The 144,179-nt window shown below is 42.4% G+C and overlaps 3 protein-coding genes and 2 long non-coding RNA genes across 11 annotated transcripts in view; 2 read left to right on the forward strand and 3 right to left on the reverse strand.

Annotated features, from left to right (window-relative positions):
• The first annotated feature begins 11,554 nt into the window (after positions 1-11,554).
• RAB3D (RAB3D, member RAS oncogene family) lies at positions 11,555-68,677 on the forward strand. Its single transcript, XM_060763549.2, has 5 exons — positions 11,555-11,730; positions 57,444-57,671; positions 63,333-63,451; positions 65,437-65,561; positions 65,683-68,677. The coding sequence occupies exons 2-5, from the start codon at positions 57,444-57,446 to the stop codon at positions 65,871-65,873; spliced, it is 663 nt and encodes a 220-aa protein (XP_060619532.1). The 5' UTR covers positions 11,555-11,730; the 3' UTR covers positions 65,874-68,677.
• Positions 68,678-75,078: 6,401 nt separating this feature from the next.
• TSPAN16 (tetraspanin 16) lies at positions 75,079-86,878 on the reverse strand. Its single transcript, XM_060760899.2, has 7 exons — positions 86,815-86,878; positions 84,612-84,818; positions 83,480-83,554; positions 82,853-82,960; positions 78,595-78,729; positions 77,404-77,487; positions 75,079-75,433 (listed from the first exon to the last, which is right to left on the reverse strand). The coding sequence occupies exons 1-7, from the start codon at positions 86,869-86,871 to the stop codon at positions 75,377-75,379; spliced, it is 723 nt and encodes a 240-aa protein (XP_060616882.2). The 5' UTR covers positions 86,872-86,878; the 3' UTR covers positions 75,079-75,376.
• An 18,929-nt stretch (positions 86,879-105,807) lies between these two features.
• Positions 105,808-106,446, reverse strand: LOC137096414 (uncharacterized). Its single transcript, XR_010909453.1, has 2 exons — positions 106,190-106,446; positions 105,808-106,066 (listed from the first exon to the last, which is right to left on the reverse strand). It is a non-coding gene; the product is annotated as an uncharacterized lncRNA (long non-coding RNA).
• A 6,383-nt stretch (positions 106,447-112,829) lies between these two features.
• On the reverse strand, positions 112,830-113,890 carry LOC137096415 (uncharacterized). The gene is made up of 3 exons (XR_010909454.1): positions 113,668-113,890; positions 113,407-113,514; positions 112,830-113,200 (listed from the first exon to the last, which is right to left on the reverse strand). It is a non-coding gene; the product is annotated as an uncharacterized lncRNA (long non-coding RNA).
• A 9,102-nt stretch (positions 113,891-122,992) lies between these two features.
• Positions 122,993-144,179, forward strand: part of DOCK6 (dedicator of cytokinesis 6) — a 141,713-nt gene continuing 120,526 nt past the window's right edge. For 4 of the 7 annotated variants that reach the window (XM_060763544.2, XM_060763545.2, XM_060763546.2 and 1 more), the window contains exon 1: positions 122,995-123,162. In XM_060763544.2, the coding sequence (XP_060619527.2) occupies positions 123,119-123,162 (44 nt within the window). In that variant the 5' untranslated portion in view covers positions 122,995-123,118. Of the gene's footprint in view, positions 123,163-144,179 lie in introns of all 7 variants that reach the window. The other 3 variants (XM_060763548.2, XM_060763547.2, XM_060763543.2) reach the window with 3 other exon arrangements.

Raw genomic sequence — 144,179 nt, forward strand, 5'->3', positions numbered from 1 at the left:
AGACAACCCTGTGGATAACAAAATCCATGGACACTCAAATCCCATTATGTACATCAATGGAGTAAAATACGAGGGGTATTTTTTAAGTAAGGTCCGTTGGAACATAAGTACACAACGAAAGTTTATTTCAAAAAAGTACATTTATTTTCAGAAAGTACATACTTCACTCTATTTTTCAACATAGTTGCCAAGTTTGTTCAAACACTTATCATACCTCTGAACCAATTTTAAAATACCTTCTTCATAAAAACTTGCCACCTACTCCGATAACCAAGAGTTCACTGTAATCAAAGAAGGGCGACCGGAGCGGTCCTCATCATGGACGTTGTCACGGCCATCTTTGAATTGTCGTACCAATTTACGCACTTTGCTTTCACTCATAACAGTATCACCGTACACTTCACAAATCTGTCGATGAATTTCTGCAGCAGGCAGGTTCCTTGCTGACAAAAACCGTATCACTGAGCGAACCTCACATGCGGAGGGTGAGTTGATAGTCTGAAACATTTTTGGTTTGGTTTTATTTTGATGTAATATGTTGTTCGGGCTTGGCCCCATGTAAGCCGTTCTGAGTCCCCATCGGGGAGATGGTGGCGGGGTATAAATAAAGACTATTATTATTATTATTATTATTATTATTATTATTATTATTTTACCCTGAATTTCTGAAGAAAGGTCAAGACCTAAGCTTTCATGTCCAAAAATCCTATATCAATGTAAAAAACAAAAACAAAACACAAGCACTTATCAAGACCAATTATCCCAAAGTGGAAAAACAAAATGCTTTTTGAACAGATTTGATATCTTGAATCTGTTCAGGAACAGCATATAGTAACTGGGCCATTTTGTTTTGGCTTTCTATGCTCTTAATAGCTGTACTGATATTCCTATCTCTTTGAACATACAATTGATGATCTTGAAAATATTTTTTTTAAAAAACCCAATTCCAAAAAGCAAACCTTTATTTGGCTATTTTATATAAATGACACAACATATGAGGGGTATTTTTTAAGTAAGGTCCGTTTTGTTGTAGACACTAGTAGCTCGCATGCATACCGCAACGAGCGCGTGTGTCGTGCACCGGCATGCCTCGGGAACAACTGTGCTCAGTTTCCGCTCTGTAGCTAACCTATACGGTTCTGTTCTGTGCTGTTCTGTTACCATTTTGGGTTTTTTTAAAATAGCAAAGCAGAAGAGGGTAAGAGGGTCTTGGTTGCAGGACCTTTCTGGCCTCCAAGGGGAGAAAAATGAATGTTGACACCTTAATAGTGTATAATATCATGAGCTCTACAACCAAAGCAACCATGAAAGGTCACTGTTCCCAATAACTAGTAATGACATGAATCAAATTTAAAGAATAACACTTCAAGCTCTGGTTGAGGCAGACAGGAAAGATTTATAGCCTGAAATCCTGCAGAATATTATAGGGAGTACAGATGTTGTTTTCTTCCATTCAAAGCTCCCCTTAGATCAGTGGTTCTCAACCTATGGGTCACCAGATGTTTTGGCCTACAACCCCCAGAAATCCCAGCCAGTTTACCAGCTATTGGGATTTCTGGGAGTTGAAGGCCCAAACATCTGGGGACCCACAGGTTGAGAACCACTGTGTGACGGCGCGACTGGCGCCACCTATGTATAGAACTGTTAGTTGTAAGATTTAAACTGTTGTATCATGCTTATCCTGCCCCTTTTTACCCTGCTTATGTATAGTTGTATGGATTGGTTGCTTGTAGCTGTCAATCAGTACTGTTTGGCTCCACCTCTTCCTGCAAGAGGGGAGAACTTCCTTTTTCTCTTCATTCTGCCATCAGAGGTCCTGCCAGATGGACGTGAGTAAGAGACTTGATTCTAAAAGACCCTGATTTAAGTTACCTCTTAGTACCAGTTCTGAAGTTTTTTACCCCTGGGACTCATGCTTTATGTCCAGATCGTCCTGTACAATTATTGAGGAGACCCAGGTGCCTTCAAGCCAGTTATTTTTGCACCAAAGGAAGATCCTGAATCTTCGAAACATAGACCATCTGAACTGGGGTTGTGGTTTGCTCCGGCATTCACAGCCATTGAGGAAAGAGGAAACTTGGTGAGGCTTCCCAGCTTCAAACCCCTTGGACCCAGGACTAATTGAGACTGTAGTGTATGTTTTCCTTCACCCCTTTAAAGTTTTCCAGCTCATTGCTTTAAAGAAATGACTTTGTGATAAATAAAACTCATTTTGAGCTATTTACAGCTTTTGGGGTTTTTGGAAGTTCCAGTTTCCTATAGGAGGGCAAGAAGCAATCCCATGGGGGAAAGGTGCCACGTCCATTCCTTCTTCATTAAGACTAATAGCCCCCAAGCGCGACAGCACACACTGCCTTAGATTCTCCTAATATTCTCTTCCATTTCTTCCTCTTTTACTACTAAAATATGTACTGGATAGTGCTATCCTTTGATTGGCAGTTCTGAAAACCATCCACTTTGGGGAAAGCAGACCAAAGCGAGACAGTTCTGCTAGCTCAGCAACACTTTGGATGAACTGTCAATCCAAAATAATGATTAAGCTCAACGGAGGGTGGCCAAGGAGAACCAGTTTCCACAGAAGACTCACCTCGCCCTGAAGTAATGAATCTTAATATGGTCCGCACGATTCCGCAGTGCAAGTCAAGGCACACCTGAATGGATATATGGAAGAATATCCTTGCGCATAGAATAATAGAGTTGGAAGAGACCACATGGGCCATCTAGTCCAACCCCATTCTGCCATGGAGGAAAAGCACAATTAAAGCACCCCTGAAAGATGGTCACCCAGCCTCTGTTTAAAAGCCTTCAAGCCATTGGCAACCATCTTTGAGAGTTCTTGGAGAATGGGAGAAGTTCCAGCAGATTGGAGGAGGGCCAATGTGGTCCCAATCTTCAAGAAGGGAAAAAAGGATGACCCAAACAACTACCGTCCGGTCAGCCTCACGTCGATACCAGGCAAGATTCTGGAAAAGATTGTTAAGGAAGTGGTCTGCAAACACTTAGAAACAAATGCGGTCATCGCTAATAGTCAACATGGATTTATCAAAAACAAGTCATGCCAGACTAATCTGATCTCTTTTTTCGATAGAGTTACAAGCTGGATAGATGCGGGGAATGCCGTGGATGTAGCGTACCTGGATTTCAGGAAGGCCTTCGACAAGGTCCCCCATGACCTTCTGGCAAGGAAACTAGTCCAATGTGAGCTAGGCAAAACTACGGTGAGGTGGATCTGTAATTGGTTAAATGGACGAACCCAGAGAGTGCTCACCAATGCTTCCTCTTCATCCTGGAAAGAAGTGACGAGTGGAGTGCCACAAGCAGGGTTCTGTCCTGAGCCCGGTCCTGTTCAACATCTTTATTAATGACTTAGATGAAGGGCTAGAAGGCAGGATCATCAAGTTTGCAGAGAACACCAAATTGGGAGGGATAGCCAATACTCCAGAGGACAGGAACAGGATGCAAAACGATCTTGACAGATTAGAGAGATGGGCCAAAACTAACAAAATGAAGTTCAACAGTGACAAATGCAAGATACTCCACTTTGGCAGGAAAAACGAAATGCAAAGATACAGAATGGGGGACAATGCCTGGCTCGAGAGCAGTACGTGTGAAAAAGATCTTGGAGTCCTCGTGGACAACAAGTTAAACATGAGCCAACAATGTGATGTGGCGGCAAAAAAAGCCAATGGGATTTTGGCCTGCATCAATAGGAGCATAGTGTCTAGATCTAAGGAAGTCATGCTACCCCTCTACTCCGCTTTTGTTAGACCACACCTGTAATATTGTGTCCAATTCTGGGCACCCCAATTCAAGAGAGATATTGACAAGCTGGAATGTGTCCAGAGGAGGGCAACTAAAATGATCAAGGGTCTGGAGAACAAGTCCTATGAGGAGCGGCTTAAGGAGCTGGGCATGTTTAGCCTGAAGAAGAGAAGACTGAGAGGAGATATGATAGCCATGTATAAATATGTGAGAGGAAGCCACAGGGAGGAGGGAGCAAGCTTGTTTTCTGCTTCCTTGGAGACTAGGACGCGGAACAGTGGCTTCAAACTACAAGAGAGGAGATTCCATCTGAACATTAGGAAGAACTTCTTGACTGTGAGAGCCATTCAGCAGTGGAACTCTCTGCCCCGGAGTGTGGTGGAGGCTCCTTCTTTGGAAGCTTTTAAACAGGGGCTGGATGGCCATCTGTCAGGGGTGATTTGAATGCAATATTCCTGCTTCTTGGCAGGGGGTTGGACTGGACGGGCCATGAGGTCTCTTCCAACTCTTTGATTCTATGATTCTAAGGAAGGTGCTTCCACTACACTCTGAGGCAGAGAGTTCCACTGTTTAACAGCTCTTACTATTCTTCAGCCTTAAGGCTGAAATCTTGGGAGTATGATCAAACTGAAAGATTGTTAATTCCGCAAGCTAAGGGCTGCTTTCTGTGAGGCATGGAAGGAGGGGCAAAGAGTTGAAGAGAGGAAGCAATTTCCCTTACAGGAAAAGCATCTCTGTTACAAAATGCCAACAAACAGATTGGCTGTCACATATTAAAACCTTCAGCAGCAGTTTCATGTCCAGCTTTAATGATAATGGGCAAATATACAGATGGCCAATATCATGGTTGAAGTAGAGAAAATTAAATAAAAACATATTCATCAACATTGGTACATTATAATTATATTGCTGGGGTTGTGCCATCTGTAGTTACTAGAGATGTGCGACACATTAAAAATGGTTCAAAAGTCATTACAAAATTGAGGGTGCTGGCGCTTCATTTCTAAAGTGTTTCTAAAGTATACTTAGTGCAAAATTCTTTACTATAATGAGAGTAACAAAATTTTGTTACTAATTCGTTACAGTAATTGTGCATAAAGGTAAAGGTAGTCCCCTGACATTAAGTCCAGTCATGTCTGACTCTGGGGTGTGGTGCTCATCTCCATTTCTAAGCCGAAGAGCCAGCGTTGTCCATAGACATCTCCAAGGTCATGTGGCTGGCATGACTGCATGGAGCGCCGTTACCTTCCCGACGGAGCGGTACCTATTGATTTACTCACATTTGCATGTTTTTGAACTGCTAGGTTGGCAGAAGCTAGGGCTGACAGCGGAAGCTCACGCCACTCCCCGGAATCGAACCTGCGACCTTTCGATCAACAAGCTCAGCAGCTCAGTGCTTTAACCCACTGCGCCACTGGGGGCATACACCGGGGGCATACACATAATTAAATTACTATAATTGGGGAAATTTCAGGGGCTCCTTCCTACCTCATTTTTAAAGCTATTGGAGTGAAACTTGTTACAATGGTAGAACACATTTACCACTGTTAGCCCACCAAATTTCAGAACATTTCACTTATCCACAGATTTTGGGAGAATTTTCAAAGTCTTAAAAACAACATTAAAAAAAACTACAAGAGACATTTACTTGAATTTTATATACAATGCACAAGATAACCAGGGCATCAATCCCTGGAAGTTTCAGAAAGATTCACATATCTACAGATTTTGGAGGATTTTTAAAGGTTTGGACAAAAATACTTACTTTAGTCCTCTTTGCAGATCCAATAATTCTTATTATTATTACACTGACTCTAAACAGTTGGCTGCTGCTGCCCTCATTGAATCCTTCAGATGCTGAGATTGCATTCTGGGAAATGTAGTTTAGGGCAGGGCCTTTTGCATGTTCTGCTACAGGGGGCCTCACCTTCCCAAACTATTTTTAAGATGGCTGTGTTCTCAGTCTCCCACCCAATAACTTTAGTGCCGGGTTGTTGTAGGTTTTTTCGGGCTATATGGCCATGGTCTTAGAGGCATTCTCTCCTGACGTTTCGCCTGCATCTATGGCAAGGATCCTCAAAGGTAGTGAGGTCTCTTGGAACTAGGAAAAAGGGTTTACATATCTGTGGAATGACCAGGGTGAGACAAAGAACTCCTGTCTGCTGGAGTTAGGTGTGAATGTTTCACAGATATATAAACCCATTTTCCTACTTCCAACAGACCTCACTACCTCGAGGATGCTTGCCATAGATGCAGGCGAAACGTCAGGAGAGAATGCCTCTAGACCATGGCCATATAGCCCGAAAAAAACTACAACAACCCAGTGATTCCAGCCATGGAAGCCTTCGACAATACATTGAACTTTAGTGCCATTCCCAGTGCTTTCCTTATGGTGATTGGGCCAAAGAAAAAGAGGACTGGTTTTAAAAACACTTTATGTTTTCTTGACTTTACCAAAGTTGCTTAATGCTTATACTGAAAATTAAACTCACCTTGAGAGGCATCCAAATGTTACAGAATCTTAACAAAAATGATTGTTGACAATTTCAGTTTCTAAATCCCCCCCCCCCCCCAACACACACACCTTTACTGTGTGTTTCTAATATTAATTCATATGCACTAATTTAACAAATTTGATCCAAAATGCGAAATAAAAATGAAATTATGCACACTCTACTAGTTACTTATGAGTTCTGTTACCCGTAAAGTGGAAATCTATTCTATCATGTTGCATTATTTCCTGTTTTTATTCTTAAAGGAAGCAGATGGCTTCACAATCAAACAGCTCTTTACTGTTATTTTGGTGCTGTTCCAATGTCAATACAACAATTCCCAGTTTCTTTGAACGTACTTTCCTCATTAGGAACAAGTTTTCATTTTGAAAATTATGGGGGATTTTTAGTCTGTGGAGTTCTGCCTCATCTTATTTCCAGTTTTACATCTATAAGTTCTACTGATTATGTCCAAAAATATAGTGCCATTGCTGGGCATCGCAGCCATCCTCTACCCTAAATAATTCAAAGTAAAATATACTAGTCCACATCAGGCATATAGCCGGGGGGGGGGGGGGCTTGAGGGGTTTCAGCCCCCCCCCCCCCCAAATTCTCATGGTGGTTTGCGAAAAGGCCTTACTGGTGCATTATTTAAACTGTTATGTTTATTCATATCATGATCTGATCATCATACTCAATATATCCCATATGCATGGGGGTATTGGGGTAATGATACCCTCTTTCACTCAGACTCAGCACCCCCCCCCCCGAAATTCAGCCCCTCCCCCGAACCCCCTCCTGAAAAAAACTCACACCCCCCCCCGGAATCGAAATCCTGGCTACGGGCCTGCACAACTTGATATCAAGATGATCCACAGGCACATAACTGTAGCATGCTCCTTAAATTGCAACATATGCCAAACCATAACTTTGATTAGATGACTTGATTTTCAATCCCCTGTCCAGTTTTGACAACCGCAATTTAAGGGAGATGTTGACAAGCTGGAATGTGTCCAGAGGAGGACAGCTAAAACAATCAAGGGTATGGAGAACAAGCCCTATGAGGAACAGCTTAAAGAGTTTCGCTTGAAGAAGAGAAAGCTGAGAGGAGACATGATAGCCATGTATAAATACATGAGATTAAGTCATAGAGAGAAGGGAGCAAGCTTGATTTCTGCTTCCCTGGAGACTAGTATGTGGAACAATGGCTTCAAACTACAAGAAAGGAGATTCCGTCTGAACATGAGGAAGAACTTCCTGACTGTGAGAGCCGTTCAGCAGTGGAACTCTCTGCCCCGGAGTGTGGTGGAGGCAGGGGCGGCTTAACCCATTACGCAAAGTAAGCATTTGCAGTATAGTTGATTTTGCCCAGGGGCGCTCTTGAGGCGCTCTTGGGGGAAAATAGACCTTGACATATGCGAGTTGTAGTTACTGGGATGTATAGTTCATCTACAATCAAAGAGCATTCTGAACTCCACCAATGATGGAATTGAACCAAATATGGCACACAGAATTCCCACGACGAACAGAAAATATATATCAGTGATTGGTTTTGGGGGGGGGGGCAAAATACTGTTTGCTTACCATTGAAAATTACCTAGGGCCACCTCTGGGTGGAGGCTCCTTTTTTGGAGACTTTTAAACAGAGGCTGGATGGCCATTGTCAGGGGTGCTTTGAATGCAATTTTCCTGCTTCTTGGCAGGGGGTTGGACTGGATGGCCCATGAGGTCTCTTCCAACTATGATTCTATCATTCTATCATTCTTATCAGAGAACACATTTACAAATATATCACAACTTTCTTTTACAAAACACTACAAAGGCTGCAAATATTTAAATATAATAATAATAATAATAATAATAATAATAATCTACTTCTGTGACTGGTATTAAAATGACTGTGTAAATAACAGTTTTTTGTTCACTCAATGCTGTATTATATAAGTTAGATGTACGTTTAATAAATATTGTATTATATAAGCTGCAAAAAAAAACCAAACATTTATCTCTGTGTTTTATGATCTACGGCTTGTAGTGGATTTGGTTTTTTTGCGATTTTGGAAATCCATTGCCTTTTGTGTAAGAAAACTACTTCACTCAGTAAATAGGTTGTCTGTACTGTTGCCAGTTTTGATCTCCTTGATAGGAAGCATAATTAATTGCTTCCCAAGATGATTAGGCAGTTGTTTTCTTCTGACAACGCTAAATGCAGCCACATTCGTGGCAGCTCACCTGGGGCACCCTGCTCAGACCGACAACAACAAGTCATTTGCTCGGCACCTGTCATAGACAGCTGGAAAAGCTGTCTCCAGCTTTGTAAGCAACCTGTAGTAACCTAACTGAAGGAAAAATTTAAAAACAAGCAAAAGGAGGAGGGGAGGCATCTCATGCTTATGATCTAATGACGGAAACAATTTACCTCTCTGCATGTGTATCCCAGGGGCAGCATGACCCAGGTTTAGTTTCATTTGTAGGAGAGCATGTTCAGGACTCGGTATGTTCTTGGAATAGCTGCTTTATCTACAAACACGTAAGCAAGGCATTGTTGTTGTTCATTCGTTCAGTCACTTCCAACTCTTCGTGACCTCAGAGCTCCCTGCTGGCCATCACCACCCCCAGCTCCTTCAAGGTCAAGCCAGTCACTTCAAGGATGCTATCTTGCCCTTGGTCAGCCCCTCGTCCTTTTTCCTTCCATTTTCCCCAGCATCATTGTCTTCCTTTCTTCTCATTATGTGGCTAAAACAGTGGATGTGGCTCTTAATGAGACATGCCGCATTATCACGGGGTGTCTGCGCCCTACACCACTGGAGAAATTACACTGCTTAGCCGGTATTGCACCACCTGACATCCGCCGGGAAGTAGCAGCCAATAGTGAAAGGACTAAGGCAGAGACATCTCCAGCTCATCCCCTGTTTGAGCATCTGCCAGCACGTCAACGACTTAAATCAAGAAATAGTTTTCTAAGATCTACAGAGACACTCGCTGGAACACCTCAGCAAGCGAGAGTCCAAAAGTGGCATGCTCAAACCCAGAACCTCAACCAATGGCTGATACCAAATGAGAGACTCCCCCTGAGCACACAGAAGACTGGGCGACTTGGAAGGCGCTGACTGTGAGGTGGCTCACAATACATGCTGCGTAAGTGATAAATAAAGTGAAATTAATGGCAGAAATGGGAATAGTGCAGAATTAAGCATGTCCACAGATACTGCAGCACTTTCACATACATTTTAAAAAGACCATTCTTCCTCATATTTTAAATATCCAGTAGTAAGCTGATTGTTTTGTGAATCACTAGGGGGTGTTGGATTACACACATGTACTTAAGAACTGCTGTCGCACAAACTGTACACAAATATTTGCTTAGTTAAATGAGCAAGAAAGATTCACCAGCTAATCACAATAGGGACTGAATTGGCAAGCAATCTCTCAGTAAATGTATTGTCGAAGGCTTTCATGGCTGGAATCACTGGGATGTTGTAAGTTTTTTCGGGCCATGTTCTAGAGGCATTCTCTCATGACATTTCGCCTGCATCTACAGCAAGCATCCTCAGACCCCACAACCTCTGAGGATGCTTGCCATAGATCAGGGGTCCTCAAACTTTTTAAACAGAGGGCTAGGCCACAGTCCTTCAAACTGTTGGAGGGCCGAATTATAATTTTCATAGAATCATAGAGTTGGAAGAGACCTCATGGGCCATCCAGTCCAACCCCCTGCCAAGAAGCAGGAATATTGCATTCAAATCACCCCTGACAGATGGCCATCCAGCCTCTGTTTAAAAGCCTCCAAAGAAGGAGCCTCCACCACACTCTGGGGCAGAGAGTTCCACTGCTGAACGGCTCTCACAGTCAGGAAGTTCTTCCTCATGTTCAGATGGAATCTCCTCTCTTGTAGTTTGAAGCCATTGTTGCACGTCCTAGTCTGCAGGGAAGCAGAAAACAAGCTTGCTCCCTCCTCCCTGTGGCTTCCTCTCACATATTTATACATGGCTATCATGTCTCCTCTCAGCCTTCTCTTCTTCAGGCTAAACATGCCCAGCTCCTTAAGCCGCTCCTCATAGGGCTTGTTCTCCAGACCCTTGATCATTTTAGTCGCCCTCCTCTGGACACATTCCAGCTTGTCAATATCTCTCTTGAATTGTGGTGCCCAGAATTGGACACAATATTCCAGGTGTGGTCTAACCAAGGCAGAATAGAGGGGAAGCATGACTTCCCTAGATCTAGACACTACGCTCCTATTGACGCAGGCCAAAAGCCCATTGGCTTTTTTTGCCGCCACATCACATTGTTGGCTCATGTTTAACTTGTTGTCCACGAGGACTCCAAGATCTTTTTCACATGTATTGCTCTCAAGCCAGGCGTCCCCCATTCTGTATCTTTGCATTTCGTTTTTCCTGCCTAAGTGGAGTATCTTGAAGAAGAAGGGAGGGAGGGAGGGAGGGAGGGAGGAAAGAAAGAAAGAAAGAAAGGAAAGGAAAGAAGGAAGGAAGGAAGGAAGAAGGAAGAAGGGAGGGAAGAAAGAAAGAAAGAAAGAAAGAAGAAGGGAGGGAGGAAAGAAAGAAAGACAGGAAAGAAAGAAGGAAGGAAAGAAAGAAAGAAAAGAAGACAGGAAGAAGGGAGGGAGGAAAGAAAGAAAGAAAGAAAGAAAGAAAGGAGGAAGAAAGAAAGAAGAAGGGAGGGAGGGAGGGAGGGAGGGAGGAAAGAAAGAAAGAAAGAAAGGAAGGAAAGAAGGAAGGAAGGAAGGAAGGAAGGAGGGAGGAAAGAAAGAAAGTCAGGAAAGAAAGAAGGAAGGAAAGAAAGAAAGAAAAGAAGACAGGAAGAAGGGAGGGAGGAAAGAAAGAAAGAAAGAAAGAAAGGAGGAAGAAAGAAAAGAAAGAAAGAAAGAAAGAAGGGAGGGAGGGAGGAAAGAAAGAAAGAAAGAAAGAAAGAAAGGAAAGAAGGAAGGAAGGAAGGAAGGAGGGAGGAAAGAAAGAAAGTCAGGAAAGAAAGAAGGAAGGAAAGAAAGAAAGAAAAGAAGACAGGAAGAAGGGAGGGAGGAAAGAAAGAAAGAAAGAAAGAAAGGAAGGAAGGAAGGAAGGTAGGAGGGAGGAAAAAAAGAAAGACAGGAAAGAAAGAAGGAAGGAAAGAAAGAAAGAAAAGAAGACAGGAAGGAAGGAAGGAAGGAAGGAAGGAAGGAAGGAAGGAAGGAAGGAAGGAAGGAAGGAAGGAAGGAAGGAGAAGAGAAATCCTGCGGGTGGGATCTCCTGCCTGTCCGGCCCCTGTGCTGGCGGGGGTGGGCGTGGCCGGGTGATGTGGCTGGTGGCCGATTGAGGAAGGGCTGCTGCGGCGGAGAGGCGCCCCTCCCTCCCTGGCTCCCTCCCAGGCTCCTTCCCCGGTTCTCTCTGGAGCAAAGCAGGCGCCGGCGCTGCGCCTCCGACATCCGTCTGGCGAGGCGGCGGAGAGGCGAGGGCGCGGCACTCACGGCAGCCGGAGCGAGGTAGGTCCGCAGTCCCCAGAGCGGATGCCTGGCTGGCTGGCTTTTGGGCTCCGAGGCAGAGGGAAGGCGAGGGAGGGAGGGAAGGAGGGAGCGGGCAATGCGGCGCTGCTGCCCCGCGTTGCGCAGGGAGGCGGACCCCCGAGGAGCGCATCCACACTGCGGAAGGAATGGGTGATGGGTTCATAGAATCCTAGAGTTGGAAGAGACCTCATGGGCCATCCAGTCCAACCCCATTCTGCCAAGAAGCAGGAATATTCCATTCAAATCACCCCTGACAGATGGCCATCCAGCCTCTGTTTAAAAGCTTCCAAAGAAGGAGCTTCCACCACACTCCGGGGCAGAGAGTTCCACTGATGAACGGCTCTCACAGTCAGGAAGTTCTTCCTCATGTTCAGGTGGAATCTCCTCTCTTGTAGTTTGAAGCCGTTGTTCTGCATCCTAGTAATACAATCTCAGGATCCCATCTACACTGTGTTAAACTCAAGGGCCAAATCCAGCCTGTCATGTTTATTCATATCATGATCTGCGGGAAGGTAACGGCGCTCCATGCAGTCATGCCGGCCACATGACCTTGGAGGCGTTTACGGACAACGCCGGCTCTTCGGCTTAGAAATGGAGATGAGCACCACACCCCAGAGTCAGACATGACTGGACTTAATGTCAGGGGACTACCTTTACCTTTACCTTATCAGATGCTGGGCAACAACTGTCTTCCTGTCAGTCTTTTATACTCAGAATAACTGGGTTACTGTGAGTTTTCCAAGTTGTACGGCCATTTTCCAGAATCTTTGCAAAGTTGCAAGGTCTGTTGGAAACTAGGCACATGGTGTGTGTGTGTGTGTGTGTGTGTGTGTATATATGGACACCACAGTTGAAGAGAGATATTGACAAGCTGGAATGTGTCCAGAAGAGGGCGACTAAAATGATCAAGGGTCTGGAGAACAAGCCCTATGAGGAGTGGCTTAAGGAGCTGGGCATGTTTAGCCTGAAGAAAAGAAGGCTGAGAGGAGATATGATAGCCATGTATAAATATATGAGAGGAAGCCACAGGGAGGAGGGAGCAAGCCTGTTTTCTGCTTCCCTGGAGACTTGGACGCGGAACAATGGCTTCAAACTACAAGAGAGGAGATTCCATCTGAACACGAGGAAGAACTTCCTGACTGTGAGAGCCATTCAGCAGTGGAACTCTCTGCCCCAGAGTGTGGTGGAGGCTCCTTCTTTGGAGGCTTTTAAACCGAGGCTGGATGGCCATCTTTCAGGGGTGATTTGAATGCAATTTTCCTGCTTCTTGGCAGGGGGTTGGACTGGATGGTCCATGAGGTCTCTTCCAACTCTATGACTCTATGCTTTATTTATTTACTGTATTTGTATACCGCCTTTCTCAGCCCACAGATGACTCAAGCAGTTTACAAGGCAACAATTCGATGCTCACAATACCATAAATATAATTAAAAACATTAATACAAAACCGCAACAGAATGAATACTAACATAAATCTCCTTGTTTAAAACATTGTCCAGTCCACTTTATTTTATTTATTTCATGTCAAGAGCATTGCACAAATAAGTATATTATTAGTCATATTATTAGTAGTAGTATTATAATGTAACTTCCTGACTGTGAGAGCCGTTCAGCAGTGGAACTCTCTGCCCTGGAGTGTGGCGAAGGCTCCTTCTTTATAAGCTTTTAAACTGAGACAGGATGGCCATCTGTTGGGGGTGCTTTGAATGCAATTTTCCTGCTTCTTGGCAGGGGGTTGGACTGGAAGGCCCATGAGGTCTCTTCCAACTCCATGATTCTATGATTCTATCTGTGGAACACCTCCCAACAAAGGATTCCCCTAGGCAGGAAGCAGCCAGGCTTTGAAGCTGCAAGGCTAGTCATGCTAATCAATTCCAGCATTTATTTATTTATTTACTTTGCTTGTATACCGCTGTTCTCAGCCCAGGGGCGACTCACAGCGGTGTACAACACAGAAAAAACAAGATCCAAAATTCAAAATTCAAGACACAATCTAAAATATCCATCTAGCAATAACCCAAAAACATCATCATCAAAAACATCAACAATATCAATAATACAAAAGGCCATTCATGTCGTCTCATCGTTTAACCACAATCCAGTCTCATTTTCCGTTGTTCACACTTGCCTCAAGCAAACAAGAGTTCTTTCTCCCATCCTCGACAGGTCTAGTTCCCAACAGACCTCACAACCTCTGAGGATGCCTGCCATAGATGCAGGCGAAACATCAGGAGAGAATGCTTCTGGAACATGGCCAGACAGCCTGGAAAACTCACAACAACCCAACTGTTTTCCTCATCCTTAGAACTGGTGGGAGTTGCAATACAGTAACATCTGGAAGTCTGCCCCTTGTTCTGTTTAGCAGAAGAGTAGGGTTTGGATTGAGAGACGAGGCTTGCGTACATGATGTATGACACTTAAATGCCCTTTGACCTTTTCCCAAACTCGGAGCCACAAGTGTTGAAACCCAACTTCCCATTATCCCCAGTCCAGATAAACAAAAGCAATGGGAGTTGTCATTTAGTAACATCTGGGGACTCAAATTGGATATAAACAAAAGAGCACCGGCCACTATGTTAGGAATAAATTGTCCCTCAATATCCACTGATTCTTCATCTATGGATTCAACAGCCCTTTGAAGGCAACCCTAAGCTTTTTTTTCATATTATATTTTTATTGAAATTTTATTAAATTTTTATTTTATATATTTTATATAATTACAAGGAAAGTCGGAGAATATAGAAGATAGAAAAGTAGGAAATGAGAGTAAACAAGGAGGATAAGATAATAATAATAATTTTTAAAAGAACGAAAAATGAAAAAAATCAAAAATCAAAAAAATCAACAAAAAGAAAAAAAACATACTGAACAGTCTTGATTTGTAACTTGACTTCCACCTGCTTTTTGGTGGTGGTATTAAAATGTAGGATTGTATTATACTGTCATTGTACCAAAGATCCTACCTTTCTTCCTTATTCTACTACATCCTTTAAAGTTAAGTTTTTCTATATATATTTAGATGCTTAATAAAGTCTTTATATCATTATTTTTATGTTTTCTTTTCTAAGGCAGTCTTTTGCTATAGTCTTGTCTATCTGGAAGTTCCTTCTCTGTTGAGATGTTGCCATTAGGTTAGTCAGTCTGTCCATATAAACCCCAAGCTTTTTTTATGTTTACTAGCCGTCCCTTGCCATGCGTTGCTGTGGCCCACATGGGGGTTTTGTGTGGGAGGTTTGGCCCAATTCTATCGTTGGTGAGGTTCAGAATGCTCTGTGATTGCAGGTGAACTATAAATCCCAACAACTACAACTCCCAAATGTCAAGATTCTATTTTCCCTAAACTCCACCAGTGTTCACATTTGGGCATATTGAGTATTCGCGTAGAGTTTGGTCCAGATCCATCATTGTTTGAGTCCACAGTGATCTCTGGATGTAGGTGAACTACAACTCCAAAACCAAAGGACACTGCCCACCAAACCCTTCCAGTATTTTCTGTTGGTCATGGGAGAACTGTGTGCCAAGTTTGGTTCAGTTCTATCATTGGTGGGGTTCAGAATCATAGAATCATAGAATCAAAGAGTTGGAAGAGACCTCATGGGCCATCCAGTCCAACCCCCTGCCAAGAAGCAGGAATATTGCATTCAAATCACCCCCGACAGATGGCCATCCAGCCTCTGCTTAAAAGCTTCCAAAGAAGGAGCCTCCACCACACTCCAGGGCAGAGAGTTCCACTGCTGAACGGCTCTCACAGTCAGGAAGTTCTTCCTAATGTTCAGATGGAATCTCCTCTCTTGTAGTTTGAAGCCATTGTTCCGCGTCCTAGTCTCCAAGGAAGCAGAAAACAAGCTTGCTCCCTCCTCCCTGTGGCTTCCTCTCACATATTTATACATGGCTATCATATCTCCTCTCAGCCTTCTCAGAATGTTCTTTGATTGTAGATGAACTATAAATCCCAGCAACTACAACTCCCAAATGACAAAATCAATTTTTTTGAGTGAAGGACATACATTGGGTTGTTAGGTGTCTTGTGTCCAAATTTGGTGTCAATTTGTCCAGTGGTTTTTGAGTTTTCTTGATCCCACAAATGTACATTACATTTTTATTTATATAGATGTGTCAGGAGTGACTTGAGAAACTGCAAGTCGCTTCTGGTGTGAGAGAATTGGACATCTGCAAGGACGTTGCCCAGGGGATGCCCTGATGTTTTTGATGTTTTACCATCCTTGTGGGAGGCTTCTTTCATGTCCCTGCATGGGGAGCTGGAGCTGACAGAGGGAGCTCATCTGCGCTCTCCCCGGATTTGAACCTCTGACCTGTCAGTCTTCAGGGAGGGAGGGCTCCTAACCCTAAGGCTGATGTGGCCCTCAATGACAATGAGCTTGATATCCCTGCTGTAGAATAAATGCAGTTTGGCACCACTTTAACTACCATGGCTCAACACTAATAGAAATATGGGAGCTAGAGTTTTTCAAGCTTTTTTAGCCTTCTCTGCCAAAGAGTGCTGGTGCCTTGTCAAACTACAACTCCCACGGTGCCATAGCATCAAGCCAAACTGCATTCATTCTAGTGTCGATGCTCCCTTTGTCAGCCTTGACTCGGGGAGTTATTACATATATACCTTTTTCATTCTTACCTCATCCAGTGTTTTATCATTTTATGTCGCACATTTGGCTCGCCCACTGTTTTTGATTTTTCATCTTGTTGTTTTGCGCTGTTTTATTTTACTTTTATGTTTTACTTATTTTATTGTGATGATATTTTTGTCGTTTCTATATTTATTTTGCTGTTATGTTTTACCAGGCTTGGCCTCATGTAAGCCGCCCCGAGTCCCCTTTGGGAGAGATGGTGGCGGGGTATAAATAAAGTTTATTATTATTATATTACTAGCCATCCCCTGCCACGCATTGCTGTGGCCCAGTTTGGTGATCTGGAAAATAAAGTAATAAGAAAGTGTTGGTTTCTAATATATGTAATTTCTTTCTACTTGTGGGTAAACAGCATTTCTTGCTTTTTCTTTGTCAGTGTTGATGTGGAAATTGTCTGGTGTGCCTACTCTGGAACATGCAACATATCATTGTCCTTGTTTAGGGGTCCCTTCCAAATCTATGATACTATATCTGTGTGTGTGTGAATCCTATCTACCTATCTGTCTATCTATCTATCTATCTATCTATCTATCTATCTATCTATCTCTATGGCTGGATGGCTCTTTGTCAGGAGGACTTTGATTACGTATTCTTGCCCTGATTGGATGGCCTTAAGTATTTTCTGTTGGTCATGGAGGTTCTGTATGGGAAGTTTGCCCCGATTCTGTCATTGGTGGGGTTCAGAACACTCTTTGATTGTAGGTGAACTACAAATCCCAGCAACTACAACTCCCAAATGTCAAGATTCTATTTTACCCAAACTCCACCAGTGTTCACATTTGGGTATATTGAGTATTCGTGTAGAGTTTGATCCAGATCCATCATTATTTGACTCCACAATGCTCTCTGGATGTAGGTGAACTACAACTCCAAAACCAAAGGACACTGTCCACCAAAACCTTCCAGTATTTCCTGTTGGTCATGGGAGAACTGTCTGCCAAATTTGGATCAATTCCATCGTTGGTAGGGCTCAGAATGCTCTTTGATTGTAGGTGAACTATAAATCCCAGCAAGTACAACTCCCAAATGACAAAATCATTTTTTTTAGTGATGGTCACTCCTTGGGTTTGTAGGTGTCTTGTGGTCAAATTTTGTGGCAATTCGTCCAGCTGTTTTATGCTAATCCCACAAACAAACATTACATTTTTATATATATAGACTAGCTGTCCCCTGCCACGCGTTGCTGTGGCCCAGTCTGTGTATATGTATTTTGTATGTGTGTATATATTTGTGTAAATGTGTTTGCATATATATGTGCGTGTGTGTGTAGTTTTGTGCATACATTGTAATGTTTTTTTTGGGGGGGGGGATTTTTTAATCACCTCTGCTGAGTTTTTCAAAAGTTTTACTGCTTTTATTCAGTACTAGCTGTACCCAGCCATGTGTTGCTGTGGCCCTCAGAAAACAGAAGATTTCCAGACATGAAACAATCTGGACTAGGGAACTCCTCCCACCAAAGGCTTCCTGCTGGTTTGTAGAAGCCAGGCTAGGCTATTCAAAGGTAATCCAGGTGGACAACTGCAATGTGCTGGCGTTGGCCTTTAAAGCCCTAAACGGTTCTGGCCCAAGCTACCTATCCGAACGTATCTCTGCTTATGAACCCACCAGGACTCTAAGATCTTCTGGGGAGGCCCTGCTCTCGATCCCGCCTGCATCACAGGCACGGCTGGCGGGGACGAGGGACAGGGCCTTTTCTGTGGTGGCCCCTCGGCTGTGGAACGCCCTTCCCATGGACATTAGATCAGCCCCTTCATTAATGGTGTTTCGAAGAAAACTAAAAACCTGGCTGTTTGAACAGGCGTTCGGTTAAACAATGCAATGTACACGATGAATATAGGAAACGGAATTATGGAAGACGAATTGGATCACGATTCTAGTTAAGATGACGTTAATGTGTTGTTATTGATGTGTCATTTTGTATATTATGCTGTTAATGGTTTTTAAATTTTGTATGCTGTTGGATTGACTTTTGCTCTTGTTGTAAACCATTTTCATTTTCGTGAGTGATGGTTACTCGTTGGCCTGATAGGTGTATTGTGCCCAAATTTGAGGTCAATTCGCCCAGTGGTTTTTAAGTTATGTTAATCCCACAAACGAACATTACATTTTTATTTATATAGATTACTGAGAAAAAAACCACCCTACTGGTTTTGGCAGCTCAGCCTGCTGCAAAAAGCACAAGGACGGTGTGGGCCCAGACTTTTCCGACCCGTTGGCAACCTTACCTCTGGTTTCAGGAAGCTGGAGGCCTGGCGCTCCTGGCAGGGGCCCAGGACTTGCTGCTAGGCTGGATGTGTGCTCCAGTCCGTGATTGTTAGGAAGTGGGAAGGACACCTGCTGAAAGGAAAGCCTCCTCCCGGCTTTCAGGAACTGAAACGTGGCATTCCCGGTGGCAGGGCAGCCTTGGGTGGGGTACGCAAACATGCTACTGTGTGCCAAGATTTGTGCTGCTTTTCTTGACAGCTAATTTCCAAGCACTGGCACTTAGGCTTTGGCATTCAACACAGACCCGCTGCCCTCTAGGATTGGTTTTTAAAAGAAACATATGCTGTGACAGCAAATTATGGTAACCGCATTGAGTCACCGATTTAGGCTGAAAAATGCGGTATAGAAATAAAGCAAATAAAATAAAATAAATAATAGATCAGTATCCCCGCAGTACTGTGAAGTATAGCAAAATCAGCTAAGATGATTCATTCATATAAATAAAAATGGATGTGGGATTAACATAACTCAAAAACCACTGGACAAATTGACACGAAATTTGGACACAATACACCTATCAGGCCAACGAGTAACCGTCACTCATAAAACCACTGAAAAACATAACAGAAGGGACTTACAAAGCCAAAAAAAATACATTACAATGCATGTGCAAAACCACAAACACACAAGCACACATATTTACAAATATACACAAATATATACACACAAACATATATACACATATAATAAATAAATAAACAAACAAAGGTAAAGGTAAAGGTTGTCCCCTGACATTAAGTCCAGTCATGTCTGACTCTGGGGTGTGGTGCTCATCTCCATTTCTAAGCCGAAGAGCCAGCGTTGTCCGTAGACACCTCCAAGGTCATGTGGCCAGCATGACTGCATGGAGCACCGTTACCTTCCCGCCGGAGCGGTACCTATTGATCTACTCACATTTGCATGTTTTCGAACTGCTAGGTTGGCAGAAGCTAGGGCTGACAGCGGAAGCTCACGCCGCTCCCCGGAATCGAACCTGCGACCTTTCGATCAACAAGCTCAGCAGCTCAGTGCTTTAAACCACTGCGCCACAAACAAACAAATAAATCTTTATTTATACCCCGCCACCATCTCCCTAAGGGGACTTGGGGCGGCTTGCATGAGGCCAAGCCCAAAAATCACAACAAAGCAAATATACAACATAAAATAATACAGCAATAGAATATAATAAAAAAATAAACAGTAGAAAATAGGAACACAAACACAAAACAATATAAAATTACAATATACACAAATATCTACACACACAAAGCACATATACACAGACTGGGCCACGGCAACGCGTGGCAGGGAATGGCTAGTAATCTATATAAATAAAAATGTAATGTTCGTTTGTGGGATTAACATAACTCAAAAATCACTGGATGAATTGACACCAAATTTGGACACAATACACCTATCAGGCCAATGAGTGTCCATCACCACTAAAAACATGCAAAAAAAATCCCCAGCAGAACGGTCTTTAATCCCCCCCCCCCCAATAAACCATATATACATATATACATACATTCATATACACATATATATACGCAAGCACAAATATACAAATATAAACACACATACATATACACCTACACACATATACATACACACATATATGCATATACACAAGCACACACATATACACAATATACATATACACACATAAACACAGAAATACACACACACATATATACACACAAACACACATATATACACATATATAGAAATATATACATGCACATAATCACACACACACATATATATACACACACAAAACACATATACACAGACTAGGCCACAGCAATGAATGGCAGGGGATGGCTAGTATATATATATACTAGCTGTACCCTGCCACGCATTGCTGTGGCCCAGTCTGTGTATATGTTTTGTGTGTATATATATGTGTATATATATTTGTGTATATAAGTGTTTGTATATATATGTGTGGTTTTGCACATGCGTTGTAATGTATTTTTGGGGTATTTTTTGGCTTTTTAAGTCTCTTCTGCTGTGTTTTTCAGTGTTTTTATGAGTAATGGTCACTTGTTGGCCTGATAGGTGTATTTTTATTTATATAGATTACTATTGGGGTGGTTAAAAGGTTGTACCACGTGAGACAGGAAGTGGGAGTTAAATCCATTTTGATTCTGACAGTTCTATGAACCAGAGGTCTCTAATAGCTCTGGGCACCAACTCTCCTGCTCACGTCGTGCAAGCTCAGAGTCATGGTTTCCAGGATAATGATGATGATTACACTATGTAACATGATTACTGTCCCTGGGTTATGAATGTCGCTTCCTAATTGTTTCTGTTGTAAAAAAAAAACATGGAAAAATTGTACTAAACTGATAAAACATCCTGCAGCACATTTTGCTATAGTTTTTCTCATCAAGTCTCAACCAATTCAACATAGTTGGTTACAGCCACAAAAACAAAGTTTCTGGAGTATAGCAACTACTTTCAAAGTAAGTACTGCACAATTAAACAGGAAATAACACTTTCAAACCAGGAACAGAATATCTTTTGAATGTTGTTATTATTATTAGCAGTAGTATTACTGTGTTTCTTGAATACTAAAGCTCCTTTTTTCCTATAAAAACATCTCTTAGATGTCATTGGTGGAGTTCAGAAGGCTCTTTGATTGTAGGTGAACTATAAATCCCAGCAACTATAACTCCCAAATGACAAAATCATTTTTTTTGAGTGAAGGACATACATTGGGTTGTTAGGTGTGATGTGTCCAAATTTGATGTCAATTCGTCCAGTGGTTTTTGAGTTCTGTTAATCCCACAAACGAACATTACATTTTTATTTATATAGATGGCCAGCAGAGCTGAGCAATGTCTTGGGAGAACAAGCTTTAAATAATTAGCATTCATGCCTATGAGCACAGGTATTTGCTCATAGTTGTATTCAGTGTAATTGTATTTGCTACACTCACTGTGACATTTACACTATGTAACAATATTTGAAAAAAAATCTGTTCCTGGTTTGAAAGTGTTCTTTCTATTTAATTGTGCAGTACTTACTTTGAAAGTAGTTGTTATACTTCATTTTTGTGGCTGCCACAAACTATGTTGAATTGGCTGAAACTCTATGAAATATTCATTGAAAAATTTTCACAAGATGTGCTGCAGAATGTCTCACAAAAATGAAGTTTTGGCAGTTTAATAAACCTTTTCCATGTTTTTATGGTAGAACCAATTAGGAAGTTACATGTATAACCCAGGAACAAAAACCATGTTAAGTAGAGTTATTGTGTTGGGGTGAGCAGGAGAGATCTAGGGTTTCTTTTCCAACATCTGGAGCTGACAAGTGACCCTGGGGATTTCCTTAAAGGATAGTTTTGGGATCCTTTATAGTTCTTGGTGGTATGGGCATACCAAATCACCTTGTCTCTCTCCTGAGGAATCTGTATAAGGACCAAGTAGCAACAGTCAGAACTGACCATGGAACAACAGACTGGTTCAAGATTGGGAAAGGCATACGGCAGGGTTGTATCCTCTCACCCAACCTATTCAACTTGTATGCAGAACACATCATGCGATGTGCGGGGCTTGACGAATGCAAGGCTGGGGTGAAAATTGCTGGGCGAAACATTAACAACCTTAGATATGCAGATGACACCACTTTGATGGCCGAAAGTGAAGAGCTGAGGAGCCTTCCAACCAAAGTAAAAGAAGAAAGCGCAAAAGCTGGGTTGCAGCTAAACATAAAAAAACCAAGATTATGGCAACAAGAATGATTGACAACTGGGAAATAGAGGGAGAAAACATGGAGGCAGTGACAGACTTTGTATTTCTAGGTGCAAAGATTACTGCAGACGCAGACTGCAGCCAGGAAATCAGGAGACACTTCTTGGGAGGAGAGCAATGACCAACCTCGATAAAATAGTGAAGAGTAGAGACATCACACTGGCAACGAAGATCTGCATCGTTAAAGCCATGGTATTCCCCATAGTAAACTAAGGATGTGAGAGCCGGACCATAGGGAAGGCTGAGCGAAGGAAGATAGATGCTTTTGAACTGTGGTGCTGGAGGAAAGTTCTGAGAGTGCCTTGGACCGCCAGAAGATCTATACTTCAGGAAATATAGGCCAACTGCTCATTGGAGGGAAGGATAGTAGAGGCAAAGCTGAAGTACTTTGGCCACATCATGAGAAGAAAGGAAAGCTTAGAGAAAACAATTATGTTGGGGAAAATGGAAAAAGGAAGAGGGGTTGACCAAGGGCAAGATGGATGGATGGGATCCTTGAAGTGACTGGATTGACCTTGAAGGAGCTGGAGGTGGTGACGTCCGACAGGGAGCTCTGGTATGGACTGGTCCATGAGGTTACGAAGAGTCGGAAACGACTGAATGAATCAACAACAACAACAGCAGCAACAACGTAGTTCCACAGATGGCAGGGTTTGGTTTCTTGGCTGCTTCATTCTTGAGTATTTTTGAGACTCATCAACCAAAATACATATATTTGCCATTACTTCTAGGTCTGGAAAAAATAGACTGGATCTTGTGTTTTTGTCTTGCTTTCCCGAGGCCGCCTTGCAGTAATATAACTATGTGGATGATCTCTGGCAAGTTGTGAGGAGCACTGGAGCTTCTACATGTGCTGCAACACCTAGCATTAGCCTTCCTTCCCAGCTACAAATCTTGTGATGGGATGAAAATGCATGTTTTAACACCGATTCTCCAAAATATGGTTAGGGACAACAGTCCACAATTTTGGGTACAATTTTGGTTGAATGCCAATTTAAACTTCTGGCTGTGGTATTCAGAATAAATTGTTGAGGGACTAAACTGTCATCAGAAATGTGTATTTTGTGCCCTTTGAGGTCTGTTGGAAAAATCTGTCTGGGATTCTATTTTGGTACCTAACAAAAAAAATTAAAATACAAATTTAATAAATAATTGAATAGCATTCTATGTGGTATTAATTTACTGCCTCCAGTTGCCACTACCTCCCCAAACAAGGGTGCTGTATTACATCATAATGTAATGTCTTTTCCATCAAGGTGCTTTGTAGGAGAAGAGTGCCATTAGAAAATTTGGCACTTCTTTTCAGGGCATACCCAGTAAATCAGAGGACAGATTTGGACCTGATATGTTGACTGCTATCTCTTGTTTGAATGTTTCTTCCATTGAGAGTGCCAGAAAAGGAAACAACCTTTTATTTTTATGATGCAGCTTCCCACCAGACCCAGTTCCCTAAGTCTGTTGTGTCCGATCTGTTCCTATGAAACCTGTTTCACAGAAAAACAAATGGTTAGCTAAAGATGTGTGTGTGTGAATGATTAAAAAAAAACAAGCCAACAGCTTTTCCCTCAAATTTCTTCTGGATCCCAGAAGGTAGTCACTAATATATGTAAATATTTTGGCGCAATTAACAAACAGATTGAAAAATATGAAATGAGCAAAACATTTCAGCTTCCACTTCCTTCACTTGTTAAAGATGAAATTGAGTTCCATCCAAGGTGGCAGTTTTGAACACTCTGTTTTCAGCATGCATCAGTGAATTCTCTAGGCCAAGGGTCCTCAAACTAAGACCCGGGGGCCGGATGCGGCCCTCCAAGGTCATTTACCCGGCCCTCGCTCAGGGTCAACCTAAATCTGAAATTACTTGAAGGCACACAACAACAACAATCCTATCTGATCAGAGATAGTTTATATTTGTTAAAATTGTTCTTCATTTTAATTATTGTATTGTTTTAAAGTTGTTGGTTTTTTTTGCACTACAAGTAAGATATGTGCAGTGTGCATAGGAATTAATTTAAAAAAAAATTCAAATTATAATCCGGCCCTCCAACAGTTTGAGTGACTGTGACCTGGCCCTCTGTTTAAAAAGTTTGAGGAGCCCTGCTCCAGGCCATTGGTTCTCAACCTTCCTAATGCCTCTACCCCTTACTACAGTTCCTCATGTTGTGGTGACCCCCAACCATAGCATTATTTTTGTTGCTACTTCATAACAGAAATCTTGCTACTGTTATGAATCTCATGTAAATATCTGATATTCAGGATGTACAAATACTCAATACGTCCAGATTTGAATACTGGTGGAGTTGGAGGGGATTGATTTTGTCATTTTGGAGTTGTAGTTGCAGGGATTTATAGTTCACCTAGAATCAAAGAGCATTCTGAACTCCACCAACAATGGAATTGAACCAAATGTAGCACACAAAACTCCTATGACCAACAGAAAATACTGGAAGGGTTTGGTGGACATTGAGCTTGAGTTTTGGACTTGTAGTTTACCTTCATCCAGAGAGCATTGTGGACTCAAGCAATGATAAATCTGAACCAAAGTTGGCACGAATACTCAACATGCCCAAATCTGAAAACTGGTGGAGTTTGGGAGAAAGAGACCTTGACATTTGGGAGTTCAAATCAAATAATTTATTTCAGTCATTGACCAGCACAGGATAACATTTGGGAGTTGTAGTTGCTGCGATTTATAGTTCACCTACAAGGAAAGAGCCCCACCAACAACTGAATTGGACCAAACTTGGCACAGAGAACTCCTATGACCAACAGAAAATACTGGAATGGTTTGGTGGCCATTGACCTTGAGTTTTGGAGTGTTAGTTCACCTATATCCAGATACTAGGTGGGGGGCTTTTGGTGGGGGGATTTGTCTTCTGTTTCCAAAAAGAAAGAGAAGGACAGGTGGAGAGACCTTCAGCCTTCTTTGCCAAAGGGGTTCCTAAGACCATCAGAAATATGTGCTTTCTGATGGTCTTTGGCGACCTCTCTGAACCCCCTTGCGACCCCTCCTGGGGTCCCAATCCCCAGGTTGAGAAAAATCGCTCTGGGCTGAGCTGTATGATCCTGCAATCTTAAGTCTATGGATCCAGAACATTTCCCTTTTCCCCAAATGGTAACTCAGTATTTCCAGAAATGTTCCCTTTTCCCCAAATGGTAACTCAGTAATTCCAAATTTTTTCCCTTTTCCACAAATGGTAACTCAGATAAATCAGAAACAATGTGATGTTCCGGAGCTGAAATGCCTGGCCACTTATTGCTCCAACTTCCTGGTCAGGATTGCAGGCTTACAGTTCCTGAAGTGTGTTAAGCAGGCTTGTGGTTGTTTTACCCACATTTCTACTATACAGCTAGAACTAAGCAGCAAGCTTCCAGATATACTTTTCCACAACCCACCAAATCTGCAGAGACTGCTGGTAAAAGCTGGTAAAAGCTGTCCTGAAAACATCAGCCAGCAGTCCAGGAGTGCAGCCTTGTGATTCAAAGCATTGCATTACCTTAAAACAGTGTTTTCAAAACTGTGTGTCGAGACACGTTAGCATGTCAGCTGCCGAGTGTAGGTGTCTCATATGGATATCAAGAGAAATAATAAAAATCTTGGAAATGTAAGTTACGGTATTATCGTACAAATCAAACATGTTTAAAAATATAAATAAAAGGTTTTATGAGATAAGTTGTATCCCTAAAAATTTTGTTACTGCTATTTACCTATGTGTCGGAGCCCCCGGTGGCACAGTGGGTTAAACCGCTGTGCCAGCAGGAATGAAGACGGACAGGTTGCAGGTTCGAATCCAGGGAGAGCGCGGATGAGCTCCCTCTATCAGCTCCAGCTCCCCATGCAGGGACATGAGAGAAGCCTCCCAGAAGGATGATAAAACATCAAAACATCTGGGTGTCCCTTGGGCAACGTCCTTGCAGATGGCCAATTCTCTCACACCAGAAGCGACTTGCAGTTTCTCAAGTCACTCCTGACACAACAAAAAAAAAAAAACCCTATGTGTCCATACTTCTTATGAGTGGTTGATTTAATCTCTAGTTTGCTATGTACACTGCCATATAAAATCCAGATTATCTGCTTTGAACTGGCATATGTGGCAGTGTAGATTCATATAATCCCATTCAAAGCAGATAACCTGGATTATATGGAAGTGTAGAAGGGATCTGAATTACTGTGTCACAAAATTATGCATGTCTAAAGAGTATATCACCAACATAAAATGTTTGGAAAGCACCACCTCAAAGAGTCTGTCACTTAGGACCACCATGACTGCAGGATTTGCTATATTAGACAGTACATCAACTGCTGGTCCTGCAATCTTATTTATATGATCAAGTGCAGACATGCAAGGAGAAGCATTTACAAACGTCAGCCAGGGATCACTGCTGATGCTTCTGCCCAAAATATAGTTTCCAGTGTTTCATAGGTGGCAGTTAAAAGAGAGTGATAGTGCTATAAATGAATAGCATGAAAAACTATATGCCACCTCTATGCAGATGACACGCAACTCTACTACTCTTTTCCACCTAACTCCAAGGAAGCTCCTTGGATGCTAGACGAGTGTCTGGCCGCTGTGACTGTCTGGATGAGGAGGAACAAGCTGAAGATCAATCCCGACAAGACAGAGGTCCTTCTGGTCGATCATAAGCCAGATCGGGATATAGGGTGGCAACCTGTGCTGGACGGGGTTACACTCCCCCTGCAGTCTCAGGTCCGCAGTCTGGATGTCCTCCTGGATTCATCACTTACATTTGAAGCTCAGGCATCGGCGGTGTCCGGGAGGGCTTTCGCACAATTAAGACTCATGCACCAGCTGCGACCGTACCTCGTGAAGTCGGATCTGGCCAGGGTGCTCCATGCCTTAGTCACCTCCAGATTGGATTACTGTAATGCACTCTACATGGGGCTGCCCTTGAAAATAGCCCGGAAATTTCAATTGGTACAATGGGCGGTAGCCAGGTTACTAACTGGTGCAACTTACAAAAAGCGGTCAACCTCCCTGTTTAAGGAGCTCCACTGGCTGCCGTTCATTTTCCGGTCCCAATTCAAGGTGCAGGTTCTTACCTACAAAGCCCTGAACGATTTGGGACCTGCCTATCTGCGTGACCACATTTCTGTGTACGAACCCACACGATCTCTTCAATCATCTGGAGAGACCCTGCTCAAGCTCCCATCTCCTTCGTAGGCATGATTGGTGAGGGAGAGGTCCTTCTCGGTGGTGGCCCCTCGACTCTGGAACTCACTTCCCAGGGACATCAGGCATGCCCCAACTCTGGCAGTCTTTAGGAGGATCCTGAAAATATGGTTGTTCCAGTGTGCCTTCCCAGAAAAAGGAAAACTCTTAGTAATATGCCCTCAAAATGCACTTTACCACTGATTTAGGACTGACTGCGTTCGCTCAATTCTTTCTGAAAATCCTATCCCAGTTAGATCCTACCTTGTTCACGTCAGCATTATTTTTTAATTTTAATCTATTACATTTGGCCCGGCCATTGGTTTCAAATGCTTGTATGTCACTGTTGATTGTTTATTGCTTATTTTTTGTTTATGTGATTTATAGGAATTGTATTGCATTGATTATTTTATTGATGTTTTGTTTATTGGTGTATTGTGGGCTTGGCCTCATGTAAGCCGCACCGAGTCCATTGGGGAGAGGGTAGCGGGGTACAAATAAAGTTATTATTATTATTATTATTATTATTATTATTATTATTATATTTTTCCTCCTTTTCTTTCTCCATTTTTTTTTTGGATGTCAAGTCACCTGGCAGCTCTCACCTCCTTAGCTCTATTCTGCCGTCCTCCTTCCCTTACCAAACAGTTGTCCTGTTTCGTCCTTCTTTCCCCAACCCACAACTATCTGAATAAAGTATTGGCCTTCATCTCCTTTCCGTCTTTACTATGAATGTGTTTACAGCCTCAGCCTATGGTTGAAAGCCAATTAAGGGAATAACTATAGCAGATGGCTGAAGGCCAGCACTTCACTTTGAAGCACTTCAGGATCCCCAGTTTTTAATATGCACATATATTTAAACCACAGGTTGTTAGTAGGGCACTTTGCAGATGTGAGAGGAAGGAATCCATGCATGCAATGTCAGGTTCTGTGGGCATCACACTGCCAGGTTTGAATGAGCATCATTTGAGGTCAATAAAGAAAATCTTCAGAGCTTCTGCAGACTTGATCCTTTGCTTTCCCCTGTTTGGCCCCACTTTCCAAATATGAGGTTGTTTCCCTTGGTAAATAGGAAGGAATGGCATGGTCATGGGGGTTATTGTGCAGTGTGAATCCTATTTCATAGAATCAAAGAGTTGGAAGAGACCTCATGGGCCATCCAGTCCAACCCCATTCTGCCAAGAAGCAGGAATGTTGCATTCAGAGCACCTCCGACAGATGGCCATCCAGCCTCTGTTTAAAAGCTTCCAAAGAAGGAGCCTCCACCACACTCCGGGGCAGAGAGTTCCACTGCTGAACGGCTCTCACAGTCAGGAAGTTCTTCCTCATGTTCAGGTGGAATCTCCTTTCTTGTAGTTTGAAGCCATTGTTCCATTGCATCCTAGTCTCCAGGGAAACAGAAAACAAGCTTGCTCCCTCCTCCCTGTGACTTCCTCACACATATTCTGGTGGGGACGAGGGACAGGGCCTTCTCGGTGGTGGCCCCTCGGCTCTGGAACTCTCTCCCACTGGAGATTATAACTGCCCCTTCCCTCCTGACTTTTAGAAAATTGGTGAAAACTTGGCTTTTGATGAGTGAGTCAAGAACTTCTGGCCACACGGACGGATGGTAATGAATGGTGATATCTTTTGGACGACTTGGCTTTATGTAATTATATGATTGCTTTTAATGTATTTTATGTATTAATGTTTTTTTATGGTGTGATGTTTTAAACTACTGTTTTTGAATTATGTTGTAAACCAGCCTGAGTCCCTCTCTAGAGGTCGAGAAGACCAGTATATAAAAGTTCTAAATAAATAAATAAAAAATAATAATATTCATACATACATGGCTATCATATCTCCTCTCAGCCTTCTCTTCTTCAGGCTAAACATGCCCAACTCTTTAAGCCACTCCTCATAGGGCTTGTTCTCCAGACCCTTGATCATTTTAGTCGCCCTCCTCTGGACACATTCCAGCTTGTCAATATCTCTCCTCAATTGTGGTGCCCGGAATTGGACACAATATTCCAGGTGTAGTCTAACCAAAGCGAAATAGAGGGGTAGCATGACTTCCCTAGATCTAGACACTATGTTCCTATTGATGCAGGTCATCTCAAAGGAGGATAGATCCTACTCAAAATGTCTCCCAACTGGAAGCGATGTTGAAGAGCCTCTTCCAGCTTCAATTTTCAGACGTCACATTTTCCCCATTTCTAGTTAGAAGAGTGTAGTTTTCCAGAATGATGTGAGAAGCGAGTAGGAAGTGGATCCTGTAGCCAATCTAATCCTTTTTCCAATCTTGTGCCAACTAAGTGCCTGGAGGAAAAATGGCCAAATTGTCCTTTCCTATATGTAGGTGGTACTCTGCCAATCTGATGTAATTGTTATTTGCTCTTGCATTTTTAATTTCTGTTTTCATTCTTTATGATCAGGATTAAGAGAAAAGCTACACTATGTAGCTGTTTTCCACAAGGTCCTTTCTCTAGTGTAGGAAACCCCTAGTTTCTCGTCAAAGAGGTGTGAGATTGCCTCTGGATCAAGCATTTCCACAAGAAAGCTATTGGTGGTGGACTTTTAGGGAGGGCACATTACCTTATAGATCAGTGGTTCTCAACCTTCCTAATGCCATGACCCCTCAATACAGTTCCTCATGTTGTGGTGACCCCAAACCATAACATTGTTTTTGTTGCTACTTCATAACATTCATTTTACTACTGTTATAAATCATAATGTAAATATCAGATATGCAAGATGTATTTTCATTCATTGGACCAAACTGGGCACAAATACCCAATGCACCCACATTTAAATGCTAGTGGGGTTGGGGGAGGATTTATTTTGTAATTTGGGAGTTGTAGTTGCTGGGATTTATAGTTCACCTACAATCAAAGAGCATTCTGAACTCCACCAGCGATGGATTTGAACCTAATTTGCCACACAGAACTCCCATGACCAACGGAAAACACTGGAAAGGTTTGGTGGGTATTGACCTTGAGTTTGGGAGTTGTAGTTCACCTATATCCAGAGAGCACTGTGGACTCACGCAATGGTGGATCTGGACCAAATTTGGCACAAATACTCAATATGCACAAATTTGTGAACACTGGTGGAGCCTGGGGAAAATAGACCTTGACTTTTGGGAGTTGTAGTTGCTGGGATTTATAGTTCATTAGAATCAAGGAACATTCCGAACTCCACCAACGATAGAATTGGGTCAAACTTCCCACATGGAATCCCCATGACCATCAGAAAATAGTGTTTTCTGATGGTCTTTGGCGACCCCTCTGACACCCCTTCGCGACCCCCTTAGGGGTCCCGACCCCCAGGTTGAGAAACACTGTTATAGATGCTCCTTCAATACAACCTGGAGTCCCTGGTGGCACAATGGGTTAAACCTTTCTGCCAGCAGGACTGCTGACCAAAAGGTTAGTGGTTCGACTTCAGGGAGCAGAATAAGCTCCTGTGTTATCAGCTCCAGCTTCTCATGTGGGGACATGAATGAAGCCTCCCACAGTATGGTAAAAAATCCGGGCATTCCCTGGGCAATGTCCTTGCGGGTGGCCAATTCTCTCATGCCAGAAGCAACTTGCAGTTTCTCAAGCTTCTCCTGCCACGAAAAAAATACAACCTACACTGGAAGACATATCTTGATGGCATCTTTCTAAATTCCCTAACTGGCTTGCTTGATAGGCCTCTTTGGAGATGAAGGATTGATATTTGCAGCCAGTGTTGGAGGAACAAGTTGAGCAAAAGCTAAAATGTATTTGTCAGATTTTCACTTTGTGTACAAATGCTAATAGAAACAGGAGTGAAGTGTCCCTCATATATTTTCCTTGCCTACATGTAGGCCCCTTCTACACTGCCATATAAAATCCAGATTATTTGCTTTGAACTGTATGATATGGCAGTGTAGACTCATATATATTGATGGATGGATGGCATCCTTGAAGTGACTGGACTGACCTTGAAGGAGCTGGGGGTGGTGACGGCTGACAGGGAGCTCTGGCGTGGGCTGGTCCATGAGGTCACGAAGAGTCGGAGAAGACTGAACGAATGAACAAGGCAGACTCATATAATACTAATACTAATAATACTAATACTAATACTAATAATAATAATCCTTTATTTATACCCTGCTAACATCTCCCGAAGGACTCGGTATGACTTACAAGAAGCCGAGGCCCAACACAACAAAAACAACAACATAACAAATACAACAATAAATAAACTCATAAAAGCAAAACAACAAGCGTTAAAACAATAGCAGTACACATTAGACAGTAACACCACGACACATTTAAAACTAAGTCCGGGCCAAATGTAATGATTAAAAAATTAAAAAATGCTGGGCATGACCAGGTGAAATGAATAAGTTTTTGGAGATAGGTGCGGTATGTAGACAATCTTAAATCTCTAGTAAAGTGCATTTGGGACATGGTGCTTGGAGTTTCCTATTCTGGGAAGGCACACTGGAATAGTCATGTCTTCAAGCTCTTCCTGAAGACTGCCAACGTTGGGGCTTGTCTGATGTCCTTGGGGAGAGAGTTCCAGAGTCGGGGGGGGGCCACCACAGAGGAGGCCCTGTCCCTCGTCCCCACCAATCGCGCTTGTGATGCAGGTGGAATCGTGAGCAGGGCCTCTCCAGATGATTGAAGAGATCGTGTGGGTTCGTATACGGAGATGCGGTCACGTAGGTAGGCAGGTCCCAAACCGTTTAGGGCTTTGTAGGTAGGCACCTGCACCTTGAATTGGGACCGGAAAATGAACGGCAGCCAATGGAGCTCCTTGAACAGGAGGGTTGCCCTCTCTCTGTAAGGAGCACCAGTTAACATCCTGGCCACCGCCCGATGGACCAGTTGGAATTTCCGGGCCGTTTTCAAGGGCAGCCCCACGTAGAGCACATTACAGTAGTCCAATCTGGAGGTCACCAAGGCATGGATGGAGCAGATGTGGAGTATCTGCTTTGATAATCTGGATTATATGGCAGTGTAGAAGGGGCCTTAGATAAAGAAAACCGAATATATACACACTTCAGGAGTGAATCAAAGATATGGATGCAACAGACTCAAATAAATCAGCAGCATAGATTCCTAAATACCCAAAAGGTACCAGTCCCTGTCTGTTCTTGGAATCTAAACACAGTTTGCCCTGGTTATTGCTTGGTTAATGACTGCCAACGAATATTAGGTACTGTAGACTATCGTATATACTTCAGTATAAGCCGATTCCGACTATAAGCTGAGGCACCTAATTTTATGACAAAAAACTGGGAAAACATATTGACTCAAGTATAAGCCAAGAGTGGGAAATGCAGCCACTACTGGTAAATTTCAAAATAAAAATAGATACCAATAAAATTACATTAATTGAGGCATAAGGAGGTGAATCTATATAAATAAAAATGTAATGTTCGTTTGTGGTATTCACAGAACTCAAAAACCAGTGGGCGAATTGGCACCAAATTTGGACAGCATACACCTAACAACCCAATGTATGTCCTTCACTCAAAAATTTTTGATTTTGTATTTTGGGAGTTGTAGTTCTTGGGATTTATAGTTCACCTACAATCAAAGAGCATTCTGAACTCCACCAATGATGGAATTGAACCAAAGGTGACACACAGGACTCCCATGACCAACAGAAAAGACTAGAAGGGTTTGGTGGGCATTGACCTTGAGTTTGGGAGTTGTAGTTCACCTACATCCAGAGAGCACTGTGGACTCAAACAATGATGGATCTGGACCAAACTTGCCACAAATATTCCATATGCCCAAATATCAACACGGATGGAGTTTGGGGAAATAGACTTTGACATTTGGGAGTTGTAGTTACTGGGATTTATAGTTCACCTACAATCAAAGAGCATTCTGAACCCCACAAACAACAGAATTGGGCCAAATTTCCCACGGTGGACCCCAACACCAACAGAAAATACTTAAAGCCATCCAGTTCAACTCTCTTTACCAGGGCAAGAAAATCTAATCAAAGCCCTCCTGACAAAGAGCCATCCAGCGATAGATAGAGATAGATATGATCCACACACACACAGATTTATTTATTTATTTATTTATTTATTTATTTGCTGCATTTGTTGACCGCCGTTCTCAGCCCTAGGGCGACTCACGGCGGTGTACAACATATAAAAGACAATTTGCAATAAAGCAATAACGAAAAATCAACATATCACTAATACACAATAATATAATTACACTAAAAATAATCAGCTCCGTCTTATCGTAGAATCATAACCAATCTCGTAGTCCATATTCCGTTCCAGTTGTCGTTACCAGTTAATGTAGCACTCAGTTAAATGCCTTCTCAAATACCCATGTCTTTAGGCTCTTACGGAAGGACACAAGGGAGGGCGCCTGTCTGATGTCAACAGGGAGGGTGTTCCACAGCCGGGGGGCCACCACCGAGAAGGCCCTCTCTCTCGTCCCCGCCAGACGTGCCTGTGAAGCAGGCGGGATCGAGAGAAGGGCCTCCCCGGACGATCTCAATATAATATAATATAATATAATATAATATAATATAATATAATATAATATAATATAATAGATTTGAAAGGGACCCCTAAAGAAGGACAATTATATGTTGCATGTTTCAGAGTAGGCAAACCAGACAATCTCCACATTAACACTGACAAAGAGACAAAAGAAATACTGTTTACCCACAAGCATAAAGAAATTACATAGATTAGAAACCATTACTTTATTTTCCAGATCACCAGACTGGGCCACAGCAGCGCATGGCAGGGGACGGCTAGTATTTACATAAATCTGTAATTTGAGATAAGACTGCCCAACTGTGATTAAATCATTATTCTAACCTTCTTCAAGGTGAATGTACTTACATATCCTTCCAAAAATAATAAAGAGAGTAAAATAATAAATGTAATAATAATAATAATACAGTAAAATAATGGAAATGCAAAAATAGCAGTAATAATAGAGTAAAATAATAAATGTAATAATAGAGTAAAGTAATAAATGCAATAATAAAGCAAAATAATAAATGTAATAATAATCATAAATAGTGTAAAATAATAAATGTTATAATAATAATAATGTAAAATATTATAAATGTAATAATAATAAAGAGAGTAAAATAATACATGAAATAAAAATAATACTAATAACAGAGTAAAATAAGAAATAACCTTTACTCGAGTATAAACCAAGGGGAGCTTTTCCAGCCTAAAAAAGAGGCTGAAAAACTAGGCTTATACTCGAGTATATACAGTATATTTCAGGGGAAGGAACTGGCAAGATCGCATTCAAAAATTTCTTAGGCTCATAGAATCACAGGGTTGGAAGAGAGCAAAGGGCCATCCAGCCCAGCCCCTGCTATGCAATCAAGGCACTCCTGACAGATGGCCATCCAACCTTTGCTCAAAAACATCCAGAGAAAGAGACTCCACCATGATCTGAGGAAGCAGCATATCTCATAATCAAACAGCTCTTACTGTCGGGAAGTTTTTCCTAATATTTAGGTGGAATCTCTTTTCCTGCAATTTGAATTCATTGTTCTATGTCCTGGTCTCTTCCTAGTCTCTAAAGCAGCAGAAAATAAGCTTACCCCCCTCGTCAATTGGAGATCTTTTCATACATTTAAGTATGGCTGTCATATCTCCTCTTCTTTTCTACAAGCTAAACACACCCAGCTCCCTAAACCGCTCCTCATAGGGTTTGGCTTCCAAATCTTTGATCATTTTGGTTGCCTTTCTCTGGACACCTTCCAGCTTGTCAATATCCTTCTTGAATTATTTTGCCAAGAACTGGACACAGTGTTATTCCAGGTGAGGTCTGACCAAAGCAAATTGGAGTAGGACTCGGACATCCCTCGATCTCAATAATATACTCCTATTGATGCAGCCTAGAATCGCATTGGCTTTTTAGCTGCTGAATCACTCTGTTGACACATGTTCACCTTGTAGTCTACTAAGACTCCTAGATCCCTTTCAGACTGACTATTTTCAAACTAGGTATTACCTTTTTTATTGCTGTATTTGCACCAAAGTGTGAGAGATCTAGAACCAAGCATGGATCTTTATAAAAGATCCGGCTCAGGCAATCTCAAAGGGGGCCAGATCCTAACCAGAGCATAGAGCGTGCAAAACATGGAAGGCGGGCAAGCAGAAGGAAACACAAGCTGTTTGGCAACGCTGTATACAAAAGGAACTTGACCCCAACAAGTGGTGATAAGACTGATTCGGTTTTCAAGGTGTAGCATGCAAGAGGACTAGCCACACGTCCTGTGGTTTCCTTTTCCTTTTTTTGAGGAAGCCCTACTCATCCTGTCATTCTTTGTTTCCTTTTTATGTAGCACAACTGCGTCACATATGTCAGCAACTGTACTGTGGTGTCTAGAGGGGTGCGGACTGTCACATCTCTTGAGAAGCAGTTTCCACTTAGACCCCTTTCACACTGCCATAAAAAATCCAAATTATCTGCTTTGAACTGGATTATCTGGCAGTGTAGACTCATATAATCCAGTTCAAAGCAGGTAATGTTGGCTATCTGCTTTGATAATCTGGATTATCAGATTATTTGATAATCTGGACAACCAGATACAGTGAAGACATCTGCCCTTGCGCTACAAAGCCCTGAACAGTTTGGGACCCGCCTATCTGCGTGACCGCATTTCTGTGTATGAACCCACACTATCTCTTCAATCATCTGGAGATGCCCTGCTCAAGCTCCCACCTCCTTCGCAGGCGCAATTGGTGGGGACGAGGGAGAGAGCCTTCTCGGTGGTGGCCCCCCGACTCACTTCCCAGGGACATCAGACATGCCACAACTCTGGCAGTCTTTAGGACAGTGTTTCTCAACCTTCCTAATCCTGTGACCCCTTAATAGAGTTCCTCATGTTGTGGTGACCCCCAACCATAACATTATTTTTGTTACTACATCATAACTGTCATTTTGCTACTGTTATGAATCGTAATGTAAACATCTGATATGCAGGATGTATTTTCAAATCCCAAATACCCGATATGCCCAAATTTGAATACTGGTGGGGTTGGGGGCGATTGATTTTGTCATTTGGGAATGTTGGAAGTGCTGGGATTTATAGTTCACCTAAAATCAAAGAGCCTTCTGAACTCCACCAATAATGGAATTGAATCAAACTTTGCACACAGAATTCCCATGGCAAAGAGTAAATACTGGGAGGGTCTGGTGGACATTGAGTTTTTGGAGTTGTTGTTCACCTACACCCAGAGAACACTGTGGACTCAAACAATGGTGGATCTGGACCATTGTTTGAGCCCAAATGTGCCCAAATGTGAGCACTGCTGGAGTTTGGGGAAAATAGACCTTGACATTTGGGAGTTGTAGTTGTTGGGATTTATAGTTCACCCACAATGAAATAGCATTCTGAACCCCACCAGTGATAGAATTGGACCAAACTTCCCACACAGAACCCCCATGACCAACAGAAAATACTATGTTTTCTGATGGTCTTTGGTGACCCCTCTGACACCCCCTCGCAACCCCCACAGGGGTCCCAACCCCCAGGTTGAGAAACACTGTTTTAGGAGGAGCCTGAAAACGTGGTTGTTCCAGTGTGCCTTCCCAGAATAAGGAAAACTCCCAGCAATGTGCCCTCAAAATGCATTTTACCATTGAGTTAGGACTGACTGTGTTCCCTCACTTCTCTCTGAAAATGTTTACGTCACATCAGCATTATTTTAATTTTAATCTATTACATTTGGCCCGGCCATTGGTTTTTAAATGCTTATATGTCACTGTTGATTGTTCTTTGCTTATTTTTGTTTATGTGATTTATAGGAATTATATTGTATTATTGTTTTATTTGATGTTTTGTTTATTGATGTATTGTGGGCTTGGCCTCACGTAAGCTGCACCGAATCCCTTGAGGAGATGGTAGCGGGGTACGAATAAATTATTATTATTATTATTATTATTATTATTATTATTATCTGGGCGCAGATTCTGGGATATAGAGCAGTGCAGGTCCAGTCTAAGAGGTATAATAGATATTGCTGAATTTATTATATTATTATTATGCTAGGTTCTTGTGGGGTTTTTTGGGCTATATGGCCATGTTCTAGAGGCATTTCTCCTGACGTTTCGCCTGCATCTATGGCAAGCATCCTCAGAGGTAGTGAGATGCACATAGTAGGAGCAAGGCATTTTCAGCTTTAACACATTGAAAAGCATCTAGTGCAGCGTTTCTCAACCTGGGGGTCGAGAACCCTGAGGGGGTCGCAAGAGGGTCTCAGAGGGGTCACCAAAGACCATCAGAAAACACATATTTCTGATGGTCTTAGGAACACAGTGCTCTCCGGAGGTAGGTGAACTACATCTCCTCTAAATCACTGTCAATTCCTCCTAAATCCCTGCAGTATTTTCTGTTGATCATGGGGGTTCTATGTGGGAAGTTTGGCCCAATTCTATCCTTGGTGGGATTCAAGGGGCACTTTGAGTGTAGGTGAACTATAAATCCCAGCAACTACAGCTCCAAAATATCAAGGCCTCTTTTTCCCAAACTCCACTAGTGTTCACATGTGAGCACATTGAGTATCTGTTCCAAGTTTAGTCCAGATCTATCATTGTTTGAGTCCGCAGTCCTCTCTGGATGTAGGTGAACTACAACTCCAAAACTCAAGTTCAATGCCCACCAAAACCTTCCAGTATTTTCTGTTGGTCATGGGAGTTCTGTGTACCAAGTTCTGTTCAAGTCCCTCATTGGTGGAGTTCAGAATGCTCTTTGATTGTAGGTGTACTATACATCCCAGCAACTACAACTCCCAAATGACAAAATCAATTACCCCCCCCCCCCCCAACCCCACCAGCATTCAAATTTGGGCATATAGCATATTTGTATCAAATACATCCTGCATATGAGATATTTATATGATGATTCATAACAGTAGCAAAATTACAGTTGTGAAGTAGCAACAAAAATAATTTTATAGTTGGGGGCCACTACAACATGAAGAACTGTATTAAGGGGTCGCGGCATTCGGAAGGTTGAGAACCACTGATCTAGTGACTAAAAAATGGTCAATACCTTTAAGGTAATGAAGGAATGCAATTCCCATCACTCCTATGCAACAGCCCATGAGCATTTAAGAGCCTAAACAGAGGCTGGATGGCCATCTGTCAGGGGTGATTTCAATGCAATATTCCTGCTTCTTGGCAAGGGGGTTGGACTGGATGGCCCATGAGGTCTCTTCCAACTCTATGATTCTATCATTCTATGCAGTTCACAACCCTATTCTATATAATAATAATAATAATAATAATAATAATAATAATAATAATTTATTTATACCCCGCTCCATCTCCCCCAATAAACATAATATTACACAAAAGCATAACAAAACCAGAAAATAAAATACATAAAATGCAAAACCAATATAATGGACGATACAACAATATAAAGTCAAGCATTAAAATACAAAGGAATTACACTGGGCAGGGCCAAATTCAAAGATATTTTTTAAAAACTTTTTAAAACACTGGGAGATAGGGCAATGTAAATTGTATTGTGGAAGGCAACACTGGGTTGTTGTAGGTTTTTTCGGGCTATATGGCCATGTTCTAGAGGTATTCTCTCCTGACATTTCGCCTGCATCTATGGCAAGCATCCTCAGAGGTTGTGAGGTCTGTTGGAAGTAGGAAAAACGGTTTATATATCTGTGGAATGACCAGGGTGAGACAAAGGACTCTTGTCTGCTGGAGCTAGGTGTGAATGTTTCAACTGACCACCTTGATTAGCATATAATGGCTTGACAGTGCCTAGAGCAAACTTTTGTTGAGAGGTGATTAGAAGTCCTTGTTTGTTTCCTCTCTGTTGTTGTGCTGTTGTAATTTTAGAACTTTTTTAATACTGGTAGCAAGATTTTGTTCATTTTCATGGTTTCCTCCTTTCTGTTGAAATTGTCCACATGCTTGTGTATTTCAGTGACTTCTCTGTGTAGTCTCACAACCACCATGTCAGACTACACAGAGAAGCCATTGAAATCCATAAGCATGTGGACAATTTCAACAGAAAGGAGGAAACCATGAAAATGAACAAAATCTGGCTACTGGTATTTAAAAAAACTCTAAAATTACAACAGCACAACAACAGAGAGGAAACAAAGAAAGACATCTAATCACCTCTCAACAAAAGTTTGCTCTAGGCACTGTCAAGCCATTATATGCTAATCAAGGTGGTCAGTTGAAACATTCACACCTAGCTCCAGCAGACAAGAGTCCTTTGTCTCACCCTGGTCATTCCACAGATATATAAACCCTAGTTCCTAGTTCCAACAGACCTCACTACCTGCTTGCCATTGATGCAGGCGAAACGTCAGGAGAGAATGCCTCTAGACCATGGCCATGTAGCCCAAAAAAACCTACAACAACGCAATGTAAATTGTCGGGGAGGGGGATCCAGGGATGAGGAAGGATTTAATTGTCAGCATCTTTGATGTCAAAGCTTAAAAAGTGCTGCCAGGAGGTTATGGCAACTGCTGCCAATACTTGTCTGGCTGAAAAAATTGTCTGCAGAATCTTTTTATTTTGAATTTTTGCATAATCATGCAGACATCCGTCCACATATTTGCAACCATACAGGCATTCACATCTTTGCATAATTGTCTCTGAAAGAGTTCAGCAGGATTTCCAGGCTTCAGTCTGTAAACTTCCAGTAGACACTGTTTGTATAGTGAGACATGGAACCGAAAGAGCTTGAAACTTGCCATTCCTGTTTATTCTACAATGGTTGAATAATGAAGTCTTGCATCAAATCCTGTTTTGTCTGGTGTTGAATGACATGCGTCCTTGTAAATATTTCTGGGTTGTCTTTAAGATCATCCCATACAAAGCATACTATCTGTTCTGACCACAAGACACTTAGGTTTCATCACTTTAGACTAGGATATTCTTTGATATGAAACTTGGGCCTTGTCTGTGGTTTGTTTTATTTTGTACTTTAGGATTATTTTAATGGCAGTTGTTAGTTTGCTTGTTTGTTTTTGGTGAAATTTTCTATAAGTTTATTTGCAATTTATTCCTAGGCTGCGAGTCTGGATTTTTTTAAAGAGTTGGTCAGTAGTTCTGTCTTAGCAAAGGGCCAGAAACAAGGGTTGAATGAAAAGTAATGCCTCCCCACCTTCATAACTCCTCAACAAATGGCAGTACTGATATGCGGCAGGTACTGGCTTGTTCAGTAGACTCTCCTCTACAGTTCCATTTTGGTGGGAAGCCTAGCATTGAACGGTTGTGTTGTTATAGTGCAAAGTATGGGACCCTGCGCAGACGGTCTGTCAATGCGATTCAAGCAACGTGCAGTCATTGAATTCTTGATAGCAAAAGTTTTCACCCCAAATGAGATTAATCAGAGAATGCAAGCCATGTATGGTGATTGTGTTGATGTGAGTACTGTGTGTTGTTGGGTGAGTAAGTTTAAAGATGTCGAGGTGGGAACATCTGACTTGTGTGACAAACAAAGAGTTGGACATCCTTTAACAGCAACTACCGAGTTTCACAAGCAAAAGGTTGACAGATTGATTCAGGACAATCGTCGTGAAATTTCAAGCATAATCGACATTTCAGAAGAATGTTTGGGTCACATTATTGCTTTGCTTGGCTATCAGAAGATCTGTGCACGATGGGTACCCAGGATGCTGACGCCTGAAATGAAAGCGCACAGACTTGAAACTTCAGAGACTGGATCTCACCGCCGTACGACATCCTCCATACAGTCCAGATTTAGCACCATCTGACTTCCATCTGTTCCTGATAATGAAAGAAGATCTGCGGGGACATCATTATGCTTCTGATGAAGACGTTGAGAGAACTGTGAGACGCTGATTGTGGAAACAGAGTGTCAACTTCTTCTGTGACGGCTTCAGAAAACTTGTTCATCGTTGGCAGAAATGTATCCAATTGTCTGGTGATTATGTGGAAAAGTGAATAGTGGTAGCTAAGGAGCACATTCTAAGGATTATTTTTGCGTTTATTTATTAAAATATTTCCATCCAAACCCAAGTAACAAAGGTGGAGGCATAACTTTTCAATCAACCCTCGTAGCATACTGTTCATTCAGTATATTTCCAGCATAAATTTTGGGTTTTCTACATTGAGATACATATTCCATCTCCTAAAGTGTCTCTTGCATTCCATTATCTGTCCTTATTAATTTTGTCTATTCTGTAATTTATGCAATTACTATCACATGACCTACCATATCACAGTCTACAGAATGTTTAAAAAAGATGGATCCAGTTTGAAATGGCCGTATCTCTGCAATTAGGACGCGGAACAATGGCTTCAAACTACAAGAGATTCCACCTGAACATTAGGAAAAACTTCTTGGCTGTGAGAGCTGTTCAGCAGTGGAACTCTCTGCCCCGGAGTGTGCTGGAGACTCCTTCTTTGGAGGTTTTTAAACAGAGGTTGGATGGCCATCTGTTGGGGGTGCTTTGAATGTGATTTTCCTGCTTCTTGGCAGGGGGTTGGACTGGATGGCCCATGAGGTCTCTTCCAACTCTAAGATTCTATGATTCTATGAAGTAGTAATTGTCCATGAATGAAACCTTTAACACTTGAAAGGATAGGATATAGAGTTTTCAATATGATACTACAGACCAGCACTGAAAGAACCCTTGGCCTCAGTCATTTGCAAGATGTCAACCACGCAACATAAGGCCTAATGAGATATTCTCCGTTGACAGAATTACTATGTTTGTAGATTTGTTTCTAGTTTGAATTTGAAATCTATATAAATAAAAATGTAATGTTCATTTGTTGGATTAACATAACTCAAAAACCACTGGACGAATTAATGCCAAATTTGGCCACAAGACACCTACTAGCCCAAGGAGTGACCATCACTCAAAAATGGATTTTGTCATTTGGGATGTGTAGTTGCTGGGATTTACAGTTCACCTACAATCAAAGAGCATTCTGAACCCCACCAATGATGGAATTGAAACAAACTTGGCACATAGGACTCCCACAACCAACAGAAAATTCTGGAAGGGTTTGGTGGGCATTGACCTTGAGTTTGGGAGTTGTAATTCATCTACATCCAGAGAGCACTGTGGACTCAAACAATGATGGATCTGGACCAAACTTGGCACGAGTACTCCATACGCCGAAATGTGAACACAGATGGAGTTTGGTGGAAATAGACCTTGATATTTGGGAGTTGTAGTTACTGGGATTTATAGTTCACCTACAATAAAAGATCTGACAATAAAATACAATAAAACAACTGACCATGGAGCAACAGACTGGTTCAAGATTGGGAAAGGCGTACGGCAGGGTTGTATACTCTCACCCAACCTATTCAACTTGTATGCAGAACACATCATGCAATGTGCAGGTCTTGACAAATGCAAGGCTGGGGTGAAAATTGCTGGAAGAAACATTAACAACCTTAGATATGTAGATGACACCACTTTGATGGCCGAAAGCGAGGAGGAGCTGAGGAGCCTTCTAATCAAGGTGAAAGAAGAAAGCACAAAAGCTGGGCTGCAGCTAAACATAAAAATACCAAGATTATGGCAACAAGAATGATTGACAACTGGGAAATAGAGAAAATGTGGAGGCCATGACAGACTTAGTATTTCTAGGTGCAAAGATTACTGAAGACACGGACTGCAGCCAGGAAATCAGGAGATGCAACCATCTTTGAGAGTTCTTGGAGAACGGGAGAAGTTCCAGCAGATTGGAGGAGGGCCAATGTGGTCCCAATCTTCAAGAAGGGAAAAAAGGATGACCCAAACAACTACCGTCCAGTCAGCCTCACGTCGATACCGGGCAAGATTCTGGAAAAGATTGTTAAGGAAGCGGTCTGCAAACACTTAGAAACAAATGCAGTCATCGCTAATAGTCAACATGGATTTATCAAAAACAAGTCATGCCAGACTAATCTGATCTCTTTCTTCGATAGAGCTACAAGCTGGGTAGATGCGGGGAATGCCGTGGATGTAGCGTACCTGGATTTCAGTAAGGCCTTCGACAAGGTCCCCCATGACCTTCTGGCAAGGAAACTAGTCCAATGTGGGCTAGGCAAAACTACGGTGAGGTGGACCTGTAATTGGTTTAAGTGGACGAACACAGAGAGTGCTCACTAATGCTTCCTCTTCATCTTGGAAAGAAGTGACAAGTGGAGTGCCGCAGGGTCCTGTCCTGGGCCCGGTCCTGTTCAACATCTTTATTAATGACTTAGATGAAGGGCTAGAAGGCATGATCATCAAGTTTGCAGACGACACCAAATTGGGAGGGATAGCCAATAGTCCAGAGGACAGGAGCAGAATTCAAAACGATCTTGACAGATTAGAGAGATGGGCCAAAACTAACAAAATGAAGTTCAACAATGACAAATGCAAGATACTCCAATTTGGCAGAAAAAATGAAATGCAAAGATACAGAATGGGTGACGCCTGGCTCGAGAGCAGTACGTGTGAAAAAGATCTTGGGGTCCTCGTGGACAACAAGTTAAACATGAGCCAACAATGTGATGTGGCGGCAAAAAAAGCCAATGGGATTTTGGCCTGCATCAATAGGAGCATAGTGCCTAGATCTAAGGAAGTAATGCTACCCCTCTATTCTGCTTTGGTTAGACCACATCTGGAATATTGTGTCCAATTCTGGGCACCACAATTCAAGAGAGATATTGACAAGCTGGAATGTGTCCAGAGGAGGGCGATTAAAATGATCAAGGGTCTGGAGAACAAGCCCTATGAGGAGCGGCTTAGGGAACTGGGCATGTTTAGCCTGAAGAAGAGAAGGCTGAGAGGAGATATGATAGCCATGTATAAATATGTGAGAGGAAGCCACAGGGAGGAGGGAGCAAGCTTGTTTTCTGCTTCCTTGGAGACTAGGACGCAGAACAATGGCTTCAAACTACAAGAGAGGAGATTCCATCTGAACATTAGGAAGAACTTCCTGACTGTGAGAGCCGTTCAGCAGTGGAACTCTCTGCCCCGGAGTGTGGTGGAGGCTCCTTCTTTGGAATCTTTTAAGCAGAGGCTGGATGGCCATTTGTCAGGGGTGATTTGAATGCAATATTCCTGCTTCTTGGCAGGGGGTTGGACTGGATGGCCCATGAGGTCTCTTCCAACTCTTTGATTCTATGATTCTATGATACCTTGTTAAATTGTTTGGAACTTTTTGTGTAACTGAAACATGTTGCTACAACGAAATATACTACTTTGAAATTGGGTCCATCATTTTGAATTACTCTGCACTGGGTACATTGGATGACACTAAATGCCAGTCAGTTGTTTGTGGCACAATGCACTTGAGAATCTTTTTGTCCCTTTATAATTTATGTATAACCTTTGGTCCCTCAGGTGTTTTGAACTTCAACTCCCAGACATCTCAGCCAGTTTACCAGCTGTTAGAAAATATGTGGAAGATGGAGTCCAAAACATCTGGAGGTCCAAAGATTGGGAACCACTGCTTTATAACAACAGAAATCCATTTGGATACATAAGGACCTCTTGGGCCTACATCAGCCATATCTGAATATCATTAACACAGATTAGAATGTGGAATACAAATTATGCATATGCATTTTTTTTAAAAAAAGAAAGAATCTGATTCTTCTTGAAATTGCCTAGGTTGCTTACCAGAAACCACTGCAATCTCTCGAGCTCTCTGTGTCTCTCCTTGGCATGCATTAGAGACGATGAAGCAGCAAGATGATCACAAAGCTGAGCTCTGCTTGCTTGCTGCCAAGAATCAATTCACATTTTATCCTGCAGCAATTTTTTTTGGGGGGGGGGGGTTAAGTCAATGTGAAATGGTCATTTCTTAACTACTTACTTACTTAGGCGATCCCTCGTAGTCCGAGGACGATGGTCCACCAAGTGTAATATTCTGGCGGTGGGTCCGTAGGTGACTGTGGAGCCCAATTCGTGACCTGCATCTTCTCACACAGTGAGGGCATTGGTTTCCAGGTGGAAGGCGGTCCCGGTCGGGGTTGGTTTGATGCGTGCCTCTTCAAATTCTGCAACACTGCTGGTCACAGCTGACCTCCAACTGAAACGCTCAAGGGCCAGGGCTTCCCAGTTCTCAGTGTCTATGCCAGAGATTTTAAGGTTGGTTTTGAGATGGTGGTGGGGTATAAATAAAGATTATTATTATTATTATTATTATTATTATTATTATTATTGCATCCCTGGGCAGCCACAAGAATCTATTGGATGACGTTGCCCGAGTCATACAATCTCAGCCTTAGTGGTAGGCAGGGGCCAACCCCCTCTGGACAAATATGGAAAACTCCATAATAGTATCACCACAAATCAGAAATAAGTTGAAGACACACAGTCATACAAGTAACTATTTTAGACCTTGTTCTACCCTAGACATTCTCAAGAGGTAGGAAGGTCATCTGAATAAGCAGAAGCATAGAGTGACTCTTAGGAGGGGATGATGAAAGCACAGAAGAAGGTTAATTACTTTTTTTGTTTATTTCTGCTTTTTTGTTCTGTAGAATAGAGGTTCAGCTAAAGTTGAAGCCCATTACTCTACAACTCAAGGAGACTCTAGGTTACAATCCCAGAGAGCTGCAGGTGAGGTGGGCCCCAGAAGATAAGCTCAGTACAATAAGAAATGATTCTGTGTCTAGTTTGTGATTGTCAAAAGCCCCTTGGGTCAATCTGGGCTCCACATGTGCCAGTTCCAGGGCTGAATTGCCAACCGTCTCTTATCTTTGGTTTGCCTAGAATCATCATAGAGTTGGAAGAGACCTCGTGGGCCATCCAACTCCCTGCCAAGAAACAGGAAAATTGCATTCAAAGCACCCCTGACAGATGGCCATCCAGCCTCTGTTTAAAAGCTTCCATAGAAGGAGCCTCCACCACACTCCAGGGCAGAGAGTTCCACTGCTGAACAGCTCTCACAGTCAGGAAGTTCTTCCTAATGCTCAGGTGGAATCTCCTTTCTTGTAGTTTCAAGCCATTGTTCTGTGTCCTAGTCTCCAGAGAAGCAGAAAACAAGCTTGCTCCCTCCTCCCTGTGACTTCCCCTCACATATTTATACATGGCTATCATGTCTCCTCTCAGCCTTCTCTTCTTCAGGCTAAACATGCCTAGCTCTTTAAGCCGCTCCTCATAGGGCTTGTTTTCTAGACCCTTGATCATTTTTGTCGCCAAAATATATGCAATTTTGGATTTGGGGGCATGGATTCCAAAATTCTGGATAATAGATATTCAACCTTTACTAGGATTGCTTTGTTCAATAATGCAGAAATCAGTAGGTCTGGTTAGTCATTGAGGCCGAGAAACTGGAAAGGTAGCTTATTCAGATGGCTCTTTGCCACAGAAAGCCAAACCAGTCTGGCTGGTTGGATTACAGTCTCTGCTATGGGTAAAAAGGGCCGGGCCATGTTACGTCTCTGTATCTCTGTACTGACTCATGAATGTACATCATTAAAATTCTGTTAAAGTTGGCTAACCCAATATAATATCTAATAATATAGTATTTTATCAACCTAACAAATTGTTTACCCAAAATTACTAGCTGCCTTGTTTTTTTATTAGTTTGTTTTAAGCAAGTAAAGGAGGGTTGGCCTATGACATTTGTTGCCATCTGCTAGCTTGTTTGGATTCTGTAGTGGGGGGGCTTTCCATACAGCTGTATAAAATCCACATTGAACTGGATTATATGACAGTGTGAATATAAATATGTGAGAGGAAATCACAGGGAGGAGGGAGCAAGCTTGTTTTCTGCTTCCCTGGAGACTAGGACGAGGAACAATGACTTCAAACTACAAGAAAGGAGATTCCATCTGAACATTAGGAAGAACTTCCTGACTGTGAGAGCCGTTCAGCAGTGGAACTCTCTGCCAAGGAGTGTGGTGGAGGCTCCTTCTGTGGAAGCTTTCAAACAGAGGCTGGATGGCCATCTGTCGGGGGTGATTTGAATGCAATTTTCCTGCTTCTTGGCAGGGGTGTTGTAGAGCAATTTACAATGGCTGTGGATTAGGCCCAAGCCATTGTGGGTTGCCTGGTGAGAAAAGAGAAGCCAATATTGCAAAATAAATCTCACCAAGTTGAAGCAGAAGCCACCAAGATATTTATTGCGATCCAGCTGGAAAGGATTTCATACCACGATCATTCGTCAAGCAGACATACATTGAACACAAAATAAAGCCTTTTTATACATATACAGAGCTATCTGATTGGGTGGCGCTCTACAGTTGGGAGGAGACTTGGCCACCTCCTGAGCGCCTTAACCAATGGATAAGCTCACGCCACTTCAGCATCCTGGCCAATCAGGAAAGAAGGAGGCGGGACGAGAGGGAAACAATGAGAACTGGAGTGGATTATGGAAATATGGAAATATGAGCGAGTCCTCAGGGGCCTTCTAGCCGACCAGCTTATTGTCTTGAGGGGTGGCAATCAACGTTGATGTCTGGTGAGATGCCGAGAATCTGATTTTTTCTTGAACTGAGATATGGAGACAATGGGGTAATCCTGGCTGTAGTTTTGGTGGATGGAAGATAACTGAGAGAACAGATCAGGATAAATTGTGGCTTTCCGAAGACCCTTTGCCCTGTTGAGATGTGATCATCTATGCCAGGTGGGCATCTCCCTCTGGGGGGGGGGGGGACATACTCCAGGGTCGCTGCCCATTGTATTGTCCATGCAAATATGTCTCTTGATAAGGTTCTTTTCAAACAGGAGATTTCCTACTTCCCAGGGTCACTGAGAGTGTCTTCTTATATTTTTATATATTTCTTATAAAAGGGAATAGGGCAGAAGGGTCAGGCAAAGGTCAGATACACAGGGAGAAATATAGAAATCATAGTGCAGAAAACATACCCACTTACCCCCCCCCCCCCCCAGAGTCCCATAGTGAAATTGATGAGAGCCTCGATCATGGCTCAGTATATGTCCATAGTTCATAGCAAAACTATAAGTTACTATCTTTTATGGGGGGGGGGGGATCATGTTCAACCTCAGGGGGTTGAACTGGATGGCCCATGAGATCTCTTCCAACTCTATGATTCTATGATTCTAAAGTAGATATTGTGGATTATCTGTCTTTATATTCTGGGTTATATGGTTGTGTGCAAGGGTCTAGGTGGGGATAGAAGAGGGGCAGAGCCAGATCAACCCGTTCCTCCTCTGGCAGATAGCTCACATACTGCTGGGTGAGTGCTTTATCATCTTTTGCTAAATAGACCAGATGGTATACACTGCAATGGCATCGTAAAGCCATACAGTGAAACAGGTACAAGTATAACGTGCAAGTTAACAGCAAGCACTTCCAAAAATACAGGATTTTCTGCCTTCTTTCTCTTGATCAGCCGAAAGAAATCGGCTCATATCTTCACACAGGGTGTGAAGTCATTGCTTCCTGGAGTAGTGACTATGCATTAACAAATAAGACAGTGTTGTAACCCCTTTCTTAACGTGTGACATCAATCGAAGTAAATGGAAGAGTTTGTACTTCCTCCCATAACCTTCTAAAATCGTCCTTGTTGCTCAAGAAGAGTACGTTGGATAAAAATGCCTCGTGGATTTGCTTTTATGAAAGACTGAATTTATACGTTTCTTGGCAGAACGTATATGTTAAGAACTTGCTTATGGGCTCTGATGAAAACGAAAGCTAAGACAAGACAATGATGCTAAATGAACCCTATGAACCAGTGCGTACCTTGAGATCTTCTGGAGAGGCACTGCTCTCTCTCTCCCCGCTGTCACATGCATGTTTGGTGGGGACGAGAGAGAGAGAACCTTCTCAGTGGTGGCCCCCCGGCTCTGGAACTCCCTCCCTAGGGAGATCAGACAGCCTCCCACCTTGTCCTCCTTTCGTAGTCAACTAGAAACCTGGATGTTCCGGTGCGCTTTTGACTAAGCAGCTCACCAGTAATTTTCTTGTCCTTACTTGTAGTTCCGCACTTTACACTGGCCCGCACTTTAACCTGGCATACGTTCCGAGGCAGCCCTAGGTAATTTTCAATGGTAAGCAAACAGTATTTTGGCACCCCCACCCCCACCCCCAACCAATCACTGATATATATTTTCTGTTCGTCATGGGAGTTCAGTGTGATTTGGTTCAATTCCATCATTGGTGGAGTTCAGAATGCTCTTTGATTGTAGGTGAACTATATATCCCAGTAACTACAACATGCATATATCAAGGTGTATTTTCCCCCAAGTGCGCTTCAAAAGCGCCCCTGGGCAAAATCAACTATACTGTAAATGCTTACTTTGCGTAATGGGTTGAGTCACCCCTGCATACGTTCTACCTCAATATGTGTTATGACAGTATTTCCTGCCCAGTTTACCATATTGTTGCACTTTTCTGTGCTCCTGTAAAAATGTATTGCACTCATTGAATCTGAACCTCAGCTATGTTTCTTTCAGCCGTATTGTTTTTATATTGCTTTCTATTGTGTTGTTATATGTTTTATCTGATGTTTTTAATTGGTTAACGTCTTTTACATGTGTGTTTTAATTGTCATCTTGGGTGTGTCCCTTGTAAGCTGTCCTGAGTTCCATAGGGGAGATGGTTGGCGAGGTATAAAAATAAAGTTATTATTATATTATTATAATGATGTCTTGGTTTTTAGTAGCGCGCCATTGTATTTTATAAGACAAAGCAGAAATTGCTTCCATGTGAGACGCAGTTGATGATGGTGGAAAGGAATCTGCTAACCACACTCCAAACTGAGGCCCCTTCTACACCGCCATATAATCCAGATTATCAAAGCAGATAATTCATATTACCTGCTCTGAACTGGATTATAAGTGTCTACACTGCCATATAATCCAGTTCAAAGCAGATAATCTGGATTTTATATGGTAGTGTAGACATTTATAGAAGGAGCCTTTGACTTATGGCAGCCCTTTGAATGAGGGATTCCTAGTCATCCTATTCTCAATGGTGTCTTCCTTGATTGGGTCTATCCATCTTCCTCTTTTCCTACGACCCGCCACCTTCTAGGGAGTCATGTTTTCTCATGATATGGCCATAGTGTAACACTCTCAGCTTAGTCATCTTGGCATCTGGGGATAGTTCAGGGTTGATTTGCCCCAAGACTCATTGAATTGTCTTTTTAGCAATCCAAATGAAATGACAGGGCGAAGGTTTGAGGAAAAGAGACAAAAGAGAGTTCCTGAGTTCTGTAAAAGCACGGTTTATTCTCGGTTGGCGCCAACCGGATATGGACCCTGCTGGTAGTCCAGAAAACAGGGTACTGAACAAAAGAATTGCCTTGGTTTATATACCCTTTAAAATAATATGCATGCATCATACAAGCATCACAATGTGCATCACAAAATTCCACTTTTACATTGACTCCAATAGCATATTTTAACTTGAACACCTTCAATCTTCCATTAAGCACCTTTGTCTAAAGAGCTGCTCATTAAGAGGACCATCCTGTACCCCATATGCCAGAATGTTTACCAGGCTACTGATAGCAAGAACTTCCATCCATCTTGAGATAATGCGGCGGCCAGGCTGCTAGCAGGGTCATCTATAAAATCCCATATTACACCGATTCCGCAACAATAGAAATTCGGATCTCTTACAAGATACTGATCCTGACATTTAGAGCTCAAAATTGCCAAGGACCTTTATATCTTAGGGACCACCTCATTCCTTTTTCCATCAGTGGTCGCCTCGATCCACCCAGGAAAATCTCCTATACATACCGGGCCCTAGGGAGGTACACCTGGAAACTACAAGGCATAGAGCTTTTTTGATCTATGCTCCAATTCTGTGGAACTCATTGCCTCCATATGTTAGAACAATGTCAGATTTCAACCTTTTGTAAAAGCGCTCAAGACTTGGCTATTTGGTTGTGCATTTAAGTAATCAAATCTAATTTGCCAAATAGTCACTATTGGATGATTTTATGTTGAATGTTTTTAAATTGTGAAATGCTATTTTAAATTGTAAATCTCTTGGAGCACCTTGGTGGAGAGCGACTAATAAAAAAATAAAGTGAAGTGAAGTGAAGTGAAGATAAGTTCTTCGTGAATAAGCATCTTGATAGCCAGGCTCATTAATCTTATGATAAGCCCTACTTGGTACCAAAATGGAAGCGTCTCTTAAAATTTGCCAGAATATTGCCAGAGATGCCAGGATTTAGGAAAGGAATATCTAAAGCAGTGGTTCTCAACCTGTGGGTCCCCAGGTGTTTTGGCCTGCAACTCCCAGAAATCCCAGCCAGATAAGCTGTTAGGATTTCTGGGAGTTGAAGGCCAAAACATCTGGGGACCCACAGGTTGAGAACCACTGCAGATATTCCTTTCCTAGACCCTGACCTCTCTGTGACATTTAATTTGCCCAAGTGAAGAGAAGTTCATGCACACATGCATCTCCCTTTGTGATTTCATGTATTTTCTAATTCCTATTTCTAATATGGTTACATCCAATATATATTTTCCAGTATGTGTATCATGTATTTTCATCATGCCTTCATCAATAATATCTGCAAGACCCTTCTTCAATAAGTTGATTTTCTTCCTATTAGTTTTTTTCCCCCACTGTCCAGCTTTCACAATCATACATAGAATTAGGGAATAAGATGGGCATGAGTTGATACAAAAAGGAAGTGATTGAGTTCTACGTATCAAAGATTCCTGCCTAGGAAAAATGTATTTACTGCTGTCGTGACAACTAATTTCCCTTTTGTAAACATCTCTTCAGTGGTTCCTCAGTTGGGTTGCCTTCATCCTTAGAGTCATTTTGGGGTGGGACCTCTCCTGGGCGGATTGTCAAAATCAAACACAATTGTTTGCTAACTAGGATGTGTCCAGGAAGGTCAAGTTTTGGCACAGTGAGAGATCCCTTGGTGCCTATTTGCTTTCACAAGAGGGGAGATAGCAATGACTCCTCATGGTCATTTCCTTAGCTGCAAGGACACACCTGACATGGGAAGACGGATGTGGTTGTGGGTGGAAACTTTGCCAGAAAGAGCAGGTGGCGGTGAGGCTTCCTGCCTCCTTTTTCTCCAGGCGTTCTGAACTGCTTGCTTGTTTTTTTGCACAAAAGAGGAAAGGATGCTACTTCTGTCACCACCAGCTGTTGCAATAAGCTTGCTAATCTTCACAGGCATGTGCACACAGGCTCCAGGGGAAATGTGTGTTTGTTTGTATGTATGGGGCTATGGATAAAGCTGTACAGTCGCCCCTTCACAATTGTGGTTTTGGCTTTTGCAGTTTTAATTATTTGTGGATTTGATTAAAATATTATCTCTAGGAATCTCTAGATCCTGCCATTCAATTCTATAGTTCATGTCTAACAAAACATCAGAGGAATTTTGTACTCACTTCAAGGACATAGTAAGGTACTTCTGTGCAGGGCCATAGCCAGAAAAAAAATTTCGGGAGGGGTTGAAAATTTTGCCGGGGGGGGGGGTGGGGTTGAAAATTTTGTGGGGTGGGGTTTGAAATTTTTGCGGGGTGGGGGTCTGAAACCTGCCTCCTAGCTCACGCTGAAGCAAAGAGCACAGCAGGGGGCAGAGCAGCCTTCAGTAGCCTGCAGCTCCGCCCTTGTCAACCACCTCCACCAAGTCTGGCCTCCTTAATGAGAGCATTCAACACACACACGCCCAACTTGGTTGCTTCACTACATCGGCTATTGCTGCAAGTAATGACAGTGTGAATAAATTGTCAATATTTGCTTGAGATAGTGCTTGCAGTTCTGGAGGGACTCTTAATTTTTTGCATCTCATAGACTTAGCATGGGGATTTGGTTAACCAGTTCAAATTCATGAGTAAACCAGGTTTCTTAAAAAAAATCTGAAACATTTCGGGGGGGGTTGAACCCCTAAAACCACCCCCTCGCTACAGGCTTGCTTCTGTGGTCCCCCTGCTCTCTTCCAGGCACAGAGCGACTGAGAGGAGGGCTGTAGTGGCTTTACAGTAGCCCTGCGGGATGTTATAATAGTTCAGTGTAGCATAGTTTTCAGCAGACAGCAATAGTAATGCACACTTTTTTTGGCTAAATTACAAAGAGCACACTTTTTGCCACTGCGAATTACTATAAATCCAAGCAACTACAATTCCCAAATGATTTTATCATTTGGGAGTTGTAGTTGCTTGGATTTATAGTTCACCTACAATCAAAAAGCATTCCGAATTCCACCAATGATGGAATTGAACCAAACTTGGCACGCAGAACTTCCATGACCAATAGAAAATACTGGAAGTGTTTGGTAGGCATTGACCTTGAGTGTTGGAGTTGTAGTTCACCTACATCCAGAGAGCACTGTGGACTCAAACAATGATGGATCTGGACCAAACTTGGCACAAATACTCAACATGCCCAAATGTGAACACTGGTGGAGTTTGGGGAAAATAGACCTTGACATTTGGAAGTCTTAGTTGCTGGGATTTATAGTTCACTTAATCAAAGAGCATTCTGAATCCAGCCCACAATAGATCAGCATCAAACTTGGCTCACTACCTACATGGCCAACATTGAAAACTGGTGGGGTTGGGGGCTGGCCAATCACAGAAGGAGGAGTCCTTTTAGTGGGAGGATTTGCTGTCTGTTTCCAAAAAGGAAGAGAAGGACAGGCAGGGAGATCTTCAGCATCTCTCCCAAAGGGATTCCTAAGACCATCAGAAATATGTTTTCTGATGGTCTTTGGCGACCCCTCTGAAACTCCCTCACGATCCCTCCAAGGGTCCCGACCCCCAGGTTGAGAAACGCTGTGATAATACAATCTAACACACATCAGTCAGAATTGTCCCTCCAGGAAAATTGCTGGCATGGGTGTGGGCACTCTCCTTGCAGGAACTAATGGCCTGGAACTAGGTAGTTCCAGAAGGTGCTACCTTATTGCCAGCGGTAGAATCATAGAATCAAAGAGTTGGAAGAGACCTCATGGGCCATCCAGTCCAACTCCCTGCCAAGAAGCAGGAATATTGCATTCAAATCACCCCTGACAGATGGCCATCCAGCCCCTGTTTAAAAGCTTCCAAAGAAGGAGCTTCCACCGCACTCCGGGGCAGAGAGTTCCACTGCTGAACGGCTCTCAGAGTCAGGAAGTTCTTCCTCATGCTCAGGTGGAATCTCCTTTCTTGTAGTTTGAAGCCATTGTTCCGCGTCCTAGTCTCCAAGGAAGCAGAAAACAAGCTTGCTCCCTCCTCCCTGTGGCTTCCTCTCACATATTTATACATGTCTATCATATTTACTCTCAGCCTTCTCTTCTTCAGGCTAAATATGCCCAGCTCCTTAAGCCGCTCCTCATAGGGCTTGTTCTCTATTCGCTTTCCACAGTTTCCATATCTCCTGCCAATGACGGCTATGATTAATAATGTAAACTTGGGTACTGGGCAGGGGATAGGTCCAAGGCACAGCTGATGTTGTTCCACAGCAAGCCCTTTAAATCCTTGAAACCTTGCCGGTTTGGTTTTTCAATAAGCGGCTTTACTTGGGGCTTTATCAGAACTCCAGATAAAGTCACAGAAAACATCCAAACGAACACAATGTTTGACAAAGCATTGTGTTCTTTTGCCAGGCAGCAAAAGAGGCACTAAAAAAGTGAGCTCCGAAAGAAAGTATTCATTGAGCTAGTTAGACATTAGTCACAACCCCAAACAAAGCGAACGTCTTTGTGACTCCAGCCCTTGATGTGAAGCAATCTGTCATTGTTTAATCCAGGAAGAATTTACAGAGTAAAAGAGTGCTCCAGAGAGTCCTGTGTGTTGGTGGTGGATGATCAGTGTCACTTTTTAAATTGCAGCAATCAATAAAAGGCCACCAAGTGTCACAAACTGAGTTGACTGTCTTATTATTTCTCCTACCTTTCATGCAATGTGTCAATTTGTTTTCCATAAGGCCAGATCCCCATCATTCATTTAACCAGTTGTATGTCATACGTTTTAGAGCCTTTCCAATGCAAAAACCAAGCCCCCGGTGGCGCAGTGGGTTAAACCCCTGTGCCAACAGGACTGAAGACCGACAGGTCGCAGGTTCAAATCCGGGGAGAGGCAGATGAGCTCCCTCTATCAGCACCAGCTCCTCATGCGGGGACATGAGAGAAGCCTCCCACAAGGATGATAAAAACATCAAATCATCCAGGCGTCCCCTGGGCAACCTCCTTGCAGAAGCGACTTGCAGTTTCTCACACCAGAAGCGACTTGCAGTTTCTCAAGTTGCTCCTGACACGACAAAAAAAATATGCAAAAACCACTAGTAATCTTGACCTATTGATTTTTGATGTGAAAACCTTTCTTTTTTCATTCAAGAAACCTAGAGGCAAGCAAGATTTTACCTTTTCTCCTTATCTTGGAAATGCCATTGAATACAGGCAGCCCCTGAGTTACAAACATCCAACTTACAAATGATTCCTAGTTATGAACAGGGGTGAAACAACAGGAAGTGAGATAAATCTACCCTTAGGAAGAGAAATTCACTCCTGGGAAATTTATTACCATGTGGAATTTATCACCAAGAGAGGAAAACAAACATTGCAGGGATGTTAACCCTTCCCCTATCCAAACATGCATGTGTGTGTGTGTGTGTATACATATGCGTGTGTGTATATACTGTATATGTTATACATATACGAGGGTTGAATGAAAAGTAATGCCTCCACCTTCGTTACTTGAGTTTGGATGGGAATATTTTAATAAATCAAACATAGAATGTGCTCTTTAACTTGCTTGTAATTTCTCTCTCAGTGATACGACGATCATCCTGAATCAATCTGTCAACCTTTTGCTTGTGAAACTTGGTGGTTGCTGTCACAGGACGTCCAACTCTTTGTTTGTCACACAAGTCAGATGTTCCCACCTCAACATCTTCAAACTTACTCACATCAACACAATCACCATAAACAGCTTGCATTCTCTGGTGAATCTCCTTTGGTGTGACGCCTTCTGCTGTCAAGAATTCAATTTTTTTGTCATGTCAGGAGTGACCTGAGAAACTGCAAGTCGCTTCTGGTGTGAGAGAATTGGCCATCTGCAAGGATGTTGCCCAGGGGACGCCCAAATTATTTGATGTTTTATCATCCTTGTGGGAGGCTTCTCTCATGTCCCCACATGAGGAGCTGTAGCTGATAGAGGGAGCTCATCTGCCTCTCCCCGGATTCGAACCTGTGATCTGTCGGTCTTCAGTCCTGCCGGCACAGGGGTTTAACCCACTGTGCCACCGGGTGCTCCAAGAATTCAATGACTGCACATTGCTTGAGTCGCATTGACCGACCGTCGGTGCAGTGTTCCATACTTTGCACTTTAACAACACAACCATTTAATGCTAAGGCTTCCTGCCAAAATGGAACTGTAGAGGAGAGTCTACTGAACAAGTCAGTACCTGCCACATACCAGTAATGCCATCTGTTGAGGAGTTACGAAGGTGGAGGCATTACTTTTCATTCAACCCTTTTGTGTGTGTGTGGAGTTACACTTTAAAATGTACCTGTTCTGACTACAAATTCAACTTAAAAACAAACCTTACCTTGTTTGAAACTTGGGGACTGCCTGTACTTGATTAAAAACAGATAAGTAACAGGACATGACCCTTCTGCAATCAGACATCTCTCACAGCTGTCTCTGTGTGTGCATGCACGCACACTTGTGTATATATAGTGCCATTTGCTTTCATTTTGATAGACTGTAGTACTATATGTGTATTGATTCATACATGTGATCTTTATGCAAGGATGAGATTCAGTTTTGTGATCTATTATTCCATTTGATTTTCCATCCAGTTTTGTGGATTTGCAGTCTTAAACACTGTGGTGGGGGCCAACCATCCCGAATAGATTACTGCAACACACTCTACGTGGGGTTGCCTTTGAATACTGTTTGGAAGCTTCAAATGGTCCAACGGGCCTTATTACTTTTTCCTCTGGATCAGGGTCCATTTGCAAACGCTGTAATTTGTGAGGATCCTGGGCCTAAATACTGCACTAATCAAATGATCTGGCATCTTCTTATCCTGCAGATGGCCTCAGCAAATGATACCCGGCAAGCGCCCAAGGATGCTGCTGACCAGAACTTTGACTATATGTTCAAGCTGCTAATCATCGGCAACAGCAGTGTGGGCAAGACTTCGTTCCTCTTCCGGTATGCGGATGACTCCTTCACGTCAGCCTTTGTTAGCACTGTGGGCATCGACTTCAAGGTCAAGACGGTCTACAGGAATGAGAAAAGAGTCAAGCTGCAGATTTGGGTAAGAAAGGCCTGAAGTTGATAATCCACAGCCACGGAAGGGGGATACAATCAGTTGATTTGCGTTTTGATAGGAACTTCCACAATTTGCACAGCCCTTTACGTGGTTTTGGACTCCCTATTGTGAATATCATAGCCAGCTTAGCCAGTGATGAGTTACAATCCAATCAACATCTGGAGGACCCCACATTCTTAGGGAATGATATATGCAGTAGCTAGATCCTCAAAACCCCCCTTGAAAAACTGGCCTCTATTTAAAAATATTGTTACCCTTATGGGTCCAAGATGTAAATTGCTTACTTTGCATTCTTACATCTAATGTTTTGTTGTGTTCTTTTGATTCGCTCTGCCAATGAAGGATCTTCAAAGAGCACCCTAGACTGATATCTGCTTTGTCTCAATTTAGTTCTTCTGGTATCCAAATCAAGGTCCTGTTGGATATATAGGTGTACATGACCAGAATATGTAGCATTTGAAGCATTGCTGGAGTAGCAGCATACAGGGAGTAGACAACCCTGTATGCTGCTATTGAAAGTCGGGACTATGCGTATTTGTATGAGAGAAAGTGATGAAGAAGGGTGAGGCTATATGATAGTATATGGGGTGGAGGAGGTGCTCCAGGAGATGCTCCAGGATAGTGTATGGGGTGGAGGAGATGCTCGAGGCTTGACCACTGTAACGCCCTCTACATTGGCCTTCCTTTGTTAGTGATCCGGAAACTGAAGCTGGTGCAAAATGCGGCAGCTCGTCTTCTCACCGGGGTGCCGGTGAGGTGTCGTATCACCCCAACTCTACAACAGCTGCACTGGCTACCGATTGAGTACCGGATTACTTTCAAGGTGCTGGTACTAACCTTTAAGGCCTTATATGGTCTGGGGCCAGCATACCTGAGGGCCCGCTTATCCCCCTACCAACCCCAGAGATTACTTCGGTCCGAAGACCAAAATTTGCTTGAAGTCCCCAACATCTGGACTTATCATCTGTCCTCTACTGGTCCTCTACACCATTCTATTGTACTTACCTTGTGTTTTTAATGTAAACTTGCAAAATAAAAACTAAAAAACATTTTTTTAAAAAGAATTTCTTAGGATATTGCCATAGCAGCTAAAGTGGAATCATAGTGCTGTAACGGTGTAGTGTAAAAGGGTCCTAGTATTTATTTATTTCAAATATTTGTACCCCGCCCTTCTCAACCCCCGAGAGGGGGGGACTCAGGGCAGCTTCCAGCCGGCAACGATTCGATGCCTCCATGTGCACATAACAAAATACATATACATTAATAATTGCATACAGTTCAAAACATTAAGTCAATTCAATTAAAACATACTTGTGGCCTTATCTGGCTGAATTCTGGGGTCGGAGACTCCACCAAGCTTGTCCATAGTCCATTTCCATAGCAATTGTCATCATTGTCATTATCCTTGTCAGCATCATTACCCGAAGGCCTGGTCCCACATCCACGTTTTCTACTTCCTTCTAAAAGAGAGGAGGGATGAAGATGACCTATATTTCTAAATATAGGTCTATATAGCTCTATCTATATAAATAAAAATTTAATGTTCGTTTGTGGGATTAACAGAACTCAAAAACCACTGGACGAATAATAATAATTTCATCTCCTTTCTTGTAGTTTGAAGCCATTGTTTCGCGTCCTAGTCTCCAAGGAAGCAGAAAACAAGCTTGCTCCCTCTTCCCTGTGGCTTCCTCTCACATATTTATACATAGCTATCATGTCTCCTCTCAGCCTTCTCTTCTTCAGGCTAAACATGCCCAGCTCCTTAAGCCACTCTTCATAGGGCTTGTTCTCCAGACCCTTGATCATTTTAGTCGCCACTGGGGAGAAAGGACGGGATAGAAATAAAGTCTCATTCATTAAATCATACACTGAACAATGAATGCAGTTTGACACTGTTTCAACTGCTGTGACTCAATGCTGTAGAATCCAGGGATTTGTAGTTTTGCGAGACGCCAGCACTCTTTGGCAGTGAAGGTTGAAGACACATAACTCCCATAACATTGAGCCACAGCAGTTAAAGTGGCGTTAAGCTGCAGTAATTCTACAGTGTAAATGCACACTGAACCCTTCATTCCCTTGTCAAAGCAAAGTCTTGGCTGGTGAGGTTTCCCACCTATAACTCACCTCTCTTTGTTCCCTTTTAAGCTCCCTATCAAGCGTTCCATCTCTTTAAATTTTAATCAGAGGCAAATGTCAGCCCATACACACTTCAGGAGTCCCACCCACTGCCTGCTATCAGCATGGAAGGTGACATATGTCAGAGACCTGCAGAGCAAGCACTGGTTTCCATCGTAACCGCAGGCCAGGGGAGCCGGTGTCCAGGGGAACCAGGAGTGCTTGGGCCTCCCATGCAAGGAGGATGAGGATGAGCTGTCATTTCCACAGTTCATTTCTGAACCTGGCCTTATCCCTTCATCTGTATCTCCCCGATCCCTTTGCTGAGCTGTTATGACTGTAACACCCTTTATTATGTGAGCTATGTTCTCCATTCTGGGATTGCTCCAAAATTGTATAAATGAAGATAGATGTGGAATATGGTCTTTCAATGTTCCCAGTGTATCCCTGAGCTCATAAATAGGTTTAGAAAGGCATATGTATGAAGCTGGCTCAATATAGTTATTTATTTATTCATTTATTTACAGAATGTATATTCCGCCCTTCTCACCCCGCTGGGAACTCAGGGCAGATTACAATGTACATCAGTGTTTCTCAACCTGGGGGTCGGGACCCCTGAGGGGGTCGGGACCCCTGAGGGGGTCGCGAAGGGGTGTCAGAGGGGTCGCCAAAGACCATCAGAAAACACTGTATTTTCTGATGGTCATGGGGATTCCATGTGGGAAGTTTGAGCCAATTCTATCGTTGGTGGAGTTCAGAATGTTCTTTGATTGTAATGAACTATAAATCCGAGCAACTACAACTCCCAAAAGTTAAGGTCTATTTTCCCCAGGCTCCACCAGCATTCACATTTGCACATATTCAGCATTTCTGCCAAGTTTGGTCCAGATCCACCATTGCGTGAGTCCACAGTGCTCTCTGGATATAGGTGAACTACAACTCCCAAACTCAAGGTCAAGACCCACCAAACCCTTCCAGTGTTTTCCATTGGTCATAGGAATACTGTGTGGCAAATTAGGTTCAAATCCATCGCTGGTGGAGTTCAGAATGCTCTTTGATTATAGGTGAACTATAAATCCCAGCAACTACAACTCCCAAATTCCAAAATCAATCCTCCCCCAACCCCACTACCATTTACATGTGGGTGCATTGGGTATTTGTGTCCAGTTTGGTCCAGTGAATGAAAATACATCTTGCATATCTAATATTTATATTATGATTTATGACAATAGTAAAATGACTGTTATGAAGTAGCAACAAAAACAATGTTATGGTTGGGGGTCACCACAACATGAAGGACTCTATTAAGGGGTCTCGGCATTAGGAAGGTTGAGAACCACTGATGTACATATACATGGCAAACATTCAGTGCCATAGCCACACAACATATATAGACAGACACAGAAGCAATTTAAATTCCAGCTTTTCTTGAGGGTATTCTGGCCACCAGGGGAGCTGTCCCTTCACCATCCATTTGTGACACTGTTGATGTGCTTCCTCATTCTTTGCATGCTTGCTGGAGATTTTTATGGCCTCGTAAATTAGTTCAATTTGCCTCCCCGTATAAGCGGTACCTAAATTTCCTACTTGACAGATGCAACTGTCTTTCGGGCTGCAAAGGTCAACAGCAAGCTACACAAAATTGGTTGGAAGCTCACTCCGACCCAGGTTGGCTTTGAACTCATGACCTTTCGGTCAGTAATGATATCAATGCCTTCCCAGAATAGGAAACTCCTAGCATCATGTCCCAATTGCACTTTACTAGAGATTTAAGATTGTCTGCACACCGCACCTATCTCCAAAAACCTATTCATCTCACCTGTCATGCTCAGCATTTTAAAATTTTAATCATTACATTTGGCCCGGCCTTAGTTTTAAATGTGTCATGGTGTTATTGTCTAATGTTTATTGCTATTGTTTTAATGGTTATTGCTTGTTTTATGAGTTTATTTATTGTTGTATTAGTCATGCTGTTGTTTTATTGATGTGTTGGGCCTCGGCCTCTTGTAAGCCGCACCGAGTCCTTCGGGAGATGTTAGCGGAGTATAAATAAAGGATTATTATTATTATTATTATTATTATTAATGCAGTTGACTCCCAGCCAGCTGCACCATAGTCCCGGTGCAATATATATTGCACCTGCAAGCCATAGAACAATTTGGCATTTTCATGGTCGTCTTAATCATCACCATCACCATAATCATCTCTGTGGTTTCTATTGCGCCATCAAATATACACAATGCTTCACACTGAAATTGACCTTGCCAAAGCCATACAATTTGTATAACCTGTCAACTTGAAAAGGGAAATATGTCAGTTTCACTTTTCCCGCATTCAGATTTTTTAAAAACTTCATAGTTTCACTTTCTCTCTATTTTGTTTTGTTTATGTGTTTATTTGTTTGGGTTTTTCTAAACTTTCAGGTCTGTTCTGCCCTAGAAATGAAGTTTGCCAATTTGGTGATTTCTTTATAAGCATAGTATCTTGGTTTCGGATGAATCTTTATCATACATTTTATTTATTTATTCATTTGACTTGTATACTGCTACTCCCAATTTGGCTCTGAGCAGTTTACAGAAACAGATTAAAACAATACAATTCGCTTTAAAAATAACCATAACAATAACAATAAGCAGCGAGGACAGGCATAGCCCAGGTTGTTCACCCATCAAAAGATTGCCAGAAAAGAAAAGTTTTACAGGCTTTCCGAAAAGCAAGTAGGTCTCGTATGGTTCGGGTTTCAACCGGCAAGGCATTCCATAAATAAGGGGCCACGATCGAGAAGGCTCTCTGCCTAGTAGATGACAAATGATAGGTCCGGATGTTAGGGACTGCAAGCAAATTTTGGTCTCCAGACCGGAGTAATCTCTGGGGTTGGTAGGGGGATAAGCGGGCCCTCAGGTACGCCGGCCCCAGAATTCACAAGATTTTCCATTTCAGATATGAATTTGTAGTTTTTGGGTTAAAGCTTTAAATACTTTTAAAAACTTTTTATTTTCTAAAAAGGAACTAAAATAAAATTCTCATCTACCTCTTTTGGTCAGAAAGAGAAGCAGGACTCCATTTGGGTTAGCATGGTTTTCACTGAGAAGTGAAGTCTTGGAACCAGACTTAGCTATAATGAGAGAAAGAAGATGTAGAGCTAGAGTCTAACTCTTTACTGTGATTTGGAGCCCCAGTGGTGCAGTGGGTTAAACCCCTGTGCTGACAGGACTGAAGACCGACAGATCGCAGGTTCGAATCTGGGGAGAGCGTGGATGAGCTCCCTCTATCAGCTCCAGCTCCTCATGCGGGGACATGAGAAAACCTCCCACAAGGATGATGAAACATCAAAACATCCTGGTGTCCCCTGGGCAACGTCCTTGCAGACGGCCAATTCTCTCACACTGGAAGCGACTTGCAGTTTCTCAAGTCGCTCCTGACACGACAAAAAAAAATGAACTGTGATTTGGCAGAGCAGTTACACATCTTTACAGTATATTACTCCAGGATGACTTTGAATGAAATGCTGTCTCTCTCTTTCTTTCTAAGGACACAGCTGGGCAAGAGCGGTATCGGACTATAACAACGGCCTACTACAGGGGAGCAATGGGCTTCTTACTCATGTATGATATTTCCAATCAGGAGTCCTTCAGTGCTGTACAGGACTGGTAAGAGATGCCATATAAAACCCTTAAAATTATGGGATTATGAATTTTCATTTGCCATGGAGGTCATTTCCAAATAGTGCATCTGTAGAGCAGAATTTGGGATGTACCCGGCCAGAGATTTTGAATGTGTGAGCAATGGGTTTTTCTTCTGTCTTCTGAAACATACTAAAGGATTGTTGTGTTGGGTATGCAGCAAAATACAACTAAATATAACATAACTAAATATATTGGCCTGTCAAAATGCACAAAATACATCATGCAACCTTTCAAAACTTCACTGGCTTCTTCATCAAGTAAAGCTGTTACAAATCATATAAGAAAAAAAAGCTGTGGTTACATTTTTTATAATAATCTTTATTAAATATTTGATTTACGATTAAAATATTTTTTTAAAATAACTATATATATATAAAGAAAGTGAAAAATAGAGAGGAGAGAAGGGGAGAAGAGAAAGGGGAAAGAAAGAAAGAAAGAAAGAAAGAAGATAAAAAAAAACCCACAAAGAAACAGATACGATAGTTGTTTTGACTTCCTGGTATCTTCTAGAGGTTAAATTTCTATTCTTCCTTTCTTCTTCCTCCCCTCTGACTTCTTGTTCTTGTGTTTCTTCTTCCCCTCTCATCTTGGCTTCTTATTTTTTGTTTTATATTTGTCTAATTATTCTTTGCTAAATCAAAATCTTTTTATTTCTTTGTTTGAAGTATTCAGTGACTTTTTTTCCAATTTGTTTCTTTCATGTTTATTCCTTTATTCCTTGACATAAGAAAGCTAAGCCTATCTGTGCTGGTACGGCTGTACCAGGAGCTCCAACTTTATTTGCTTTGTATTAAATGTTTGCTTGTAGTCTAGGGTTTCAGGGATTCTGCAGAAAGGTGGCTTCCTTTGGTTGCAGTCGTAGGGCAAGTCACCTGTCCATCATCGTTAAGTTTTGGTTCCGCCCCTTGTTCAGGGCAATTGGGAAGGGAAGTGAGCCATTTTTAGTTAGTCTCAGTAAGGAAAGCTAATTTAGAGGACGTGTACAAGCTTCTCCTGTACAAAAGCTTCAACCCTTAAGACTTTCCGGGGGAGAACAGTCTTAAGAGCATCCAAAGATTTCCAGGGAAGCAGCCCTAAAGCTTTGAGGAATTTCGGAGGATAAACAGTTTGGAAGAACAAAGAACTCCAGCTGGAGAATCTACGGGCTTTACTGGTAGGTCCACTCAGTGCTCGAGATGCAGTTCGACCCGGTAGCAGAGCCCACATTAGTAAGGCTTAGATTACAGTCAGCCTGGGAAAAGTTAAAAAGGGGATTTTCCTTTAAAGTGAAGAAACAGTTATTAAAGACAATTGCCTGTCCCTTGTGGACAAAATTAAAGAAGCCACCAGTTGCATAAAAGCCTGGAAACATTTGTTTAACTTTATTGAAGACAAGAGAAGTTTCTGTTTGATTGTTCATTAATAAAGGACTTTGTTATACTTCACAAGCCATCTAAAGACCATTTGTGGTGGAAAATCCTTCAGAACTTCTCTTCGGGGGACCCCTGGCTTCCCGCTGGGCTCAAGTTACATGTCCTATTTTAAAGGCAATTCTTTATAGGCCCAGCACGTGACAGAACTCTATCCATATTTTTGATCTCCAATATTTTCATTAACTGTTCATCTTTGTCTGGTGTTTCTTTTTGTTTCCAACTTCTTGCATAGCAAATCCTTGCTGCCGTGCATTTTATCTTCAATATTATTTCTGTTGTCAGTTAAGATGGTCTAGACTGGCAGTGTTTCCCAAACTATGGTCTTCCATATGATTCAGACTTCATCTCCCAGAATTCTTAACTATTGGCAAATTGGCTATGGCTTTTAGGAGCTAGAGGCCCAAAATTTGGGAATTATAGTACATTTGACTCTGGCTTTGCACCCCATAAAGGAATAAGACTATTATAGAAATACCTTGTTGGGAATGACGAGACCAAGAAATGCATTCTTCTTGCATCCTTTTCTCTCTCCTTTAGGGCAACTCAGATCAAGACTTACTCCTGGGACAATGCTCAAGTGATCCTAGTTGGAAACAAGTGTGACCTGGAGGATGACCGAGTTGTACCCACCGAAGATGGGAAGAGGCTGGCTGATGAGCTAGGTTTGTCCTGTCTCCACCTATTGATACACATTTCCAGTCATCCCCCAACAATACACACATTCCAAAACAACAATACCCATACCTTCCTCTTTTTATTTTCTCAATTCTTTTTCTTTCTCAGGTTTTGAGTTCTTTGAGGCCAGTGCTAAGGACAACATCAACGTCAAGCAGGTCTTTGAGCGCTTGGTGGATATCATCTGCGAGAAGATGAACGAGAGCCTGGATCCTAGCCCTGGCACAACCAGCAACAACCAAAAGAATACGGCACTGAATGAGACCCCAGCAGCACAGTCCAACAGCTGTTCTTGCTAGATGGGACATTGCCCACCTCCTTGGACCCTGCAGCTCACTCCCCATTATCCCACCTAAATAGGGAGGAAAGCTCAGCAGTTGCCCATCTCTTCATCCAAATGCTAGTTGGCCGATTTGTCCAGTATGCCTCTGGCTATGCCTGTTTGGCCCCTGACAGCATGTGCCAGTTGCCTGGTGCCCCCTTTCTTCCCCACGTAGCATGATAGACCTTTTCTAGCCGATGAGCATGATTTCTTTGACACACTTGCACTCACACTGTGCTTTTGCAGTCCGGGTGATTTAAAACCAGCTCTGGGCCATCAAACGCCTTTCTCTCAACCTTGCAGGGCTCCTGCAACCATGTGCAGTGCCAACTGTTTGGCTTTTTTACTGGATAGCCCAGTGACTGGAAAGCTGGTACTTGGTTTTGCCAGCTATTGCCTTCTGTGAGTTTCTCTCCTGTTTAAAGATAATAAATCCCAGTGGCAGTTTGATGATGAGTATTCTCATTTTCTACCTCTCTGAGAACTGGGTGGTTGTGAGGAAAATGCAACTGGACAGGCAGAGAGTAGGCTTGGGCGGTTTTGTTCGTTAATTTCGTAACTCGTTATTAATTCGTATTTAAATTAGCTTACGATCCAATATTGAGCCATGCAGGAATAGTGTGAGGAGTAAATTAGATTCGAAACAATTTTTTCAATTTATTTCGTAATTATTTCGTAATTATTTCGTTATTATTTTGAAATTATTTCGTAATTATTTTCGCATGTCTGGTGCAAGTTTTATAGTTATTGTTTGTTTTATCACACCAACAGTCAACAACAGAGGGAGAGGGAAGCTTCAGAAGTTCCCCTGTCCCATTTGGAGGTTTTTTTTTAGCATATTGCACAATCGCATCCGCCATTAACGAATCGATTCGTAATTATACGAAATTTCGTAATTTTCGAAATTTTTAAAAGGAAAATTTCGGAATTCTTTAAAAAACGAAACGCGATGGACCCCTAAAAACGAAATGAGTTTAGAAACAAATTTTTCCGTTGTTACCCAAGCCTAGCAGAGAGGCCTAGTCTCTTTAGAGTGGGATATAATGGGATGGATGCTGCTCTCTCAGAAAACACTGTCTTCATCTTTCATAGCTGTATTTATAAGGGGTTAGGCTGGCAAACGAGATAGCAAGGCACTCTATTGTCGAAGGCTTTCATGGCTGGAATCACTGGGTTGTTGTAGGTTTTTCCGGGCTATATGGCCATGTTCTAGAGGCCTCTAGAACATGACCATATAGCCTGGAAAAACCTACAACAACCTAGCAAGGCACTGTTTCCTCTCCATGGCATGATGTGAGAGGTTACTCCTTAACAACCTGACCCATCTGATTTCCTTTTCCAGACATTACCACTATGACTTGAGATCTCAACCAGTAATATAATGAAGCCAGAGTTGGCTCAAGGACATGTTTATTATCAGTGACAACAGCATCATCTTCATCTCCCTTCAGACTTTCTGATTCCCTCTTAGTTTAGCTGTAATCCTCAAAGTAGTTGGGAATGATGGATTTTTCCCATAACAATATATTGCTGTGAGCCATCCCCATCATAATATGAAGTGCATTTGGATAACTTAGTCTTGAGTAGGCAGTGAACACCCAGGAATTTGCTCCTGAAATTAGTTTGTTCTTAGTTTGTTCTTAGTTGTTTTTTTACTTGTTTGGAGGGTCATAGGCGGCAATGGGGAATCTCTAGGTTCTTGTGGGTTTTTTCGGGCTATAGGGCCATGTTCTAGAGGCATTTCTCCTGACGTTTCACCTGCATCTATGGCAAGCATCCTCAGAGGTAGTGAGGTCTGTTGGAATTAGGACAATGGGTTTATATATCTGTGGAATGACTGGGGTGGGGCAAAGAGCTCTTCTCTGCTGGAGCTAGGTGTGAATGTTTCAACTGATCGCCTTCATTAGCATTTGAAGGCCTGGCTGAGCCTGGAAAAACCTTTTGTTGAGAGGTGTTAAGATGTGCCTGGTTGTTTCCTCTCCGCTGTTTTGCTGTTGTAATTTTGGAGTTTTTTAATACTGGTAGCCAGATTTTGTTCATTTTCAATGGGGAATCTCTTGATGAGAACTGGGCTTTGAAAATTCACAATTACACTACTTACTCCAGCCTATAGCAGTTGTGTTGACGTGATGCATGTAAAGTTGATTGATGTATGTAAAGTTGATTGATAATTTCAGAGCAGCATGATTGTAGGGTTTGGTCTTGTCTTCAATTGGCCACCCAAGGATTATGAAGGTTTAAGCCAGGGGTCCTCAAACTATGGCCCGGGGGCCGGATGTGGTCCTCCAAGGTCATTTACTCGGCCCTCGCTTAGGGTCAACCTAAGTCTGAAATGACTTGGAAGCACACAACAACAACAACAACAATCCTATCTCATCAACCAAAAGCTGTCCCACAATTCCCATTGAAATACTCATAAGTTTGTATTTGTTAAAATTGTTCTTCATTTTAATTATTGTATTGTTTTTAAGTGTTTTTTTGCACTACAAATAAGATATGTGCAGTGTGCATAGAAATTCATTCATGTTTTCTTTTCAAATTATAATCCGGCCCTCCAACAGTTGACGGACTGTGACCTGGCCCTCTGTTTACAAAGTTTGAGGACCCCTGGTTTAGGCAATAAGACATGGGATCTTGAAACACATGACTTCTCTTGGGACCTCTTCTCTAAATGTCTTAATGGAAGTGTTACGTCTATTTTGTTGCCCATTCACAAAACATTTGTCCCTAAAATTTGTCATGGAGGTTTAATATAATAAACTTGTTTTCTGTTATCGTTCATTAGGCAAAGACTTCATTGTCAACATCAACATTTCATAGAATCATAGAGTTGGAAGAGACCTCATGGGCCATCCAGTCCAACCCCCTGCCAAGAAGCAGGAAAATTGCATTCAAATCACCCCTGACAGATCGTCGTCATCATCATATTTAATAACTTATTAATCACCCTCCATCCGAGAATGCTCTAGGCGATTTACAGCTAAATTGTAAAAGATATAATAAATACAGACAGAATTTAAAAATTAACAGAGATCGAATGCTCTAGTAAAAAGCCAGGTCTTAAGTGCGAGAGTAAAAGGCCCTAAGTCACGCATGGCTCTCATATAGGACGGCAAGGAATTCCATAAGGCAGGGGCAAAAATAGAAAAAGCCCTGCGTCTGATACTTTCCAAGTGCACTTCTCTAGGACCATCTAGCCTCTATTTAAAAGCTTCCAAAGGAGGAGTCTCCACCACACTCCAGGGCAGAGAGTTCCACTGCTAAACGGCTCTCACAATCAGGAAGTTATTCCTAATGTTCAGATGGAATCTCCTTTCCTGTAGTTTGAAGCCATTGTTCCGCGTCCTAGTTTCCAGGGCAGCTATACACAAACTTGCTCCCTCCCCGCCCCCCATAACTTCCTCTCACATATTTATATATAGCCATCATGTCTCCTCTCAGCCTTCTCTTCTGCAGGCTAAACATGCTCAGCTCCTTAAGCCGCTCCTCATAGGGCTTGTTCTCTAGACCCTTGATCATTTTAGTCACCATCCTCTGGACACATTCCAACTTGTCAATATCTCTCTTCAATTGTGGTGCCCAGAATTGGACACCATATTCCAGGTGTGGTCTGACCAAGGCAAAATAGAAGGGTAGCATGACTTCCCTGGATCTAGACATTAGACTCCTATTGATGCAGGCCAAAATCCCATTGGCTTTTTTTGCTACCGCATCACACTGTTGGCTCATGCTTTGACTTGATGTCAACGAGGACTCCAAGATCTTTTTCACCCGTACTGCTTTCGAGCCAGGCATTGTCCCCCATTCTGTATCTTTGCATTTCATTTTTTTCTGCCTAAGTGGAGTATCTTGCATTTGTCACTGTTGAACTTCGTTTTGTTAGTTTTGGCCTATCTCTCCAATCTGTTAAGATCATTTTGGATTCTGCTCCTGTCCGTTGGAATATTGGCTATCCCTCCCAATTTCGATGAATAGACAGAATTCATGAAAGCAGAGCCTTTACATATTTTACTCACAGGCCTTCAGTTCTAAAGAATCAAGAAGTAATTGTATTAAATCTGTCCTCACCCCAGATGCTTCTCTTATGACAAGGTATAGAATGTTATCAGAAAAGTGTTGGAGCACCCAAAGCTCCTTGATGTGAGTCTTGTCACAAAATCTATATGAGGTGATTGGAAAGGAGATCTGAGGAAATCACTTTGCCAAAACAGGACGGCTCAAGCTGCTGTAAGTCCAGTAAACACAAGGTCAGCCACAAACACATATAAGCGTTCTGTATTCCTTACTTACTTCTTGGGAGGAGAGCAATGTCCAGTCTCGATAAAATAGTAAAGAGTAGAGACATCAGACTGGCAACAAAGATCCGCCTAGTCAAAGCCATGGTATTCCCTGTAGTAACCTACGGATGTGAGAGCTGGACCTTAGGGAAGGCTGAGCGAAGGAAGATCGATGCTTTTGAGCTGTGGTGTTGGAGGAAAGTGCTGAGAGTGCCTTGGACTGCGAGAAGATCCAACCAGTCCATCCTCCAGGAAATAAAGCCCGAATGCTCATTGGAGGGAAGGATACTAGAGACAAAGTTGAAGTACTTTGGCCACATCATGAGGAGACAGCAAGGCCTAGAGAAGACAGTTATGCTGGGGAAAGTGGAAGGCAAAAGGAAGAGGGGCCGACCAAGGGCAAGATGGATGGATGGCATCCTTGAAGTGACTGGACTGACCTTGAAGGAGCTGGGGGTGGTGACGGCCGACAGGGAGCTCTGGCGTGGGCTGGTCCATGAGGTCACAAAGAGTTGGAGGCGACTGAACGAATGAACAACAACAACAATTCCTTACTTGATTTAAAGGAAATCTTTCTCAAGGAAAATAAACTAATTTATTTCATGTGCAGTCGATCCTCTGTATCCACAGGCTTTGCATCCATTGGTTCAACCAACTATCACTCAAAAATAATCAAGAATAAAGAATCCCCAAAAGCAAACCTTGATTTCGACATGCGCTGAGCACTATAGTGATGTGTAGGCATACCCTGCTGTATCGTTGCACCATTTCAGATATCATCTGGCTCTCTCTGGCAGTAGTTTGAGTTGATCACCATTTTATATGAGGGATGTTCTTTTACTACACGATTGTATATAATGGGACTTGAGCATCTGTGGATTTTGGTATCCATGTGGTCCTAGAGCCAAACCTTAGCTGATACCATGAGCCCACTGTATTGATTTTGTATTTAACTTCAACTTTGCTGAATGTATGTAAATGCATTTCTGGCAGTTTGGGATCATTCTGAAAATCTGTCCTATGGGATTGTAAGAAGTTGTAGAAGTCATTTGTGGAGTGGAAAGATTCTAAAATAAAGTACATTTTCAAATAATGGTGCATTGACTGGAAAGAATAAAAAATGAGGTATCTGAAGAGTTTATAATATAGCAGAGGTTGCTAGCACATTAGGGGTTTTAAAGGAGCAACCAATATGTCTAATGTATTGTCGAAGGCTTTCGTGGCCGGAATCACTGGGTTGTTGTAGGTTTTTCCGGGCTATATGGCCATGTTCTGGAGGCAATTTTTCTCCTTGTTGTAGGTTTTTCTGGGCTATATGGCCATGTTCTGGAGAAAATTTTTCTCTAGGAGAAAAATTGCCTCCAGAACATGGCCATATAGCCCGGAAAAACCTACAACAACCCAACCAATTTGTCTGCTTCCCTATACCTTGCGAGAAACAGAATTAAGAGGTGGAGGGTTCTCAGCATTCAATACAATTCTCTATTATGAAGCAGTGCCCATGTTGGACAAGATTCATTTGTATTGTTCACTCCTAAGGAAATTCGATTTCCAGTGCATTGTAGTTAGATGTCATCTATATAAATAAAAATGTAATGTTAGTTTGTGGGATTAACATAACTCAAAAACCACTGGATGAATTGACACCACATTTGGACAGCATACACCTAACAACCCAATGCATGTCCTTCACTCATTTTTTTTATTTTGTCATTTGGGAGTTGTAGTTGCTGGGATTTATAGTTCACCTACAATCAAAGAGCATTCTGAACTCCACCAATTATGGAATTGAACCAAACATAATCAAATGTAATCAAAGCCCACCTAACAAAGAGCCATCCAGTCATTGAACCAAACATGGCATACAGGACTCCCATGACCTACAGAAAACACTAGAAGGGTTTGGTAGGCATTGACCTTGAGTTTGGGAGTTGTAATTCACCTACATCCAGAGAGCACTGTGGACTCAAACAATGATGGATCTGGGACCAAACTTAGCACAAATTTTCTATATGCCCAAATATGAACACAGATGGAGTTTGGGGGAAATAGACCTTGACATTTGGGAGTTGTAGTTACTGGGATTTATAGTTCACTTACAAACAAAGAGCATTCTGAACCCCACAAATGACAGAATTGGGGCAAATTTCCCACATAGAACCCCCATGACCAACAGAAAATACTTAAGGCCATCCAGTCCAACTCTCTTCACCAGGGCAAGAAAATGTAATCAAAGCCCTCCTGAAAAGAGCCATCCAGTCATAAATATAGATAGATAAGATATGATTCACACACATACACAGATATACCTGGGAGTCTGGACCGTGCTCTTACCTACAAGAAGCACTGCCTGAACATCAAGCAAAAAGTGGGTGCTAGAAACAATATCATACGAAAGATGACTGGCACAACCTGGGGATCACTACCAGACACAGTGAAGACATCTGCCCTTGCGCTATGCTACTCTGCTGCTGAGTACGCATGCCCAGTGTGGAACACATCTCACCACACCAAAACAGTAGATGTGGCTCTTAATGAGACATGCCGCATTATCACGGGGTGTCTGCGCCCTACACCACTGGAGAAATTACACTGCTTAGCTGGTATTGCACCACCACCTGTCCTGGAGACTACAACACAATAGAGAAATGGCTTCAAACTACAAGGAGATTCCACCTGAACATTAGGAAGAACTTCCTGACTGTGAGAGCTGTTCAGCAGTGGAACTCTCTGCCCCAGAGTGTGGTGGAGGCTCCTTCTTTGGAAGCTTAAACAGAGGCTGGATGGCCATCTGTCGGGGTGCTTTGAATGCAATCTTCCTGCTTCTTGGCAGGGGGTTGGACTGGATGGCCCATGAGGTCTCTTCCAACTCTATGATTTTATGACTCTATGCCAAAAAGAACGGAAAGAGATCTTATAAAATGCCTTGAAGTTTCCATTATGAATGGTAGGGATGGGCAAATTTTGAGTTTCTAGGGGCCAATATTTTATCCACTGTGGCCTACTATGAGCTTGCTGCTAAAATTTTCACAATTTGCAAACCAACCAATCAAGGAAGTAATCAGAAGTCCAATTCTTTTTTTTTTCAGATTGGCAGTGGAAAGGAGCAAAGGAGTCCTGTATCTTGCTTATTACAAAACTAGCCATACCCTGCCACAACTTGCTGTGGCCCCAGGGGCGGCTCATCCATTACGCAAAGTAAGCGGTTGCAGAACACTTTTTTTTGCCAGGGGCACAGAGGCGCCTCTGTAAATGCCCCTCAACCGCCACTTGAGGAGCGCCCCCTCAGCTCACAACAGCCCTAGCAGTCCGGGGGGAGCCTCGGCTTTCTTGCCTCACTGCTGGGCGATCCTTTTCCCAAGGGGGCCGGGCCCTTGAGCCTCGCCTAGCCCCTCTTGTTCCTGCTCCACCCAGCCACAGGGTCGCAAGCAGAGCCGGCGCTCAATCGTTCTCCTCGTTCAATCCCTTCCCCATGACCGGCACCCTTTCCCGATCCCCCGGCGCTCCACCCGCCTCCTCTCCTCTCCCCAATCCGCGGGTGGGCCAAGGGGCGAAGCCGCCGCGCCTGGCCCGCTTTGGGTCCGGAGGCGTGTCTGAAGACCCCAGTGTGCGCACCAAAAGTCGCCTCTTCTCCTGACTTTCTCTTCAGCCATTGGGACCCAGAGAGAGAGAGAGAGAGCCCCTCCGGCTGGAGGTATCTCCCACCTCCGCTCCCTCCTTTGTTTTTGTGCCTACCTTCAGGAAAGGTGGGCATCTCCATCTCTCTCTCTCTCTCTCTCTCTTGGTCCCAATGGCTGAGGAGAAAGTCAGGAGAAGAGGTGACTTTTGGTGCACACGCTGGGGTCTTCAGGCATGCCTCTGGACCCAAAGCGGGCCAGGCAAGGGAGCAAGTGCGGCAAGTGTCGTTACTGGGATGTATAGTTCACCTACAATCAAAGAGCATTCTGAACTCCACCAATGATGGAATTGGACCAAATATGGCACACAGAACTCCCACAACGAACAGAAAATATATATCAATGATTGGTTGGGGTGGGAGGCTTACCGTTGAAAATTACCCAGGGCCGCCTCTGTGTGGCCCTGTGTGTATATGTGTTTTGTGTGCGTATATATGTGTGGTTTTACGCATACATTGTAATGTAGGTTTTTTTTTGGCTTTTAAAGTCCCTTCCGCTGAGTTTTTCAGTGTTTTTATGAGTGATGGTCACTCGTTGGCCTGATAGGTGTATCGTGTCCAAGTTTGGTGTCAATTTGCCCAGTTGTTTTTGAGTTATGCTAATCCCACAAACGAACATTACATTTTTATTTATATAAATCACTTCCACAGGAGGCTTCCCCGAATAGAAAAAGTGCTTTTGTATGTTTTCAAAAAAAGAGAGAGAAAGTCTGTGGTCTCCCCCCCCCCTTTTTTTTTTATGCCCCGCTCCATCCCAAACAAATGAACAAAATAATTTCTGGGAACCTCAGTAGTCCCATGCAGTCCATTGAGCCACCCTTTCTTTATCCCTAACATCTGACAAGTTGCAGATGAAGCTCAGAACAAAAGGAAACTTATTGTCGAAGGCTTTCATGGCCGGAATCACTGGGTTGTTGTAGGTTTTTCCGGGCTACATGGCCATGTTCTAGAGGCATTTTCTCCTGACGTTTTGCCTGCATCTATGGCAAGCATCCTCAGAGGTAGTGAGGTCTGTTGGAACTAGGAAAATTGGGTTTATATATCTGTGGAATGACCAGGGTGGGACAAAGAACTCTTGTCTGTTGGAGCTAGGTGTGAATGTTTCAACTGACCACCTTGATTGGCATTTGATGGCCTGGCAGTGCCTGGGGCAATCTTTTGTTGAGAGGTGATTAGATGTTCCCCCTGAGGATGCTTGCCATAGATGCAGGCGAAACGTCAGGAGAGAATGCCTCTAGAACATGGCCATATAGCCCGGAAAAACCTACAACAACCCAAAAGGAAACTTGCATTTCAGGCATCTTTAAAGGCAGGTATGTCTGCACATGTGCTATATTATATAAGAGTAGGATTCATGTCTTGATGATTGTGAAAAAGAATCAACATCAATGTTTCTCACATAACTCTGTTGATATGGTAAGGCATGATTTTCCGTGTGAATAAGGATGCTTGTCAGATCTCATTCATGGCAAGCATGAAGGCTGACCCAGTCAGAGCCAAAGCTGTGCAGATGGTGAAGGTTTCTCATCAGCTGGAAGTACCAATCTTGCAATACAGGAACATGGAGGCAACCATGGCAGCCAGCTACGGGACAGGAGAGCAGAAAATATGTTATTTTAAACAAGACAAGCGAAAACAAAGTGAAATGATTGCATTCTACTCTGTTTTAAATGTCATTAACATCCAGCAACCTGCTTCTACAGACTGATAAATAGGTTGTATTGCAGAATTGTCAAAGGAGACTTTGAGCAAAGTCCTCTGGCAATTAAGGTTATCCTTTCACGAATCTGCACAACTGAATTCTTGGAAGTATCTGCTATCTATATAAATAAAAATGTAATGTTCGTTTGTGATACCATCAGAACTCAAAAACCACTGGGGGAATTGGCACCAAATTTGGACACAATACACCTAACAACCCAATTTATGTCCTTCACTCAAAAAATTGATTTTGTCATTTGGGAGTTGTAGTTGCTGGGATTTATAGTTCAAGGGCATTCTGAACCCCACCAACGATGGAATTGAACCAAACTTGGAACACAGTTCTCCCATGACCAACTGAAAATACTGGAAGGGTTTGATGGGCAGTGTCCTTTGATTTTGGAGCTGTAGTTCACCTACATCCAGAGATCACTGTGGACTCAAACAAGGACGGATCTGGACCAAACTCTACACGAATACTCAATATGCCCAAATGTGAACACTGGTGGAGTTTGGGGAAAATAGAATCTTGACATTTGGGAGTTGTAGTTGCTGGGATTTATAGTTCACCTGCAATCACAAAGCATTCTGAACCCCACCAATGATGGAATTGGGCCAAACCTCCCACACAGAATCCCCATGACCACCAGAGTGGGCCACAGCAACGCGTGGCAGGGGACTGCTAGTAAAATATAAATCAGGATGGGATGGCCTCCTTTGGCGTTGTAACTCCCATCAGTTCTAGTTGGCACTGGTAATGATGGGTAGCTGCAGTAAATTAGGATAATCCCTATCTCTGTTATTTATTTAGTTGTTATCCTGAGCTCTGAGGATTACCTGGGAAGGAATCCCACTGGAGCATTGCAGCGCATCTAAATACCTGGAAGTTACTCTGGACCATGCTCCGACCTACAAGAAGCACTGCCTGAATATCAAGCATATGTGGGCGCTAGAAACAATATCATACGAAAGCTTACTGGCACAATTTGGGGATCACAACCAGACCCAGTGAAGACATCTGCCCTTGTGCTATGCTACTCTGCTGCTGAGTATGCATGCCCAGTGTGGAACACATCACGCTAAAACAGTGGATGTGGCTCTTAATGAGACATGCCCCATTATCACGGGGAGTCTATGCCCTACACCACTGGAGAAATTACACTGTCTAGCCGGTATTGCACTACCTGACATCCGCCGGGGAGTAGCAGCCAATAGTGAAAGGACCAAGGCAGTGGCATCTCCTGCTCATCCCTGTTTGGGTATCAGCCAGCACGTCAACAACTTAAATCAAGAAATAGTTTTCTAAGATCTACAGAGACACTCGCTAGAACACCTCAGCAAGCAAGAGCCCAAAAGTGGTAGGCTCAAACCCAGAATGTCAACCAGTGACTGATACCAAATGAGAAACTCCCCCCTGGGCACACTGAAAACTGGGTGACTTGGAAGGTGCTGAACAGACTGCGCTCTGGCACCACGAGATGCAGAGCCAATCTTAAGAAATGGGGCCACAAAGTGGAATCCACAACATGCGAGTGTGAAGAAGAGCAAACTACAGACCACCTGCTGCAATGCAACCTGAGCCCTGCTACATGCACAATGGAGGACCTTCTTATAGTAACACCAGAGGCACTACAAGTGGCCAGCTACTGGTCAAAGGACATTTAATCAACTACCAAGCTTGCAAACTTTGTGTTTTGTTTGTTAAAAAATGCAATACAACTGTTTGGTTTGCTCCTGACATGACAAATAAATAAATTTCTTTGTTGCATTTGTATGCTGCCTTTCTCCCAAGGTGGCTTCCAAAACATAAAATACATAAACATAAAACATCAATGCCAGATCTGGAAGCTTACCTCTAGGGCCCCAATTCCTAGAACCACTCCTCCAACAACCTTCCCATTCTTACTCAGGAAAACCTGGAATTCATGCGAACAGCCCTAGAAAGAAGCACAGAAACACAGTGAAGATGTTTCAGAATAGATCTCCTCTTCCTACCATGTAGTAACCACAAGCATCTTGACATTTAGTTGAAGCTATTGGCAAATGAGCCTTAAATATCCAACTGATGTGACTTTATGGATTTTTTTGTAATGTAAGATACATTCTGAAGGGGCCCTAAGAAGAAAACCTCAAATGCATGAAATAATATTGTCTTATTTTTCTTTCTAGAAACCATATTTCATATCTATCTTCTCAATAAGATCACCCAATTTTAAAACCATGGAATATAAAGTTTTAATTGGAGGTATATTTTGGCTCTACAACAGTTGATTAACATATGGTGATTAACATATTTATACATGGCTGTCATATCTCCTCTCAGCATTCTCTTCAGGCTAAACATGCCCAACTCTTTAAGCCGCTCCTCATAGGGCTTGTTCTCCAAACCCTTGATCATTTTAGTCGCCCTCCTCTGGACACATTCCAGCTTTTTGGCTCAAACACAGCACACCTACGAAGGCCCCTTCTAGCAGCGGTTGTGGAAAGGAATAAAAGTTTGTCTGTATTACTCTCATATATATTTTTGGTCTATAATTCCCAATAAAAGTATTTTGGGTTTAAGTGGTATATTAATCTTCACTATTTTTGTAGTCTTTCCTGTATTTCTTTCCAGAAGTTTTTTGCTTTTTTGCACTGCCACCACATATGATAGAAGGTTCCTTCCACTTCTCCACATTTCCAGCACTTTGAGTTTATGTTCTTATAATACCTCCCCAATTTATGTGGTGTCATATGCCATCTGTGAAACATTTTTATCCGGTTTTCTTTTAGGTCATAGGGACATGTGTATTTCAATTTCTTGAACCTGCGACCTGTCGGTCTTCAGTCCTGTCACCACACAGGTTTAACCCACTGCGCCACCGGAGACTCTGAATGTTTCTGAATGAGTCAATGCTTATTTGACCTATATTTCCCAGCTAGCCATTTTCTTTCTACCAAAAGATCTATGAGCTTTGGTTTTCTTTTATTCTTTGTTTAGATAATCCACATTATGAATTTTTGCAGCTATCATGGCTTTGTGATTCCACTCAAAATTAGATTACCTGTTTGCTTTCATCTATTTCAGATTCTTGGCAGTCTTTGTTATCTGGGCAGCAAGGAGACGGGTATTTGTTGTAAGTTTGATAGAAGTAGGAATTGCTGAAATCGGTGTAATTGTTGAATCCACAGCACTTCATCTAGTGGAGAAAACAGTCGCTCAGTTTTATAAAACCAAATAACAGTTGGGTTGCTGTAGTTTTTTTCGGGCTATATGGCCATGTTCTAGAGGCATTCTCTCCTGACGTTTCGCCTAACACCTATGGCAAGCATCCTCAGAGGTAGTGAGGATGCTTGCCATAGATTGTGGCGCAGCTGGCTGAGTGTCAGCTGCATTAAGATCACTCTGACCAAAAAAGGTCATGAGTTCGAAGCCAGCCCGGGTTGGAGTGGGTTTCCAACCATTTGTGTGTAGCCTGTTGTCGACCTTTGCAACCCGAAAGACAGTTGCATCTGTCAAGTAGGAAAATAAGGTACCACCTTAAAGTGTGGGGAGGCTAAATTAACTGTTTATGAGGCCATAAAGAAGACTCTAACAAAGCATTCCAGCGGGGAAGCATGCGGGGAATGCGGAAGTGCTTCATCAGCGTCGCAGATGGATGATGAAAGCAACAGCTCCGCTGGCGGCCAGAAAAAGTTAAATAGCCTCTGTCTATGTCTGTATATGTTTGTACGTCAAAAATTGGCATTGAATGTTTGCCATATATGTGTACACTGTAATCCGCCCTGAGTCCCCTGCGGGGTGAGAAGGGTGGAATATAAAAGCTGTAAATAAATAAATAAATAAATAGATGCAGGCAAAACGTCAGAAGAGAATGCCTCTAGAACATGGCCATATAGCCCAAAAAAACTTACAACAACCCAGTGATTCAGGCCATGAAAGCCTTCGACAAAACAAATAACAGTTGATCTGGAACAGGCTTAACCCACAGAATGAAATAGTAAGGATACATTCATAGCTGGACTTTTTCTCATGATGCATGCCAAAGATAAATCCTGAACCACTCCATGACATTACTGCAACTGAATGTTCAGTACCAAGTGATTTATATGCTATTTGAAACTAAGTGGTGAAGCTAATATGGAACAATAGGTGAGCTGGGTGTGCAGCTTTTTTTTAATATATCACGATGTAAGTCACAAGAGAAAGAGAAGCATGTTCTATTAGAGGAAAAGACTGTAGCACTTGTCTGGAACTAGTAATGCCCCAGGAATCAACATGAGAAGACTGTTAGCTGAAATGATCTGAACAGGATCTGTAAAACTTCTATTCAGATTCTCTGTTTGGGATAGATTACAGCAGTCAACACTGAGAGAGAGAGAGACAGGGCTATTATTATTATTATTATTATTATTATTATTATTATTATTATTATTATTATTATTATTATATGGTCTCTGTGACCCTTCCACACAACCCTGTATCCCAGAATATCAAGGAAGAAAATAGCACAATATCTGCATCTACACTCAGGTAATGTGGGATTTTCTGCCTTGATATTCTGGATATAGGGCTGTGTGGAAGGGTCACAGAGGCCATATAATAATAATAATAATAATAATAATAATAATAATAATAATAATCCGGAGTTGCTGCAAGAAGATCGCGCAGACATCTGAGCTGCTGCAAGATGATTGAGCAGACAGACTACAAGCAGAGGCACAACACCATTGCTCAGATAATCCATTGGAATTTGTGCCACAAATACCATCTGCCTGCAACAAAGAACTGGTGGGATCACAAGCCGGAAAAAGTTACAGAGAATGAACACGCCAAACTCCTCTGGGACTTCCGGATTCAGACAGACAGAGTTTTGGAGCATAATACTCCTGACCTCATAATTGTGTTAAAAAAACAAAGTATGGATCATTGATGTTGCAATCCCAGGTGATAGCAGGATTGCAGAGAAACAACTGGAAAAGCTGACACTCTATGAGGATTTAAAAATCAAACTGCAAACACTCTGGCACAAACCAGTAAAGGTGGTCCCAGTGGTGATCGGCACACAGGGTGCAGTGCCTAAAGACCTTGGCCTGCACTTAAACACAATCGGCACTGACAAAATTACCATCTGCCAGCTGCAGAAGGCCACCTTACTGGGATCTGCACACATTATTCGCCAATACATCACACAGTCCTAGAAACTTGGGAAGTGTCTGACGTGTGATCCAATTCAACAGCCAGCAGAGTGTCTGCTGTGGACTCATCTTGTTGTGTTTCAAATAATAATAATAATAATAATAATAATAATAATAATAAATTTATTTTTATACCCTGCCAACCATCTCCCCTAGGGGATGATTAGGGGCGGCTTACAAGGGACAAGCCCGAAAATTACAAATAAAACACAAAAATGATTAAAAACATTCGATACGATATAAAAACAATCACAATTGTAAACAACATCAAAACAATATGGCTGAGAAAAAGGACATAGCTGAGGTCCACATTATCCACATATCTTCTTTGATCTGGATTTTATGAATCCTCACTGCCATATAATTCAGCTCAAAGTAGAAAATCTGGATTTTATCTGGCAGTGGAGAAGGGGCCAGAGAAAGACACAGAGAGGGGAAACGGTCCTTCCACACACCAGATAATCCAGATTATCAAAGCTGAAAATCCACAATGTCTGATTTGAACTGGATTATCCTAGTCTAGGTGTCCCCGGTGGTGCAGTGGGTTAAACCACTGAGCTGCTAAACTTGTTGACCGAAAGGTCGCTGGTTCGAATCAGGGGAGCGACGTGAACTTCTGCTGTCAGCCCCAGCTTCAGCCAACCTAGCAGTTCGAAAACATGCAAATGTGAATAGATCAATATGTACCGCTCCAGCGGAAAGGTAACATCGCTCCATGCAGTTGTGCCAGCCACATGACCTTGGAGGTGTCTATGGACAACGCCAGCTCTTCGGCTTAGAAATGGAGATGAGCACCACACCCCAGAGTCGGACACGGCTGGACTTAATGTCAGGGGACAACCTTTACCTTTACCTATCTTAGTCTACGCTGCCATATAATCCACTTCATAGTAGATAATGTGGATTTTATACAGCTGTGTAGAAGTGGCAAGATTATCTACTTTAAACTGGATTATCTGACATTGTGGTCTCATTTATTTATTTATTTATTTATTTGCTTTATTTCTATACCGTATTTTTCAGACCAAGCAGGCGACTCAATGCGGTTTACATGGTACAATTTATCAAACAATGTCAGTGCAATTAAAACATAACAATGCAACAAACAGGATCAGCAGCATCAATCCACAACAATTAACAATCGAAACAAGACAAGTCGACAAAACAAAACATAACGCCTCAGTTGAAATCAGATCCATTCTCATAATCCTTGTGCCATTCCTATGTTCCATTTACCGTCTTCCTTTGATTGGTTGCACTGCTTAACCAAACGCTTGTTCATAAAGCCAGGTCTTAACCTTTCTCCGAAACGCCAGCAACGAAGATGCCTGTCTGATGTCTGCCGGTAAGGCATTCCATAGCTGAGGGGCCACCACTGAGAAGGCCCTGTCTCTCGTCCCTGCCAAGCGCGCCTGTGATGCAGGCAGGACCGAGAGCAGGGCCTCCCCAGACGATCTTAATGTTCTAGTCGGTTCATAGGTGGAGATGCGTTCGGAGAGGTAAGTGGGGCCAGAACCGTTTAGGGCTTTATAGGCTAAAGCCAGCACCTTGAATTGTGCCCGGTAGCGGATTGGCAGCCAGTGGAGCTGGCTCAACAGAGGAGTGGATTTAATCCAGTGCAAAACAGATAATGTAGATTATTCGCTTTGACAATCTGGATTATACAGCAGGGGCTTCAATTTAACAAACTGGGATCATAATGCTGCATTATAATTCTGATCACGTCTTTATTTTATCTATATTGGCTGGAATCGAATGGGAACTGCAGACCAGCAATATCTGGAGGGCCACATTTTCCCCATGTCTAATGGACTTGTATTGGCTGGGGTTCTTTAGATAACAGGAAGCTTTTCTCCATCTGTTGAAGTTGTAAATCAGAAGTTTGCTGATCTACTGCATATCACCATGAGTTGTACCTGTAAATCCCAAATCAATCTTCAGCAGTCTGCACCATGATCAAGAATATATACTCCACACCCACACCCCATTAAATTAGGAAGTCTGGTACATCAGTAATGTCCAGGAGGTTGAACATGAATAGTAGATCTATGCACTAGCAGCCCTACTGCTGGGGAAGCAAGAATTTCTATTTAGCAAAACAGTGGGTTTGGCCAATCCATTCACCTCTTCCATTGTTGTGTTCCAGATCTCTGTGAGGTCCGTTTGCCTTCCATAGTCCTCTTTCAAAGACTTTATGGCCCATTTCTCCAAGTGTTCCACAAATATATCTGCCTGCATACAGAAAACAGAAAAGTGGGCGTTCCTTTATTTATTTACGACATTTATATGCCCCCCTTCTCACCCCGAAAGGGACTCAGAGTGGCTTACAAGACATATATACATACAATGTATTATATTATTAGCATAGTACAATATCAGTATTATATATTACTATATTGTACTATACCATTATATTGTAATACTAGCTGTCCCCTGCCAGGTGTTGCTGTGGCCCAGTCTGGTGATTTGGAAAATAAAGTAATGAGAAAGTGTTGATTTCTAATACATGTAATGTGTTGATGCTTGTGGGAAAACAGTATTTCTTGTTGTTTCTTTGTCAGTGTTGATGTGGAGATTATCTAGTTTGCCCACCCTGGAATGTGCAGCATATGATTGTCCCTCTTTAGGGGCTAAGTGGTGTTCCTTCCTTTGGCTAAAAAATCTGGTTGTTTTTCCAGTCATGATTTTCCATGCTGCCAAAGTTGGATTGCAGAAGCCACAGACAGGTCCCAGAGGGTAGCCCAGACTTACCACAGAGGAGAAAGCCAACACCACCACAGCGCCTGCCACTTCCGCTATGAAAAGGATCAGTGTGAGAACGAAGAACTGGAAAGAGAATTGGAGAGATAGTATGTGTGTTTACAAACAGCATTAGTTGGGTTTTGGTGGTAAGAGGGAACTAGGGGGGAGACAGAGGCTGGATCTACACTATCCCAGGATCTGATCTCAAATTATCTGCTTTGAGCTGGATTATATGAGTCTACACTGCCAGATAATCTGGGATAAACAGATAATTATCCCAATGGCTGGGAGGGCTTTTGCACAATTAAGACTCGTGCGCCAGCTGCGACCGTACCTCGTGAAGTTGGATCTGGCCAGGGTAGTCCATGTCTTAGTCACCTCTAGATTGGATTACTGTAATGCACTCTACGTGGGGCTGCCTTTGAAAATAGCCCGGAAATTGCAATTGGCACAACGGGCGGCAGCCAGGTTACTAACTGGTGCTTCTTACAGGGAGCGGTCAACCCTCCTGTTTAGGGAGCTCCACTGGCTGCCGTTCATTTTCCGGCCCCAATTCAAGGTGCAGGTTTTGACCTACAAAGCCCTGAACGGTTTGGGACCTGCCTACCTGCGTAACCTCATTTCTGTGTATGAACCCACACGATCTCTTTGATCATCTGGAGAGGCCCTGCTCATGCTCCCACCTCCTTCGCAGGCACGATTGGTGGGGAGAAGGGAGAGGGCCTTCTCGGTGGTGGCTCATATAATCCAGTTCAAAGCAAATAATGTGAATTATCTGCTTTGATAATCTGGATTATATGGCAGTGTAGAGGGTGCTTTAGTCTTCCATAGCCAATGATTCAATCATCCATGGCTTGAAAGTACTTTTTTAAAAATTCCAAAGATATTGATATTGCAGTTTTATATAAGGAACACCATTTTACTATGCCACTGTACATAATGAGACTTGAGCATGATTGGATTTTTGGTATCACGAGAATCCTCGAACCCAACCCCATTGGATATCAAGGGTTTACATGATTGAGAGGCACGCCTTTAATTCAGGCACTCCTCGCCTCTGTGTAGTGGCTGGAGCTGAGCCATTTTGTCATTCCTGAGCCTGATCCATATATAAGTGAAACCCTCTTTTTTTGATACCTACCATCAAGAGCAGGCATTTGCTTTCTTTCACTGATCCCCAGCATCCCATAAAACCCATGAGGAAAAGAAAGATGCCAACTGCAATGCAAAGGTAGCCCACGTTGATCAGCTGCATCAGGTGGGGACTTGCTGCTCCCAGGACCTTCACAAAGGATGTGCTATCCACCTTCACCCAGATGCCAATGCCCAGCAAAACTATACCTCCCAGCTAGATGGAGAAGGGAGAAAAATGGAGTTAAAAGGCTTGGAAGTCTTAGGAAGACATAACTCATCAAGGATACCTGTAATTGCAGGTGTGTATGAAATAACAGAGCTGTCTAGCTTTCCCACTCCACGGCACAAGACTTACTGTATTTCTTTGATTCTAGGACGAACTCCCTCATCCCAAGGAAAAATCTCTAAAAATGGGATGAGCCTTAGAACTGGGTGCATACACACTCTCACACATATACATACATATATATTTCAGTTCTGCTGAAATTAGTGTGTGTCTTACAATTGATGGGATCTTATAATTGAAGAAGTAACCATCACTTCTTTTGGACTATTGTTATGTGTTGTTTTATGGGGAAAGGATGTGCCAATGGTTCCTTTTTACTAAATGGCTGTAGAAAACGGAGAGGATGGAACCACCAGACAAAAAATGTAAAGCCCTTAGACAGGCCCGTACCAGGATTTTGATTTGGGAGGGGCTGAGTTTGATTCGTGGCTGGGGGGGGGGGGGGTTGCTGAGTCTGAGTCTGAAAGTGGATCTACCCTAGCAAACCTTTTGTATCATTATCCCAAAACCCCCATGCATATGGGATATGGGTTGTTGTAGGTTTTTTCGGGCTATATGGCCATGGTCTAGAGGCATTCCCTCCTGACGTTTCGCCTGCATCTATGGCAAGCATCCTCAGAGGTAGTGAGGTCTGTTGGAACTAGGGAAAAGGGTTTATATATATGTGGAATGACCAGGGTGAGACAAAGGACTCTTGTCTGCTGGAGCTAGGTGTGAATGTTTCAACTGACCACCTTGATTAGCATACAATGGCCTGACTGTGCCTGGGGCAAACTTTTGTTGAGAGGTAATTCGATGTCCCTGCCTGCTTCCTCTCTGTTGTTGTGTTGTTGCAATTTTAGAGTTTTTAAATACTGGTAGCCAGATCCCGCTCCTCTTCATGGCCTCCACCCCTCCGCTGAAATTGTCCACATGCTTGTGGACCTCAACGGCCCCTCCGCGAGAGTGGTCCAGCACCTCTGCGCTCCCAAACAAAATGCTGTATCCAGGTTGGTCCACCAGGTGCTCCGCTATGGCCGACCTCCCTGGTTGAAGTAGTCTGCAGTGCCTTTCATGTTCCCTGATTCGTGCCTGGGTGCTGCGTCTGGTGGTCCCCATGCAGAGCCGTCCACAGCTGCATGGCACACGGCAGCCTCCTGCAAAAGTGAGAGGATCCCTCCTATCCTTTGCTGAACGTAGCACCTGTTGGATTATCCCAGTGGGTCCGCAGATAGTCCGTACGTTGCGTTTCCTCATCAGCCCCCCTACGCGGTCAATGGTTCCCTTGATGTATGGCAAGAACATGCATGGGGACCACCAGACGCAGCACCCGGGTACGAATCAGGGAACATGAAAGGCACTGCAGACTTCCCACACAGAACCCCCATGACCAACAAAATACTGTTTTCTGATGCTCTTTGGCGACCCCTCTAACACCCCCTCACGACCCATCCAGGGGTCCCGACCACAAGGTTGAGAAACACTGCTATATGATTTAGGGTCCATCTACACCACAGAATTAATGCAGTTTGGTACCACTTTAATGCCCATGGCTCAGTACTATGAAATCATGGGTTGCAGTTTCACAAAATATCTTTTTTTGCTCATCTGACCCATCTCTTCATCCTGCTACCATCACGAGTTACCACCATCTATCATGTTGATACTTATGGTCCACAGACCACGTAATTCTTGTTCTAAAAGCTGATCTTTTGCTATACACAGCATTTGAGGAAAAAATGTACTACAGCCCAAGAATTTCAGGCTATCTGAGGAATTCTAGGAGCTTTCCATTTACAACTTTTAACCCTGGAGCTTTAGGGGAAACATACTCACTTGGGATGTTTTCACAAAAAGGACACAGCATGTCTTTTTTTTACTCATCTGACCCATTCCTTCATTCCTTTACCACCACGAGTTACCACCATCCATCATGGATACTTACAAATATCACACCATTAAAGACAAACATCACCATCTTCAGGAAAGAGAAGCAACTCATCTTGCTGCACCTGGAGGAGGGATGGGGTGGGGTGTGGGACAGAAATTGTACATTTAGCCATTGATTATAGTACAAAGGTAAAGGTGGAAGATGTCCCTGGTCAGCAGCAAGCACTTATACTGACATTGCATGGGCATCTTTCAGAACTGCTTTAGTTGTGTTTTCTTGCATACCAAGGATTGAACCGGATACCATATGGCTCTATGTTTGGGATTAGTGGGGATGGACAGAGAGAAGTTAAAATGCCCATCCTCACTCCCCAGTCATAAAAGGGATCAAGGTAGACAAATTAGCTTTTACCTGTGTGTAGAGGAGCCAAGGCCTGAGGCGTTCAAGTTTCAAAGCAATGACACTCGCTATCAGAACACAATGTAGTCCCGTCCACTTTGGGGCCAAGGATTCTCTCTTCTGCGTTTTTAACTAGATGCAGTCTCCTCTTCTGAATGCGTGTTCATGGGAATCCTGAGGAACTGGGACTTTGGTCAACAGATACCTGTGAAGAGATGATAGCACACCGCTCCAAATCATAGAATCATAGAGTTGGAAGAGACCTCATGGGCCTTCCAGTCCAATCCCCTGCCAAGAAGCAGGAAAATTGCATTCAAAGCACCCTGACAGATGGCCATCGAGCCTCTGTTTAAATGTTTCCAAAGAAGGAGTCCCTACTACACCCCGGGGCAGAGAGTTCCACTGCTGAACACATAGGTACAGAACTTTAAATCAGGCCTTCCAGACAATTAAATCAATGTATTCATTCAAGTAACCAAGATGGGGGTGGGAGGGAGGTGGGAAGAGGGTGGTAAGGATGGGTGGGTGGGATGAGGGGTTAGCAATCAAGATATACGGTAAAGGGAAGCACAACTGGAACCTGTATCCTAGCCATAAAAATTGTAAACAGTTATCTTTTAGATGGCTTTTAGATGGCTAAGGTTTAGATCGTCCGGGGAGGCCCTGCTCTCGGTCCCGCCTGCATCGTAGGTATATTAGCATAGGTATATTGGCCTTCTCTGTGGTGGCCCCTCGGCTATGGAATGCCCTACCCGTAGACATCAGGCAGGCCCCTTCGTTGCTGGAGTTCCGGAGGAAGGTCAAGACGTGGCTCTATGAACAGGCGTTTGGTCAACATGGCAATTGAACTCATGAAGACGGTATAAATGAACAAGGAATGGTAGAAGGATTACGAGAATGGAATCTGATTTTTACTGAGGCGTTGATGACTATGTTGTGTTGTTGTGTTGTTTGTATTGTCCGTTGTGTATACTGTGTTTTAACTCATTGTTATTGTAATAAATTGCATTGTAAACCGCATTGAGTCGCCGAATTAGGCTGAAAAATGCGGTATAAAAATAAAGCAAATAAATAAAAATAAAAATAAAAATTGTATTGTTTTGTTATCTGTATGAAGAAATTAATAAAAATCTTTTTTTTAAAAAAAGAAGCAGGAAAATTGCATTCAAAGCACCCCTGACAGATGGCTGTCCAGCCTCTGTTTAAAAGTTTCCAAAGAAGGAGCCCCTATTACACTCCAGGGCAGAGAGTTCCACTGCTAAACAGCTCTCACAGTCAGGAAGTTCTTCCTCATGTTCAGATGGAATCTCCTTTCCTGTAGTTTGAAGCCATTGTTCTGCATCCTAGTCTCCAGGGCAGCAAAAAACAAGCTTGCTCCCTCCTCCCTGTGACTTCCTCTCACATATTTATACATGGCTATCATGTCTCCTCTCAGCCTTCTCTTCTTCAGGCTAAACATGCCCGGCTCTTTAAGTCGCTCCTCATAGGGCTTGTTCTCCAGACCCCTGATCATTTTCGTCTCCCTCCTCTGGAAACATTCCAGCTTGTCAATATCTCTCTTGAATTGTGATGCCCAGAATTGGACACAGTATTCCAGGTGTGGTCTAACCAAGGCAGAATAGAGGGGTAGCATGACTTCCCTAGATCTAGACACTAGACTCCTATTGATGCAGGCCAAAATCCCATGGGCTTTTTTGCCGCCACATCATATTGTTGGCTCATGCTTAACTTGTTGTCCACGAGGACTTCAAGATCTCTTTCACAAGTCCTGCTCTCGAGACACGCGTCCCCCATTCTGTATCTTTGCATTTCATTTTTTCTGCCTACGTGGAGTATCTTGCATTTGTCATTGTTGAACTTCATTTTGTTAGTTTTGGCTCCTCTCTCTAATCTGTTAAGATTGCTTTGAATTTTGCTCCTGTCCTCTGGAGTATTAGCAATCCCAATTTGGTGTTGTCTGCAAACTTGGTGATCATGCCTTCTAACCCTTCATCTAAGTCAGGGGTCCTCAAACTAAGGAGCAGGGGCCGGATACAGCCCTCCACGGTCATTTACCCGGCCTTCGCTCTGGATTAACCTAAGTCTGAAACGACTTGAAAGCACACAACAAAAACAACAACAACAATCCTATCTCATCAGCCAAAAGCAGGCCCACACTTCTCAGGTTTATATTTGTTAAAATTGTTCTTCATTTTAATTATTCTATTGTTTTTAATTGTTTTTTGCACTACAAATAAGATATGTGCAGTGTGCATAGAAATTCATTCATTTTTTAAAAAACATTATCATCTGGCCATCCAACAGTTTGAGGGACTGTGACCTGGCCCTCTGGTCAAAAAGTTTGAGGACCCCTGATCTAAGTCATCTAAGTGATTCCCCTTTTCCTGCTTTAAGACTTCAGAGGTTTTAGAGGCTAATGCCTCATATCTGACAATTGCTCCGGGGTAAAAAGCAGTACCCTCCTGCTTCCCTCCCACTGAATATTTTCCTCAATTAGAGCAGCCCAGGAAAAAAAAAAAACAGAACAATTACCAGTCCTTTAATTTTGCCCTGAGGTTAAACAACAAGAAGAACACAAAATGAAGCAGCAGCTGTAGAATATATTTCCCTAAAGGGGTGCTTCTGCACTGTAGAATTAATGCAGGTTGACACCACTTTATCTGCCGTGATTCAATGCTTTAGCCCAGTGATTCTCAACCTGTTGGTCCCCAGATGTTTTGGCCTTCAATTCCCAGAAATCCTAACACCTGGTAAACTGGCTGGGATTTCTGGGAGTTGTAGGCCAAAACACCTGGGGACTCACAGGTTGAGAACCACTGCTTTAGCCTTTTCTGCCAAAGATGCTGGTGCCACATCAAACTGCAACCCCCATGGATCCATAGCATTGAGCTATAGCAGTTAAAATGGTGTCAAACTGGATTAATTATATAGTGTAGTTGCCCCAGGGATGGGGAACATGTGGCTACCCCTCCCCTTGTTATTTGACTACATTTCCTATGATCCCTAACTGTGCTGATTGCAGTTGACAGATGATGGAGTCCACAAAGACCCATATGATGAGTTCTGTAAAGAATGAAAGAAGGACACGCAGTCAAGAATTCAGGTGGAAGAGATCCCTGGCATGATGTTCTTTGTGTATCTCTGTGGAGTTGTTTCTTTTTAAAAGGTTCCAATGCTTCAGGTATTTGTATATAGGTATATTGGTCCAATTGGCCCAACTTTCGGCATCCAGATTACTAACTGGGGCAAATTACAGGGAGCAGTCAACCTCCCTGTTGAAGAAGCTCCATTGGCTGCCATTCATTTTCCAGTCCCAATTCAAGGTGCAGGTTATCACCTATAAAGCCCTGAATGGTTTGGGACCCGCCTACCTTCATGACCACATCTCCTACCACCAACCTGCACGATCCCTTCGATCCTCTGGGGAGGTCCTCCCTTCACCCCTTCCTCTATCATAGCTACGGCTTGTGTGAATGAGAGAGAGAGCCTTCTCCGCTGTAGCCCCCCGGCTTTGGAACTCGCTACCTGGTGAGATTAGGCAAGCCCCCACCAGAGGCGGCTCTAGGTATTTTTCAACGGTAAGCAAACAGTAGTTTGGCGCCTCCCCCCAACCAATCACTGATATATATTTTCTGTTCGTCATGGGAATTCTGTGTGCCATATTTGGTTCAATTCCATCATTGGTGTTCAGAATGCTCTTTGATTTTAGGTGAACTATACATCCCAGTAACTACAACTTGCATATGTCAAGGTCTATTTTCCCCCAAGAGCGCCTCAAGAGCGCCCCTGAGCAAAATCAACTATACTTCAAATGCTTATTTTGCGTAATGAGTTGAGCCACCCCTGCCCTCAGCCTAGCAGCTTTTAAGAAAGATTGGAAAACTTGGCCTTTCTGATGTGCCTTTGGAGAGTGACCATACATCCCATTTTTGTTTATTCCACCTACAATGTTGTCCTCATGATGCACTTTCCCCCATCCTTAACAAAGGCCCAACCCCATTGGTTGTCTTTTTTGGGCTCCTCTCTCACAAATATACTCTGCCCCCCCCCCCACTCCTATCTCATCCAGGATTTTATCATTTTATCTTGTGCATTTGGCCCACCCACGGCGTTTGACTTTCTATCATATTATTTTGCATTGTTTATTTTATCTTGTTACATTATATATTTTATCGTGATGTAATTTTTTGTTGTTTTGTATTTCATTTTGCTATATTGTATTTTTGGGCTTGGCCTCATGTGAGCCGCCCTGAGTCCCCTTTGGGGAGATGATGGCGGGGTATAAATAAAGATTATTATTATTATTATTATTATCATCATCATCATCATCATCATCATCATTATATTGAATAAATGGATTTTAATTCCGTTTTATAAAAGTGCCCTTGCATTCGAACAGATTCCCTGTGGATTTGCTTCTTACAATGGGGGAAAGAACCATGAAACCCAATCAGATTTTCTTATAAACTCTTCCATTGCCTTGCTGGGTCAACCTGGATGAAGGTCTCTAGAGGGAAAAGAATGGGAGAAGAAGAGAGGAAGAGGAGGAGGGCAGCTTGCTATTGACAGGCAGGTGACCATGATGCCGGCTGGTTTTTGTCTGCTCCTTTGGGCATTTTGCTGTTATCCTTTTGTTGATCAGCTTGGACCTTGTTTGCTTTGGCTGCTGGGGATAAGCAAATCCTGTTGCTTAGCAGCACCTACAGCAGCTGTGTTTTCTCAGAATTGCTTGGCCTTGCTTTCTCATGTCAGGGATCTCTTCCACCTGAGTTCTCAGCTGTGTGTCCTTTCATTCTTTACAGAACGCATCTGTGAAGGAGCCCATATATTACTGCTGCTAATTGTAAAGGCTTGGCCACTAATTTGTAATGATGCTACCAAATTGTAAGGATGTATAAATATAACTGCTACCAATATGTAGAGAGTTGGTAAAAGGAGTCACCTCTTTGTGAGGGCTTATTATATTGATGTCACAACCAATAGTTTGTAATGTTGTTTTGGTATTTCTTCAATATGTAACGTTACTTGACTTGGAAAGGAATGGTAACATAGGCTTGACTTTTAAAAAAAACTGTAACAAGTTTACTGAGGTACAGAAGCTTGATGGTTTCAAAGTTTCCTTTCTCTTAGAGGTACAGATCTTCAAAGGTTACATTCATAACAGTTCTTAAATAACTCTTAGGAGGTCTAATTCTTCTAACAAACAGGTCTCAAACTTAGTTCCTTTAAAAATATATTTCTTTCTTTAAGAGCCGCCGCAAACTAGCATCTTGCGAGAGCAAACTGTGCCAGCACGTCCGATGATGTAGAAGACTCCGCCTCTCTCTCCGCCTCTTTTTCCGCCTCTTTCTCCGTGCCAGCGTGGTTTTTCCTTTGCTAGGGCAGCGATGCCAGCATACTCTCGTTGTTGAATTCTGCCAACAGCGAGAGTACGCTGGCATCGCTGCCCTAGCAAAGGAAAAACCACGCTGGCATGGAGAAAGAGGCAGAGAAAGAGGCGGAGAAAGAGGCGGAGAGAGAGGCAGAGTCTTCTACGTCATCGGACGTGCTGGCACAGTTTGCTCTCGCAGGACGCTAGTTTGCGGCGGCTCTATCAGATTGTTTCAGGCACATGCTTATCCTTCCTTTATGATGGTTCTGTTACAATAAAGATGCTTATTAGGGCTTCCATTCTTTTTCCGCAACCGTTACTTTTAATATAAATAAGTCACCCGACTTACCTAAACTATATTGGCTCAAAGCCAAAACCTTCCTGATTCTTAATACCAAAGAATCAGCCTTCCCCTGTAGTTCTTTAACTACAGAATCCTCACTGGTTCTCCACACACAACAGAACCAGCCACTTCTGCAGTTCACCAACCACAGACTGACCGCTTTAAAATGGCTGCTCTGCCAAGTGGCAGTTGGCTCTGCCCCTACCTCCATAGCAACTCAGCTCAAAGCGAGCTAAGCTGGCTACCATCCCCCAGTATTATGCAAAACTATATACTTACCCTTACAAACACTTATCTATAACAATAAATAACTGTAGATAAAGATTTAGCATCATATGGACTTTTTTGGACCAAACTTCCAAAATCTCCCAGACAACTGTGGTGACGCACTTATTTCTGTGGAGGTGGAGTTGTACGCTCCTGGACGGAAAAGATCTATACTACTGGTACACTCTCCAAAGATAGGTCTTTGCTAAATTTATGAGTAAATGTTCCAAAGCCTAATAAATATAGTACAAAACCCCTCCATCCAATGCAAATTTCATATCGTATTGATTATTATCCAAGGCTCTATCTATACTGTAGAATTAATACAGTTTGATTCCACCACCTTGGGTTAATGCTATGGAATTATGGCATTTGTAGTTTTATAAGGTTTTTAGGCTTCTTGTTGAAAGAGTGCTGGTGCTTCACCAAGTTACAACTCCCATGATTCCACAGCTTTAGGCAATGGCAGTTAAAATGGTGTCAAACTGCATTATTTTTTCAGTATAGATGTACCCACTGTCAACAAGATGTTGAAGTTCCAGGACATCAGAGAAAAAGTGGGCTCTAGAAGTCCATATTTTTAGCATGGGAGCTAGTACAAAACATTGTGATGCTAATGGAAGGCCAACCATAGCAAAAGGCATGTACAGTGGTAGACAACAGAATAATAACAATCTGTATAAATAAAAATGTAGTGTTCATTTGTGGGATTAACATAACTTAAACACCACTGGACAAATTGACACGAAATTTGGACACAATACACCTATCAGGCCAACGAGTGACCATAACTCAAAACAAATTGATTTTGTCATTTGGGAATAGTAGTAGCTGGAATGTATAGCTCACCTACAATCAAAGACCATTCTGAACTCCACCAATGATGGAATTGAACCAAACGTGACATACAAGTCTCCCATGACCTACAATGAGAGATGCAGCATTATCACAGGGTGTCTGCGCCCTACACCATTGGAGAAATTACACTGTTTATCCAGTATTGCACCACCTGACATCGGCCCGGGAGTAGCAACCAATAGTGAAAGGACCAAGGCAGTGACATCTCCGGCCCACCCCCTGTTTGGGTATCAGCCAGCACGCCAATGACTTAAATCAAGAAATAGTTTTCTAAGATCTACAGAGACACTCACTGGAACACCCAAGCAAGCAAGAGTCCAAAAGTGGCAGGCTCAAACCCAGAACCTCAAACAATGGCTGGTACCAAATGAGAGACTCCCTCCTAGGCACACAGAAAACTGGGCAACTTGGAAGGCACTGAACAGACTGCGCTCTGGCACCACAAGATGCAGAGCCAACCTTAAGAAATGGGATACAAAGTGGAATCCACAACATGCGAGTGTGGAGAAGAGCAAACCACAGACCACCTAATGCAATGCAACCTGAGCCCTGCCACATGCAAAATGGAGGACCTTCTTGCAGCAACACCAGAGGCACTCCAAGTGCCCAGCTACTGGTCAAAGGACATTTAATAGAATACCAAGTCTGCAAAGTTTGTGTTTTGTTTGTTTGTTTTTAATGCAGTACAACTGTTTTGGTTCACTCCTGACATAATAAATAACTGGATTATATGGTAGCATTGATCCAGCCTCAGTCTGCAACAAGAGAAGTATGCTGGGGTCAAAAGAAAGAAGTAGACAATCAAGTATGTTAGAACAGTATCCTACTGAACCAGCCTGAAACTATCCTTCAGTTCACTAAGGACCTCATCACATTGAGGTCTATAACACGGGTGACAAAAGGGAAATTAATCAAACAGCATGGCAAATCTGTGGGACAACAGGGAAAACCGTCGTCCCATGCTCCACATCACTGCCTTCCCCATCACACAAGGGAAAGTGTCGTTGACTGGCTTTCCCCTGTACTCAGACCCCATTGTGAGGTCTGAGAACACGGGTAGCCACCCGGGCTTCCGTTCTAGGACGCTTCCAGGATGGAACCCCACCATAAGTAGCCCTGTTTCATGTGAAGGGCCCCATTGGGCTCTGTCCTGCTCCATCCTGGAAGCATCCAAGGACGGAGCCAGAAGTCAATGTGATTAGGTCCTTAGTCCTCAAATTATCAGAAGCAGTATTTCAGAGACAATATAATGAAGCAGGCAGAGGATGAAAACAGCATTAGTTGATTTGGGCTTCACCTTCCACTTTACCCAACTGGACCTGATGGACATTGGACAATAGCTCCACTGAGTATTAAGACTGTAAACTTCCATCAACAACATATATGTGATGGTGTCAAGGGAAAGAAGGACATGGGGAATATCCAGATTCCCAAGGCCCAGCTGATTTTGTTTTAGGTGGTGGGTTTCATTCCTCCTCACACGAATATGTGCCACCAGAAGATCTGACTTAAAAGTTAGAAAGGTTGAAATAGGCCCCTTAAGAATTGTCTGAAATGTTTGTGTCTGGCGAGGAAACATTAACCAAGGTCCGCTTAAAGAATTACTCTGAAAACCAACAAATCGGTTTCAGGCTTGCTCTCATCTCTCTGGAAACAAAGGCAGTTAGTATGATCTCTTGTTTTTCACCCACTCTAGATTTCTGATATCTATCTATCTATCTATCTATCTATCTATCTATCTATCTATCTATCTATCTAAAAATGCTCTGTGCATAATGAGTGCCTTAAAAACAAAAGAACCAATGAACGAAATCACATCAAATTTGGCAACAAAACATCACACAACACAAGGAGTGACCATCACTCAAAAATTATGATTTTGTCATTTGGGAGTTGTAGTTGTTGGGATTTATAGTTCACCTACAATCAAAGAGCATTCTGAACTTCACCAGTGATGGAATTGAACCAAACGTGGCACACAGGACTCCCCTAACCAACAGAAAACACTAGAAGTGTTTGGTGGGCATTGACCTTGAGTTTTGGAGTTGTAGTTCACCTACATCGGACTCAAACAATGATGGATCTGGACCAAACTTGGCATGAATACTCAATATGTCCAAATATGAACACAGATGGAGTTTGGGGGAAATAGACCTTGACATTTGGGAGTTGTAGTTACTGGGATTTATTGTTCCCCTACAATCAAGGAGAATTCCGAACCCCACCAACAATGGAATTGGGCCAAACATCCCACACAGAACCCTCATGACCAACAGAAAATACTGTATTTTCTGGTGGTCTTTGGTGACTCTTCTGACACCCCCCTGGCGACGCCCCCTCGGGGGTCTTCATTTATTTATTTATTTACGGGATTTATATGCCGCCCTTCTCACCTCGAAGGGGACTCAGAGCGGCTTACAATGTATATTTTCATACACTATATTATATTATTAGCATAGTACAATATCAGTATTATATATTACTATATTGTACTATACCATTATATTGTAATATTATTAGTAATATTACATGTAATGTAAATATATAATTATAATTATAATTATAATATTGAATTATTATTACTAGTATTATATTGTCTTGACTTCCCAGGTTGAGAAATGCTGCCTTAAGGCCATCCAGTCCAACTCCCTTCACCAGGGCAAGAAAACATAATCAAAGCCCTCCTGACAATGGCCATCCAGCCATTCACACACACACATATAAATGTATATGACAGATGCAGTATCAAATATTAGAAAGGGGCCCCTAAAGAAGGACAATGATATGTTGCATGTTCCAGAGTAGGCAAACCAGACAATCTTCACATCAACACAGGCAAAGAAACAGCAAGAAATACTGTTTACCCACAAGCATAAAGATGTTACATATATTAGAAACCAACATTTTCTCATTATTTTATTTTCCAGATCACCAGACTGGGCCACAGCAACGCATGGCAGGGGACCACTAGTATAAATTAAAATGTAATGTTAGTTTGTGGGATTAATATAACTCAAAAACCACTGGATGAATTGACACCAAATTTGGACACAATACACCTATCAGGCCTGACAATGGCCATCCAGCCATTCACACACACACATATAAATGTATATGACAGATGCAGTATCAAATATTAGAAAGGGGCCCCTAAAGAAGGACAATGATATGTTGCATGTTCCAGAGTAGGCAAACCAGACAATCTTCACATCAACACAGGCAAAGAAACAGCAAGAAATACTGTTTACCCACAAGCATAAAGATGTTACATATATTAGAAACCAACATTTTCTCATTATTTTATTTTCCAGATCACCAGACTGGGCCACAGCAACGCATGGCAGGGGACCACTAGTATAAATTAAAATGTAATGTTAGTTTGTGGGATTAATATAACTCAAAAACCACTGGATGAATTGACACCAAATTTGGACACAATACACCTATCAGGCCAACGAGTGACCATCACTCATGAAAACACTGAAAAACACAACAGAAGGGAATTAAAAAGCCAAAATAAAACCACACACACATTACAATGCATGCGCAAAAGCACACACACACACACACATATATATGAGCCCCCGGTGGCGCAGTGGGTTAAACTTCTTCTTTTTTAAAAAATAATATTTTATTGAATTTTTAATATAATAACAGTGAAAGTGGGGGAACATTTGTGAGGTATAGGAAAGTAGGAATGGTGGATAGGTGGTGAACAGAGTAAGTAAGGGGGTGGCGAGAAGGGTCCCCCTTTTTTTCCTTTTTATTATTATTATTATTATTGTGGGTTAAACTTCTGAGCTGCAAAACTTACTGACCGAAAGGTCACAGGTTCAAGCCTGGGGAGCGGGGTAAGCTCCTGCTGTTAGCCCCAGCGTCTGCCAACCTAGCAGTTTGAAAACATGCAAATGTGAGTAGATCAATAGGTACCGCTCCAGCGGGAAGGTAATGGCGCTCCATGCAGTCATGCAGGCCACATGACCTTGGAGGTGTCTATGGACAACGCCAGCTCTTCGGCTTAGAAATGGAGATGAGCACCACACCTCAGAGTCGGACACGACTGGACTTAATGTCAGGGGACAACCTTTACCTATACACATATATACACATATACAGACTGAGCCACAGCAACACATGGCAGGGCACAGCTAGTTCTGTAATAAACATTCTCTATCTTGTTAGAACTGTGGCTTTTTAGGGGGGTTTTACACACTGGTATGAAAATCCACTCTCTTTCAACTCTTGTTCTCTATGTGTTACAATGTATTGCAATGGCCCTATGAATTCTGGTTTGCTTTTGGATAAGGAAAGGCACAAAGACAAAATGACCAAGAAAAACTAGTATTTGGGCAATGAAAAAAATCCGGACCTCTTAGGATTTGTGTGTTTTTAAGATCTCCATGAAATATATGAAATGGTGACTACACAACCTTTGACTTTTTAAAGCATTTTGCTTAATAAATAACCCATGAAAGTTACAGATTTTCTGCTTGATGAATCTTTGTAGTGCTGAGCTCAAAAGTCATATTAAGTTCTATTCTGTTTCTTCCATATAGTCCAGTTCAAAGCAGATACTCTGGATTTTATATGGCAGTGCAGAAGGGACGCTAGTTGCCTTCCCACAGAGATTTGATTCCAGGTTTTCTGCTTTAAACTGGATTATATGAGGCCGCACTGCTAGATAATCTGGGATAAACAGAAAACCTGAGATCAGATCCTGGGATATAGGGCTCATAATGTGAAAGAGGTCATGGAAAAGATTATTAAGTGGTCTGCAAACACTTAGAAACAAATGCAGTCATCGCTAATGGTCAACATGGATTTATCAAAAACAAGTCATGCCAGACTAATCTGATCTCTTTTTTCGATAGAGTTACAAACTGGGTAGATACGGGGAATGCCGTGGATGTGGCGTACCTGGATTTCAGTAAGGCCTTCGACAAGGTCTCCCACGACCTTCTGGCAGACAAACTAGTCCAATGTGGGCTAGGCAAAACTACAGTGAGGTGGATCTGTAATTGGTTAAGTGGACGAACCCAGAGGGTGCTCACTAATGCTTCCTCTTCATCTTGGAAAGAAGTGACGAGCGGAGTGCCACAAGCAGGGTTCCCTCCTGGGCCCGGTCCTGTTCAACATCTTTATTAATGACTTAGATGAAGGGCTAGAAGGCATGATCATCAAGTTTGCAGACGACACCAAATTGGGAGGGATAGCCAATACTCCAGAGGACAGGAGCAGAATTCAAAATGATCATGACAGATTAGAGAGATGGGCCAAAACTAACAAAATGAAGTTCAACAGGGACAAATGCAAGATACTCCACTTAGGCAGAAAAAATGAAATGCGAAGATACAGAATGGGGGACAATGCCTGGCTTGAGAGCAGTACGTGTGAAAAAGATCTTGGGAGTCGTCGTGGACAACAAGTTAAACATGAGCCAACAATGTGATGTGGCGGCAAAAAAAGCCAATGGGATTTTGGCCTGCATCAATCGGAGCATAGTGTCTAGATCTAAGGAAGTCATGCTACCCCTCTATTCCGCTTTAATTAGACCACACCTGGAATATTGTGTCCAATTCTGGGCATCACAATTCAAAAGAGATATTGACAAGCTGGAATGTGTCTAAAGGGTGACTAAAATGATCAAGGGTCTGGAGACCAAGCCCTATGAGGAGCGGCTTAAGGAGCTGGGCATGTTTAGCCTGAAGAAGAGAAGGCTGAGAGGAGATATTATAGCCTTGTATAAATATGTGAGAGGAAGCCACAGGGAGGAGGGAGCAAGCTTGTTTTCTGCTTCCCTGGAGACTAGGACACGAAACAATGGCTTCAAACTACAAGAGAGGAGATTCCATCTGAACATGAGGAAGAACTTCCTGACTGTGAGAGCCGTTCAGCAGTGGAACTCTCTGCCCCGGAGTGTGGTGGAGGTGCCTTCTTTGGAAGCTTTTAAACAGAGGCTGGATGGCCATCTGTCAGGGGTGATTTGAATGCAATATTCCTGCTTCTTGGCAGGGGGTTGGACTGGATGGCCCAGGAGGTCTAGTCCAACTCTTTGATTCTATGATTCTATGATTCTCCAAAACTGATAGAGCATGATTTGCCCTAGGTCACCCAGAAGGTTTTCATGGCCAAACAGGGATCTGTACCCCAGGTCTCCAGAGTCATACTCCATTGTTCAAATCATTACACTATGCTGGCTCTTGTATTATAATGTGTGTCTACTGTATGCTCCTATAATACTGCCTTCCAGTTGCCTATCGACGAATTGAGACCCCATAAATTTCAGAGCTTTTTCTAGATGTGGTTTCTCCAATTACTTCCTCTAATGGGAGAGTGCCAACTGCTTTCTGTTGATGCTTTTCCATCCAAGTATCAACCTGGACTGATCCTGCTTAACTTCTAAAATCAGGCATGACTTGGTGCCTTTAGGGCAGTGATTCTCAACTTGTGGGTCCCTAGCTGTTTTGGACTACAACTTCCAGAAATCTCAGCCAGTTTGTCTGCACAATCTTCTAGAAGTTGTAGGCCAAAACATCTGGGGACACACAGGTTGAGAACCACTGGTTTTGGATATTTGAGCTCCATAATGGACTGTTCTCAGCACAGTAATATCCAGGTGAAACAGCTTTTTTAACACAAAGGGCTCTTACCTTTTGCAGGTTCTCAGCTGTGCCAGTGTTTCCCAGTACTTACAGCAGCTTCCCACCTCTGGTTTCCAAGATGTCTTGGTAGTGCCTGACTACACAGCTATAAGTCTGACTCTGTACTTTATCTCTGCCCTGCACCTGGTTATTCTGAGACTTCATCTCTGTCTTGCTTTCTCCTCCACTCCCAGCCTGGAAAGAAGGAGGAGAATACACAGAGGTCCCTGGAGGGAGGGCAGCTCTTTAACTCTTTCGTTCTAGAGGTGGAGGAAGAAAGTGAAGTTTAACCCAGACAAGACAGAGGTGCTCCTGGCTGGCCAATTATGGAAAAAGAGTCTGCCTTTTCTGATTGGAGTTATTCTCAGAGAAAGACCTCTTTCATAACAATGACATTGGGTAGGTGGGAGGTTTAGAAAACTAGGATATACTGTATCCTAGTTTTCTAAACTACTGGACTACTGTAATGCGCTCTACGTGGGGCTGCCCTTGAAAATGGCTCGGAAATTTCAGTTGGTCCAACTAGCGGCGGCCAGGTTGTTAACTGGTGCTCCTTACAGGGAGCGGTCAACCCTCCTGTTAAAGGAGCTCCATTGGCTGCCGTTCATTTTCCAGACCCAATTCAAGGTGCAACGCCCTGAACGGTTTGGGATCTGCCTACCTGCGTGACCGCATTTCTGTGTACGAACCCACACGATCTCTCCGATCATCTGGAGAGGCCCTGCTCGTGCTCCCGCCTGCATCGCAAGTTCAACTGGTGGGGACGAGAGAGAGGGCCTTCTCTGTGGTGGCCCCTCGACTCTGGAACTCACTTCCCAAGGACATCAGGCATGCCCCATCTCTGGCAGTCTTTAGGAGGAGCTTGAAAATGTGGTTATTCCAGTGTGCCTTCCCAGAATAATGAACCCTTAGCACTATGTCCTCTAAAGCACCTTATACTGATTTAAGATTGTTTGTATGTTCCCACCAACGCCCCACATCCCTATCTTGTTCATGCCCAGCATTATTTTAAATTTTAATTACATTCGGCCCAGCCATAGATTTTAAATGTGTGTTGTGCTATTGTCAATGTTTATGCTATTTGTGTTTGAGATTTATTTTAATTGCTTTGTATTGTTGTTGTTATTGCTTGTATTGATGTATTGTGGGCTTGGCCTCATGTAAGCCGCACCGAGTCCCTTGGGGAGATGGTAGCGGGGTATAAATAAATTATTATTATTATTATTATTATTATTATTATTATTATTATTATCTATATGGCTTCAAAGCTTAATAGCCATATAAAACTGTGAATTCATTTTAGGGCAATTTATCAAACATTTGTCCCTTGATGAAATGCCTAATAATAATAATAATAATAATAATAATAATAATAATACGGTGCTGCCGTAAAAACACAATGCAGAGCAGAAGAGAAAAATAGCAAAAGAAGGTTCTCCATAGACAGTTCCTGGGGAAACTGTTGCTCTTGGAGGTTTGTCAAAGAGCAATTTGCAGGCGTCAAAATGAACCTGGGGCCAAGGTGGTTTGTGGCCATACTTTGTCCTCCCCAGCTTTCATAATTATGAGCTATGAGACATGGTCACAAAATTGCTGTTAAAACAACAACTTTACTGATGGGTACTGATGGGTTTTTTTGGGCTATGTGGCTATATGTGCCTGATGCCTCTGGTCATTCCACAGATATATAAACCCTTTTTCCTAGTTCCAACAGAACTCACAACCTCTGAGGATGCTTGCCATAGATGCAGGCGAAACGTCAGGAGAGAATGCCTCTAGACCATGGCCATATAGCCCGAAAAAACCTACAACAACCCAGTGATTCCAGCCATGAAAGCCTTTGACAAAACTTTACTGATGTTTGCTTGTTTATTTTAGCAAGTTAATACTGAATATCTTAAAAGAGCAGACCTTTGGACTTTTCTCTGACTCCTCACCCTTCTGTGAATTCCTCAGTGGCATTCTTTGAACCATGTATTTCTGGGAACTTGAGATAAAGTAGAAAGGATGTGGGAGGATCTGACTGGACATTTCAATCCTCCTATCATATTAAATTATTTCTTTTTGATGGGGGGAGGACATATTTGTGAGGCTGACAGCTTTCCTCTCCTGCATCATTTCTGAAAGAAACCCCATTTCCAAAAACTGCTGTTAGCAAATGCAAAGAATAGGTAATTGCATTATCTTTCTCTGTCCCCTTCTACACTGCCATATAATCCATATTACCAAATCAGATAATCCAGATTATAATATGTGAATCTACACTGCCATATATTCCAGTTCAAAGCAGATAATCTGGATTTTATATGGCAGTGTAGTATATGGCCTTTGAAGAATGTTCCAGTGATGATTTCATTTAAGTGAATGCAATTAATTTGGACTGATTTCTTTTCCCACTGTGAACAGCTCATTTAAGCAAAGTTAAGTTAATGTTGGTTTTTACAGGAAGGGCTTTTGAGTGTGTTTTAAAATGGTGTGGTTTTTCAACTGTTTTGTCATTTTTACAGGACTGTGGCACAGCTGTCTGAGTTTTTTTTTTGTCGTGTCAGGAGCGACCTGAGAAACTGCAAGTCGCTTCTGGTGTGAGAGAATGGGCCGTCTGCAAGGACGTTGCCCAGGGGACACCCAGATGATTTGATGTTTTATCATCATTGTCTGAGTGTCAGCTGCATTAAGATCACTTCTGGCCATAAGGTCCATGAGTTCGAAGCCAGCCCAGGTCAGAGTGAGCTTCCGACCAATTGTGTAGCTTGTTGTCGACCTTTGCAACCCGAAAGACAGTTGTATCTGTCAAGTAGGAAAATTAGGTACCACCCATGTGTGGGGAGGCTAATTTAATTTACGAGGCCATAAAAAAGACTCCAGCAAAGCACTCCATCAAAAGCATGTGGGGAATGCGGAAGTATTTCATCAGTGTCTCAGATGGACAATGAAAGCGACAGCTCCCCTGGCAGCCAAAAAGTTAAATAGCCTCTGATCAGAGGCGGCCCTAGGTAATTTTCAACGGTAAGCAAACAGTATTTTGGCGCCCCCCCCCCCCCGCCCCCTTTTCTGTTTGTTGTGGGAGTTCTGTGTGCCATATTTGGTTCAATTCCATCCTTGGTGGAGTTCAGAATGCTCCTTGATTGTAGGTGAACTATACATCCCAGTAACTACAACTCACATAAGTCAAGGTCTATGTTCCCCCAAGAGCGCCTCAAGAGCGCCCCTGGGCAAAATCAACTATACTGCAAATGCTTACTTTGCATAATGGGTTGAGCCACCCCTGCCTCTGACTGTCTGTCTATATGCGTTGTGTGTCTTTGGCATTGAATGTTTGCCATATATGTGTACATTGTAATCCGCCCTGAGTCCCCTGCAGGGTGAAAAGGTCAGAATATAAATACTGTAAATAAATAAATAAATAAATAAATAAATTTTCCATCCCTTTAATGTTGTTAGTAGTTTAATTCTACTTTAACATTGACCTTTTTCAGGTTTTAACTGTGCCGTAATCATTTTAATTCGTAAATTACTCTGAGCCTTAATCTTTTGGAAACGATTGAGAATAAAATAAACAACCACAACAAAAGCAACCATTTCATCTGGCAAGTTAGTCCACCTTTGACAGCAGTGCCTTTGCTTGTTGAGAGTTCACTAGATGGTGCTGTTGCCTTTTCTTATCAAGGCAGAATAGGTTTGTGCCTGATGCATCTGAAAGAAACTCCCATCAGCATCCTAGGGCCAAATAAACCAGAATATCAAGGCACAACATCCCACAACATCTGCTTTGAAATGGGTTATCCGAGTCCACACTACGATATATCCCAGTTCAAAGTAGATAATGTGGATTTTTATTCAGCTAAAGCACTCCGAGTAGGGAGCTGTCCAGCCTCTTTTTATGCACATAAGTTTTTATTTTGTTTTTTAAAAAAGAGGGAAAAATTAAATAAACTATTTAAAAAGGAGAAAAAGGAAGGAAAGATGAGAAACATCACAGAATATAGTATGTAAGTTACAGAATCATGTTAGTCAAATAGTTCTAAACATGCGTTCATTGTATTATCATAGACATAGAGGGGAGGGAATATCATTATACATATTCTTTAGTATAGCGAGGAAGTGGAGTAAAAGAAAAAAAATTCCAGTTAGGACATCTTCTCTAACAAGAGTAACAGATTATCCTTCAGGGTCCATGTTGATTTCTTTTATCTTCTTATATTGTCTCTTCTCTTCTTCTCTTCTCTTCCAAGTTTGAATAATATTTCTTCCCCATATTTTTTCCATTAACTAATCCAAATGCTATTTTTTCTACCCTTGATAGCAGAACTATATACAGGGTGAGGCAGCATAACTTCCTTTTTTCAAAACTTAATAAAACCCATTATATGAATCAGGATTTTTATTTTTATTTTTTTATAATGTAGGCGCATACCTAAATATGTTTTACGTAGTTTTGAAGATCAAATTAGGTAGGTGACATCCCCCATTCCCCATTCTCCATTCACTGAGTAAACCAATTTGTGGCTTTTGTCATGACTCTTGCCAGCATAGCAAGCGTTATGTTGGCAATTTCTTCCTGGATGTTGGTCTTCAAATCTTGTAGGTTCACATAAACACGAGATTTCAAAAAACCCCTTAGGAAAAAAATCACAAGGGGCAGATCTGGAGAGCAGGCCAGCCACTCCAAATCCGCTCGAAAAGTAGGCCTCAATGGCAAAAGCACGCTCCTCACCATTCCAACGCATGATGGCGACTGAACTGCATTAGGACAAAACCTTATACTCCCGCCTCTCGAACGAGACCACTAGCGCTCCGCTACATCTTCAACCAACTGAATGGCATGCATTTTAAAAAAGGAAGTTATGCTGCCTCACCCTGTACATATCTTAAAGTTAATCTCTTTTGTTAGTAGATGAGTAATATACAAGTAAAAATTTATTATAATTATCTATCATTCACGTAGGAATGATAGATAACCTTCTTGAAGTTATACACTTCTCTACTGCAACTCAGTATTAACTCATCAATTTTCTCTTAGTAAGTACACATGTATCATCTCATAATACTTTTAGTTCACAAATACTCTTGCAGTCATCTTCTGTTTTTTTATAAAATTCATAAAAGGTTTCCATTCTTCTAACAGTTTTGTGTTTTATCTTGTTATAGAATTAAAATTAATTTGTAAGTTTCAGCCACTTAATATTTATTTATTTATAATCCATTTATTTCTCCCCAGGTCCAGACCCTCTCAGGCCTCGTAGGTGCAGATGTTGCTCTCAGTGGAAAGGCTGCCAGCCTTGTGAAGTAGGTGGACCGGAGGTGGCCTGGTCCCTTACCGAGCAACATGGCCGCCGCCTTCTTGGCCGAGGGATGCCGGCTCCTGAAAAAAGGCAGGCAGCCAAACACCTGCTCCTCCACCTCCCTCCTGGAGCTGCAGTGCTGGATCTGGAGGAGAGAGAGGGTCAAAAGAGGGGCTCCGTCTGCCTGCTGGGCATAAAGAGACCCCCTTGACTCCCAGGCCTCAGGGTGGGCACTGACTAAGTGCGTGGAGATCTTGTGGAGCAGCACCTGCAGGCTTAAGGTGTCCTCCGCCAGAAATCTGTCCTCCAGGTGCCATCGCAGGACCTCCACTGCCTCCCAGAGGGTCTCAAAGAGGAGGAGGAGGAAGAGGAAATGAGCAAAGTTCACTTGGAGGGCTTTCCCTCCCTTGACTCCTCTCCTGAGCCCCAAGACCTTGTGGGGCCAGCCCTGGGCCACCCCCCCCCCCACCTTGGCCACCCCATCTTCGTCCTCATCCTTCATGTGAACCAGCACCGCCAAGAGTCTGGCGCTCCTGTGGCAAGATGGCGCTTGCAGCAAAAGCCTGATGCTCGTCGGCTGTTGCCCTTTGTTGATGGTCTCAGAGGGGGCTTGCCCTCTCCTGCCCGGTGGAAACAACGGGGCAGCCAGACCCTCAGGTCGAGAGTCTCCTGTGGAGGCTTCCCCCCCGTTCGACTGAAGGGGTGAGGCACAACAGAGGTACTCGGATAAACCGAGTCAAGACGCCAGCCATCACTATCCAAGACAAGAAGGAGAAGGAAGATTAAATAGAAGAAAAGGTGAACAGTCAGTGGAAAAGTTAATGGACAATTTACAAGGGGGAGCAGGCTAATCGAGCCCGCTAAGACAGAAATCTATGAAACTTGAAACAAAGACTGGAAGAATAAACCCAAAGGCACGGAAAGAAAAAATATATTAAGCATCAAGCTTCAAGAACTTAAAGCAAAGATCTGGTGAGTGAAGGACCAAAACAAGAAGAATAAATATCCACCGAAGGAAGGTAACCCTTCCCTCACCCCTCCCCCCGCCATAGAGAAAAAAAAAAAGCGGCGAACGCTACCCAGCGGCTGCGGCGTCCTCCGAGGCGCTCCTCGTGAGAAGGAAGAGCGGCGAGGCTTCTGAGGCCTGCGCCGACTCGGGAGGAACCGGAGAGGAGGAGGGAGAGGGCGGTACAGACGCGGCGCTCCTCACGAGAAGGACGAGCGGAGAGGCTCCCGAGGCCTGTGCCGACTCAGGAGGAACCAGAGAGGAGGAGGGAGAGGGCGGTGCATACCAGTCCCTCGCGAACAACTGAAGGCCCCGCGGGAGAGAAGGGAGAGAAGGGAAACCTTGGAAAGCTCGCGAGGGCGACTGCGAAGAAGCTCTCGCGAGACTGTGTAGAGAGAAGGAAGCAGGCGGAGGAACGCGAACAGGAAACCCCAGAAGAGGACCCTAAAAGGCCCTAAAAGGCGGCGAAGAAGAGGAAAGTGGTGGAAAGAGAAGGAGGAATAGGAGTAGACATACAAACCAGGAAAATAGGTAAGAGCCCCTCAGGAAGGGACAACAGGAGACTAGAGGGACTAGAGGGAGGTACAACGAAGGGGGAAGGGAGGAGAACAACAAACAAGAAGAACAGAAGGGAAAATATAACAGAGAAATAAAAAAGTAAATAAACAATAAACATGTCAGTACACAAAAAGACAGAGAAAGTGGAAAAGAACAAGGAAAAAGACAAGAAGGGGAGTGAAAAAAAGGAACCCCCTGTAGAAGAACCCAACCTGAGAGATATCATGCAGGAGATAACAAGACTGCACAAAGTGGTACAAGAAATGCAGGACAAAAATGACAAACAAAACACAGCTCTGAAAGAGGCATTAAAAGGAGAACTAAAAGAAATGAAGAAGGAAATAAAGGATGAACTACACTTTACCCTGAATAGAGAGATGACAATAGTAAGAGAAGACATAACCAGACTGAAACAAGAAAATATGTCTATGAAACAAGAAAATACAACTATGAGAAAAGAGTATGACAGCTTTAAAGATCAGAAACTAGACTTGGAAAAAAAAATGAAAATAATGGAAGGGACAATTACAACACTAAGGAACCAACAAGAGGCCCAAGAACTGAGAGAGAAAGAGTCTCAACTAAGATTTCGCAATCTAATTGAAGAAGAGAATGAAGACACAAAAGGAATAATTACTGACTTGATAGCTGAGACGCTAAGAATAAACCCGGACTCAGCAGGAAAGATTATTGACAGAGTGACTAGAATTAACTCCAGTTATGCTAAGACACATAAAGTACCTCGGGATATTCTTGTGCATTTCACCAGGAAATCTGAAAGAGATGCGATACTGAGAGAGAACGCAAAATCCCCGATACTTTATAAAGGAAATAAAATAGCAGTATTAAAAGAAATCCCCATAACAATCCTGGAAAAACGAAGAAAATACCACTTTTTAACAGAAGAACTTAAAAAAAGGAACATTCGTTTTAGATGGGAGAAAAAGGAGGGAGTTATGATCACATGGAAGGACACTAAATATTGGGTTACCTCTGAATTAGAGGCAAAAAAATTTGGGGAAAAATTACAAAAAGAAGACGTTAGAGAGTTGCAAACACCAGCAACTGGCAAGGAGAAGAAAACCCCTGAATCGGAAGGGAAGGATGAAGAAGAAGGTAGCGAGGAGGAATCCCCGACAGAGTTAGCTTGGATTAAAAAGAAAAGAAAGAGAGCTAGGAAGAAATCACCCCGAACACAACAACATCACGACGGAACGGGAGAAACACCACATCAAGAGGAAAAAAAGGTAATAATCAATAATCAAAAATGGCCCAAAAAGTAAAAATAATAAACCAGAATGTCAATGGACTGAATGCCCCATCTAAGAGAAAGAAAATATGGCATTCCCTAAATAAGGAAAGATGCGAGATAACTTGCATACAAGAGACTCACATCTCAAAGAAAAATGTAAAATATTTAGAACAAAATAGATTAGGGAAACTGTATTACTCTTGTTGTGAAGAGAAAAAGAGAGGGGTGGCAATTTATGTAAAAGAAAACTTAGTATCCAAACTGGCTTTTAAGGATGGGGAGGGGAGGATATTGGGAGTCCTAATAGAGATAAATGGGAGTCAAACACTTGTTTGTAACATATATGCGCCTAATGGGGGAAAAGTGAAATTTATGCAGAAATTAAGAAGCTATGTACTAGGCCAAGAATATGATGACTTGTTGATTTTGGGGGATTTTAATGGGGTCCCAGATGCCCAGCTGGATAAGTCGAACAAAAAAGACAAAAGATCAAAAAGTGCAACAGGTACCCTACCCAGATCATTTTTAGAAACTCTAACAGAACTTGACCTGATAGACATATGGAGACAACAACATAAGACCGAGATTGACTTCACTTTCTTCTCCAACCGTCACCAAACATGGTCGCGTATAGACCAAGTTTGGTGCACTAAATCCATGGCGAACAAGATAGAAAAATCCAAAATACTCCCCATAATAACATCCGACCACGCCCCAATACTAACTATAATACAAGAAGACCAAAACGAGGAAAGGACCTTTAACTGGAAGTTAAAGGAACACTTAATAAGAGGGGAAAAGAACCAAACCAGATACAACGATCTTCTAAAAGAATTTTTCCAGCTGAATAAAGAGATAGATACGCCCATAGAGGTCATCTGGGATGCCTCGAAGGCTTACATGAGAGGCCATTTATTGGAACACGCATCCAGAGAAAGGAAAAATAAAAAAATAATTTATGAAAAAATAAAAAATGAATTAGAATATCAAGAAAAACAGGCAAAACTACACCCCTCAAACAAAAGGTTAATATATCAAATAGAAACACTAAGAAAAAAACTAATTACTCTAGACCTAGAGGAGATGGAAAGAAAACTCAAATATGCAAGACAAAGTCATTTCGAGAACGCCAATAAAGTGAGCAGGTGGCTGGCCAGAAGATTGGCCATTAAAAAACAGTCACGGAGAATAACGCAAATAGAGGAGGGAGGGAAGATCTCCCGAAAAACAAAGGAAATATTAGAACAATTCGTTAAGTATTATAAGAAATTATACGCAGAAGATTTGATCCCAAAAGAAGAAGTGATGAGATACTTAGGTAAACAGAATATAATAAAGATAACCGACACCCAAAGAGAGAGATTAAATAGGAAGATTTCTAAGGAAGAAATACAAGAAACCATCCAAAAATTACCCCTTCACAAAGCTCCCGGCCCAGATGGGTTTACATCAATATATTATAAAACTTTTATCGAACAACTAACAGATCCCCTTCTAAAAACCATGAACAAGACACTGGAAAAAGGAGTAATCCCCGAGACCTGGAAATCCGCCAGTATAACATTAATCCACAAAGGAGGCACAGACAACACAAAAACTAAAAATTTTAGACCCATCTCTCTCCTTAATAACGATTACAAGATATTTACTAGCATTTTAGGAAATAGATTGAAGGAGATACTAATAGACAGGATAAACGAAGATCAGAAGGGATTTCTACCAAGAAGACAAATAAGGGACAATATACGAATCATACTGGATGCAATAGAGTATTACGATAAAAGAATAAACAAAGAAGTTGCATTGTTGTTTGTCGACGCCGAAAAGGCGTTCGACAACGTTAACTGGTTCCTAATTAAAGAGATCCTAAAAGAGATAGACGTAGGTTATAATTTTAACAAGGCAATTGAGGCGATATATTCACAACAATCAGCCAACATAATAATCAATGGACAAACGTCAACCAGCTTCCCAATTGAAAAGGGAACCCGTCAGGGCTGCCCCCTGTCGCCTCTTATCTTTATCCTGACATTAGAGTTACTACTAAATCAAATAAGGAGAAATAACGACTTAAAAGGCCTAACTTTGGGAAAACACAAAATAAAGGTCCGCGCTTTTGCGGACGACATCGTATGTGTAGTAGAAGACCCCCTCAACACAATTGAAAAATGGTGGATAGAACTAGAGGAATATGGTTCAGTGGCGGGTTTCAAAATAAATAAAGAAAAAACACAAATATTAACAAAAAACATCAGTAAAAAGAGAGAAGAAGAACTACAAAACAAAACGGGAATCAGAGTGACCAAGAAAGTAAAATATCTAGGAGTCACTCTAACAGCAAAAAACTCCCAGTTATATAAGAATAACTATGAAAATAAATGGCCACAAATCAGAGAAAAATTGAAAAGATGGGAATCCTTACAGCTGTCTCTCCTAGGGAGAATAGCAGCCATTCAAATGAACATACTCCCCGACTTACTTTATCTCTTCCAAACCCTCCCCATTATAAAAACTAGAAAAATATTTGAAACCTGGCATAGAGATATTAAAAGATTCATCTGGAAGGGAGGAAAGCACAGAATTAGTTTTGTTAATTTATGCGACAGCAAAAAAAGAGGAGGCCTTGCGCTTCCAAACTTACGCCTCTATCATGATGCTGCAGCCCTATGTTGGGTGAAGGAGTGGGTAAGCTTAAGAGAGGAAAAACTGCTAGCCTTGGAGGGGCATGACTTGATGCAAGGCTGGCATAGTTACCTATGGAGGGGAAAAGCAAAGAAGGAAAGAAATTTTAAAAACCATTTTGTAAGAGCTCCCCTCATCCAAACTTGGGAATATTATAAAAACAAATTCCATACAAAGGTTCCTCTCTGGTTCTCACCGAATGAGGCCGGACAGATCAGAGGAGCCAATAGAGAAATATGGCTGACTTATAAGGTAATTGTTAAAGGGAATACGCAAGAGCCAGCTTTAAAGACACAGGAAGAGCTAAAAAAATATGACCCCACACTTTCGTGGTACCAGTACCACCAGATAAAGGAAAGTTACAACCTAGATAAGAAAATTGGCTTCGAAACAGATGATTCCTTCTGGGACAAAATTATAAAATCAGAAAGCAAGCATATAAGGAAAATATACCAACAATTACTTAAATGGGAGACTGAGAAAGAACAAGTCAAAAACAATATGATAAAATGGGCCAAAGATCTGGGCCGTCCAATTACCTTCAAGGAATGGGAAGGGATCTGGCAAAAAAAAATAAAGTATACACGTTCCAATGCCTATAAGGAGAATTGGTACAAAATCTTTTACAGATGGTACCAGACCCCAATACAACTAGCTAAATACAGCAGGGGGAAAATAGGGTCAAAGTGTTGGAAATGCCAAAAAGCAAACGGAACTTTTATTCACATGTGGTGGGATTGCCAGAAGGTAAGATCCTTCTGGCGAACAATACACAAGGAAGTAAAAAAAAATACTAAGAAGGGAATTTCCCATGAAACCCGAACACTATTTGCTGGGTATTACTGAATTTGATGCAGACAGTAATGATAGCAAGATTTTCTCCCACCTTTCAACAGCGGCCAGAATCCTCCTGGCCCGTTCCTGGAAATCTAGAGAGATCCCAACAACAGAGCAGTGGACTCTAAAAACGTATGATGTAATGAATATGGACCTCCTGACCCAGAGGTTATCAGAAAATGGAAACGAAAGAAAAAACACAGACTGGAGCAATTTCATAGAATATCTTGAAGAAAGGAAACATGACTGACGAAATGTAGCGAGAACTCGATAGCAATAGGGAAATTCTTGATATGTAATATCAGTTAAGAAATGTAAAACGAAAATTATAAACCTGCTGTTCACCTGGAAGTTCATGTACCTGTAATTTGTATGTTTGTATTTATATGTTTGTAAGAGTCGTTTATCTCACCCCCGACCACCCCCAGGCCCCATGTAGTCACCCCTCCCTGTCTTTTTTCCCACCTTACCCTTTATGTGTATCCCCACCTAACCCCGTCCCCCCATCCAATCCCAATTGTTTTTAAATATATGCAAACTTTGTAATAAAGATTATTTAAAAAAAAAAAGAGTCTGGCGCTCCTCATGGGAATATTCTGGGTGCCAGAGAGGATTCTGGAAGAATTCCAGGGCTGCCTTCCAGATCTTAGCCGCCTCTTGAAAAGCAGAAGGAAAAGGAGACCTCCTTTCTCCCCGTTTCCTTGTGTGAAGCCCCTTCTCAGGGCTTGGGGAGAGGTGGAAGCCTGCACCCTCCCCCAAGAGGCCCATGGGCCACGGTTCACTTGGTGGAAGAGAGGGTGGCACCCAGAAGCCAAGTGAGCCTTCATGGGGCCCCAATCCTCCTCATGCCGGCCAGCCAGGCCCTGGAACTCCAGCACGACATCGTTGTGGGGGGATCGCAGGCTCCCAAGGACCCCGTCCAGGAGCTCCTGGAGGTCTATGGTCTGCAAAGAGAGAGAAAGTAGGGTTATGTCAAAGCACAACCATGCCTAAGAAAATGCCTGGCCAGAGGCCTCTCCCCTTGTGTGGGGAAGGGTCCCCCCAAGATCTTCCATATCACACATTCTTCCCACGACAGCCAGAGGTGAGCCTGCTGGATATAGCCTCAGCTGGCCCTGTGTGTGTGTAGCCAGGGCTATGTCTGACTTACCTCCCTGTAGGTCTTGCAGATCAGGAGAAGGCCTTGTTGGACGGTCAGGCTGTGATGTTAAAGCCAGGCCGTCAGCAGTGCCCAAGTCTTCTCCGGGGAGTGTGGACGCTGGCCAATGTGCAGCAGTTGAAAGAGAAGAGGAAAAGCCTCAAAGGCTGGAGCCAGGAAGGGAAGCACTGCCTCTCCTCGCCTTGCCTCCCCAGCCCCATTCTAAGGCCCCTTTCCAACCCCCAAACCCAGGCTGACTGTTGTGAATCTTACCTAGTAGGCCGGAAAGGAAGCCTGGGTAACAGTATGGCAATCCTCCATTTTGGGAGTGGAAGCCAGGGAGGCAGCCGTCTTCAGTGAATATAGTTAGAAGATGGGAGGAGTTTGGAGTCTCCTAGGATTGGCCAGAGGAGTTGGGAGGAGCCAAGTCTTAGGAGGGAAAAGATTTCAACTTCTGTGAGAGTTGAGAACTGGGAGCTGGTGTGTGAAGAAGGGTTTTTGAAACTGGGTTTTCAGGGAGTGTCTGTGTAAGACAGTGCTGTGAGCTGACAGGGAAAAGGTCAGACAGCAATCTGATTTCTTGTGAGAGCACAAGGGATTAGCTCTCTAGGCTGGGTTAGTTAACAGGAAGAACTCTAGGGTAGAGTTAGTTAATAACCCTGGGGACTACCTAGGATAGGTTAGTCAGAACTCATTACTATTTCTCTGAAGTAGAGTCAGGGTTTTTGTTACCAACAGTGAGAATCTGTTTGGTTAACTCCGTCTGTAACTAAGTGAAGAAAAATATTCAAGCAACCATCAAGCTGAAGTACTTTTGTAACAAGTCACGCTTTTTGTACCTCTCAGAAGTAGTTAGTTGTCTGTTCTTATAAATAAATCTTGTTCTATTTAACTTTCAAAAGATCTCTACTGTGCATCATTCAATCATCAAGCCTTTGTTAGTCTCAGCATTTTTAACATCCTGATACTATGGAAAAGCCTCAACAAACAGTTATTTTGGGAGCCAGGAGGAAAAACAGTGTTGGCAGGAGGGGGAAAAGTTTACCTCAAATACCCATTTTAAAAATCCTAAAACTATTTAGGTTGGTGGCAGCTTTAATTCAAAAAGGGAGATTTAAAGAAAAAGTATTCACCTTGCTATAGCTCATATACTTCATCATCTCGCTACTATATTGGAGGCACTGGGGTGGGATTTTTGAAGAAAGGAAAATCTTTGGGGAAGATCCATCCTGCCCAGACATATTATCCATAAGCCTCCAGCCTCGCGTCACCGTTTGTGTCATATACATTATACTGGTGTCCAGTGGTGTGGTATTATATATATATTTCATTTAAAGTGGTGACAAACGGCGGTGATTTAATATTGATAATCCTTTATACTGGCCAACCCTCTTCACCACTCTGGTCGAATGATCCAGCGGCGCTTCTGCTTCCCAAGTGGAAGACAGGTGTCTGGAGCAGGGAGGAGGAGGACTTGCAGAGGCTCCTGGAAGACAAGAGGGATCCCATGAGGGAACCCAGCCAGAGAGACCAGGTGGGGCCTTCTCCCTGAACCTCCTCCAGCCATTGGCTCCTTGCAGCAACTGGAGGGCCATTCCCTCAGGGCAGATGCTGAGCTCTTCATTGAAAGACACCCGAGCCACCCTCTTCACCAGCACCAAAATGATCTTTGTGGGTTCTCTGCAGGAAAATGAAAGAAAAAACGTTTCCTTCCCAGTGGAGGGTTTCAGTCCCCTATCTGGCCCCTAAAAGAGCTGGGAGCCCCACTGACCCTTCCTCCCCACCTTCTTCTTACTCTGGAGGAACATAGGTGCTCCAGTTCCTGCTGGCCTTATGATCTCGATGTAGTTGGTCATCTAGGCTAGAGAAGCTCCAGGAACCAAACCTCCAGGCGAGTGCTGTCTCTGACGTGTCTGATGATCCCACTGATGGCCTGCATTGCTCTTGCCTGCGGAGAGAAAGAAGAAGGCTTAAGTGTAAGGGGGCTCCTGTTAAAGGCCAGGAAATAGGGGACCCCTCTCCTTCCCCATGTCCCTAAAGACTGGGGGTCATGTAGTCCATGTTCTTACTGTGGCTGCATCCAAAGTGGGGCTGCCCTGTGCTTTGCCCTCCTGGGCCAGCCAAGGGCCTTCCTTCACCTTGGCCAGGAACAGGTCAAGCGCCACCTCCACGCAGCATGGAGGATGGCGCAAATCAATTCACCACATTCCCTGTGAATGAAGAGAGGGAAGATGGAGCCATAGTCAAGGTCAGCCTTGTCTTCAACCCTATGGGCTCTATGGGGACAGGGAAATGGCACCCCAGGCCCAGCCCTCTTTTTTTTCTATTTCTTTTGTTAAAACTGTTTATTTTGATTATGGTACATAACGGAAAAGCAAATTATGGCAGATATAATCAGGTACCAATATTTTTAACGTGTACATGCCTATCTACCTTATTCAATCAATCAGTTAATTTTGACATTAAGTACAAATTATTATCATTTACATATCTTAATACACATCGACTTGCTATTTCTGCCTGTTTTCCACTGCTTACAGTCAGAGCTTTGTATTAAATTTTTTCCATAGCATTCAGGAAATCGGCACATGGCATTTTACACACATACCACAGACCTTACACTCATCCCAAAACCCCTATCCTAAACAAAATAAACCCTCATCCCCACACCCGTGCACCCTTCACCATGACTTCCCACACCGAAACACTATGAAGCCTTTAAGCCTATTTATCTCTCCTTATTCATGGTAAACCTAAATTCCTAATGGAGCTCCGCTATATTACTGACCCTCTATTCAGATATGCCATGGCCAACTTCCATTTTTCTAAAAAGTCCTCATTGCTCTTATCCCTCCTGTTATAAGTTAGTCTGGCCATTAGCATATATTCTCACATTCTTTCCCTCCAATCCTTTTTGGTTAGACCTTTTTCCCCTTTCCAATCTTTGGCTATGGTCAATCTTGCTGCTGCAAAGCTATATTGATATATTTCTTGGTCCTTTTGATTATTGTTTTCTCTCTGTAGACCTAACAGACACAGTCCTGGGCTTTTTTTTTATCTTGTTATGTAACATTTTATTTGTCTCCTTAATTACCTTATCCCAAAATTCTTGTATGATCACACAGGTCCACCACATGCGGAGGAATGTACCTTTCTGTTTCCTGCACCTCCAGCAAATACCTTGTTGTGATTTTAGCAAATGTTGCTGGAGTGCTATAACACCTATAAAACATTTTATATTGGTTCTCCCTGATTGAACCCGATGAAGTAAATTTGAATTATTTGTTACATAGGTATTTCCATTTGTCCAATTCTCTTGGGCTGCCTAGGTCCTTGGCCCAGGATATCATTACTGTCTTGACTCTGCTGTCCTCCATGTTATAGCTTAGTATGTATTTGTATAATCTAGAAATTAACCCTTTATCCCCCTTTTCCCATATTCTTTCCAATTCTGATTTTTTGGTTGCAAATCCAATCCTCAAGTCTTTTTTGTATCTTTCATGCAGTTGGTGACAATGAAACCAATAATTAATCTCCAGACCTCACCTCTGAGGAAGCTTGCCATAGATGCAGGCGAAACGTCAGGAGTAATGCCTCTAGAACATGGCCATATAGCCCGAAAAAACCCACAAGAACTGAATCTCCAATTCTTCCCGCCCTTTAAATTTCCACTTCCCAGCCCTCTTACCTCCTGTTGGATCCATGGCCATCTTCAGGTGCTTGTGGGCCATGTAGTCCACTGCTCACATGGCCTTGGCACAGGAGGGACTGCAGACCTGTAAAGAAAGAAAGAAAGCAGCCCCTGTATCCACAAAAATTGTGACTCTTTCAAAAAAAGTGTGTCGGAGACTCCTTATCTGAAGGCTTATGGGCAGAGGCTGGATGTGTCAAGGGGAATGGCCATCTGTTAGGAGGGCTTGAGTGGGCCTTCCTGCCTGGCAGAGGGGTTTCGATTGGATGGCCCTCGGGACCCCTTCTAACCCTGACTCTGCCTGAAATCTGCCAGGGAAAAGGCAATGAGAGACCATGGGGAACAGAGGGTCCAGTGGGTGGGGTTTGTCCCAATAAGACCCATTTCCTGGAGTCACAGGGTTGGAAGGGACCCCAAGGGCCATCCAGTCTGACCCCATGATTTTATGAATCCCAACTCTTTGTGGACATGTGAAGTAGAAACATACATTAACCCAAGAAGAGCCCTCCTGATGCATGACCTTCTGCATTGGCAGCCTTGAGTCATCCGTAGGCCTAGGGTCTAGGAAGCAGAGTAAAAAACCACGGTGCTGAAACACAATCCCCTCCTCCCATCCCTCCTCTGAGGCTTGGACCCCCAAAGGGACTCCCTGATAGTTGAATTAGGACCCAAAGGGGGAAGCCAGCCCCCTCCTCCTTTGAGGACCCCTTTCTCTCCTGGGCCAGGGCTTCCCTTGGTGGGAGGAAATGGGACCCAGGGGCTTACCATGGAAGAGCCACAGGAACCTCCTCTGTGTTTCTGGGGCCCACCCAACGGAGATGTGGATGCCTCGTCCTGGCCTTCTGCAAAAGAAGAGGGAGGCAATGATGGGGGCCCTCCCTACCAGAGTAGGGCTGGCCCCAGGACCCCTTACCCTGAGCCATGTAACCTAGGCCGCCCCAAGGGAGGGCACACGGAGGGGCCTGGGCCAAAGGGGCATCTGTGGGGGCGGCCCCGGCTGGATCTGCCTAGCCCTCTGCACACAATGGCACGCAGGAAGGCAACTGACGCCATGCCCTTCGGGGCCCCCACTGTCCATGGCAACCAGGTAAACACCTCCGGAGTTGGAACCTGGGCAAGAATGGAAGCTTTTCAAAGGAAAAGAACCACCAGCCTGGAGCTGCTCTTGCTGGGGGCAGCCTCTACTTTTGGCTCTGGAGGCTCCCTGGTTCTTCCCAGGGCCCTGGTCCCTCCCAGAGAGGGAGGGAGGAAGGAGGCCCAGCCCTTGGGGGCCTTCCAGTATTTTCTGTTGATCGTGGGAGTTTTGTGTGGCGGGATTGTGACGCAGCTGGCTGAGTGTCAGCTGCATTAAGATCACTCTGGTCATGAGTTCGAAGCCAGCCCGGGTTGGAGTGGGTTTCCAACCAATTGTGTAGCCTGTTGTCGACCTTTGCAACCGAAAGACAGTTGCATCTGTCAAGTAGGAAAATTAGGTACCACCTTGTGTGGGGAGGCTAGGCTAAATTAATTTATGAGGCCATAAAAAAGAATCCAGCAAAGCACTCCAGCAAAAGCATGCGGGGAATGTGGAAGTACTTCATCAGCATCGCAGATGGACGATGAAAGCGACAGCTCCCTTGGTGGCCAGAAAAGTGAAATAGCCTCTGTGTATGTCTGTATACGTTGTATGTAAAAATTGGCATTGAATGTTTGCCATATATGTGTACACTGTAATCTGCCCTGAGTCCCCTGCCGGGTGAGAAGGGCAGAATATAAATGCTACAAATAATTTATTTATTTATTTATTTATTTACTTTGCTTATATACCGCTGTTCTCAGCCCGGGGGCGACTCACAGCAGTGTACAACATAGGGAGAACAAAATTCAAGACACAGTATAAAATAATTCACAATCCAGCAATATACAAAAAACATTGTCATTACTACGAAAACCATTCAACGTCGTCTCATCGTCCAAACCACAATCCAGTATCATTTTCCATTGTTCCATTCCTATAGTCATTACCAATCATTGCACTTCTTGTTCGAACGCCTTCTTGAACAACCAAGTCTTTAATTTCCTGCGGAATATCATCAAGGAAGGAGCCAGTCTAATGTCCACGGGAAGGGTGTTCCACAGCCGAGGAGCCACCACCGAGAAGGCCCTATCTCTCGTCCCCGCCAGCAGTGCTTGTGAAGCAGGCGGGATCGAGAGCAGGGCCTCCCCGGAAGATCTCAAAGTCCTGGTGGGCTCGTAGGTAATAAATAATAAATAAGTTTGGTTCAATTCCATCCTTGGTGAGGTTCAGAATGCTCTTTGATTGTAGGTGAACTGTAAATCCCAGCAATGACAACTCCCAAATGACAAAATCAACCCTTTCCCCCCAGCTCCACCAGTATTCAAATTTGGGCATATTGCGTATTTGTACCAAATGTGGTCCAGTGAATAAAAATACATCCAGTTTATCAGATATTTTACATTACGATTCAAAACAGCAGCAAAATTACAATTGTGTAGTAACTAAAACAACGTGATGGTTGGGGGTCACCACAACACGAGGAACTGGATTAAGGGGTCGCAGCATTAGAAAGGTTGAGAACCACTGGCCTGGTGGCATCCTTTTTTGTGTTCGGTATTTATTTATTGTGTCAGTGCAACCAGTCGATTATATTACATTTCTAACAGAACAAAGCAAAAAAAACAAAAAAAAAACAGACAAAATACAAAAAATGTGAGTTTGGTAATTGATTAAATGTCCTTTGACCAGTATCTGGCCACTTGGAGTGCTTCTGGTGTTGCTGCAAGAAGGTCCTCCATTGTGCATGTAGCAGGGCTCAGGTTGCATTGCAGCCGGTGGTCTGTAGTTTGCTCTTCTCCACACTCGCATGTCGTGGATTCCACTTTGTAGCCCCGTTTCTGAAGGTTGGCTCTGCATCTCATGGTACCAGAGCGCAGTCTGTTCAGCACCTTCCAAGTCGCCCAGTCCTCTGTGTGCCCAGCGGGGAGTCTCTCATTTGGTATCAGCCATTGGTTGAGGCTCTGGGTTTGAGCCTGCCACTTTTGGACTCTCGCTTGCTGAGGTGTTCCGGCGAGTCTCTCTGTAGATCTTAGAAAACTATTTCTAGATTTAAGTCGTTGACGTGCTGGCTGATACCCAAACAGGGAATGAGCTGGAGATGTCTCTGCCTTGGTCCTTTCACTATTGGCTGCTACTTCCCGGCGGATGTCAGGTGGTGCAATACCGGCTAAGCAGTGTAATTTCTCCAATGGTGTAGGGCGGAGACACCCCGTGATAATGCGGCCTGTCTCATTAAGAGCCACATCCACTGTTTTAGCGTGGTGAGATGAGTTCCACGCTGGTCATACATACTCAGCAGCAAAGTAGCATAGCGCAAGGGCAGATGTCTTCACTGTGTCTGGTTGTGATCCCCAGACACAATGTAAATTTGTGTTCCACACTGGACATACATACTCAGCAGCAAAGTAGCATAGTGCAAGGGCAGATGTCTTCACATTACGGACACAATGTAATAATAATAGGCTTATACTTTTGTGTATACATATGCAGTTATCTGAAAACTCAATAAAATATATATTTTTTAAAAGTAGCAAAATTACAGTTGTGAAGTAGCAACTAAAATAACGTTACGGAACATGAGGAACTGGATTAAGGGGCTGCAGCATTAGAAAGGTTGAGAACCACTGGCCTGGTGGCATCCTTTTTTGTAGGTTCTTGTGGGTTTTTTCGGGCTATAGAGCCATGTTCTAGAGGCATTCTCTCCTGACGTTTCGCCTGCATCTATGGCAAGCATCCTCAGAGGTAGTGAGGTCTGTTGGAATTAGGACAATGGGTTTATATATCTGTGGAATGGCTGGGGTGGGGCAAGGAGCTCTTCCCTGCTGCAGTTAGGTGTGAATGTTTCAGCTGATCACCTTCATTAGCATTTGAAGGCCTGCCTGAGCCTGGGAAAATCTCTTGCTGGGAGGTGTTAATCTGTGCCTGGTTGTTTCCTCTCTGTTGTTTTGCTGTTGTAATTTTAGAGCTTTTTAATACTGGTAGCCAGATTTTGTTCATTTTCAAGGTCTCTTCCTTTCTGTTGAAATTGTTCACATGTTTGTGTATTTCAATGGCTTCTCTGTGTAGTCTGACATGATGGTTGTGAGAGTGGTCCAGCATTTCTGTGTTCTTGAATAATATGATGTGTCCAGGTTGGTTCATCAGGTGCTCTGCTATGGCTGACTTCTCTGGTTAAAGTAGTCTGCAGTGCCTTTCATGCTCCTTGATGCGTGTTTGGGCAATGCTGCATTTGGTGGTTGCTATGTAAACTTGTCCACAGCTGCATGGTATACGGTAGACTCCTGCAGAAGTGAGAGGATCCCTCTTGTCCTTTGCTGAACGAAGCATTTGTTGGATTTTCTTTGTGGGTCTGTAGATAGTTTGTATGTTGTGTTCCCTCATCAGCTTCCCTATGCAGTCAGTGGTTCCCTTGATGAATGGCAAGAACACTTTTCCTCTGGGTGGATCCTTGTCTGGACTCTCATGGCTTGTTCTCGGTCTTGCAGCTCTTCTGATGTCTGAGGTAGAGTATCCATTGGCCTGTAGAGCTCAGTTTAGGTGGGCTGTACACCTAATTACCTCTCAACAAAAGTTTGCCCCAGGCACTGCCAGGCCATCAAATGCTAATAAAGGTGGTCAGTTGAAACATTCACACCTGCCCTGCTCATTCCACAGATATATAAACCCATTGTCCTATTGTCCCAAATTGGGAGGGATAGCCAATAGTCCAGAGGACAGGAGCAGAATTCAAAACTATCTTGACAGATTAGAGAGATGAGCCAAAACTAACAAAATGAAGTTCAACAGTGACAAATGTAAGATACTCCACTTTGGCAGAAAAAATGAAATGCAAAGATACAGAATGGGTGACGCCTGGCTCGAGAGCAGTACGTGTGAAAAAGATCTTGGAGTCCTCGTGGACAACAAGGTAAACATGAGCCAACAATGTGATGTGGCGGCAAAAAAAGCCAATGGGATTTTGGCCTGCATCAATAGGAGCATAGTGTCTAGATCTAAGGAAGTAATGCTACCCCTCTATTCTGCCTTGGTTAGACCACACCTGGAATATTGTGTCCAATTCTGGGCACCACAATTGAAGAGAGAAATTGACAAGCTGGAATGTGTCCAGAGGAGGGCGACTAAAATGATCAAGGGTCTGGAGAACAAGCCCTATGAGGAGTGGCTTAAGGAGCTGGGCATGTTTAGCCTGAAGAAGAGAAGGCTGAGAGGAGATATGATAGCCATGTATAAATATGTGAGAGGAAGCCACAGGGAGGAGGGAGCAAGCTTGTTTTCTGCTTCCTTGGAGACTAGGACGCGGAACAATGGCTTCAAACTACAAGAGAGGAGATTCCATCTGAACATTAGGAAGAACTTCCTGACTGTGAGAGCCGTTCAGCAGTGGAACTCTCTGCCCCGGAGTGTGGTGGAGGCTCCTTCTTTGGAAGCTTTTAAGCAGAGGCTGGATGACCATCTGTCAGGGGTGATTTGAATGCAATATTCCTGCTTCTTGGCAGGGGGTTGGACTGGATGGCCCATGAGGTCTCTTCCAACTCTTTGATTCTATGATTCTATGATGCCAACAGACCTCACTACCTCTGAGGATGCTTGCCATAGATGTAGACGAAACGTCAGGAGAAATGCCTCGAGAACATGGCCGTATAGCCCGAAAAAACCCACAAGAACTTAGTGATTCCAGCCATGAAAGCCTTCGACAATGCATCCTTTTTTGTGTTTGGTCCAGTCCAGGAATGCACAGGCGGAGGCGTTCTCCCTTGCGGCCTGCAGGGGGCGCCGAGGTTCCACCTCGCGGCCTGGGCCCCGCCTCCTCCGCGCGCCTACCTCCTCGCGCTCTGTCTCTCTGAGGGAGCCGCAGGCGGAGGAGGAGGAGGAGGAGGAGGAGGCGGCGAGGAGTGGCTTTCCCTCGGCCGGGTCCCTCGCTAGGACTCCCTTCCTTCCCTTCCCTTCCCGAGAGGAAGGCGCTGCCTCAGCCGGGAATGGCGGCGCCCGAGCGACGGGCCTTCGCGCACCGCATTAACCGGTGAGAGACAGCTGAAGGAGGGTGGGAAGCGGGAGGGCAAATTCGCCTCTCTTCTTCCTCGAGGCGGCCTTCCCTCTTCCTCCTCCTCCTCTCCCTCCTCCTCCTCCAAAACCAATACACACACAGCCCAGGCCATGGAGAACTACTCTCCCCCCAGAATGGTTTCTTGCCATCTCAGACCTTGTAACCAGAGAGCATCCTGAGAGGAAGGGCAGGGGAGGGAAAGAAAGGCCAATATCCTTATATTCTCTGATCCAGGGAAGCCAATATGTTGGTTGTTGTTTTTACTATATGTCAATGTTGTTTCTTTTATTATATGTTTTGTTTATTTTGTTATATTGTGTGTTATTATACATATATTATGATATTATACTAGCTGTCCCCTGCCACGCTTTGCTGTGGCCCAGTCTGTGTATATGTGTTTTGTGTGTGTATGTATATATGTGTGTATATGGAATATTGACCTTGAAGGAGCTGGGGGTGGTGACGGCCGACAGGGAGCTCTGGCGTGGGCTGGTCCATGAGGTCACGAAGAGTCGGAGACGACTGAACGAATGAACAACAACAACAAATGGAATATTGTGTCAAATTTTGGAATATTGGCTCGAGAGCAATACGTGTGAAAAAGATCTTGGAGTCCTCGTGGACAACAAGTTAAACATGAGCCAACAATGTGATGTGGCGGCAAAAAAAGCCAATAGGATTTTGGCCTGCATCAATAGGAGCATAGTGTCTAGATCCAGGGAAGTAACACTACCTCTCTATTCCGCCTTGGTTAGACAACACTTGGAATATTGTGTCCAATTCTGGGCACCACAACTGAAGAGAGATATTGACAAGCTGGAATGTGTCCAGAGGAGGGCGACTCAAATGATCAAGGGTCTGGAGAACAAGCCCTATGAGGAGCGGCTTAAGGAGCTGGGCATGTTTAACCTGAAGAAGAGAAGGCTGAGAGGACATATGAGCAAGCTTGTTTTCTGCTTCCTTGGAGACTAGGACACGGAACAATGGCTTCAAACTACAAGAAAGGAGATTCCATCTGAACATGAGGAAGAACTTCCTGACTGTGAGAGCCGTTCACCAGTGGAACTCTCTGTGGTGGAGGCTCCTTCTTTGGAAGACGGCCAATTCTCTCACACCAGAAGCGACTTGCAGTTTCTCAGGTCACTCCTGACACGGCATATATATATATATATATATATATATACACACACACACACACACACACACACACTAACCGTCCCCTGCCACGCTTTGCTGTGGCCCAGTCTGTGTATATATGTTTTGTGCGTGTATATGTGTGTTGTTTATATATTTGTGCAGGACCCCCCGGTGGCACAGTGGGTTAAACCCCTGTGCTGGCAGGACTGAAGACCAATAGGTCGCAGGTTCGAATCCGGGGAGAGGCGGATGACCTCCCTCTATCAGCTCCAGCTCCTCATGCGGGGACATGAGAGAAGCCTCCCACAAGGATGATAAAAACATCAAAAAAAACATCCAGGCGTCCCCTGGCCTTGTCTTTGCAGACGGCCAATTCTCTCACACCAGAAGCGACTTGCAGTTTCTCAGGTCACTCCTGACACGGCATATATATATATATATATATACACACACACACACACACACTAACCGTCCCCTGCCACGCTTTGCTGTGGCCCAGTCTGTGTATATATGTTTTGTGCGTGTATATGTGTGTTGTTTATATATTTGTGCAGGACCCCCCGGTGGTACAGTGGGTTAAACCCCTGTGCTGGCAGGACTGAAGACCAATAGGTCGCAGGTTCGAATCCGGGGAGAGGCGGATGAGCTCCCTCTATCAGCTCCAGCTCCTCATGCGGGGACATGAGAGAAGCCTCCCACAAGGATGATAAAACATCAAAATCATCCGGACGTCCCCTGGGCAACGTCCTTGCAGATGGCCAGTTATCTCACACCAGAAGCGACTTTCAGTTTCTCAGGTCACTCCTGACACGACAAATATATATATATACACACACACACACACACACACACACACACTAGCCGTCCCCTGCCATGCGTTGCTGTGGCCCAGCCTAGTGAGCTAGAAAATAAAGTAATGAGAAAGTGTTGGTTTCTAATATATGTAATTTCTTGATGCTTGTGGGTAAACAGTATTTCTTGTTGTTTCTTTGTCAGTGTTGACGTGGAGAGTGTCTGGTTTGCCTACTCTGGAACATTTATTATTATTTATTTAAAACACTTATATTCTGCCCTTCTCACCCCGAAGGGACTCAGAGCGGAGCGCAACATATACATGGCAAACATTCAGTGCCTGGGTACAATACATAAACATTAAAAAACATTATCTAAATATTAAAATACACAATTTAAAATAACACAATTTAAAACCATCCTAGCCAACATGCAACATACCCTTTCAAATCTATGATACTGTGTGTGGGACATATAATTGTCCTTCTTTAGGGGTCCCTTTCAAATTTATTTATTTAAAACTTTTATATCTCAATCTTCTCTATCTCCGGAGAGGGACTAAGACCAGCAAATCTATGATACTATATCTATATGTGTGTGTATCATATATATCCATCTATATCTATGGCTGGATGGCTCTTTGTCAGGAGGGCTTTGATTGCATTTTCTTGCCCTAGTGAAGGGAGTTGGACTGGGTGGCCTTCAGTATTTTTTGTTGGTCATGGGGGTTGTGTGTGGGAAGTTTGGTCCAATTCTGTCGTTCGTGGGGTTCAGAATGCACTTTGATTGTAGGTGAACTATAAATCCCAGTAACTACAACTCCTAAATGTCAAGGTCTATTTCCCCCAAACTCCATCTGTGTTCATATTTGGGCATATTTGAGAATTCATGCCAAGTTTGGTCCAGATCCATCATTTTTTGAGTCCACAGTGCACTCGATGTAGGTGAACTACAACTCCCAAATTCAAGGCCAATGCCCACCAATCACTTCCAGTGTTTTCTGTTGGTCATGGGAGTCCTGTGTGCCAAGTTTTGTTCCATTTCATCCTTGGTGGAGTTCAGAATGCTCTTTGACTGTAGGTTGACTATAAATCCCAGCAACTACAACTCCCAAATGACAAAATCAGTTTTTTTGAGTGATTAGTAGGTTAGTAGGTGTCTTGTGTCCAAATTCGGTGTCAATCCGTCCAGTGGTTTTTGAGTTATGTTAATCCCACAAACGAACATTGCATTTTTATTTATATAGATATATTTGTGCACCGGGACTGTGGTGCAGCTGGCTGGGAGTCAGCTGCATTAAGATCACAACTGACAGCAAGGTCATGAGTTTGAAGCCAGCCTGGGTGGAAGTGAGCTTCCGACCAATTTGTGTAGCTTGCTGTCGACCTTTGCAGCCTGAAAGACAGTAATAATAATAATAATAATAATAATAATAATAAACTTTATTTATACCCCGCCACCATCTCCCCGATGGGGACTCGGAGCGGCTTACATGAGGCCAAGCCCAAACAATAAAATACAATGAAATAAAACCAAAAACGCAAACAAAGCACAACATCATAAATTACATAAACATATAAATAAATAACAATATAAAATTACAATAACAGTGGGCGGACTACATGTAATGATAAAAAGAGAGACTCAATTAAAATTGGTTAAAAACTCGAGCGAGATAAAGAAGAAAACGAAACTGTTTGCGGAGGAGGACTCATTATAGGGGGATTGTGGAATCAACTTTCTCATGGGGTGGGGGGATGTTGACAATGAAGTTAAGGCTAATCAATAGTGTGGGATTGAATACCTACTCGCCAAAGTTGCGTCTGTCAAGTAAGAAATTTAGGTACCGCGTATGTGGGGAGGCTAATGTAACTAATTTATGTCGCCATAAAAATCTCCAGCAAGCATGCAAAGAATGAGGAAGTACTTCATCAGTGTCATAAATGGATGGTGAAGCGACAGCTCCCCTGGTGGCCAGAATACCCTCATGAAAGCTGGAAAGTTAAATAGGCTCTGTGTGTCTGTCTGTATCTGTTGTGTGTCTATGGCATTGAATGTTTGCCAAGTATATGTACATTGTAATCCCCCCTGAGTCCCCTGCAGGGTGAGAAGGGCGGAATATAAATACTGTAAATAAATAAATAAATAAATAAATGTGTATATATTTGTGTATATGTTTACATATGTGGTTTTGCGCATGCATTGTAATGCAATTTTTATTTTTTGGCTTTTTAAACCTCTTCTGCTGTTTTTCAGGGTTTTTATGAGTGATGGTCATTTGTTGGCCTTATGCATATATTGTGTCCAAATTTGGTGTCAATTCACCTAGTGGTTTTTGAGTTATGTTAATCCCACAAACAAACATTACATTTTTATTTATACAGATGCTATTATATTATGTTATATGTTATGTTATTATAGAATGTTAGAGTTGGAAGAGGCCACATGGACCATCTAGTCCAATAATAATAATAATAATAATCATCATCATCATCATCTTTATTTATGCCCCACATCCATCTCCCCAAAGGGGAGAATGTTTCTATCATTCACTTTAGTTCCCTCTTCCCCCAATTCTCACAGGGACAGAAAGTGAGGTGAAATCTGAACAGAGGCACAGACAGCAAAACAAACACTGCAGGGGTGTTAATCCTTCCCTATGCTATCCATAGCTCTCTCTCTCTCTCTTTGTGTGTGTATAGCTCGAGTTACAATTAAAAATGTACCTGTTCTGACTTACATATAAATTCAACTTAAGAACAAACCTACAGAACTTATCTTGTCCGTAACTGGGAGACTGTCTGAGTTTTAAAGGTCATTTTAATGTATTTGGTGTATTTTAACTAAATGGCACATATGGTCTCTTCCAACTCTTTCATTCTATGATTGAATAATAAAATATAATGTAATAATAGCATATAATATGATACTATATAATAGGACACAATAAAACAACATAACAAACCCAATAACATATAATAAAATAAACATGTTTCACATAGTAAAACAACAACAAACATATTGGCTTCCCTGGACCAAGGAATAGAAGGATATTGGCCTCTCTTTTTCTCCCCCGCCCTTCCTCTCAGGATGCTCTCTGGAGGAATTTAGTGAAATAAAATCATCATGGTTCCATTGTATACAATTAGAACAATTGTTTAAGAATTGGTTAAAAATAAGAGAAATGGAAATAAACTCACAAATAGTACAGAATGGAAGAGTTATAGAAGAACATAAAAATTTGAAAGGAATAACAAGTAAAATGTATAAGATAATAGTTGAAATTAAAGAGGGAAAAAAACAAAGAACAGTATTCTCAAGAAGATATGGGAAGAAAATTTAGGGATTAAAATACGTGATATGGAATTGACACAACTGTGGGAACAAAGACATTTAAAAATCTATCAATATGTGTTAAAGAAAACTATTACAAATTAATACGGAAAGGGTATTTAACACCAATAAAAATAGCTAATATTAACAAAAATTACTTGAAAAACTGCTGGAGGGGATGTCAGGAAGTGGGAACATACGCATATGTGGTGGCAATGTAAATATGTGGTAAATTTTGGGGGAAAGAATTTAGAGAAATAGAAGATATTATGAAGATATAATTGGAAAGAAGTCCTAGTATTGCTTTATTATCATTGTATAGTGTAATACTAAACAGTTGAAAAAGATGGAAAAGGTGCAGTTTCCAGCCTATTAACTGAAGCAAGATTACTTATAGCAAGACATTGGAAAAGGGAAATAAACATACAATTTGAAGAATTGTATAAGGAATTATGGAAATTGGCAATAAATAATAAGTTGACATGCAATTTAAAAGTTAAAAGAGCAATATGAAAAATGTGGCTTGTTGTGGAAATAAAGAATGGTGCTGAAGCTTCAGTGGGAACACATTTCCCCCATGATAATAACTCTTCCATGAGTGAATTTCCCTTCCAAGGGGTAGATTTATCACACTTCCTGTTATCTTACCTCTGCTTTTAACTATGAGTCGTTTGTAATTTGAGGACTGCCTATATATTATATCTTATTATCTTAATATATATTTTCATTTTATTATTTTTGTATGTTATGTTATATTATTATATCTTACGTTATTTTATTGTTACTATATTATATTCTATGCTGCTGTTATATTATATTACTATTTTGATATGGGCTCCCCAGGTATGTAGTTGTTTAAAAGTCTGATTTATCCTCATTGATCTGAGATAAAGACCTCAAATCCCCCCTTTTCTGTCATTTTGCTGAACACTGCCACATGGCTGCGTGCGAATAGATGCTGCTGCTTCTTTCTTGCACCTCATTGCTGCATCCCATTGTCTTTCCTGGTGAGCTCAGGATTGAAGTGAAACAGGAATAAGGGTGCAGAGACCTGCATTTATTTGCACAAGGATCCTTTCAGTGTGTGACATTTTTTCAGCCCCTATGGCGAACTGTGTGCCGAAGTTTGGTTTGTTAATCTGCAAAAAGGTTTTTTGTGTAGGCATGCAGAACTTGTCCATTGGAAATAGTCATTGGGTTTTTTAAATTGAGCATTGAGCCCCAGCTTTTTAAAGTTCTCAAAGCATGGAACTGTTCAGTTAAAAGTGAGATCAAATTGCATTAATTCAACAGTGTAGATGCACACCATGGAAACAGATTGATAGCTAGATTGAGAAATATAAACCCTGAGAGGTTTGTAGCTATTGTGTTCCTTGATGTCATTACTGACTTATGGTGACTCTGAGACATTGTTATCATGGGATTTTCATACCAAGATTTGTTCAGAAGGGGTTTGCCTTTTCTTTTGTTTGAGACTGAAAGATCGTGACCTGTCCAGGGTTACCAAGTGCATTTCCATGGGGTTAAGCTACACTGTAGAATGAACACAGTTTGACATCACTTTGAAAGTAATGACTCAGGGCTAGGGAATGATGGGATTTGTAGCACTCTTTGCCATAGAAAACTGAAGACCTAATAAAATTACAACTCCCATGATTCTATAGCATGGAGCCATTGCAGTTAAAATGGTATTGAACAGTACTAATTGTGCAGCGTAGATACATCCACAGATACACCAAGCAGGGATTTGAATCCTCCTCTCCAGGGTTTTAGTACAGTGCTGAAACAACTATACCATATTGTCTTTCTTCCAAGAGGTTTATGATCAAAATATGTATTAGGGATAACTGTTTGGCAGGGGTCATGTGTACAGGAGTACACAGACACATGTGACAGTTGGCTGCTCCAAAGCAGGAGTAGCACCATTACTGTTCAGCTAACATGGCTATTCTAGGTGCATTTCAAAGACTTGCAAATTATAGACCACTGGCTTGGGGTAATATATAGAAGATGGTAAATAGAAAAAGGCTAGTTTCCTCTGTGGTGTGGATTAATCTATCCTTATTCATCCTGGCTCTTCATCTCTACTTCTCCATTGTCTTCTCATTTTTCTTACTACAGAAATGCTATGTACCATTTCAACCCACTTTGCAATATGGCCCAATATCCTTTTTGGTACTACCAATACAGATATAGCATAGTACAGGGTGAGGCAGCATAACTTCCTTTTTAAAAATGCGCGCCATTCATTCGGTTGAAGACGTAGCGGAGCGCTAGTGGTCTCGTTTGAGAGGCGGGGGTATAAAGTTTTGTCCTGACACAGTTCAGTTGCCATCATGTGTTGGAACAGTGAGAAGCTTGCTTTTGCTTTTGAGGCCTACTTTTTAAGCGGATTTGGAGTAGCCGGCCCGCTCTCCAGATTTGGCCCCTTGTGATTTTTTTCTATGGTTTTTTTTTAAAATCCCGTGTTTATGTGAACCATCCAAGGACCCTACAAGATTTGAAGACTAACATCCAGAAAGAAATTGCCAACATAACGCCTGCTATGCTGGCAAGAGTCATGACAAACGCCAGAAATTGGTTTACTCACTGTATGGAGAATGGGGGACGTCACTTACCTAATTTGATCTTCTAAACTACATAAAACAAAACTTTAAGTATGCGCCTACATTATAAAAAAATTAAAATATTTCTCATTTATACAATGAAAAAAGGAAGTTATGCTGCCTCACCCTGCATTAGGGTAGTGGTGGTGGTAGAACTGACCCTGTTTTGTGGTATCTCCTGAGTCCCCCCCTGCCTCATAGAGGAACAGTTTTGATTCATTGAATTTTAAATAAGAGGACTATACTTCTCAGTGAAGACTGGTTGTACTTGTAAATTTTCCAGGATTAGACTATTTTTCTCAAGTGTCCAATTATTGAGCTCAGATGTAATAGTAGACCATATAATCCTTTATTATTTTTGCTTCTTTTGGAGTTATCTGGGCTTGAAGATTAACCAATATTCTTTCTTACCCATCTCCTACCCTTGTGTTATTTAAATAGTGAATATAAATACATGTTTTCATTCAAATTATACATTCTAACATAGACCAGAAAAGGGGTTTTTACAAAAATATTAGCTCTCCATCCAGTTTTTCAGTACAAGTTACTTTAAAAAGGGAGTAAGTTGGGAGGCTATAACTCAGTTTAATACTTGCCTGGCATAGTAAAGGTCAATCCTTGTTAGAGCTAGGGAAGACCCCTTAGATCAATAAAGTCTAGCATTGATAGATTTTGTTTAGAATGGGTCTTTGTGTTCATATAGATTGGAAAAGCATTTCTTTAGTTGAGTGTTAGCTACCTTCGTTTGTATTAAAGAAGGCTATAAATATTTCCAATCAACACGGAGATCAAGCAGAGATCTTGAGCGCGGGGAATACTTGATGTAATCTCAAACTCACCTAAAGCAAACATATCTTGTATTCTCAAAGATGAGCTTTGTTTTCCTTTTCTGGAATGTATGGTCATATTGTTTATTTATTTTAGAACACTTCCTGCTCCTCTTTGTTCTTTCCTACCACAAGTGGGATGTTATCCTATTCCTAAAAAATATGCACAAGATTCTTAACAGAAGCTACCTAAATCAGTTGTGCATTTTTTGAGAATTACTTCCAAGGATGATGAACAATTAAGTATTAGAAATGCTGAATTTTTAGCAAAGTATTTCCTTATGCATATGTATGGCTGATTTTAGGGATGGAGAGAAACAGTGTTTTCATACTGCAAATATTAAACAAACTTATTGTGGCAGAAACTTTTTTATCTGATACATGAAGGTTTATTGGTAGCTCAGTTTACATCTCTTGGTCTTGCGGAGGGGTGGACAGAATCCATGTTAGAGCCCCCAAGTAACCTATTTTAAAAAATAAAATAGCCAATTTTTCCTTATAAACCATCCAGAACATTGTCTAGATGCATAAAGTTCACCTAAAATACTCCTACCACTTCTCACTAGCATTCCAGGGCCCTATCCAACCCTTAGATATCCCTTTTTCATCTACAGTCCCTCTTAAATTGGTAACAGATCTTAATTTTGTTTTGTATTTGGACTTACTGTGGAATGATGTGGACCACAGAAGAGTTGGAGGGAAGTCATTCCCTGAATCCCATAGTTGGTCACCTGGTGTAGAATAAAATGGCAGTAGTATATAAATAGAATATTCTGTGATTAGCTGCTTTAAGTCCCTATATCGGGAGAAAGATGGGGTGAAAATAAAATAAAAGTCAGGTCAGGTACATGTCATAAACACAGCTATTGATATGGAAATTTAAACATTTTTGAACAGGAATGAAGAGAGCAGAGCTCTCCAAATTTTCTTAGACTGGAACTATTATTGGTAGTAGAAAACTGTGAGGGATGATGAGAGTGCCAACTTGACAGTGGAGGACCAAATAATCCTGATCCAGGGATTGGTATATGTGGTTTCAGGTTTTTGTTTTTTTTTAAGAACCAGAGAAAAGGACAAGAGTCAAAAATACTGAACAGTACTAAAAATTCAATTCTGGGTGGAACAGCGGGTGGTAGCCAGTAATCATCTTCCTATTCAGAATAGATGATACTGCACTTGTCTTACTTCTAAAACTAACATCAGAATAGATGTATGTTGTTTGAACAGTGAACACAGATACAGAAGGCTATATTTAGGGATTGTTGAAATGCAGCTCATTCTCAGTTCTCTGGGGACTCAATAAATTGAAGAAGAGCTGCCAATAAGTTCTGCAAATTGTAGGAGATCATTGAGTAGAGGTTGTGGGCGGCGAGGGGAGAGCATTTTATCTCCTCCAGATGAAAGACACACCTAAAATGTTGGAAGCTTAGCCAGAAATATGTTGTAAGTTTATTTATTTATTTACTTACTTACTTACTTACTTTATTTGTATACCGCTGTTCTCAGCCCTTAGGCGACTCACAGCGGTGAACAACAAGAACAGCAAAAATTCAATGCTACCGTAACACAGTATAAAATCAGATTGACTACATCCTTTGCAGCCAAAGGTGGCGGACATCCATCCAGTCGGTGAAAATAAGACCTGGGGCTGACTGTAGCTCAGATCACGAACTTCTTATTGCCCAATTTAGAATAAAACTAAAGAGATCAGGGAAAATACACAGACCAGTTAGATATGATCTCACTAACATTCCTAGCGAATATACAGTGGAAGTGAAGAACAGATTTGAAGGACTAGATTTAGTAAACAGAGTCCCAGAAGAACTATGGACAGAAGTCCGCGACATTGTTCAGGAGGCGGCAACAAAGTACGTCCCAAAGAAAAAGAAAACCAAGAAGGCAAAATGGTTGTCTGCTGAGACACTGGAAGTAGCCCAAGAAAGGAGGAAAGCAAAAAGAAACAGTGAAAAGGGGAGATATGCCCAGTTAAATGCGCAATTCCAGAGGTTAGCCAGAAGAGATAAGGAACTATTTTTAAATAAGCAATGCATGGAAGTGGAAGAAGACAACAGAATAGGAAGGACAAGAGACCTCTTCCAGAAAATTAGAAACATTGGAGGTAAATTTCAGGCAAAAATTGGTATGATAAGAAACAAAGATGGCAGGGACCTAACAGAAGCTGAAGAGATCAAGAGAAGGTGGCAAGACTATACAGAAGATCTGTATAGGAAGGATAATAATATCGAGGATAGCTTTGACGGTGTGGTGAATGAATTAGAACCAGACATCCTGAGGAGTGAGGTTGAATGGGCCTTAAGAAGCATTGCTAACCACAAGGCAGCAGGAGACGACGGGATCCCAGCTGAACTGTTTAAAATCTTAAAAGATGATGCTGTCAAGGTGATGCATGCCATTTGCCAGCAAATATGGAAAACACAAGAATGGCCATCAGACTGGAAAAAAGCAACTTATATCCCCATACCAAAAAAGGGAAATGCGAAAGACTGCTCAAACTTCCGTACAGTGGCCCTTATTTCTCATGCCAGTAAGGTAATGCTCAAGATCCTGCAAGGAAGACTCCAGCAATACATGGAGCGAGAGTTGCCAGATGTTCAAGCTGGGTTTAGAAAAGGCAGAGGAACGAGAGACCAGATTGCCAATATCCGCTGGATAATGGAGAAAGGCAGGGAGTTTCAGAAAAACATCTACTTCTGCTTCATTGACTATTCTAAAGCCTTTGACTGTGTGGATCATAATAAATTGTGGCAAGTTCTTGGTGGGATGGGCATCCCAAGCCACCTTGTCTCTCTCCTGAGGAATCTGTACAAGGACCAAGTAGCAACAGTCAGGACTGACCACGGAAAAACAGACTGGTTCAAGATTGGGAAAGGCGTACGGCAAGGCTGCATCCTCTCACCCAACCTTTTTAACTTGTATGCAGAACACATCATGCGATGTGCGGGGCTGGATGAATGCAAAGCTGGGGTGAAAATTGCTGGAAGAAACATTAACAACCTCAGATATGCAGATGACACCACTCTGATGGCCGAAAGCGAGGAGGAGCTGAGGAGCCTTCTAATCAAGGTGAAAGAAGAAAGCGCAAAAGCCGGGTTGCAGCTAAACGTCAAAAAAACCAAGATTATGGCAACAAGAATGATTGACAACTGGAAAATAGAGGGAGAAACCGTGGAGGCCGTGACAGACTTTGTATTTCTAGGTGCAAAGATTACTGCAGATGCAGACTGTAGCCAGGAAATCAGAAGACGCTTACTTCTTGGGAGGAGAGCAATGTCCAGTCTCGATAAAATAGTGAAGAGTAGAGACATCAGACTGGCAACAAAGATCCGCCTAGTCAAAGCCATGGTATTCCCTGTAGTCACCTACGGATGTGAGAGCTGGACCTTAGGGAAGGCTGAGCGAAGGAAGATCGATGCTTTTGACCTGTGGTGTTGGAGGAAAGTTCTGAGAGTGCCTTGGACTGCGAGAAGATCCAACCAGTCCATCCTCCAGGAAATAAAGCCCGACTGCTCACTGGAGGGAAAGATACTAGAGACAAAGTTGAAGTACTTTGGCCACATCATGAGGAGACAGGAAAGCCTAGAGAAGACAATGATGCTGGGGAAAGTGGAAGGCAAAAGGAAGAGGGGCCGACCAAGGGCAAGATGGATGGATGGCATCCTTGAAGTGACTGGACTGACCTTGAGGGAGCTGGGGGTGGTAACGGCCAACAGGGAGCTCTGGCGTAGGCTGGTCCATGAGGTCACGAAGAGTCGGAGACGACTGAACGAATGAACAACAACAACACAGTATAAAAAACAGTTAAACATCATAACATATTATAGAAAAGTATACAATTAACAACAATATACAAGTTGGGTTTTAAAGCAGAGATGGGGAAACATTTGGCCAATTTTTTTAGACTATACCTCCTATAATACTTTAGCATTGACACTTCTACTTGAAGTAAATAGGAGCTGAAATTCAAAACATTTAGAGTAAAGCTTGATGAGAAAGGTTTACATCATCTCTTACTGTACTTGGAAATGTTTCTTTTGTGGACTATAAATTACAGTCCAAAAAGCCACTTTCTCAAGCCTTCAGAAAAACAAGACTAAACCTTGGGAGTGTCTGTTTAGATGACCCTGTGACTTCTTAGGGAGCTCTCATTCATGAACCTGAGTGTAAACATGGTGACAGGAGCAGATTCTTAACAAGCAACTAGTAAAGCATGCTCATTCTCAACTCCCCTCTCATCCATCTGGTATATGAATTGTTCCATGGGAAGAAAGAAAACAGTAACTTCCGCTTTCTCTTGCTAGAAAAGAACTTTGGCAATTGTGTTGTGTATTTCTTGTGTCTTTCTGTTTGTTTGTTTTTGGTTCTGTTTGTTTCCTGCTTTGCTTTCCTCTGACCGAACACTGGAAAGTTCAAGCTAATGCTTTTGGAACAAAGCCTGATACTTATTGCTATTGCTTAAATGCCTCTCCTCTTGACATTCCCGTTCTGCAGTTCCTTTAGACTTAAGGAGGGAGTCTTGATGGGTAGACTCTTTTGATTCTCTTTTTAAATCAGAACACTCTCATTTTTTTCCCTTCCCACCGACCCTTTCTTCTGTCAAATGCTCGTGGGCAACAAATAATGAAAAAATAGCATCTGGTTGCCAGTTTGTAAGGCAGACAGCACTTTATGGAACCCCAGGGCAGCTTGAGTGCTGGCAGAAGTTGAGTGTGAGTCATTCAGGGCAGCTTCTGGCACTCCGTCTGTTTCTGTGCTGCTCTTGGCCTCTATTTTCTTATCAAGCCTGCAATGGGCATGTAAAAGTAGAGGAAGAACGATGTAGAGGGACATTTCCTCAGCCATTGCCTTGGGAAGTGGATTTTTTCTCTCCCTAGGGATACTAAAATCACAGGCTCTCAGAGCTCACTGCTCCATTTACGGCAGATGGGATGACTATTGTTTGGTTTTAAGGATCAATTTCCATTTTTTTGAGCCTTCTGTGTATCAGAACCTTGAAGAAACCTGCTTCAAAACAAACAGGACATGTTGGTTCAAAACATTTTTGTGATTTGCATCTGAATTTTTGAGGCAGAGAACAAAACTCATTTCCTTCTTGTTTTAAAGGGGAACTCTGAGTCTACCACAAACATTTGATGGTTTTGAGCTGGTTTTGTAGGTTTGGGGGCAGCATATTGCTTATCCGATGCATATTGCTTGTTCCAGCCATGGGAATATAGACTTGCAAGTATCTGAAAAGTTGGGTTGCAGTTTTTGAAAGTTTTTGCCATTATAATAAATGTATTATCCTAAAGTTTGGATTTATGCTAGTTATACTTTGAATAGATTATTATATATGGTTATGTTTGTCCACACTATGAAAGTTATTGGACAGCAATGCAGTTTATTTTACATATACTTTTATTTATTAGCATATTTTTAGAATTGTATTTATTGGTCACATACTAGAATAGGCTTTGGGTGCCTGACACATGCATAACCATAAAATTGCGGTTTTATTTATCGTGTCAGGAGCAAGCCAAACAGTTGTATTGCATTCTTAACAAACAAACAAAACACAAAGTTTGCAAGCTTGGTAGTTGAGTAAATGTCCTTTGACCAGTAGCTGACCACTTGGAGTGTCTCTGGTGTTACTATAAGAAGGTCCTCCATTGTGCAGGTTCTAATAATAAACACTAAAAATATAATTTACAAACAACAGTATGTCACACAAAGCCTGTGAGTGACATACAGGCAAACCCTAAGTTACGAACAAGATAAGTTTGGTAGGTTTGGTTTTAAGTTGAATTTGCTTGTAAGTCAGGACAGGCACATTTTAAGTATAATTTCACCCCCCCCCCCCCACACACACACATATATTTGGATAGCATAGCAAAAGGTTAACACCCTTGTAATGTTTGTCTTGCTGTTTGTGCCCCCGTTCAGAAGATTGCACCTCACTTTCTGTCCCTGTAATCATTGGATTTTTAAAAATTTGACTTCTTGTGGAAACAAGGATTGGTGCTAAAGCTTCAGTTGAGACATCTTTTCCTTGTGATAACTCTTTCAGGGGTTAATTTCCTTCTGAGGATAAGATATCTCTCACTTCTTGTTGTCTCACCTCCATTCTTAACTGTTGTCATTTGTAAGTCAGATGTTTGTAAGTTGGAGACTCTCTTTATACAGTTTTCCAAATCTTTAAATGGGGAATTGGTCCTCTAGATTATTCAGATTACTGTTCTCACAATCCTTTGTGATGGGCTATGTGGAGAAGGACTCATACCTCATAAACCCTGTTTTAAACACTGTTAGATCCAGTATAAAAGTAGTGATGATCTAGTAACTAATAATGAATAAAGTCTCCAAACCTTCGTAAAATCTACCTAATTAAATCAAAGGGGTCCAAAACGTACCTCAAGGCCAATACTGATGGGATCAGTCACTTGACCTGTCTGGTCATCTATAGGGATAAACGTCCTTTGTTGGATGATCAAACTGTCATGTACATGCTGAATCCCTTGTCTAGAATTCTGAAATCCAGAATATTCCAGTTCCAAAACTGATCACATCAATGGCTGAGATAGTGACATCTTTCCTTTCTGATGACTCAGAGTGCACAGACTTTGTGTACACTGAACCATTAATCTATGTGCATAAAGTTTGCATAAGTGAATTTTATGTTTAGATTTGGATTCCGTTTCCACAATATCAAAATTATACATATATGCAAATACGGGTATTCCAAAATTTGAAAAATCCAAACACCCAGTCTGTACTAAGATTCAAACTTCAGTTTAAATCGCCCCAGATGTCCTTCTTCCCCATCAATTAATCCTGTCCATTGAGCAGTTATTACAACACTGGCAAATAGATAAAGGTATTGTGTACAGGATCAAACATTGCAGGTGCTATATCTTCGGACAAAGTTTAAATGACCTCTATCTGGTGTGATCTACTATGAAAATGCACACATGCATTAGTATCACATTGACCCTTTGATGTGTGATAAATTTACCAAGCAGGAATGCTTACTCAAGATCACTTTACAGTAAATTAACCACTGATGTGATCCTGAATATTTCATGATGCCTTATGAATATACAGAGTGTCTTGCTAAGTCATTTGAGAGCTTTCTCAACAACCCACATATGGTAGGACAGACTGGTGATACTGTGGCCTCCAGATGATGTTTAATACCCGTTTTCATTAGAAACACATCTTAGCCAGCAGTGATAGATCGGATCGGTAGTTCATTAACATATGTAGGGACAGGGGTTTCCCATCCCTGTGGTGGGGGGTCCCCTGACTTTGGCCAGTGATTCACAATCTGTCTTACATCCTTAGGGAGTGTTTCCCTCTACAGACTTCTTTGCTGTTCTCTTCCTTTCCTCCCAGGGTAAGCAGAGAAGGCTTTAGTGAAACCAGATGTCAAGGAGACAGATTGTGAGAGTTCAGCAGTTCACTTTATGGTTGAAGTATAGGAGCCACAGAATGCTGAAAATCTTAAAGGGAAACAAAGCAAATAAATAGCAGTGAAAAGGGAGTGAACTGACCTAATTGAGGCACTTTTTTGTGTCAGGAGCTGCAAGTCACTTCTGGTGTGAGAGAATTGGTTGTCTGCAAGGACATTGCCCGGGGGACACCCCGATGTTTTTGTTGTTTTACCATCCTTCTGGGAGGCTTCTCTGTGATGGGGTCATATCCTCAATATTCTGTTGTAATAAAGTCATGGATATGAGCCCATTAGCGTAATGGAGAAAAAAAAATCAAATGGATGCAAAAGAGAGAAAATTACGGTATCTTGCCTAAGTTCCAAAGGCCATTATTCTAGGTTGGCAGGAGCTCTCAATAAAATTCTTCCTTTTATAGACACTGGCATCTTGTTTGGGATCTCTAGTTCTCCCTCCTGTTTTGTTGGCTCAGTGAGCAGAATGCTTCTGAATTGGGCACAACACACAGGTGCATAAAGTGCACTATACTAAATATCCTGGCAGGTGGAGATAGGACATCATGCTGGAAAGGACCTTTGGAAAAGAATAGCTCCATTTAGGAGACATACCCCAATAATTTCTTCCTATACTTTCTATTGTTGTTTTCCAGGCCCATTGGGTTTAGCTTATCAGTCACACTGGAACATGAGGGCTTAACTACCTTAAGATTGTGTCTGGGAACAGGACAGCCTATGGAACAGTTCAGTAGTTTGCCTTTAGCTGCTGCCCTTGTTTCAAGTTCCTTCTTCTGAACCCAGTATTCATTGTTCAACTCCCATCCAAGAACCAACCAGGGCTGACTATGCTTAATTGGCGGCTTTAAGCGTATACTAGTTTATGATAATGATCATCACTGTCATCCCACCTTTTCCCTATTGTGAAGCTCAAGACAGTTTAAAAGAATATAGTTAAAAATTGATAGCGCACAAAGGTTAAATAACAATTAAACTATAAAAAACTGAAACAAGTTAAATGACAATAACAAAAATAAAACCTCAGCACATGATACAAGGGCTGTTTCTCCTGAAAAAGCAGTTCTGAAAAGGTGTGCTGCAATAAGAATTTTTCTACCTGTTTGTGGAGAAATGAAACCCTCAAAGAAGTCTAAATCTGAAAACTTTATAGTCTTTAATATCACATGAAACTTGTGAAACATGACTTTACAGGAGTGACAGTAATTGAAGGAATATTATTAAAACTGCCAACCCCAATATGTATGCCATGCTGGCAGGTATTCTCAAGTGTGACAAAGCTGGTACATCTTCCTCTGTGGATTAGTTTTAAACAGAGAAGTACAGAATTTTTATGATTCTGAATAGTGACTGTACAGAGACAGGAAAATGTATGTCCATTTCCGATACACTACTCTTAGATTAATATACAGTTGTACCTCCACATTTGCTGGGGTTAGAGGCGCAACGTATATAAAGAAAAATGTAATGTTCGTTTGTGGGATTAACAGAACTCAAAAACCACTGGATGAATTGCCGCCGATTTTGGCCACAAGACACCTACTAAGCCAAGGAGTGACCATCACTCAAAAAATTGATTTTGTCACTTTGGAGTTGTAGTTGCTGGGATTTATAGTTACCTACAATCAAAGAGCGTTCTGAACTCCACCAATGATGGAATTGAACCAAACATGGCACACAGGACTCCCATGACCAACAGAAAACACTAGAAGGGTTTGGTGGGCATTGACCTTGTGTTTGGGAGTTGTAGCTCACCTACATCCAGGTAGAGCACTGTGGACTCAAACAATAATGGATCTGCACCAAACTGGGCACGAATATTCCATATGCCCAAATATGAACACAGATGGAGTTTGGAGGAAACAGACCTTGAAATTTGGGAGTTGTAGTTACTGGGATTTATAGTTCACCTACAATCAAAGAGCATGCTGAACCCCACCAACGACAGAATTGGAGCAAACTTCCCACACAGAACCCCCATACTTAAGGCCATCCAGTCTAACCCCTTCATCAGGGCAAGAAAACGTAATCAAAGCCCTCCTGACAAAAAGCCATCCAGCCATAGATATAGATAAATATATATATGAATCACACACAGAGAGATATAGTATCATAGATTTGAAGGGGACCCCTGAAGAAGGACAATTATATGTTGCATGTTCCAGATTAGGGGAACCAGACAATCTCCACATCAACACAGACAAGGAAACACTGCTTACCCACAAGCATAAAGGCATTGCATATATTAGAAACCAACACTTTCTCATTACTTTATTTTCCAGATCACCAGACTGAGCCACAGCAATACATGGCAGGGGACAGCTAGTGAAATAATAAAAAGACATTTTTTTTAACCTGAGAAAACTCCTCTGCAGTGTGATCCCCTATGATCAACTTTTTCCAAATGTCCATAGGGCTGCATTGGAGGATCTTGTAGTTCCTAGAGAACGTATTAATCAAATCCACAAATAATCAAAACCGCAAAAGTTAAACCAGCAAATGTGAAGGGCCAACTATGCTACAACTCAATGGGCAGGGGATGTTTTCTTGCTAGAGAGTAAAAACATTAAGTTTGCAAGATTTATGTATTTTCTAAAACAAAAAAATTAACAATTAGAACTAGATGCAAAATAAATGCCCTTTTGAGCCAGCTCCCACTCTTTAACCATTTTTCTTCATTTAATTAAGCAATATAATTTACAGTTGGTAGAAAGGAGTCATTTTATTGCTACTATTATTCTGCACCTGGAAATCATTAATCCTGGCTGCTCTATCTAAAATCACTCAGATTCCTATGTGCCAGGAAATCTAGAATTACTTTCTCATTCCTTTTCTACTCAGTAGAGCCATGATATTAAGTACAGTCTAGTTTGGGAAATGCTGATGACACTCTAGTGATCTTAACACCCTTTTCTTGCTGATGGATTGCTGGGAAGGTTTGATAAATGAGGCATCAGTCTGTTTGGCAGTGTTCTGGAGCATAAAAAACCATGGCAGCAGACCAGTAGCCAGGATTTTGATTTGGTGTGTGTGTGTGTGTGTGTGTGTGTGAGTTTGATTCGGGGGGGGGGGGTGAGTCTGAGTGAAAAAGGGTCTACCCTAGCAAACCTTTTGAATTGTTACCACAATACCCCCATGCATATGGGATATATTGAGGATGGTGATCAGATCATGATATGAATAACAGTTTAAATAATGTACCAGTAAGGCCTTCTCGTGGACCACCATGAGAATTTCGGGGGGGGGGGGGGCTGAAGCCCCTCAAGCCCCCCCCCCCCCCCCGCTACATGCCTGCATGGCAGCGTTGTTTTGCAAAAGGTTTTGCTTCATTCAACTTGGCAGGCGACAGCACATACAAGGAATAATTTATGGCTTGTGGCTTTGTCACTGGTTATTCTTCAACCACAAATGAAGAAATTGGGAGGAATAAGCCACCCACAAACCAAGAAACTTCAGGTCTGCAGCTCTTAGTCTCTTGCTGCAATCTGTTTGAACAAGAAGCAACTAGTAAAACTAGCAGGAACTAAATCACGGTACAATTGCATATCACACATTAATGTGTAAAAGAAGTAGTTATAGCAGGGGAAGCATCCCTTCTCCACTCATGTATAAAAGGCACAGGCGCCCTGTACTCTGTTTCACGTGGCTACACTATTTAGAAATGAATATGTGGTTTTGAGTCTTGAAGGTGAAAAAGTGATGGGTTGGGTGCTTAATTCTTTATTTGAGTTTTTGTGGCCAACTCATTCCCCAAATAAGTTCTTCTATGAAAGTCCAGATGCTTTGGCTGTAAAAATACATCTTGGAGCTCTGCAGGGAGGAAAGCAGCAGATGCTTATATGCTCTAAATCAGCCTTCCCGGAAACTGCTTTTTCGTAATAGAAGCAGCTGTCAGGATTTTATAACACATGGCCTCCAGATAAACATGCTTAATACTAGAGAATTAGTCTCAGAGTCAAGTATGATAATTCTTTTTAAAAGGTGTGTCCACTTAATGATACAGGCTTCACATCCTTTGTTCGGAATTCCATAATATCCAAAAATTGTCTACATAGGTGACTGAGATATTGACACTTTTGCTTTCAGATGGTTCATTGTCACAAATGCACAAATATGTGAGCATAATTATTATATATTTGTTTTAAACGTTTTTATTGATAATTCTAATAAAATATTTCATAATCAGTACAAGGAATGATCTGGGATTATGTGCAATAGATATGATATTTGGAATGGCCTGGACTATGATTGTTGGATTGTATGATTTTAATGTTTATATTGATATGTTTTTAATTCAGTGTTTTAATGTTAAATGATGTCATGTTTTACGATTTAATTGATAATTGTATGTTATTGTTATGTTAGGTTTCTCTATGTGAGGCAGTAAATCTTGCCATAGTTATATTTGAAACTGCTTTGAGTCCCCTGCTGGGGTGAGGAAAGCAGTATACAAGTGAAATAAATAAATAATAAACAATCCCTGTTTTAAACAAAAATATGTAGGCGGGGAAGAAGACCAAAAACTGTTTTGTACTTTTAAAAACCTACTTTTTTCACTTAATATTGCATATTTCTATTTGTTTTGGAATGTTGGTTAATTTCATTCTGTTTTAATGTTTTTTTTTAAATTATATTGTATTTTCATTTATAAGTTACAAGAGTCCTGGTTCTTGAGGAAAGCTAGGGTGTAAATAAAGATGATGGTGGTGATTTGTTTTCCAGAAACGTCAGATGTGATATATTAGACTTTTGTAAAGTCCAAGTAATTGCACATGAGAATATTTGCTGTTCAGATGCCAGAGGAGTCTTGCTGTAGCTATCTTGATTTTCCAGTTATAGATT

The sequence above is a fragment of the Anolis sagrei genome, chromosome 2, assembly GCF_037176765.1.
Source record: "Anolis sagrei isolate rAnoSag1 chromosome 2, rAnoSag1.mat, whole genome shotgun sequence".
Classification (NCBI taxonomy): domain Eukaryota; kingdom Metazoa; phylum Chordata; class Lepidosauria; order Squamata; family Dactyloidae; genus Anolis; species Anolis sagrei.

What these genes read in the sequence shown, in the direction of transcription:
- RAB3D (XM_060763549.2), top strand. Translation starts at nt 57,444, where the DNA reads ATGGCCTCAGCAAATGATACCCGGCAAGCGCCCAAGGATGCTGCTGAC. An exon ending in GAGTCAAGCTGCAGATTTGG is followed by an intron (nt 57,672 to 63,332) that starts GTAAGAAAGGCC and finishes TTTCTTTCTAAG; the next exon opens with GACACAGCTGGGCAAGAGCG. An exon ending in TTCAGTGCTGTACAGGACTG is followed by an intron (nt 63,452 to 65,436) that starts GTAAGAGATGCC and finishes TCTCTCCTTTAG; the next exon opens with GGCAACTCAGATCAAGACTT.
- TSPAN16 (XM_060760899.2), bottom strand. Translation starts at nt 86,871, where the DNA reads ATGAGTTGCTTCTCTTTCCTGAAGATGGTGATGTTTGTCTTTAATGGT. An exon ending in GCAAATGCCTGCTCTTGATG is followed by an intron (nt 83,555 to 84,611) that starts GTAGGTATCAAA and finishes TTCTCTTTCCAG; the next exon opens with TTCTTCGTTCTCACACTGAT. An exon ending in TAGGAATTGGGGCCCTAGAG is followed by an intron (nt 75,434 to 77,403) that starts GTAAGCTTCCAG and finishes CCTGTCCCGTAG; the next exon opens with CTGGCTGCCATGGTTGCCTC.